The following is a 110,859-nucleotide window of genomic DNA, read 5'->3' as shown; positions in this document are numbered from 1 at the left end:
AGCCACGAAGCTTGGTTAATGCCAGAGCTGGATCAGAGCAGGAGCTGGGACACTGGGCGCAGTGACTCACACCTGTGATCCCAGCACTTCAGGAGGCCGAGGCAGGAGGATTGATCGAGCCCAGGAGTTCAAGAACACCCTGGGCAACATAGTGAGACCCCATCTCTATAAAAAAATTTTTTTTCTTGAAGCAGTCTTGCTCTGTCGCCCAGGCTGGAGTGCGATGGCGAGATCTCAGCTCACTGCAGCCTCTGCCTTCCAGGTTCAAGCAATTCTCCTACCTCAGTCTCCCAAGTAGCTGGAACTACAGGCATGTGCCGCCACACCCTGCTAATATTTATATTTTCTTAGTAGAGATAGGGTTTTGCTATGTTGGCCAGACTGGTCTCAAACTCCTAATCTCAAGTGATTCACTCACCTCGGCCTCCTAAAGTACTGGGATTACAGGCGTGAGCCACGGCGCCCAGCCAAAATTTTCTTAAAAAACAAAAGTAATAAGGAGTGTAGGTGGGGCGGGAGGGGAGCAGTCCTGGCTGAAAACCAGCCACCAACTGCCCCTTGTACAGCCAGGGGGAAGAGGGAGCCACTGTGGGCATTTGGGAGATGGGGCGTGGGCATAGTGCCCAATCCACATGCCATCGGACATTCTCAAAGTGCCATTTTTCACTGACTTCTTTTTTTGTGGGGGAGGGGACAGAGTCTCACTGTGTCACCCAGGCTGGAGTGCAGTGATGCAATCTTGGCTCACTGCAACCTCCGCCTCAAGCAATTCTCATGCCTCAGCCTCTGGAGTAGCTGGGACTACAGGCGCACACCACAACGCCTGGCTAATTTTTGTTTTTTTTTTTTTTTTTTTTTTTTTTTTTTTTTTTTGAGACTGAGTCTTGCTCTGTCGCCCAGGCTGGAGTGCAGTGGCACAATCTCGGCTAACTGCAAGCTCCGCCTCCTGGGTCCATGCCATTCTCCTGCCTCAGCCTTCCCGAGTAGCTGGGACTACAGGTGCCCGCCACCATGCCCGCCTAATTTTTTGTATTTTTAGTAGAGCCAGGGTTTTGCCATGATGGCCAGGATGGTCTCTCGAACTTGTGAGCCCAAGCAGTCTGCCTGCCTAGGCCTCCCAAAGTGCTGGGATTACAGGCATGAGCCACCACACTTGACCATTTTTTTCACCGATATCTGCCTGCCCTCAGCTTAGATGCCTTCATCAAAATCAGAGGAGGCTTCTCCACATGGCTGCTTGGGCTTCCTCACAGCACGGTGGGCTCAGGCTAGTCACACTGGCTGAAAGAACATAGAAACTGCCAGGCCCCTGACAGGCTGGTCCAGACACTGGCACGCATCACTTTTGTGGCATGCTATCCGTCAAAGCGAGTCACAAGGCTGGCCCAGGTTCAAGCGGCCAGGAATGATGAAAGGGAAGGAAGGAATCAACACAGGTCCTTTGGCACCCATCCACTGTACCTTTCAGGGCCATCAGGAAGTGCAATTGCCTTTCAGTCCTCAGCACTCAGTAAATGCCAGCAAATATTTGGGTGAATGAATGGGCAGAATGACCGGGAGGTCAGCATCTGCCAGGTGCTGGGAAGAGCCCGTCCTTTTTTATTTTTATGTTGAAATGGAAAGAGTACACAGAACTCTGAAGGCTGATGGGAGCACCGTATTCTAAATCTCAGCATCACACAATATACCCGTGTAACAACCTGTACATGTTCTCCTGAGTCCAAAATAAAAAAAGTTCTATAACTGCGAGGCCTTCAGTCCCCACATCTTCAGCTGCCACAAGTCTAAATGATTCACATCTCCTCCTCTTCTCTCATTCCCTGCCCTACACATTTGCCTTGAAGAAAAAGGATTGCTCTTCACCTTTTATATTTTGCCTTGATTTTCCTTGATCAAGAAATAAGACTTTTTTTTTTTTTGAGACAGAGTCTTGCTCTGCTGTCCAGGCTGGAGTGCAATGGTGCAATCTCAGCTCACTGCAACCTCCACCTCCTGGGTTCAAGTGATCCTCCTGCCTCAGCCTCCCAAGTAGCTGGGATTACAAGCGTACACCACCACACCTGGCTAATTTTTGTATTTTTGGCAGAGACAGTGTTTCACCATGTTGGCCAGGCTGGTCTCGAACTCCTGACCTCAGGTGATCCAACTGCCTCGGCCTCCAAAGTGCTGGGATTACAGGCTTGAGCCACCGTGCCTGGCCAAGAAATAAGACTGTTAACTCCCCCCACCACTTTTTTTAAACCATTTACGTTCTTTATTCCCTTGTATAGATGCAGATTTCCATTTTCTTCCTGCCTAACTTTTTAAAATATATCTTGTGGTGTGACTTTCCCCGTTTAAACCCTTCTTCAGACATTAGGAAGTGGGAGAGCAGGGATCAAAAGACACCCTGTTTCTCACTGCTCACCCCCCTGTTCCCCAAGGACTTCTTCCTCTTGGCTGAGGCTGCCACCTCCTGGCTCGGAATTTCACAGCGCAGAGCGGACTCCCCGAGTACCGCGGGTTTGTCTCACCCCAGGGCTGTGCTCCTTGCAGGCAGGACCAGCCCGACCCAAATCACAGCCTCCCCCACCTCACACGGCCAGGCACTAATCAGAACTCAATGTGTGCATATTTTAGGTAATATTAGGCACTATATTACCGGGGGATTTAATTGACACTTTACTTCCCTAAGTGACTGTAAATCCACCCATTCTAGTGGTGCTGTTCTTAGCTATTCAGGATGAAACACCTCCTCCTCTCCTGAAACCGTCCGTCCCTCATCCTGACTTGCAGTTCACAGAGAAAAGTGACATACCTGAGGCTCTCTGTCAATTACAAGGCTTCTCCTGGCGTGGGAGATGTCTATAGGGAAGACACCAGCGTTTGGGCTCCTCCCAATGACCCTGTCTCCAGCTGTGCTGCACGCACTGACAGGGAGCCGGAAAAGGTGGAGGAGACGCTGAGCCCAGTGAATCCTCTCCATCGAAGGATTCAGGAGGAAGAAAACTCATCTCAGTGCCATTTTACATATATATGCATTTATACTTCCTTGTCTGTTATATCTACACATTATATATGATTTGTATTTTGACATTGTACCTTGTATAAACAAAATATATATTTTCAATATTTTAAAATGCATTAAAAGAATCACCAAGGATGGCCGGGCGGGGTGGCTCATGCCTGTAATCCCAGCACTTTGGGAGGCCGAGGCGGGTGGATCACCTGAGGTCAGGAAATTGAGACCAGCCTGGCCAACATGGTGAAACCCCATCTCTACTAAAAACACAAAAATTAGCCTGGCGTGGTGGCGAGCGTCTGTAATCCCAGCTATTTGGGAGGCTGAGGCAGGAGAATCGCTTGAACCCTGGGGGTGGAGGTTGCAGTGAGCCGAGATCATACCCCTGCACTCCAGCCTGAGCGACGCAGCGAGACTCCAATTCAAAAAAAAAAAAAAAAAAAAATCACCAAGGAGAAATGTTCCACACAAAGGAGGAGAAAGAATGGGAATGCAGAATTCCACTGGGGCTCCTCCATCCTGTTGGTGTGCCTCATCACCCACTGCCACAGACGGGCTGACCTCCCCTCTCCCTGCTCCCCCCGCGCATGGGCACCTGGCCTGGGCGTGGCCTCCAGGGCCTCCCAGCTAGACTACAAAGTTGTTGAATACAGAGAATGAAGAGCACAGAACTCACAAGGCAGTGGCCAGCAGTGGCCTCAGAAGCTCTGACCGGCTGCTGGGCCTCCTGTTCTGGGCTCTCCAGGCGTCTTTAGGTCCTAACCATATTCCAAACCTAAGCCTCCCATTTTCCGGGATTCTATGAGCCCCTCGTATCTTTCCAATACATTTTTTTTTCTTTATAACAGATTCTGTTTTCATTACTTGTCACTGAAAAGTTCCTAGCCGATATGAAATTCGGTACCAGGAGTGGGTATTGCAAATTATGGAGAAGAGGGGAGATAAGGAATGTCTGCGGCTGGTTATCTGCCTTAGGGAGGAGAGAAAAGAGTGAATGTTCTGATGATACGCAGAGACAGGAATGGAGCGGCCCAGGGAATTCGGTAATTAGTTCGCCAGGAGGTGCCTGGGATGTCATGCCTGCTGCAAGCCCGGCTCTCAGAGGCTATGTTGCGTCCATTCTGAAATCGTATGGATACGAGAAATCTGAGCCCATAGTGGGTGGCTGCTTTTAGTGTCACTGAAAAACTTAGAGAATAAGAAGTTCAAATCTCTAAAGTCTGAATTCAAGCCACAGGCTGAAACCTAAAGACTGCCTAGAACAACGCGGAATTTCATTCCTTACAGATGCAAGGCCAGGATATCTGAAAACCCATCTTAAGAGTCTGAGCCTTTGGCTGGGCGCGGTGGCTCACGCCTGTAATCCAAACGCTTTGGGAGGCCGAGGCAGGTGGATTGCTTGAGTCCAGGAGTTCAAGACCAGCCCAAACGACATGGCGAAACCCCTGTCTCTACAAAAAATACAAAAATTAGCCAGTTGTGGTGGCATGTGCCTGTAGTCCCAGCTACTCAAGAGGCTGAGGTGGGAGAACTGCTTGAGCCCAGGAGGTAGCAGTGAGCCGAGATCATGCCACAGCACTCCAGCCTGGATGACAGAGGAGACACTGTCTCCAAAAAAAAAAAACAGTCTAAGCCGTCAAGTTGTTGGAAGAACATTAGCTGAATCCATGGCCCCAGCAGGTTTCCCAGCTGAAGGGAGAGCACTGATTGGAGAAGGGTGAGGTTCCTGTACTGGATTAAAAATGTAGGGGGACATTTGGAGGACTCACAGGATCCCCCACCTTCCCTTGTCCTCAGAAGCAGCCCTCTGTTCTGCCTGACAATGCTGCAACATTGCCTCCTGCTCGAGGGGGCATCTTGCAAAAGGAAGTCTGTTCTGCTGACAATTTCCTCCCCCTGTCCCATTCTGCACAGGGAGAAAACTTTGCTGAGAATCCCAATCAGACCCTCAGGGTCCCAGGAATCAGCCCGTTCCATGGAAACAAGAGCTCCCCAAGGCTGGGCCGGGCCCTGCTGCAAGCACCTCCACCCCCACGTCCCACCTGCGGCCTCCTCACAGGCCAAGCCCGTAGCCAATGCCCAACGCCCCTGTCCTTCCTTCACAGTCTCCTACATCCAACTCACCTTCCAGAACCAGATCAAGTTTACCTTCTCCAGGAGCCTCTGTTGTTTCAGTTTTGGAGGGTTTTTTTTTTTTTTTTTTTTTGAGACAGAGTCTCGCTCTGTCGCTCAGGCTGGAGTGCAGTGGCACGATCCCCGCTCATTGCAACCTCCGCCTCCCGAGTTCAAGCGATTCTCCTGCCTCAGCTTCCTGAGTAGCTGGGACTACAGGTGCGTGCCACCATGCCCAGCTAATTTTTGTATTTTTAATAGAGACAGGGTTTTGCCATGTTGTCCAGGCTGATCTCGAACTCCTGATCTCAAGTGATCCACCCACCTTGGCCTCCCATAGTGCTGGGACTACAGGCGTGAGCCACCATGCCCAGCCCCAGAGCCTTTGCCAATGACTCAATTGTACAAAATCATTTGCCTCTGAGACTTCATAACACTTATTATCTGCGCTATTCATGTGGCCTCTGCAAAATACTATCTTTGTGCAGTGGAAAGAAGATAGAACTTAAAAGCCTGATTGTCGAGCATCCATTCTACCCTTTGCTGGCCCTGTCACTTGGAGACACTACACACACGGACATTGCCTCATCTTTGTAGTGGGGATGACGGCACATGCACTCCCTTCCCAGAGGCGTGAGGGTCATAGGAGACCCTGGCGTCTGTCTCTCCCCTCGCTAGCCACTAGAGATCGTGACAGTTAAGGCTGGTACTAATCCTCAAGAAGTTTACAGCCTGGTCAAAAAGAGAAGCATACCGGAACAAATATGAAACAAAACCTTATGCCACAAGCTAGTAGATAATCACAAGCACACACACTAATGGGACACGAGCCCAGTAAAGGCAGAAATGGCTCCAAGGCCTGGAAGCTTGAGGAATGCAGGTTGTGAGTTGGAAGGATGGGTGGAATTTAAATAAACGGGCAGGGAGCATTCTAAATGGGGGAGGGATGGAGGCAAAAACCCAAACAGGAAATTGAGCAACATGTTCAGGAAAGACAGAGCATGGCTGCTGGGCAGCCAGGTCAACCGGACGGCAAGGCAGGGGTTGGCCGGGGAAGCACTGCGCCGCCCCTGCATGCCCTGCATCCTCGGGTCCTGGGAGGGCTGCTCAGTAACTGGAAGGAAAATGAAACTGAAAAAGAGCAAGGGTCCCGTAGGATTGAACACAGTTGGTGAACCTTGGGCCGTCTGCCTCAAGTCCCCGCTTGGCAAAACCACTCCCTCCTGGTGGACGCCCTCACCATGAAGGTTAGTGCTTCTCTTTCTAAAGCTGTGTCTTCATTCCTCTGGGCAGAGAGCCAACAGTCCTAGTTACAGAAGTGTATAACTGGGTGCCATGGCTCACCTAGGGTCCCAGCTACTCAGGAATCTGAGGTGGGAGGATCACTCGAGCCCAGGAGCATGAGGCTGCAGTGAGCAGTGATTGCGTCACTGCGCTCCAGCCTGGGCAACAGAGTGGGACTCTTGTCTCCAAAATAATCCAAAAATGAGGTGTAATCTTCAAAATCTCCTTGGAGTTAATGCCACCCAGAGGGTACTCAAATTGCTGTCAGTGTCCCTGGGCTGCAGTGGCTGCGGGTGTTTTCCAAGTGTTCCGGGAAGCCCTGGTGGCTGCAGAGGCACCTGAGGGGCCACCACAGGCGGGGAGCGGAGAAGGAACTCTGGGTGCCCATCCCCCTCCTGAGTGACCACAGCAGCTGCATTTGTTAACTGGAAGTAAAATTAAGCCTAAAGAATTCCATGGCTAAGAACATCTGAAAGCCTTCCATGCTATTAAATATTTATTTTATTGTTCATCCTGGACTCCATAGGCAGATGCTTTAAAAAAAAAAACAAACTGATCTTTTGGAAGAGTTCTAACTCCAACTCTTCACACAGTGGTAGTAGAAATACTAGGGGTTTGGGATTGAACTTGAGTTTTCATCCAAGCTCTGCTCTGTGATACTGAGCACAGTGGGCCCAGCCCAGTGACTCTTTAGAGCCTGTTTCTTCATCTGCAAATGGCGGCTGTCATCTGCCTCGCAGGTTTGCTGTGAGGACTGAAGGAATTCACGTACACAAAGGCCCGATAGCGTCTACCTGCAGGAGGCTCCTAATAAACATTGAGTTCACTTCCTTAATGAGGTATATTTACTTACAGGGTAATCAGCACCTGCCCCTTCCTTCGCGAATACATTCCCACTTTTTTAGGATTTATTCTTTCACCCAGCCGTGTACATCATGGAAAGCTGACCTCATCCCAAGCTCCAGGAAATAAAACCCTGATGATTTGAAGCCATTCTTCCTTACTATGATTGGCTTAGGAGTGGGCAGGTAGCCCAGTTCTGACCAACAATATGTGAGTCAGCTGGAGAAGCCTGTGGGAAAGGCTTTCTTGCGCCTCTTCCCAGACAAAACCAGGTCCAGCTGCTTGTTCTCATGGTCCAATAACAAGCTGCAGACAGAGTGGGGAAGAAGGGAGTTTATTTCTGGTTACAGGGAGAAGGTCAGAGTAACTCACCAGACTAATTTAAAATTATAAGTTTTTTTTCAGTGCTTATACACATTTAAACCATATGCCTATGTGCAGGAGTACACCTCCAAGCTGAAGTATATTCCTCTGTTTAATCTTTCACTAGGGTCTGGGGTCTGGAAAATTACTTCAGAGCCTTGAAACAATTACTTCATTTTTTTTCTTTCTTATTTTAGAGGGAGGGTCTCACTAGGTTGCCCAGGCTGGTCTTGAACTCCTGGGCTCAAGCGACCCTCCTCCCTCAGCCTCCCAAAGTGCTGGGATTACGGGCGTGAGCCGCTGCTCCTGGCCCAATTACTTAATTTAAAGTGTATCATGGTACAAGGTATACAAGAACGCCTCCATTATTTTAATTAAACTCTAAGGTTTGGGAGAAAGCCCAGGTGGGGTCTTAATCGACTTGTTTTTACACTCTAGCCTTTGTATTAAGGCACCAGTTTCTCCAGTTTTCCTCGTTTAATTTATATATTCCTCAGAGTTATAGTAAGGTGTTGGTGAGGCTGGCTGCTCTGGTTGCTAAGAGAGACCCGGCCTGCCACACTCCTAAGAGACACAGAAGACCAGCCTACCCCTGCCTTGCCTCCCGTGACACTGCCCTGCAGGTGGCTGGCCAAGAGAAGCCTGCCCGGCGACGCTGAGGCACCGAACATGAGCAGGGGAGGAAGGAATGCCTGGGAGCAGCTGAGCCGAGCCCCTGCCACCAGCCTCCTCCGCACGCCCGTGGAATCAGCACTTTCTGCTTCCCGCCCCTGAGAGCCTTGCTCTGGGGCCACTCACGGCCAATTAAGTGGGGATGTTGTAAGAGACTCTAAAATACGTGGAGCTGGCTGAGGACACGGGACCGACCCCATTATGTGTGTGTGAGGCTGATTAAAGTGTTACCTGTCACCAGGTGTCGCCAATTCTTGGTGACGCTCTCTCCATGTGACCTCCATGTTACTTATTTTTTATTTTATTGTTCATCCTGGACTCCAAAGGCTGATGCTATTTTTTTTTAATGTGATCTTTTGGAAGAGTTCTAACTGCAACTCTTCACATAGTGGTAGCAGAATATACCATGGGTATTAAAAACTAAAGCATTTCTTAATCTGTAGGGTCCAGATTAGGAAGACGTGTTATTAGGAAAATGATTACTTAAAAAAAATTTAAAATTCAGGCCAGGCATAGTGGCTCACGCCTGTAATCCCAGCACTTTGGGAGGCTGAGGCAGGTGGATCACCTGAGGTCAGGAGTTCAAGACCAGCCTGGCCGACATGGTGAAACCCCGTCTCTACCAAAAATAGAAAAATTAGCTGGTTATGGTCGCATATGCTTGTAATTCCAGCTACTCGGGAGGCTGAGACAGGAGAATCACTTGAACCCAGGAGGCAGAGGTTGCAGTGAGCGGAGATCTCACCACTGCACTCCAGGCTGTGTGACAGAGTGAGGCTCTGTCTCAAAAAAAAAAAAAAAAATCAGAACCACTGAATTGTACATTTAAAAAAGGAAGAGAAGAAAAATCCAGGATGTCAGCACTATGCTGGCCGCTTCCTGGGGCCCTCAGTGAGTTCCTTTAAAAGACGGGCTTAGGGTGACAGAGGCCAGCCTGGAAATGGACAGGAAATGCCAGCCTTTCCGCTGCAGTCCAACTTGGGCTGACGCCCTCATCGCAGCAGGAGAGCCCTGCAGGGTTGAGGCAGGAGGGTGACCGGGGTTAGTCTTGATTGTAAGATTGCAGGTCCCTCTACATGGGAGTGAGTTGGGCCAGGGCAGAGGCACAGAGCAACATAGACGACAACTGGTCCAGGAGGCAGAACGGTGGAGGGCCGCGGGCGGGTGGGTGGTGCACCCTGGAGGCCACGTGGAGCTTCCCAGTGAACTGGCACGAAGAAAAGGATCACAGCCCGATGGTGGTGTTGTTTCCGGAGGTGGGGAAGGGTGCGTGGAGGAGCCAGCCAGGCTCGGAAGGAAATCAGGGGCTGCATCTGGGACATGGCAGGGCTGAGATGTCACGAAGACAGCAAATGGAGTGATCGACTGGCGACCTTGGCGTTTGAGTGGGAAGCCCCCCTCCCTCCACCTAACCTACCTCTCAGCCCACGCCACTATGGATAAAACACACACAGGTCCCCCGTGAGGAGGAACGCAGGGGACGGCACCTCCTGGGCCCTCATGGAGAACCTGTCCCTTAAGTAGGCCAGGCAGAGGGAGAGCCCCTGCCGGCTAAGGGGGCCCAGCCCCCCACACCAGCCCAGCTGTGCAGAGGTGCCTTGGCCAGGGGCGTGCGTGTAGCACTGTCTTCATGTCCGGGCAAGGAGCTGGAGGAACCCTGCCTGCCTCGGTTCAGACGTCTCTACCGCACCCACTCACTGCAAATGTAGAGTGATCAGCTTCCAGGCTCTCGGTGTACCCCACATTGCTAAAGCCAGGGGTTCAGGGTGACTAGGAAGGACTGAAGGGCAAGGATCAGACTTGAAAAACATGTTAAATTGCTAATAGTCTGATTCTAGGGGTGTCAAAGTCCCTTTGTGATACAGTGAGTTGCTCCCAGACACAGACCAAATGCCACTACAGGACGGAAGCTGGGCAGGCAGCGTGACAGTGACCAGCTTCCCAGGCAGGAAGGTCCCACGGGGGTGCTGCACTGCCTTAAGTTTATTAAGCTGTGTCTGAGTCCACCATGCAACGTCTCTGCCCTCATGCCTGGGCTGCTAAAGGAAAAATACCAGCTAACAGGATGGTGTTTGATGTCAACTGGGAGGGTGCTGCCCGGCACACCTGTGTTTTCCGTCACCTTCCACTCCATTCCCTTCTATGTCCATCCCAAACGCTAAACCCAGCACTTTGGGAGACTGAGGCAGGTGGACAGCTTGAGCCCAAGAGTTTCAGACCAGCCTGGGCAACAGAGCGAGACCTCATCTCTACAAAAAATAAGCAAAAATTAGCCGGGCATGGTGGCATGCACCTGTAGTCCCAGCTACTTGAGGGGCTGAGGTGGGAGGGTCACCTGGGCCTGGAGGTCAAGGCTACAGTGAACTGTCACTGCACCACTGCACTCCAGCCTGAGTGACAGAGTAAGACCCTGTCTCAAAAAAAACCAGAAAATTATTGGGTGAGAGCAACCTAAACTTCTTCCCTAACCACTTACAATGTACCCCTTTCTCCTTCATCTCTCCCGTCCCAATCCCTCTCATCTGGCTTCCATCTCTCCTTTCTGAATTTGCTTCCTCTCAACACATAACCCTGCACAAACCTCTCTCGTTTTAAAAGCAAAAACCCCTCCCTAAGGCCACGTCATCCCCTATCCACTTCTTGCCTCTTGCCAGCCTTGCTTTCTGAGAACTAGTCTATGCAGTGTCCATATCTTCACCTCCCACTGGCATTTTATGGTTCTATCATACAGACACATAGTTTAGAGCCAGCAGTTATGTAAGACACCTACCAAAAAGCTCCTCCACCTGCCCATTCCCCCTCCCAAAAGGAAACATTTAGAAATCTTTCTGCTGAGTGTCTCGGTGTGTGTTATGCGTCTCCAAGGTATCTCTAAATGATGGGCTCACATGGGCTTCTGCTTCCAGGTTTGAGTTTCAGGCACTGTGACTGACTTCCTGCCACAGAGGCTAAGATTCGGCTCGTTCACTCCACATGTGCACACAGCTCCTACCTGCAGAACACGCCCACCCTTATGAAGGCCACGAAAGCAGGTACACTCCACTGAGCTGGTGGTGGGGGGAGTCAATTACAGTTCTCTCCTACACAACCTGTCGCCTTCCAGAGGACTAATCATTGCCTTTCTCCCCCCAGGCTACGTCCTGCGCTCTGTCACCCAGGCTGTGGTGGTCAGTGGTGCAATCATGGCTCACAGCAGCCTCAACCTCCCAGGCTCAAGCCATCCTCCTGCCCCAGCCTCCCAAGTAGCTGGGAACAAGGCAGGCGCCACCACACCTAATTTTTTATACTTTTTGTAGAGATGGGGTCTGCCTATGTGGCCCAGGTTGGTCTTGAACTCCTGGGCTCAAACAATCCTCCCCCCTCAGCTTCCCAAAGTGCTGTGATCACAGGTGTGAGCCACCACGCCTGGCCAATGTGGGCCTATTTCCACCCATTGTCCTGGGCATTTAATGAGTCATTTCAATCCAGAAACCCTTACCATCTGTTTCAGGTAATTTTCATAATTAAAAAAAAATGTTTCGGCCAGGTGCGGTGGCTCACGCCTGTAATCCCAGCACTTTGGGAGGCCGAGGTGGGCAGATCACAAGGTCAGAAAATCGAGACCATCCTGGCCAACACAGTGAAACCCCATCTCTACTAAAAATACAAAAAATTAGCCGGGCATGGTGGCATGTGCCTGTAGTCCCAGCTACTCAAGAGGCTGAGGCATGAGAATCGCTTGAACCCGGGAGGTGGAGGTTGCAGTGAGCCGAGATCAAGTCACTGCACTCCGGCCTGGGCAGCAGAGAGAGACTCCGTCTGAAAAAAAAATTAAATTTAAAAATTCCTTAACTCTGTTGTCCATTTTCTCTTCCTGCAATTCCCATTTACAGATGCTCAACTTCTTAAATTGGTTCCCTAGTTTTTTGTTTGTTTGTTTTGAGACAGGCTCTCGCTGTATCACCCAGGCTGGAGTGCGGTGGCTCACTGCAACCTCCACCTCCCGGGCTCAAGCCATTCTCCAGCCTCAGCCTCCTGAGTAGCTGGGATCACAATCGCGCACCACCACACCCAGGTCATTTTTTGTAGATGGGTTTTGCCATGTTGGCCAGGCTGGTCTTGAACTCCTGAGCTCAAAGCGATCCACCTGACTCAGCCTTCCAAAGTGCTGGGATTACAGGCATGAGCCACCACATCCAGCCTCTAACTACTTCTCAATCTTTGTTTTTGCTCTACTTTCTAGATTCTCAACTTATTCTTTTAACAGTTCTACTGGGTTTCTTTTCATATTTTTTTCTCCAAAATTTTATTTTATTTTTATTTTTTGAGACGAAGTCTTACTCTGCGTCCCAGGTTCAAGAGATCCTCCTGCCTCAGCCTCCTGAGTAGCTGGGATTACAGGCACATGCCACCACACCTGGCTAATTTTCGTATTTTTAGTACAGGGTTTCACCATGTTGGCCCAGGCTGGTCTCGAAATCCTGATCTCAGATGATCCACCCGCCTCAGCCTCCCAAAGTGCTGGGATTACAGGCGTGAGCCAATGCGCCCGGCCCCAAATATTATTTTATACATATCTATCCTGCTACTCCATGGAATGCACTACCTCCTCCATTCTCTGAATGTGTTAAAGATATTTAGATGTTTTCTTCTCCCTGTACAGACAGTTTGCTCCAAGTTGATTCTTTGGTTTTGACCTCTAGCCTTCATCTTAGGGGCCAGGTCATCTTCAGATGTTTGATGATCCTGATGCCTCCAGGATCACTGCTGCCTCCTTCCTGTTGTCTTTGCCCTTAAGGGTTAAAACGCGCGCACACACACACACACACACACACACACACAAACTTTTACTGCCCTTACAGTATGGCTTCAGAAAGAAACCATAAATGAACACATACATCTCAGCCCTCAAATTTTTCACTCACATTTTAGGCCACAGCGGTCGGCTTCTCACCTAACTGAAACTGATCAGCTAATGTCAACTGACCTTGATAGTGCTGGTTAAACACCTGCCCACCCTTGTTTATTTGGTCTCTTTACTGCACTGGATGCTGAAGATCCCCTTTTCCTGAACTCCCTCCTCTCCGGAGCTCAGTGGTGCTCCATCACGAGGCTCGTCTGGATCAGCTGTCGCTCTTCTTAAACCCTCTTCCTCTCTTCACCCCAAGCCTCGTGTCCGCCGGCTTTGCTTCTCGGCCCTCTGCTCTTCTCATTGTCTAAACTCTTCCGGATTAACTCGGCGAAACCCTTCAAACTGCACCACCACCTACACACCGACAACTCTATAAAGTCCCCAGGTCCAGCCAGGCCCTTTGCTGCAGGACAGATGTGTTCACCCAACAGCCTCCTAGACGGTTCCACTCAACATGCTGAAAACCAAACTGATCACTGCGTTCACACAAACCTGCTATAGCTCCCATTTTCCCTGTCTCAGTGAAGACGACCTCTACCACTGAGTGTCCCTATCATGATCCCAGTACTCCAGAAATCCGACCGATTCTACCTTCTAAACATCAAGAGCAGAAGTTTCCCAACTTAGCATGCATGAGCATCACTTGTCAGGCTTGTTATGTACCAACAGCTGGGCCTCAACCCTGGAGTTTCTGATCCTGTAGGCCTGGTGTGGGGACTGAACATTTTTATTTCTAACAAGTTCCCAGGTGATGTTGCCGCTGCTTGCTGGAACCACACTTTGAGAACCACTGATCTTCGCATCCGTTCCCTCCTCACCAGGCCCCACAGGCGCTGTGGTCCAGCCCATCTGGGGTCATTTCTTGCTGAGATTATGATCCTGTTAGCCTTGTAATTTATCTGACCTCCTTAAAACATTATTGTTATTTGAGACAGTGTCCCGCTGTCACCCAGGCTGGAGTACAGTGAGCTGACCACGGCTCACAGCCTCAACCTTGGGCTCCAGCAGTCCTCCTGCCTTGGCTGGATTCAGTGCTGGGGTTACAGGTGTGAGCCACTGCTCCCGGCCAAAGTCTCATTTTTGATGCCTCAGTTCCCACCCAAGACATCACGTCTCATACTCTGCTTCCTGTGTCTTGTGAACAGTGACAGTGCTGTAGGAAAGAGTAAGCTGGAAAAAGAGAAGGTTCAGAACGACAGTGCTGACGCAGACATCACACAGCGGTATGCCAGTGCTATGGTGCCTGTTTAATTGAAATCTTGTAATAAAAGTTTAAATACATAAATTTTTTTTTTTTTTTTATCAAAAGAACATCCCCCACTTCCCCGACCAGATACGTCCAGAGGGGAGGCAAGTGGAGACTGGCTGTCTGTAGGGAGTGGAGAAATGGCAGGTCCAGCTTGGGCTGGTGTCCTCTTCCTCAGAAAGTGCTGTGGGTGAACCCAGAGTCTCAGGGAGCAGAAGCCCCCCTCGCTGGCTTTCTTCACGCGGGGTCCTCGGCAAGCTGCTCTGCACTGCGGAGAACGTGCGCCTTGTCCTCAGAAGACGAGGAAGAGCAGGGCCTCATGCCGGGGCAGTACGATGTTCTCCACAGTGCGCTCCATGGCGCGCACCTGCTCCGGGGAGGCTGTCAGGAACGCCAGGGGCCCGATGCGCTGCTCCGCGCAGGAGTGGCAGAGGTAGCCCCCCTTGTTTTCCTTCCTGTTGCTCTGTGGTGATGGACAAGAGAGAGAGCTAAGGGGAACAACCAAAGAACATGGATTTTCCAGCAAAAAGCATGGAGTTATCATCACAGCTGCCCAGGGACAACGCATTTGGATTCTGATGTTTTCAGAGGGGTGCACATCCTCAGAGTAACACCTCCCACAGCACCACCAACTAGGTGGCCTCAACACCCCCAAATTCCCTGAGCTCAGAAACAGTCATTTATCCAGTCAAGATAAAGAACCAAGAAAAGCTGCGCTGGGACCCCAGGGAACAGCTCTCCTTCTAAGCGTGTATCACAACCCAGCCTCCCAGACCTGCGGCTTCAGCACAGCCAGGCAGCATCACGTGCCCTGACCTCTGACCCTGGGACAGACCACACACCTCTTGTGCCTCTCATATGAAAAGCCCCTAGTAAAGGATCACACAGCTCTCTCTTATCTCCTCACCTACAACCCAGATAAGCACAGAGCTCACAAGCAAAAAATGCAAATGGCTGAATTAAGTTCCACAGACAGCAGACGTACATAGGTGATGGGCAGCTTCTTCATGGTGAGGACGGTGTCAACAGGGATGGCATTGTTGCACTGTCCCACGCAGCAGCGCACCACGCCTGTTTTTAAGACGTTGCTTGTCAGCTCTGCTTGCAAGAAGTACTCCTGAGAAGGAAAGAGCGAGAAAGAGAGTCATGGCGATACCTCTGTTAGGGTCTACTGGAAACACTGACAGCGGCGGCTCTGTGAGAACCCTTTAGATGCACTGTAAGTCCCAGAGAGAAAAACCCCGCCTGCCCCGTTCTCCCTTAGTTCCTCTAACTTTTCCCTGCCTCCAAAGCTATCGACAGTCCAACTGACAGTCCAATTGCTTTTTAAATACATATATATTTAACAGATAAACATGCAAAACTATTGCCTGTAATGACATTTCCAGAATATTTCTGGATTTTATTTTATGCTAAGGTATCCCCAGCTCAATCTTCAGAAATATTGTGTATTCACATTATAAGCCAGGCAGGCAACACAGAGGACATGAAGAAAACTTGCCCCAAACATCCCTGCGTATTTCCACCGTCCCGTGCTGCTGGCTGTGCTAGTGAGCAAATGACAGCCTCGCTAAGCCTGTGTCTTTATCCATAAATGCAGATGGCACGGTGCCTGCTTCAGGTGGCTGCTGAGGAGAAGAAACCCTTCAATGCATGCAAAGCACTCACGCCTGGCACGCAGGGAGCACCCAGAGGAAGCACTAGTGACCTCCCAGGCTGGAAACACCACAAGGACAGGGCACTGTCAGCTTCGCTGCTGCCCTGTGGGGCTCCACATCACAGACTGATATGCTAGCAGGACCGCACACATCTGCTGCCCAGGAAAGGACGGTTTCGTATTTTCTGGATTATGACCAGCTATTGATCTACTTATTCTACAATCTGTATCCTACATTTTGCTTTATTTGGTCTTTTCTCTTAGATGGCCTGCCTACCAGCTATGAAAAAGAACAGAAAACCACCAGGCAAACACTCCAGTTATGGCCAACAAGTACTAACAGCTGACGAGGTGAAATCCTGTCTGAAGTCACAGATTTTGCTGAAGTCCCTTGGACTGTCATCTCAATTTGCTTCCGGAGAGACAGCCAAGACCATGAACCTGGCGAGGTCCCTCCAACCCACGGTGAAATAGCTTCTCGTTTACACGTGTCCAAGGACACAGGTCTCCTTTTATAGATGTCTAATTTACATGAATGTTACACTTCTGGCTTCCTCCTCACCTAGTTTTTCTAAAATGCTGTAGAGGACTCAGTCACAGCGCTCTCTTGTATTTTATTTACCCATTCCCTTGCTGTGGTTACTCGGTTGTTTCCAAACTATTTCCAACAATGCAACAATGAACATCCTTGTACCTGACTCCCTGTCCACTCCAGAAGTTTCTCCAGGGCTGGGCTCTCAAACCGTTTTTGACGCAGTTACCATTATAATGCTATACATACGCACATATGTAAGAGACACACATGGAAGAAAAGTTTCACAAAACATGATTTAACCTAACATGCAGTGTTCTCTGATTTCCTTAGATTTTATGCCATTTAACTCTTTTTAAGCCTCTCATAACCCACTAGATTAACTGTTTTTATTTATATAAATTTAAGGGGTGGGGGTCACACCTGTAGTCCCAGCACTTTGGGAGACTGAAGTGGGAGGATCACTTGAGCCCAGGAGTTCGAGACCAGCCTGGGCAACATGGCGAAACCCTGTCTCTACCAAAAATACAAAAATTAGCTAGGCATAGTGGTGCACACCTGTAGTCTCAGCTACTCGGGAGGCTGAGGTTGCAGTGAGCTGAGATCGTGCCACTGCACTCCAGCCTGGGCAACAGAGCAAGACCCTGTATCTAAACGAATAAACAAAAAGAATCTAAGATTCTGTGAGACCAAGAAGCTGTCTTTGGCCGGACATAATGGCTCAAGCCTGTAATCTCAGCAATTTGGGAGGCCAAGGCAAACGGATCACTTGAGGTCAGGAGTTCGAGACCAGCCCAGTCAATATGGGTGAAACCCCATCTCTACTAAAAATACAAAAATTAGCCAGGCATGGTAGCGCACGCCTGTAATCCCAGCTACTCTGAGGCTGAGGCTTGAGAATCACTTGAGCCCGGGAGGTGGAGGTTGCGGTGAGCCGAGCAAGATGGCACCACTGCACTCCAGCCTGGTCTACAGAGACTCCATCTCAAAAAAAAAAAAAAAAAAAAGCTGTCTTTGAAACATAACTTCATGTCACTTAACACCTCAACAATGTAATAATTTCCTTCACTTTCCCAAAATTTAAAGAAACAAATGAACAAAATGGCTTCCGGTGATTCTATTAGCTATATTTTCTAAGGGGGAGGGGTCAAAGAAAAAGAAGGTTGCCCTACTCTTGGGGGATAAAGGGGCTTATCGTTCTAGGCAGCGCAGGAAGCAATGGCTCGCTTTTTATCTCCAAAACACCCCCGTCCGTGGTTCCACTATTTTTAACACGCTTTCCTAGCCTCTGAACTACTGCCCAACTCGGGATCTTCATTATCCCCATGGCCTTCCCTCCTGGGCAGAGACTGGACTCGACACTTCTGAAACAGGATATCCCCAAATTTATTCACAGGCTGTGATCAACAACAACAACAGAAAAGGCTGGACATGGTGGCTCACGCCTATAATCCCAACACTTTGGGAGGCCGAGGCGAGTGGATCACTTTAAGTCAGGAGTTCGAGACCAGCCTGGCCAACATGGTGAAACCTCATCTTTAACAAAAAAAAAATTACCAAAAAAAATTAGCCAGGTATGGTGGTGTACACCTGTACTACCAGCTACTTGGGAGGCTGAGACAGGAGAACAGCTTGAACCCAGGAGGCAGAGGTTGCGGTGAGCCAAGATCACACCACTGCCCTCCAGCCTGGGCGACAGAGTGAGATTCTGTTTAAAAAAAAAAAATAAAATAAAAAATAAAAAAAACAGCAGAGTGCCTCCACCTCTAACAAGGTCTTACAGCCTTAAAAAATCTGTTCCCACAAATAGGCAGTTTTTCTGGGACTTCCTCACAGGACCCCTGAGGGCAGACAGCCCAGCCCAGTCTCAGTAATGGGGAAGTATTTCTCTAGATTCTGTATTCTTTTCTTCTATGGGGAAAACAAAATGCATGCAGCAACCGACTGACAACCTTCCAATTAGCTTTAAAAAGTCTACTTCACTTTTTTGTTTGTTTGTTTGTTTTGAGACAGAGTCTCACTTTGTTGCCCACACTGGAGTGCAGTGGCACGATTTCAGCCTACTGCAACCTCTGCCTCCCGGATTCAAGTGATTCTCCTGCCTCAGCCTCCTGAGTAGCTGGGATTACAGGCATACGCCACTACACCCAGCTAATTTTTGCATTTTTAGTAGAGACAGGGTTTCACCATGTTGGCCAGGCTGGTCTTAAACTCCTGACATCAAGTGATCCACCCTCCTAGGCCTCCCAAAGTACTGGGATTACAGGTGTGAGCTACTGCGCCGGGCCTATTTCACTCTTATGCATACAACTGGTGGGACTCTAAAGTGATAACAATCTCCATGAAAAAATTGGCAACATCTAGAAAAGTCACACTTGGCCAGGTGCAGTGGCTCATGCCTGTAATCCTAGCACTTTGGGAGGCTGAGGCAGGGCAGATCACTTGAGCTCATGAGTTTGAGACCAGCCTGGGCAACAGGCAAAACCCCGTCTCTACAAAAAATACAGAATTAGCCAGGTGTGGTGGCATACACCTGTAGTCCCAGCTGCTCGGGAGGCTGAGGTGGGAGGATGGCTTGAGCCTGGGAGGCGGAGGTTGCAGTGGGCCAAGATTGTGCCGCCATATTCCAGCCTGGGTGACAGAGCCAGGCCTTGTCTCAAAAACAAAACAAAACAAAACAAAAACAAAAACAAAACAACAGAAAAGTCACACTTGCATTTATCTTTACCCAGCAATTCCACTTCTAGAAATGCATGCTGAAGATGCACTGGCAAAAACAGAAATGACCTGTGCACAAGATTGTGCAATGCAGCATTATTAATGAAAGCAAAAGGCTGGAAGTGACCATGTCCATGAGCGAGGACGGCATAAATCACAGTGCGTCAACACAGAACACTATGCAGCTGACCAAGGGGCGAGAGAGCTCTGTGAGCTGATAAAGAGGGATTTCCTGATTTGGGTAGGACAACAAATAAAAGAATAAAAGGGCAAAAAATTAAAGAGCAAAAAATAAATAAAAGAGTGATTCCCATGGCTTCTAAGTGACAAAGCAAAGTACACAACAGTGTATCTGAAATGCTACCTTCTGTGGAAAAAGAGAATATGAAAATACCTACGAATTTGCTAATACTTGCATAAAGAAATACTGAAGGATTAATCGCTAATTGTTTAAAATAACTACCAATGGTGGAGGCAGAGAACAGTCTGAAGTGAACAGGGAGCTAATGAGACTTCTCTTATCACAAAGTTTTGACCTTTTCTTTTGAGACAGGGTCTCACTCTGTCACCCAGGCTGGAGTGCAGTGGAACAATCTCAGCTCACTGCAATCTCCGCCTCCTGGGTTCAAGCGATTCTCCCACCTCAGCCTCCTAAGTAGCTGGGGCTATAGGTATGCACCACCATGACTAGCTAATTTTTCTGTATTTTTTGGTAGAGACAGGGTTTTGCCATGTTGGCCAGGCTGATCTCTAACTCTTGACTTAAAGTGACCTGTCTGCCTCAGCCCCACAAAGTGCTGGGATTACAGGGGTGAGCCACTGTGCCCAGGCGCAAGGTTTTGACTTTGAAAACATTAACAGGCCTTACACATCAAGAAAGATCATTAAATCAAAAAGAAGCAAAGCAACCCCTGTAGGTATTATGAATAAACTACATGTCTAACTGCAAATTAAGTTGGTAATAAAACCACAAAAGCAAAAAAGGACTTACTTTAAGTGACTTCAGAACATGATATTTTGACTAATAAATACATCATTCATGGAGAAATGGAGCTGTTAGGAAATCTTCAAGTCCAGTCAGTATTCCATTAATACTGCCATTATTTTGAATATTATTTTTAAATACATAGAATAGTATCAATAAGTAATAAATACTGTTAGGAACCAAGATTTCAGTGTATGAGAAAAGATTCAAGTGTGAGAAAAGTAGTAAAATTCCTTTCGTGTTAAATGTGAATTAGATTATGGAACACAATTTATGATGGCTGAAGGTGTGAAGGGCCACAGCCTCTGACAATGCAGATACGGTGCAGCTTTTGAAACCCAGGAGAATGAAGAGAACATGTGTAAACAGTATCATTTTTCAGCACTTACTGATGGCGCTGCATACCTGGTTAAAAAGAAAAAGAAAAAGGTGCAGTTGTGCAACAAAGCAAGGTAATGCGTATCTGCTGAGATGGAGTTACCCTCAGAAAGGAGGGAGGGTGCTAGGATGGCCAGGGGCCACCAGGACAGCTCCGTGATGGCTGGCAGATCCCATCTTCTAATCTGGTGGATGCTCGCAACATCATCATTTTAAACTGCTATATGCTGTTTTATATATTTGTGTTATATTTAACAACAAAATGTTGAAATTTGCCTGGTGTCACACCTATAATCCCAGAACTTTGGGAGGCTGAGGTAGGAGGATCACTTAAGCCCAGGAGTTCAAGACCAGCCTGGGCAACATAGTGAGTGAGACCCTGTCTGTACAAAAAAACAAAACAAAAAAAAACCCAGCCAGGTGTGATGGTGCATGCGTGTTCCCAGCTACTTGGGAGGCTGAGGTGGGAGGACTGCGCCTAAGCCCAGGAGGTTGATGCTGCAGTAAGCCATGATCGTGCCACTGCACTAAAGCCTAGGCAACAGAGTAAGAGCCTGTCTCTTTGAAACAAATAAAGTTTAAAAACTGGGATTGGGATTATCAGTATGAACCACTGGTTTTTTTTCTTTCTTTTCAAAAATACACATTTCCTAGCTGTGCCTCTTCAAAAGATGAGCAATCAGCATCACTAACGGGGAAAAACTAACCTGCTCATAAGGAGGCTGTGAGCCTCCTCATGTGAGGAGGCAAAGCACGAAGCCCTCTCTGGCCTCCCACGGGGCACGCCTGCCAAGACTCAGGCTTGAATCTAATCAAGCCTCTACGGCTAACTTCCAGTTACTGGAAAGCCAGGACAGGTACTGATGGCAGAACAAGTTACACAACCACACCGGGAAGCAAACCAAGAATGGGGACGCTCTGTAGGATGAATGACCCAGTTTATGCAATGAGACAAGAGCATGGGAAAAGCAGGGAGGGAGTCCCGTACAGCTCTCTATTTAACTTAAGAGACAAGCAACCAAATGTTGGTTTGGACTCTGACTTGAACAAATCAACTGTAAAAAAGCATTTCTGAGACAATCATAAAAGTATAATTATGGATCAGGTAGTAGAGGCCACATATTATAACATTTATAAAATACGAAAATGGCATGGTAGTTATAGGAAAAAAAGTACATATTTTTTGGAGATGTGTACATATAGGTATGATTTGTATATGAGTGTTCAGTGTGTTGCTTTCTTTACTTTTTAATGTCTCAAAATTTTCATAAGCAAAAACAAAAAGTCCTGTGTAGCCCATGTTGTGAGATGATATCACTGCTCTGTAATACCCCGCACAGTTCTACCAATTGACAATGTGGTTTTGTGACAGGCCTAACCACTTCTATAACACGACTTCCATGAGAAAACCATACTGGAGGGTCTAAAAAAGTACTTATAAACCAAAGTTTATACAAAAATGTTTGTATAGGTAGAGACTATTTGTACATAATGATTTATTCTGCTTAACTCCTGGGGGTACGGGTTTAGAGATTTTTTAAAGTCACACTTTTCTTTAAACCAGAGGTCAGCAAACTACACGTGGGCCACATCCAGACAATGGCCATTTTTGTGAATCAATTTTACTGGAACACAGCCATACTTGTTCGCTAATGTACTGTCAACAGGGGCTCTCGCACTACAGCAGTGGGGCTGGGTAGCTGCAACAGAGATCATGTGACTTGCAGAGTCTGAAACCTTTACTACCTGGCCCTTTACAGAAAAAGTCTACAGACGATCCAAGTGCTTTAGTGGCTAAAGATGCAACGAAAGAAAAAGGGCTTCAGTTCTAAGCTCTGACGCTTAAGCTGTTGCACTCGGTGAAGCCCAGGTGAAAAGCTGTTCTGGGAAAAATGCATCAGATTTCAAATTCTGGAAACATTCTTATGGCCAAGTCAGCCTACCTAAGAGAGGCCTGGAGGAAAAATGACAAAGGAGACATGAAAAATAGGATAAACATGCAAGCTAATCAGTTTTATGCAAGAAACTTTTGCCCTGTGATGAGTCATGTAGAGTATTTGCAAAGCTTCTCTCTTTTAAGTTTTGATATTATCTTCCTCAAAATCCTATTCGTTCACTTTCTTGTCCATCTCCTCGCCTTGATGGGCTCTATGAGGGCAGGAATTTCCCTGCCCACTGTTATGCCCCAGTACCCAGAAAGGTGCTTGGCAACTGTTAGGCCCTCAATAAATATTCCATTATGAGCATCAGGGTTCTACTGCACTTAACACCTCTGAGAGTTGAATATCATTTACTCAAAAGTGGTGACCGCCCACCCTGCCTGCACCCTGTGGTTCAACCCCAGAGCACATAGGGCAGTACGGCGCGGCTCACCCCACGAGAGTAGGCAATATGGCACTGAGAATAAACCATCCTGCTACACACAATCTTTGTTCTGGAGACAGCTAAGCAAGAAAGAGTATTTATATTAAATTTTACACTTAAGTTTTAGGTTTCAGGCTTAAATATCTTGGGTTCAGGGAAAGATGGACTAAGCAGTAACTATTAGCTCAAATTTCTGTTCTAGTTTCTGACAGGGTTGAAAAGACTAAATGGTTTATACTCCAGCTGTTTAGGCAGAAAAAGAGATAAAATAAGTAGAGTGTGAGAAGATGGTTTGTGGGAAGGGTAAAGAGTGAGTGCTGACCAGCTCTCTTTTCCACATGTCTGTGACAAAGGCCAGGTGCCTGAACACTTACTCTCCCCGGCAAGGATGTGTCCTTCTGGAAAGTCTACTTTTCAAATGCCATTTCAAAAGGGACTGAAGAGTGAGAGGGAGGAAGGCTGGCTGCACAAAACCTTCCTGGCATTTTCCCCTATGAACACTGAGAATAGGGGCAAAGCAAGGTGGCTCACACCTGTAACTCCAGCACTTTGGGAGGCTGAGGCAGGAGGATCACTTTAGCCAGGAGTTCGAGACCAGCCTGGGCAATATAGCAAGACACCGTCTCTAGAAAAAAATTAAAAACTAGTCAGGTGTGGTGGCATGCACCTGTAGTCCCAGTTACTCAGGAGGCTGAGGTAAGATAATCGCTTGAGCCTAGGAGTTCCAGGTTACAATAAGTGATGACTGTGCCACTGCACTCCAGCCTGGGTGACACAGTGAGATCCTGTCTCAAACCAAAAAAAAAAAAAAAAAAAAAAAAAAAAAAAGAATTAATTGAGTAAAGGAGAAATTAAGAAATACATGACCACTGCTGGTATCTTTTTTTTTTTTTTTTTTTTTTTGAGATGGAGTCTCGCTCTGTCACCCAGGTTAGAATGCAGTGGTGCCATCTTGGCTCACTGCAACCTCCGCCTCCCAGGTTCAAGTGATTTCTCCTGCCTCAGCCTCCCGAGTAGCTGGAATTACAGATGCATGCCACCACACCTGGCTAATTTATGTATTTTTAGTAGAGATGGGTTTTCACCATGTTGGCCAGGCTGGTCTCAAACCCCTGGCCTCAAGTGATCCTCCCACCTCAGCCTCCCAAAGTGCTGGGATTACAGGCATGAGCCACTGTGCCTGGCCCACTGCTGGTATCTTAAACAGAGCTTTTTAAACTGAATTAGGAAATGACTTAGAAAAGAACCACATTTTTGTTTCCTTGGTTAGAACACTTCTTATACTGGTCATCGGCCTTTGCACGTTCAAGCAGCGTTTCTCTTCCAACCCAGGATCTTGATCCGAAGGCCTCTGAAGGCTCCAGGTCAGCCCCTCAAGCAGACTAAATAACATTCAATGGCATCAAGTTAGCTCATGCTGCCCGTTCTGCTTACCCCAGCCAAAGTCAAAATGTTTTCCAATGATTTGGTCATGATGAGACGCTTCTTGGCTCGAGTTACTGCAACATACAGTAAATTCCATTCATCCTCAGAAAATGACTCTAAACAAAGTAAAGGGGAAAAAAATCAACTAAAAAGCCTTAGAAAAGCTTACAAAACCTTATGTCTCATCTAAATGTTTACTAGCCCCCACCCATTCCCCGCAGAAAACCACTCAACATTTGTTGGCTGTAAATACAAAATTTTCCTACAAATGCCAATTCCAAAAACAAACCAAATCCTAGCAGACTAGTGGCACAAAATACCGGGTTTTATTTAGTCCTGCTACGTAAATCCTGGGAATGTGTTAATTGGTTATTTGACACCCGCGATGTGACAGATGGCTGTTTACAGTCATTATGTCAGTTCCCACAACAAGCCCGTGAGACAGACGGGGAAACCGAGGCTTAGACAGGTTAAGTCACTCCCACAAACAAGGCCATGGCTAATCAAGGGCCTGGGAGCAGGACCGAGTCTGCTCGTCTCTTTCCATTTCCTTATACTGTCTCTGGACTGCCAGAGTCCCATCTGGAAAAGCCTGACACTGTCACAGGACAACAAGGAAGACACACAGGTGTGCTGTGTGCTGTGTGTCTGTGCTGCTCAACCGCACCTCTCATCTCCCATCTCGATTCACTACACAATGGCAGGAACTCAACAAAGAACAGCAGACCCGAGGCCGTGCAAAAAGCTGCTGAATTGTACACTTTGGATGGGTGGGTTGTGTGGCATGTAAATTACATGTCCCCCAAAAAAATTACATTTGTAAACATGTAAACCAGAAGCAGGGAAAAGGTGGTACTATAGTAAACTTCTCCATGGCTGCCTCCCTTCCTCTCTCCACTCCAAACCATGTTCTATGTTTGCCAATGGTCACAAATACTGTGGTTTCCATTTTCAGCATGCCGATGTGTGCTAGGCCCCAAATTTCCAGTCCACAGTTAACAGACAGCTTTGTTGGTTTGTACAGAAATTTCAAACGGTTTTATTCTAAGATTTAAAACCAAAGCAATAGCACTGATGCTTAGAGTACAAATTTATTACAAAGTAGCCTTGAGTACAAATGTATTTCAAAGCACACAAGGCCAGGCATGGTGGCTAACACCTATCATCCCAGCACTTTGGGAGGCCAAGGCAGGTAGATCACCTGAAGTCAGGAGTTCGAGACCAGACTGGCCAACATGGCGAAACCCCATCTCTACTAAAAATACAAAAATTAGCTGGGCGTGGTGGCATGCGCCTGTAGTCCCAGCTACTCTGAGGCAGGAGAATCGCTTGAACCCGGGAGGTGGAGATTGCAGTGAGCCGAGATCGTGCCACTGCACTCCAGCCTGGGTGACAGAGTGAGACTCCATCTCAAAATAATAATAATAATAACAACAACAACAACAAGAAAGCAGACAAATGTCTGTGGTGGCTGACGCCTGCAATCCCAACACTTTGGGAGGCTGAAGTGGGAGGATCGCTTGAGCCTAGGACTTTGAGACCAGCCTGAGCAACATAGTGAGACCCCTATCTGTACCAAAAAAAACCAGACAAATGATAAAGAATGCTTACTATTTCTCCTTTTGTGATTTTCTTCTCTCTTTAATAAAATGAAGAGGAATTAATGAAAGGAAAAAATGCCATGGTAAGCAAGTAAACTATATTTTAAAGCTTTGATGAGGCTGGAGACTCAAAGTCTGATGGCGAAAAACCTGGAGCTGAGGGCAGTGCAGGGCTCACAGGGCCGCCACAAACATCATCATCCCACACGCAGCCCCCAGAGGGGTGCACCTTGAGGAAGTTTTGTTTTTTAAAAAACCACAGTATAAGAATCAAAAGTTTAGGACTAGGAGGTGTTTTGTGGTTTAGTTTTTCCAGAAGTGCCCTACCAGGAGGCCACACCATCCAACAAACAACAAGGCCGTGCAAAGGAAGCATTCCAGTCACCACTCACTACAGCAGCACCTGACACTACCCGGCGGCCTCTTACCAACTCTGAAGTGCGGAAGCTGGGGCAGGTTATGCCGGGCACAAGGCACTTTCACAAAATCATCCAAAACATGCACAGTGTCAAACTCCAGGCCTTTGGCTTTGTGCACAGTGCCCAGAATGTACTCTAGGATAAAAACACAGCACACGTTAGATGGTGCTTCAAAGGGAAAGAAACAAGATGACAAAAACATACATGTTTCCCACTTGACTCTGAACTCGAACATTTCTTGCCTCAGTGCAGTTTTGTAGGAAAAGGGGGAAAGAGGAAACAACTGTCGGAAACAGACAACTGTCGGGAACAGAAAAAAGAAAAAGACGAGGGGAAAAGTCGGAAATTAGTTGCAGGAGAGTTAATGCCTCCTGGAATCACAACCCAGAGGACAGAGTGGCTCCACCCACCCCCTGGATCTAACACATGAAGGGACAGAGCCCAGAAGAGGGCTGCACGGCTTGCCTGACATTACACGTGGCAGAGCTGGGACTAGAAAATCCCATTGTACGGGCTTGAAAGTAGAACAGAATAAAGAGCCCCTGAGGAAGAACCAGGACTCTGCTTCCCTTTCCCTTAAGCAATAAAGCCATCCTTGCTCAAAGATATTTCACACAGGGAAGAAACAGCAGAAGAGGCTGGGCGCAGTGGCTCACGCCTGTAATTCTAGCACTTTGGGAGGTCGAGGTGGGCAGATTACCCGAGGTCGGGAGTTCGAGACCAGCCTGGCCAACATGGTGAGACTCCATCTCTACAAAAAATACACAAACTAGCCGGGCATGGTGGTGGGGCCTGTAGTCCCAGCTACTCATGAGGCTGAGGCAGGATAATTGCTTGAACCCAGGAGGTGGGCATTGCAGTGAGCCAAGATCACGTCACTGCACTCCAGCCTGGGCAACAGAGCAATACTCTGTCTCAAAAAAAAAAAAAAAAAAAGAACAGCAGAAGACCATCTGTTCCTCCTCTTAAGGGGAAGGTAAAAACCAACTGCTTCCCTTACCTGCAAAGTCCAAATCTTCTATATGGCATTTTTCTATCCTTTGCACCAGCTCTGGAATCCTGATGTTATACTTTTCAACAACTGCGATCTTGGCTTCAAGCTCCTTGTCCTCAGCAGCAGTCACATACCTCTTGAAGCCACTAAAGCCTTCTTTGTGCACCCATCTTCTGATAAATTTGTCTTTAATGACGAGGTTTTCTAAGAAGAATATACACACAAATTAAGGTGACACAAGCTCCACTAACAGATGGTGGCAGGTGCTGCACGTTCCTAAGCAGCCGCGCAAGAGCGGATGGTCCTAACGTGGGGAGACCCGGGTTCCAGGCCTGACTGCATCACTAACTCGCTGTGTGTCCCTGGGCAAGTCAGTGCAGTGCGGTAGCCTCTCCGTCTCCGACTGAGGAGCAAAGCCCTCGGCTCAAGATCCTCACCTACTTCGCAGGGATTTGAAATAGCGCAGTCAACAGGAAAAGAAAAGCGCTATAGAAATGCTCGACGCTATCACTTGGGGCCCACGTGGAAGTATCAACGTATAAAGTGGCCCAGGCAGACAGAAGGATGCAGGGGAAGACAGTCTATGGGACCAGTGTTGGAAAGAGACTGAGGCTCCTGTGAGGAGGATCTGGAAAAATCTGTCAGTACCTATGAAAACAGGAGGCCCGAGGCACCCCCCTCATCATGGGAAGACAGCAACACTAGCTCGCCCTTCTCTGGAGGGAAACGGGTCCCTGACTCAGACTGGGCCTGCTTCGTTCTCGTCCCTGTCACTTGGGTGCGTCCTTCCAATGCACCAAGGCCAGGCGGGTACTCACGTTTCCTCCGTTCTTCCTCTGGCTGAAGAAGGATCCAAATATCAATGATTCTGTCCAATCCAAATGATTTAATCCCCTGAAAAAGTTTTTTGGTGGGATTTTTGGTTTTTTGTTGTTTTTTGTTTTGTTTTGTTTGTTGTTGCTTTAACAAAACAAAATAAAGCAAATGCAGGGATGGGGTTTTGAAATGAGATGGTTTCTTGGAAATGGATCTTGAGTGACACCCAAAGCACAGGCGGCAAGCAGGAAACTTCATGAAGCAGAAAGCGCGAGGCTGCCACGTGGCCTGAACACTCACAGGGACCACATTCTAAGTTATGGCTGCTACCTCAAACTCTTCCTACGCTTTTAAAAAGGGCAAGACCTACAGCTGCATACTGCTTTCCCACCAATAAAAAGGCAATTTAAGTATCTTCCAAGAACATAAGACGATTCCAAAGAACACAAATGGCACCTGAATACAAAGTGCTGGGTATGCACATTTACCACTGTTTCTTGTGAGAAAAGAACTACAGGCCGGGCACGGTGGCTCATGCCTGTAATCCCAGCACTTTGGGAGGCTGAGGCAGGTGGATCACTTGAGGCCAGGAGTTCAAGACCAGCCTGGCCAACATGGTGAAACCCCGTCTCTACCAAAAATACAAAAATTAGCCGGGTGTGGTGGCAGGCGCCTATGGTTCCAGCTAGTCAGGAGGCCGAGGCACGAGAATCTCTCAAACTGGGAGGCAGAGGTTACAGCAAACCGAGATCACGCCATTGCACTCCAGCCTGGGTGACAAAGCAAGACTCTGTCTCAAAAAAAAAGAAATTACAGAACGTCTCTAGGTCCAGATTATTCTACATTTTAACAGGTCAGCTCCTGGAGGAGACAGCCTGACTGTGCCCTGTTTAGCTCAGATCTTCCAAAAGCATCTGCTGAGCACTGGCTGGGCTCCGGCACTCACACAGCACCAGGCCCCACATAGAAGACAGACACAACCAGGGCCCCACACTCCAAGAGCTTGTCATCTTTTAGGGAGGGACACGTAAAACACTCACATAAAACAGCGGGCAAAATAACACAGTTGACATTATAACCCACAACCAGGTGTGTGATCACGTGTAATGACACATGGTACAGGTAGTAAGTGGATTTAAGAGAGGTGTAGAGAACCACTTACTTTATATCATGCCAGTGTGTATGATATTCCAAAAATACTACTCTTACAACAATGACCATGGCTAAATTATGTTATATCTACCAGACCAAATATTATAAGGTCATCAAAGTACTAATGAAAGAAAATATGCCTATGTGTTGAGTGAAAAACAGCATCCATTTCTGTGTACCCTACAATTGCAATTATGCAAAAATACACATCTATAAGGACAAAGACAAAAATAGCAAAAATGAGAATTATTATATGAAATACTGGGACTATGTGTTCTTTTTTTAGGTTCCAAAATTTCTATATCATTGTTATATAGTCTTTATAAACAAAAAACTTAAAACACCTTTTGATTATGATTCACTACTATATTCACTGAGTGCCTAATGCATAGTAGGCTCTTGAAAATCTTTCCATAAATGCATGAGTGAATATCTTTTTGTCATATAACTGTGCTTCAGGGTTAAAAATGCTGTAAACATGCCACTGAATCCTTCTAACTCCCTGTGAAACAGGTAAGGCAAGGCATTATTTTATCTGAGATGGAGAGAATGAGGCATACAGAAGTTGTGACTTGCCCCAAGCCACACACGGTTAGTGACCAGTCAGAACTAGAGCCTAGGTGTGTACTCCGCGTGTTGTCAGCTCAGCTGTTCTCACACTAATGACAACACATGACTAGAAAAGCTTCCAGTAACCCGCGGCCTCACTGGCATTGCCAAGGGAAGAAGGGCATTCATTGTTAAAAGAGTGGAAACTAAGGTCCCCAGCCCTTCTTGTGTCTGCCTTTCCAGGAATGTTTCGCTGGCATAATCAGAATGGCCTGGGATAGAGACCAGTCATGGTGCAGCCTGGTGGAAAGAGTCAAAAACCCAAATGCTTTCTTGCATGATAATCCCAAGGAAGGTGAACATTTCCATTGGGTATGTTCGTCTACAACGTTTCTGTGCATGAAGTGGTCAACAGAAATGTACTCTTACCCCAATCAAATGTATCCTTGAAGGGAATTCCCCTTCCGTCACCCGTACGGCCTCATCAAACACGTTGGCGTTGGTCCGGGACAACAAGGCCACTTGCCCCTTTGCGTCACCTCTAATGCCACCTTTAGGGAGAGAGCACAAACTCTATGGCAAATTGAAATAAAGAGGAAAACTTTTGTAACACAAAAGAGAAGAGTAACTAAAAGCCTTACTCTGATGGTTTCCTCCAACCAAAGTCTTTTTCCTGACTCTCTTGCAAACATCCAAGATAGTAGCTCCCACATAAGCTATTTCCACACCAAACCGAAAACTCTGAAAACAACAAGACAGAGGGAGTCAGCAGCCCGCCCTGTGGTGTGTCCGTGCATTTCCATCACTGCCGCCACAGCCTGGCCGGGCCAGACCCTACAAGTTGTTCCTGACCCCCCGCATGGAAAGCGAACTTCACAGGCTCACTTTCAAGGTCCTTCACAACTCGGCAGTCTTTATTTTCCATTATTCTCAACACCAATAGTAAATTTTTCTTTTAAGCAAATGTACCCTTTTCTCCAAATCAAATCTAGTGAAGTCTAAATCATACAAAAGATGAAGATCGGGTAAGGAGGGCTTCTCCCCTTGCCTTTGAGATCCCTCTCCACACTACCTTTAAAACTACTGCCCCGCACCAACCAGCCATGGCAGAAGCACTAGCACCTGCACATTGTCCATGCTGCCCTGCCTCAGCCCACACGGTTTTCTGTCTGACTTTCATCCACCAAAGTCACTTCCTAACCTTCAAAACTCAGCCCAAGACCCTGCTTCCTTCGCCCCTCCAGCTGGCAAGATATCATTCTTCCCTACACTCGGGGTGTGTACAGCCTTTTTCCATGCACACACAACTTCATGTGCTTTGGCGAATAGCAGTAACAGTCAAACGAAAACTAGACTTTAAACAAACACTACTTTGTTGCTATAAAACTACTCTGAGTGAACCATAACTGAAATTATAACATAAATATCCATGAGTTCATATTAAGATAGATAAATGATTGAATATTTAAATAGATGGGAGAGAAAAAACAAATCTCCTTTGCAGAAGAATTCCAAATAATTTGGGAAGATTCTCCAACACTTACTCCTTGAGTGTGGACTGCATATAGGGACTTCCTTCCAAAGCATCCAGTAAGGGAAGGATGAAAAAAAGTGGAACTCTACAGTGAAGAAACCTGACAAACACTACATCAGCCAGGTGGTCAAGGTCAACATCAAGTCATGAGCCATGGTGACAGCATGCACCTCAACAGCATGTGATGAAAATGGCGCTTCACCTCTGTGGTCTTCCTCCCAGAACCCAGGACTCTAGCCTAACCATGAGAAAAGACATTAGACAAATCCCAGCACAGGGGCAGCCTATAAATGCCTGACTGGAACTTCTGGAAAATGTGAAGGTCACATCAGAAATAGGGAAAGTCTGAGCAACTGTCACAGCCAAGAAGAGCCTCATGACACATGGCTACATGTAATGTGGGATCCTGGATGGGATCCTGAAGTCACAAAAGACATTATTTCAAAACTAAGGAAATGCAAATGAACCATGGACTTCAGTCTATAATAATGTATCAATGTTGGTTCATTATCGTGACAAGTGTTCCACATTAATATAAGACGATAAGATGTTAGTAATGGGAAACTGAGTACAGGATATATGGGAACTCTCCTCTCGATTTTTCTGTAAATCTGAAACTGTTCTAAAAAAATACCGTCTATTAAAAGAACAAAACACCTCTGCAGTGACACTACCCTAAATCACCACAGTGGTAGAAGCTCAAGGGAAGAGTCACAGAGGCGTCTACGGAACTTTCAATAACATCACAAAACACAGCACAGTTGATACTTTCATCCAAGTGAGACATCTCTTCTAATCAGAAATAAGTTTCTTAAAAGCAGTGGTTCTCGAACTTCTGGTCTCAGGATGCTTCACACTTAAAAATCACACTTAAAAAGCCTCCAAAGAGCTTTTATTTACATGAGCTCTATCTATCTATATTTACCATATTATAAATTTTAATTCATTTAAAAATAACTATTAAAAACTATTTTTTTTTAAGACAGAGTCTCATTCTGTCACCCAGGCTGGAGTACAATGGTGCGATCTCGGCTCACTGCAACCTCTGCCTCCTGGGTTCAAGTGATTCTCCTGCCTCAGCCTCCTGAGTAGCTGACACTACAGGCGGGAGCCACCACACCTGGCTAATTTTTGTATTTTTAATAGAGACAGGGTTTTACCATGTTGGCCAGGCTGGTCTTGAACTCCTGACCTCAAGTGATCTGTCCTTCTTGGCCTCCCAAAATGCTGGGATTACAGGCATGAGCCACCATGCCCAGCCAAAAGCCTCTTATATGATGACATAAAGAACATATTTTTTGAAACATATTTCCCAGAACAAAAAAAAATTCAGCAAGAAGAGTGGCACCATGTTCCATTTTTGCAAATCTCTTCAATGCCTGGCATTAACAGAAGACTGCTGGCTTCCTGTGTTCACATCTGCATTGCCTGCTGAGATATACTGTCTTGGCTGACACACATGAAGAAAATTCAGCCTCGCACAGACATGTGATTGGAAAGGAAGGAGCGCATAATAAACTTTTCGCATAATCAAGGACACTGTGAGTTGTCACGTTCATTATGGGAGAGTTTGCCAAAATTTTAATTTCACTTGAAACCAAAGATGTTATTTTTGACAACAAACACTGTCAGTTATTTTCCCTGAAGTCGCAGCTTGTTTCACTTGTCTTTGAAAAAGTGCCAAATACACAAGTCTGAACAACCAGCGCTGGTCTAACAACTGTTCTAAGCACAAATGTCCAAGGCGGCAGCAGCCATTGGTTCACAGTTCAGCCGCAGCAGCTCTTCCTCAGACGACCGCTGTGCACACACCTCTTATGAAAACAGTGTGACTTGGCAGACCCCTGAGAACCACACTTTGAGAACCACTGCTTAGAAGCAAGGATTTGCTAGATCTGGTGAGCCTGGCATACCACCTTTCACAGGGCCTGGCATGTAAGACACTGGGAGAGAGATGCAATGCCTCCCATGCAGAGTGCGCACTTACCTGCGTGAGATAGAAGACGTGGGTGTGGGGCACTGTGAACAGGGCGTTGACCGCACCCCGGAAGGTATAGATCTGCTGGTGCGGGTCCCCTACAAAGATTTTCCCACATGGCTGAGACAGAACTATGTTCATGATAGCTGTAACCAACGAGAGGAAAAGTGAGAAACCTTGAGGCCTCCACCCCAGGCAGCAAAAAGAAAAGGACAAAAACACTTCCACGAAGCTAAGCCAGGGCACACTGGACCTCACCGTCGCCTTTTCCTGTAGGACAGGCACACTCCATCAAAAGCAGCCATTTTATAATGGACAAAAGAAACAGTTTCTGGTGCTAGGAATGCAGATTATGTTTCGCCTTGGATGAATTGTTGGAATATAAGAAAACAACACAGGCAAATCTAAAATGAGGCAAAGTGTCTTCTCTAATATTATAGCACTCAAAATTGACCTACAAAGTCAGACGGATAACACTGTCTGTTCTCTCCTAGCCACTTGAGAAGTAGACAACACAAGCTTTTCCCTGTCAATGGACGATCTCTTCCCACAGAGCATGAGTCTAGGTCCCTATCGTCTGCTGGTCTACAACTTGGTCAACATGTTAAGAACAACCTAAGCAAAACCTATGGTGACAGAGAAATCTGCTTGGGTGAGGGGAAGGGGCAGCTTGAAATCCTAAGGTAAGTATGAAGATCCTCTTCTTTATCACAAATAATAATAATCAACTTAGTTCACACAGGTGTCCTCTTACATAATCATGGCGCTGTTTCTACATATTTGACACTACTGATGTCCTGAACAGTGTATCACCTGGGGTGCAGTCCTGGGCCTCATCCACAAAGATGGCGTCAAAAGAGGCCAGCAAAGGCTTGCTCAGCTGCCAGAGTTTCAAGTAGCCTAAAATAAGGAGAGACGCAGGAGTTGTAATGCCAGGAAGGCAGTCCCATTTGCCAGTCCCCGCCATCCGGCAGCCGCCTACCGTCATGAGTCATCTGGTACGCCTCTTCTGTGCACTCCCCCAGCTTCCGCATGTTATCCCAGAGGCGGCTCGCTTCAAGGACACCATTCTAGGAAGTAAAGCATATGGTAACCCAGAGTTTGAGACCCTGGCAAAGGCAGCACCCTGCGGTCACACTGTCAACTCCCATACAGCAGTGGAGCCAGGGCATCCTCACAGAAGGGGGACCGCAGACACCACCCTAACCTCCTGGGTCTCCTCAACAGCCTCTCCACGCCAGAGGGTCTCCAGTGCTGAGACAGGAAGCAGATGGGCCGTGCCATGCCCGTGACAGGACAGAGATCATAACAGTTAGGTGAACCAGAAAAGGCCAAATTGTTCTTCTAGATTTATGACTGATTCTTAATTCACAAAACAATGGCACGATTGAAAAGACTTGATGAAAAAAAGAAACAGACTTTCCCACTAGCAAAATCTATTCCATAGAACCAATAACCCAAGAAAATCAGGAGAGATTCCAGCCTTCAGTTAATATCAGTTTTGAGGTCCAGGAGCCCCAGTGACAAGCTCTTATAAACTGAGGTGGGTCGTTCCATGTCTGCCTTCTCTGTTAAATGGGAGGACTATTCCGAGGCTTAAGTGAGATGGTCACCAGTGTCCTTCACAGGAGAAAATACCCAACAATTCACAGCCATCACCATGGGCCTACAGCCTCACCCTCCCACCTTCAACCTCCTATGACCAGGTCTGAAGAAATGAAAGAAGAAATAATGCTGTCCCACACTCCCTGTTTGCCCATCCTCAGATCCCTAACACTTCCCCTGTTCCCCCATCCTCAAATCCCTGACACTTCCCCTGATCCCCCATCCTCAGATCCCTAACACTTCCTGTTTCCCCCATCCTCAGATCCCTAACACTTCCCATTTCCCCATCCTCAGATCCCTAACATTTCCCGTTTCCCCATCCTCAGATCCCTAACACGTCCTGTTTCCCCATCCTCAGACCCCTAACACTTCCCCTGTTTCCCCATCCTCAGACCCCTAACACTTCCCCTGTTTCCCCATCCTCAGATCCCTAACACTTCCCCTGTTTCCCCATCCTCAGACCCCTAACACTTCCCCTGTTTCCCCATCCTCAGATCCCTAACACTTCCCCTGTTTCCCCATCCTCAGATCCCTAACACTTCCCCTGTTTCCCCATCCTCAGATCCCTAACACTTCAGACACTTAGACACTCACCAGTTTTTCACTCTGCTCAACCATGACTCTCTGTCCTTGGCTGTTCTTACACCAAATAGGCACGTGATCAATGGTCAGCTCTTCGTCAGCCGAGGCAAAGAAGTTTTCTAGAGTCTTACACACAAGCTTGGCTCTTATGAATCCACCCTTCCCTTCAGCAAGGACGGAGTTGACCATGAAGGGTGTTAACTTGAAGAGATTCAACTTCTTCTTTGACTGGTACCTGCAATACCCATCCCAAATGAACAGCACGTGGCTCTCCTGGCTTGGTGCTATTGAACGTCCCCTCCATTCTCTCTAATGTCACCAGGAGGTAGCTTCAAGTGCCACACACAGGCGAGTGTTAATGTTTTAAAGCGAAAAAGTTCTGCATGGTCCATGTCTGACTGGAAATGGCTTTCAGGACTCACATGTACCAACCCAGAATAGGAACCAGCTTTCGGCAGACACTGCTATTCCACCATGAAGCTGGGCTCCAGAAGGTCCCCGGAGGGACACTTGGAGTTCCCTGATGCCTCTACATCCAGGAGACCTGGGTCAAGTGTGCCTCGGCTGAGTCTTCCTCACTCCCTTCCAAGAAAAGCCTACAACTGATCAGGATTTGTGAGACTCTGAACTTTAAGCAAGTCATTTTGACTTTCTGTGCCTCACTTCCATGAGAACACCCCTCTTGGCAAGACGGCATTATATGTAAACAATATGTTGCTATAGGATAAAAGTACAAATGGCTAAACCTATGTATTTGTTTCCTGCCTGTAAGTGGAGATAACAGCACTACACTCCTCGGGGTCACTGTGGTGTAAGCTCACATGTGATCGTCACGGGAAAACAGTAAGACGCGACCGTGCCAGCAGCAACAGTGCCACTAGTGACAGCAGTACTCACTTCCGCCCTATGTGCCCGTAGGCCATGGAATGGAAGGTTTTGCAGATGACGTTGCTGGGGAAGACGCGTTCGGCCTGCTTTGCGATGCTCTTGTTGAATGTCACATACAGAAACCTGCTCTGAGACCACTTCTCTGCGTACTTGACCAGCGTTGAGGTCTTCCCAGTGCCTGGGGAAGCCAGGAGGAAAGGAGGTGACCCTCTGACCAGACAAGACATGCCCAGGGATCCCCAATCAGGCCTTGTCCAGGCTTATCACACCTCTGTCTTGAGAGCAGGACAGTAACAAGTTTTTCAGTGCTGGTAAAAGTAGTGCCACAAAAAGAGCAGCAGATTCAAAGCCGGGTGAAGGTGGGCTGGGATCTCAGCTGGGGCAGGCTCCAGCCGAGGGGCAAAGGACAGGCGGACCCCTTGACCTCATGAGCTTCAGTTTGCTTCTCAGAAATAAGTGGGTATCCATTAGAGGTAGGGTTCCCGAGGGCAAAAAGGACCCCTCAGGACAGGAGGGGAGGGTTAGGGAGGGGGAAGGCATGTCTCTGGAGAGAGACAGGTCCAGCTTTGAATTCCACCTCCACCACCTATCCACTTATTCAACCCCGGGCAAGGCTCTCTGTGCTTCAGTTTCTTCCTCTATAAAACAAGAATAACTAAGCAACCTTATGGAATGCTATCAGGATCAGCACCATGCCAGGCACACTGCAGGCATTCAAAACGTTATTGTTGTTGTTAGCAGGGTATTTAGCCACAAAAGGAGCAGGAAGGGATGAAAGGCAGAAAAAAAATAGCAAATAGCACGAGCAAAGGCCGTGATGAAAGAGTAACCAAGTACTTCAGGAGGCTGTGAGCGGATCGGCGTGGCTGACTGAGGCAGGACACTTGTAGATAATATATTTATGAATGTAAGTTAAAAGCCAATCTAAGGCAGGCCCTCTAGACATCACCCTATAAAACTGGGGAGCTCCTGAAACCCTGGGCTGGGGATTAACATGCCCTCCCTCTCCAGAAGCAATCAGTGCCTGAGCAAACATCACAATGCTGGGCTCAATCCCGGGGGCATCTGCACCACCAACTAACTGCTGTGAACTACCCATCTCAACAGGAATTCTATGGATGTTCATGGAGTGGTCCGGGGAAGTAAGTATTCCTTGGCCAATTGCTTTTGAGATTGATTATTTGATCTGTTATTGAATTATTAGTTGGATGACAGATCAGAGCAAAGATGCCCTGGCAGGTAGCGGGAAGGGGATGTAGGGAGAAAAGGCAGAAAACCACCACCTCGTGAACCTGATGTGGGCTCCCTTACCGGCAAAGGCCATAATTTTCACCACCTGGAGAGGTTCCATCTTGTGATTCAGAATCAGCTGTTGTTCATGTGTAAGTTGGATGGTTTTCTTGCTATAATCATTACAAAAGAGAAATAAGAAAAACAGAAAGACGTGAAAAGTCCAGGGGATAGACAGTCCAAAAACCAAACATACAAACTGGATAAACAAAAGCTGACCAAAAAAAAAGGCCTCCCCTTATGAGAATAAACATGTTCTAAAGCTAGATTATGATGCTGATGCACAGCTCAGGCAATGTCACTGAATTACACTCTTAGGATGGGTGAGTTTTACACAATTTACATTATTAACCTCAATGATGTTGCTAAAGTGAAGCAAAACATCTCCCTCCTTAAGTATGAGGAAGAGTCGACAGAAGACAAAACACATGCTGACGCACATATACACATACCCTGGCCAGACAGATGGCTCCTCTTTAACTTTTGTGGCCTGAGTGCAGGAATTCTCCTGAAGATATAGGCAATAGAAAATGTTGTAGTGAATCCTACCAGAAAAAAAAGTAGATTTAGAAAGTCTCAAATTCAAGTCACAATCTGCATCTTATTTTTCCTCAGATGGATTTAAACTCCTTCCCATTTCTAAAAAGAAAATACCTACCACCATTTAATGGAAAAAAGAAAGAAAAGGATTTAAATATATCTATGGCTGGCAAAGCATTCTCAGATAACACAGTCCTGGGAAAGGTATAGTTTCTATGTATATCTCCAAGAGGAGGAAGAGACCAGGACGGGCTCTTCAGGGAATGAGGGGCGCCAGCTGTGACTTGAAGAGACAACCTGAAAAACTGTAAGGACCAGTGGAAGGCAAAGGGAAACACTGCTCCTAGCACTGAGACTCTTGTTTGAATGATACTTACTACACCTGCGGATAAAACACCAGCCTCTTTCTGAGCCTCGGTGGCTCCACTGTCTACCTCTTATGACATGACATTGCTTTAGACGCATGAACACATTCTATGTTTTAAGGTCCCAGGAAAAGGGACTACACTATGGATAACAAGATCTGACTACTAAGGACCTGAAAACAGTAGGCTCCAAGTCACCAAGAGGGACCAAAGATGACAGAGTTCAATCAGCAGAGGCACAGGACATCGTCAGACTCATCAGACTCAGCTGGCACACGCCGTTCCAAAGTCTCTCCAAGTCTCCCCTCGACTGTGGGGGAGACCAGGGGGTGAGCTTGGACTCGCTCCCCCAACAATCGAGTGCACTGCTCCCCATCCCCAGAGCGAGAAGAGCCCATCTGCAAGCCTCGACCTCTCCAATGCAACAAATACCTTTAATAATCCAACATTTCAGATGTGATTATATTATCTCCCAGAAAAAACAGGAAGAAACAAAGAAATGCAACAAAAATCAACATACATACTGCCATGGACTGAAGTGTGTCCCTTGAAATTCCTGTGTTGAAGCGCTACCCCAATGTGGTGTGTGGAATAAGGAAGTAGTTAATGTTAGGTGAGAGTACAAGGGCAGGGCCCTGATACAGAAGGATTGGGGTCCTCCTAAGAGGAGACGCCAGTGTTCTCTCCACCCTGTGGGGATGACGGCAAGAAGGCAGCCATCAGCAAACTCTTGGACATTTCTGGGGAATCCTGTCCCCTCCTGGTACCTTGCCACTGATGCCTGGCCACCACTCACTCCCCTGGTGCCACCAGCCACCTTCCTCTAGGGGCTTGCAACTTCCAGGGGCCAGTCTCCCTGGGGAAGGGACCCCCCTCCCCCGGCCCCCAGCCCCCACGGTTTCTGCTTCTCCAGGATGGCTGCACAGTTGATCTACCTGTCCCCATCACTCCAGCTCAGGGACAAGGCCCTTCCCAGCTGCCCAGCAAACCCTGAGTTTTATTCTACATTTTTTTTTTTCTTAGAGCCTCACTCTGTCGCCCAGGCTGGAGTACAGTGGCATATCTCGGCTCACTGCAGCCTCTGCCTCATGGGTTCAAGTAATTTTCATGCCTCAGCTTCCCAAGTAGCTGGGATTAGAGACATGCACCACCAGAAATTTCTGGCTAATTTTTGTATTTTTAATAGAGATGGGGTTTCCCCTTGTTGGCCAGGCTGGTCTCCAGCTCCTGGCCTCAAGTGAACTGCCCGCCTCACCTCCCAAAGTGCTGGATTACAGGTGTGAGCCACCAAGCCTGGCCTTATTCTACCTTCTAATCGGGGCCTGTAAGATCCCTCAACTGCCCCTGTCCATCCTTCACAATCTTGTGTTCCCTCCCACCCTTGCCACACTGCACTTTTTCTCTTCCTCACATGTCCCAAATTCATTCCCATCTTCAGGCCCTTAAGGCATCTATACCTTCTCTGAACTGCTCTCCCCACAGTTGTGAAACGGCAGCTCCTCCTCCACACTCAGGTTTCACTCAGACACTACCTGCTCAGAGAAGCTTTTTCCACCCCTCTAAAGCAGCATTCGCCCCACAGCTCTCTGTTCTATTTTCTCTGCAATGCTCATTACTCACTAAAATGCCATTTCACACATTTACTTACATAGGACCTGTCTTCCCTCACTAGATCAGGAATCTCCTCTAACTCCTCTAAGCCGGTCACAGTGGACCGGCTCGTGGACAACTGTCGGACACACACAGGTGTTCAGTGTTTGTCAAATGCACAACCCCCCAGGCACTCCCCACCCTGCTGAGGAAACCATCGGGGCCCCTGTGAATCAGCAGCCGACACGCGATAGCCTCTCCCGCATGGAGGATAAGGCGGATGAGTCTTTTCCATCCCACAAGTGGGATATGGAGGAAGTAGAGCCTAACATTTTCCTAGGGAAGCGAGGCCACGGGTGAATAAGAAAGGCTTCTCTTGGCGAGGGGCTTCCCCTAAGGCTGCAGGACCCATGATGGTAAAATCAGCCTTAGTGGTATCTCGCAGCCGCTCAGAACTGCACGTTCATAAGGCGCTCTTACCAGCCTTTCCACATCAAACTCTCAGCCCCTGGCTCCTGCAGAAGACGACACTGAGGTGGAGCAGGTGGGTCCCACAGCCTGCCAGGTGCTAACACTGCTAAGTGGCAGGGCTGGACCTGCTGCCGTGTCTGGGACTCTCCCATTATCACAGCATCCCCTCCCCTCCTCCCGGGGCATTACCTATTGCTGATGTTAATCCCCTTCTCCCTCATGGCGTAGAGAAGCACGGCTATGCAGTACAGGGTCTCGGTGACATCTGGCATGGTCACTGTGGAGCTGGGTCTCCGGAGGCAGAAGAGCAGTCGCTGGATGTCGTTCACACTGCTGGAGAGGAGCACCACAGCCGCCACCAGGGCCCAGATATTGACACCCTGCAAGCCAGGTGCACAGGGAGGGAGGGACAGCCCACAGGCCATGGTTAATACGAATCACAGCAGGAAGGAGTCAGGAAAGCCGAGCCAGGGGTCCAGCTGCTGGCTACAGACTGTCTGGACTGAATCCAAACTCTCCAAGTTGTATTTGGGAAACAGGGGAGCCCTTCTGTTCGCCCTGGACTCCTTCTCATCGCTTTTGGATTTGAGATCTTAGTTTTCTTTAATTAAATAACACGGATGAAGTATCTAACATAGAACCTTGGATAGAGAGACAGTCTAAAAATATGAGCTCCCTGTCATCTCCCCACCCTACTCTCCAGGCCATGGGGGCTCTCAGGTCCATATGTGCTTGGCAGGGCCAGAGCAAAACAGCCAGCAGGGGGCGCCCACCCAAGAGGCATGAGAGACGCCGACACAGGAGAGGGCCGCACGCAGGCTGTGGGGAAAATAAAATCTGGCAGTTCTCCAGCATGATGGTGTTAACTTGCTATTTATTATTAGTAATAACTGTTCATTGTAAGTTAAATAAATATGAAATTATGGAAAGTTTATTTTGTGAAGACAGCATGCTCCTCTTAGCAATGTCTCTGTAAATGTTCGCTTACACAGAAACAGTCAATAGTGGACACAGATCTTCATCTTTTTTTTTTTTTTTTGAGACATAGTCTGACTCTGTCACACAGGCTGGAGTGCAGTGGCGCGATCTCAGCTCACCGCAACCTCTGCTTGCCAGGTTCAAGCAATTTGCTTGTTTCAGCCTCCAGAGTAGCCAGTACTACAGGCACATGCCACCATGCTCGGCTAATTTTTGTATTTTTGGTAGAGACAGGGTTTCACCATGTTGGCCAGGCTGGTCTCGAACTCCTGACCTCAGGTGATCCACCCGCCTTGGCCTCACAAAGTGCTGGGATAACAGGCATGAGCCACCACGCCCAGCCTTTACCATTCTTAAGTTACTACACGTCTCTGTGTTAAAGAATGCATTCCAAGAAAGGAACATCCCATCCCCTCTCACTTCAACCATCCTGTGAAAGAAGACCCACTCCACCACCATCAGCAATCATCTTCTTCAAGAGAAAGAGAAATGCAGTTGCCTGGGTTCACAGCCCTCTGTGGCCAGTAAAACACACGCAGAGGTTGCACGTAGCTTCGAAGATAAAATCTGGGAATCCCTGAACTGGAAAAGGAGCAACAGGGCTGAGATTCAAGGAGACTGAGGGTTATTTCCAGCTTCTCATTACCTCATTGTGTGACTATAGCAAGACCCCTAATTTTTCTGTCCCTTTCAAATAAGCCAACTTGTTGATAATGGGGTGGGCTGTCTTGTAAAGAAATCCTATTATTAAAAGTGTTCAGAGGCTAGATGACCACTTTTCAGAAATATTTCAGAGAGGATTCCTCAACCAAATGGGAAATCAGACTAAATGATTTGTTAAAATTTCCTCTACATCTAAGACTCTACAATTATAGGGCCTTTTATTTCTCCACTGGGGACAATGACAACATGAATGCTTCAAAGCATTCAGAGATTAAATACAGACATTAAAAATAAATATAAAGTCATCCTCAATTGAACTGAATCACCAGTACACTTTCCTCCAGTGAAATAACATGCCGCCTTCTCCCGCAGCCTCCAGACCTACCCCGGCAGCAGCGTAGAGGTCGGGGAGGTGTTGCCGCACACACGCCTCAGCCTCGGGGAGGAGGGGGTGGTCCCTCAGACTCCACAGCACCCTCTCGGGATCCACACTCGGGGAGCACTTAGTGGTGGCTGTGTATCTGTAAGACATTCACGGGAGAGGCCATGAGTAGGGTGACCATAAGCACTGATGTACAAGGAAGACTTCAAAGACGCCTTCTTTACAGCACAGGCAAAGCTCACCGTATGAGGTTCAGCACACACAGGTCTGACTCCTTTTCTATGCCACAGTTAGAAAGGATGCCGTCCACTTTGCTGACAGCTTGCTCTTCATTCATCAGGTATCGATGGTACAGCTTCTTCCAAGGAATGAACTATGCAGTTAAAAAACAAACAAAATAACATGAGGCAAAGGGCCATTAGAAAGCAGATTAATGAGGCGGGCAGATCACCTGAGGTCAGGAGTTTGAGACTAGCATGGCCAACACGGCGAAGCCCCGTCTCTACTGAAAAAAGATACAAAAATTAGCCAGGCATGATGGCACACGCCTGTAGTCCCAGCTACTCAGGAAGCTGAGGCAGGAGAATCACCTGAACCTGGGAGGCGGAGGTTGCAGTGAGCCGAGATCAAGCCACTGCAGTGCACGCTAGCCTGGGTGACGGAGTGAGACTCCATCTCAAAAAAAAAAAAAGAAAGAAAAAAAGCAGATTAAGCCACAAACACATAGATAACCTTTTACCAGTGAAAAGCAATCACAGCTCACAATTCAAAAGCCAGGAAAATCAGGCAGAAATGTTACACAAATTTTTGTTGGAAACTAGGAGAACTGGGTCTTGGTCTTGGTTCTAACACTAACTTGTTATAGTTAAAGAATCTGGGGAAAACTATAGCTTCAGTTTCCCTGTCTGAAACATTAGTACACATAACTCAGGGTTTCAATGGGAACAAAATAATATGAGAGCTGTGGCTATACTAATATCAGACAAAACAGACTTTAAGTCAATTTTGTCTGTTAAATACTGTTATAAGAGACGAAGGACATAATGATAAAAAGGTCAATTCACCAAGAAGATATAATAACTATAAATATATATGCACCAAACATTAGAGCTCCTAAATACAGGAAACAACCCGACAGAACTGAAGGTAGAAACCAACAGCAACACAATAATAGAAGGAGATTTCAACACCGCTATTTCAATGATGGATGGAACAACCAGACAGAAGATAAATAAGGAAAACAGAGGATCTGAACAACACTATGGACTAAGTGGGCTGAACGAACATATACAGAATACTCCACCCAACAACAGCAAAATATACATTCCTCTCAAGGGCACATGAAACATTCTCCAGGATAGATCACCTGTTAGGCCACAAAACAAGTTTCAACGAACTTAAAAACCACTTAAGTTATTATATGAAGTATCTTTTTAAATCACAATGGAATGTAACCAGAAATCAATAGCAGAAGGAAAACTGAAAAATCCACAAATATATGGATATTAAACAACATACCCTTGCCGAGGCACAGTGGTTTATGCCTGTAATCCCTGCACTTTGGGCAGCTGAGACAGGCAGATCACTTGAGGCCAGGACTTTGAGACCATCTGGATTACATGGTGAAACCCTATCTCTCCTAAAAATACAAAAATTAGCCAGGCATGGTGGCACATGTCTGTAATCCCAGCTACTTGGGAGGCTAAGGCACAAGAATCACTTGAATTTGGGAGGTGGAGGTTGCAGTGAGCCAAAGTCGAGCCACTGCACTCCAGCCTGGGTGACAGAGCGAGACTCTGTCTCAAAAAAAAAAAAAAAAAAAAAAAAAAAAACCAACAACAACAAAAAACACATTCTTAAAACAACCAATGGGTCAAAGAAGAAATCACAAAGAAAATTAGAAAATATCTTGAGACAAATGAAAATGAAAACATAACATACCAAAACTTATGAAATGCAATGAATGCTGTTGGGCTATTTTAAGAGAGGGGTTTATTGCTATAAATGCTTACACTCAAACAAACAAACAAACAAAAAATGGGTCAGACATGGTGGCTCACGCCTGTAACCCCAGCACTTGGGAGGCTGATGGCAGGCAGATCACTTGAAGTTAGGAGTTTCAGAGACCATCCTGGCCAACATGGTAAAACCCCATGTCTACTGAAAATACAAAAATTAGCCAGGTGTGGTGGCGCACGCCTGTAATCCCAGCTACTGGGGAGGCTGAGGCAGGAGAATCACTTGAACCTGGGAGGCAGAGGTTGCAGTGAGTCAGGATCGTGCCACTGCACTCCAGCCTGGGCAACAGTGGGAAACTCTGTCTCAAAAAAAAAAAAGTCAAGGGAGATATGAGGAACTCTCCAGATGGGGAAGGTGGGAGGATGAGAGCAACCCAGGGAGGGGAAGGAATGTGCAGTCTGTGGTCAGGGCACAGCAGATGAGCTGTAGACAGAACTCAGGGAAGCTGTGTTGAGTGGAAGTGAACAAAGAGGCTAGAGTCATAGGGTGGGGCAGACACGGAAGGCCTTAAATGCCTCTAAGGAGTTTGAATGTCTTCTGAAGGCAAATGGAAACCATTTCTGAAAAGATCCTCTGATTAGAAGCGTGCATTAAGCAAAGTTACATGATTTTAGAGGAAACATCTCCCGACTCCAGCACTCACTCACCAGCGGGTCACTGATGATCTCCCTCCACAAGTGGCACACCAAACTCAGGTTCCAATAGAGGTCTTCCACCGGGAGGAAGGCAAACACGTGCCTCAGGACCTCACTAGGCAGGCTGCAAATGTGGCTCAGTGCTTCCTGGCAGGGCAAGGTCCCAAGAAGCCCATAGTATGAGTCAGGAATGGGATCAGGACCCATGTCCCCAGCATCTTGGTCGGTTTCACCAGACTCCGCAGAGAGCCGAGACGTACTGTCCTCTGCTTCTTGCCTGGCCTCCCTAGGCCTTGTGCATGGCACAGACAAATGGTGCCGCGGAGCTTTCTTAGAAACTCCATCCCACCAGCTGGTCCCGGTAGCCTGGTTACTCTCTTCCTCAGAGGACCAAGACCGCTTCCTGGAGGGCGGGGCAGACCCTGATGAGCCCAGCCCTGCTTCTCCACTGCCTTCCTGAGGCAGTGCACAGCTGCTCTCTGCAGGAAAGATCATGTCACCCTCAGAGTCCTGACAGCTGTCCTGGCCAACAGAATTGCTTTTGGCCATGTCATTGGTGCACGGCCGCTTGCCTGCTAGGAAGAACTCAGGGATGCATCTTTGACTTCCCTGACCTGTAGAGAGAACCCAAAGAGGATGGACAAGAAATGAACGATGACTGTTGACCTGCTGTTAATCCATATAAGACACTAATTTTCAATTATCTATGTTAATAGAGGAAAGAGATAAAAACACATTTATGGGCCAACTGATTATATAAATAACTAATCCAAACAATATTTATATTTGGCTCTATCATATTACCAGACACACATTTGCAAAGAGACAGAGACCAGTTTTCACATGGTGTGATGGCCAACAATACTCCCTGCAGTAAATACAAGTACAGAGAAACACGCTGCACAGGGAACATCTGAATGGACAGACAAAAAGGAGGTGACTGCTCACAACCACACCGCCACTCACAAAGTGCCCCGCTCCCACTCACTCTACAACAGCAAGTCTACATGTGCTTAAGCAGAAATTCACATGCTTGGGGTCATCAGGATTCTGAAAATCTCACTCTTCTCATTTGACAGTGCTAAAACTTTTATTTTTATTTCTTTTTTATTTATGTATTTATTTATTTATTTTTGAGATGGAATCCCGCTCTGTCGCCCAGGCTGGAGTGCAGTGGCATGATCTTGGCTCACTGAAACCACCACCTCCCAGGTTCAAGTGATTCTCCTGCCTCAGCCTCCCAAGTAGCTGGGACTACAGGCGTATGCCACCATGCCTAGCTAATTTTTGTATTTTAGTAGAGATGGGGTTTCGCCGTGTTGGCCAGGCTGGCCTAGAACTCCTGACCTCAAGTAATCCACTCACCTCGGGCTCCCCCAAAGTGCTGGCATTACAGGCGTGAGCCCCTGCGCCCAGCTTTTATTTGTATTTCTTCCTGTGAAGGTGACACATTAATTTATTTTTAAAATAAAAAGTCGAGACTCAGAATTCTCTTTATAGTGTTAGAGTGGTACCTAATCTCTTCTACATGTTTGTTCAGTGAACATTTACTAAGCACCAATGATTCTGAGACAAATGTAAAGTGAAAAACCTCACAGACTTTTCAGGAACATAGGGAACATTTTCAAACTCCTAAAAATTATTTTTAAATGCCAAAGAAGTAAACATTTATCAATAATACATAGTTCCTTTCTAAATGGCTGTATCCAAAATATTCACTTTGGAAGAGAATGGACTGAAACTCGGTTTAGCCTTTAACAAAATTTATGAAACTGAAACAGATATTTTTCTATATTAGTAAAATTTTTTAAAAAAATTATAACAGTTAACTGTTTCTTGGGCAATCTGATAGAAACCCAGAGTTTTGACTTCACTATTACTACAGGTTAAATCCATATGATCAGGGTTAAATCCTAGCATTTTCTTTTTTAAAAAATATTATTATTATTTTAAATAGAGACGGGGTCTCATTATGTTGCCCAGGCTGGGCTGGCACTTCTGGGCTCAAGCAATTCTCCCACTTCAACCTCCCAAACTGCTGGGATTACAAATAAGGCGTGAGCTACTGCTCCCAGCCAAATCCTGGTATCTTCCAACTGTTGAATCCAGTCACATCCACAGTCACTGAGACGTCACCACCTGGTCAGGGCCACCTCACAAGTCCTTGTCAGTGAAGAACTCAAAATAGAGAAGAAACAGACTTCTATATATGGAAGAAACTCAGTATCAGATAGGATATAAGTAAGTTTCAAACTGCCTCATACAGTTGGTTATAGTAGTTCCCACAGCAGGAAACATACAATAGTTAAAGACAACCAGGCTGGGAGAGGTGGCTCGCACCTGTAATCCTTGCAGTTTGAGAGGCGGAAGCAGGTGGGTCTCTTGAGCCCAGGAGTTTGAGACCAGCCTGGGCAACATAGCAAAACCCTGTCTCTACAAAAAAATACAAAAATTAGCTGGGCATGGTGGCGCGTGCCTGTTAAGTCCCAGCTACTTGGGAGGCTGAGCTGGGAGGCAGAGCTGCAGTGAGCTGAAATGGTGCCACTGCACTCCTGGATGACAGAGCAAGACCCTGCCTCAAAAAAAAAAAAAGACAACCAGATAATATTTGAGTTGAATTCTGAAATTAGTTGTATCAAAGGGAAATAAGGCAATCTAGATTTATTAACTAAAGTGGGAATTCATTTGGTACATAGTGGGGACATTCCAGTTGATTTAGCAGAGATAAAATCTGAAGTCAAGGAGCAGGGTTACTGTAGTAGTCCAGGTCCTAGGTGACAAAGAGCTCAGGATGAAGGAATATTTTGGAGGAAAAATTATGACACATGGACCTAGTGACAGATTGGACAGAGAAGACGAATTAAGAGTCAACTAATCTCAGTGTTTCTGGATTGGAATAAGAGTGACACTGGCCCATGTCTTCTATCACTTTGTAATTACACAAGCTAATAGGATTCATTCCATCACACTTGTCCGCGGCTTTTACGAACTATGATAATAGGATAGAATTTTCATGGAAAACTCGGCGGGGCGCGGTGGCTCACACCTGTAATCCCAGCAGTTTGGGAGGCCGAGGCGGGTGGATCACCTGACGTCAGGAGTTCGAGACCAGCCTGACCAACATGGAGAAACCCCGTCTCTACTAAAAAAACAAAATTAGCTGGGGGTGGTGGCACGCACCTGCAATCCCAGCTACTCAGGAGGCGGAGGCAGGAGAATCACTTGAACCCAAAAGGCAGAGGTTGCAGTGAGCCGAGATTGCGCCATTGCACTCCAGCCAGGGCAACAAGATTGAAACTCCATCTCAAAAAAAAAAAAAAACTTCATGGAAAACTCACAATAAAAAAAGTGTCAAGCTATTGCATGAAGACTACAAAGTCACAGCAGCAACATTTACAAATACTTTTAAACTAGGAGATAGTCAAAGGACCCACACACTACAGGTTTTGAAATGCAAGAGTTTTAGAGGAGACATACCCCTACTCCCTCTTTTTGTTCTCGGTTTAGGATAGAGACCATGGTTCGCATCTCTGTTTGTCCATCTTTGACCGAAGGGCTGGGTCACAGCCAAGTGACTCCGAGCCAAATGCTGGCAGTCAATGGCAGTAAGATGCTTCCGCTTAAACCGTCTCACTGTTTCATACCAGCAGGTAGAAGAAAGGGGATATTCATTAGTTATCACCGATTCTACAAGCTAGCCAGCACATTATACTCAAGTTTCTGCATAGTGACACGATTTTGTCAACACCCCAGCCAACCGTTCCCCCCTCCCCTTGCCCCCCAACTTTGTCCTTTCAATTTCTTCGCATTTTTCTTCCTTAGAATTGAAGAATCCTAAGTGACATTTTAAGATCTTAGGTTTTTTTTTCTGCTTATACTTTCTAGAAGCCTTGGTCATGAAATGCTCATTTAAGAAAAAGTTGTGGCTGGGCGCGCTGGCTCACGTCTCTAATCCCAGAACTTTGGGAGGTGGAGGAGGGGGCAAGACATTTTTAGTAAGTCTACTAAAAATACAAAAATTAGCTGGGCGTGGTGGTGCAGGCCTGCAATCCCAGCTACTTAGGAGACCGAGGCAAGACAATCGCTTGAACCCAAGAGGTGGAGGTTGCAGTGAGCCGAGATCGCACCACTGCACTCCAATCTGGGCGACACAGCAAAAAAAGAAGTTGTCATTAGTGGATATACTGAGGTTTGGCATCTTTTCCTTAACTTTCTCCAGGCCATTTATATTTCTATTATAATCAAAAGTATTTAAGAATCGGCTATATATTTTTTTAAATAACAAAAAACTTTTATAACTTTCTTTTTTGTTAAATGGTTAAATTTTTTTTAATTGTAGTAAAAAGCACATAACATGAAAAGCACATAACTAGAAGCAAAACATCATGATAATAAAACAGGCTGCAGTTTCCTTGAAAGAAGGACCAAAGGGCACACATCTCTCAGCCCCCCGAGCCCCTTGGTATTGAGAACTGACTTGAAAGGACAGAAGCGACTCCCCCAGCCCCCAAATGGAAGAGAAGCCAATTCCTTTTCAGGACCTTTAGAGGAGAAAACTTCATATCTTCCCTTAGCAAAACACTACAGCAACAATGGCGCCTAGAATTTTGTTTCAACGGTACTGAAATACTTGGTTTTGTATTACTCATCTTCTTTCAGGTAATTCTTGTCCATGTGTAACCAAGACTCTCCATGCTTCTGCATCTGTTACTGCATGTAAGATCTAGCTACCTCCTTATGGCATTAAACACTAAAATGTAAAGATACACTTCTTAAAAAATAAGAATTAGGTCAGGCGCAGTGGCTCATGCCTGTAATCCCAGCACTTTGAGAGGCCAAGATGGGTGGATCACTTGAGGTCTAGAGTTCAAAACCAGCCTGGCAACACGGTGAAATCCCATCTCTACTAAAAATATAAAAATCAGCCAGGTGTGGTGGTGGGCACCTGTAACCCCAGCTACTCAGGAGGCTGAGGCCCAAGAATCACTTGAACCCGGGAGGCGGAGGTTGTAGTGACCCAAGATTGTGCCATTGCACTCCAGCCTGGACGAGAGTACAACTCCATCTCAAAAAAAAAGAAAAAGAAAAAAAAGAATTAAAGTTAGCCTTTATAGGAGACGGTCAAAAGAGAATAAAATCAGGTTCTACCAGTATCATATTTTCACAGATCCTAAAAAACACTCCAGTAGGTCGGGCGCCGTGTCTCACACCTGTAATCCCAGCACTTTGGGAGGCTGAGGCGGGTGGATCACCTGAGGTCAGGAGTTCAAGACCAGCCTGGCCAACATAGTGAAACCCCGTCTCTATTAAAAATAGAAAAAATTAGCTGGGCATGGTGGCATATGCCCCGGAGGCTGAGGCAGGAGTATCGCTTGAACATGGGAGGCAGAGGTTGCAGTGAGCCGAGGTCGCACCATTGCACTCCAGCCTGGGCAACAAGAGTGAAACTCCATCTCAAAAAGAAAATAAAGAATACTCCACCACTAAACTATGGTATCAAATGCCAGAATCTCACTCAAGATTTCTTTTTTTTTTTTTTCTTTTTTTGAGACAGAGTCTCCCTCTGTTGCTTAGGCTGGAGCGCAGTGACACAATCTTGGCTCACTGCAACATTCACCTCTTGGGTTCAAGCGATTTTCTTGCCTCGGCCTCCCAAGTAGCTGGGACTACAGGCCCCCTCCACCACACCCAGCTAACTTTTGTATCTTTAGTAGAGAAGGGGTTTTACTATGTTGGCCAGGCTGGTCTCGAACTCCTGGCCTCAAGTGATCCGCCCACCTCGGCCGCCCAAAGTGCTGGGATTACAGATGTGAGCCACTGTGCCCAGCTCGACATTTCCTTTAAGCTTGAAAATACATAAAGCCAAGACCCTAGTGATTTAGTTGAAATAGTTTACAATATTTTTTCATTATTCCTCCCTAGCTAATTCAGAAGTCACCCTTCCAAATTTCAGTTAACTTTTTCAAGGTTTAATACCAGCTTTTAAAAAAAAAAAAAATTCATGAATATTTTAAGACTTTTCCAAAATCAATTCTACAAACAAAAGCAGTTCTGAGAGCCCCTCTGAAAGGACGCTGGAGATCGTCTAACTACCTGAACTTAGAAGCTGGGTGCAACCCCATAAGCGCCAGGCCCCAGCACTCACAGATGCGCTCACTCTCACGAAGCAGCACAGCACAGCGTGGTGAGCCGGCGAGGGCCTGGCGGGAGGGCTGGGCTGGCACCCTCAGCTGGCCACTTGGTTGCTCTATGGCTTCAGGGCACCTCAGGTCTCTAAGTCTGATAGGTCTACGGCCATACCACCCTGAACGCGCCCAATCTCATCTAAGTCTGATAAGTGTCATCAGGAACAGATGAGAAAATATGCTCAAAACTGTCTGTCAAATTATCCAACTGCATGCATACAAACTTACCTGTTTCCTCTATTTAACAAGGCTTATGTGAGTCGCCTGCCTAAGACATTGAAATATCCTTCAAATTATAAAGATGCCAACTAATGGCAAAGCAGGAAGTGTATTAGCAGCTCAAATACAGCCAATTCTGTATTACTGGAAATACCTTCTAAACTAACCAGTAACATGTCTCGCTTATTATTAACAGAAAACCAAACACCCCCTCCACTTTGATGGTTTTGTGCTGGTTTGTGCTGGTTCTGTAATGTTGCTGACCAGTTTATTTAGAGGAAAACAACAGCAAATCATCTTATTCACACAGAAACAAAGTATGGATGTGAAGTTTCTCTACATTAAAAACTAAATTTGAAGTTTTCTACATTGGAAAGAAAACAAAGTCTTGTTGTTCTCTTTTTAAAAAGTAAGACATGAAATTTTATTTCCTGTGTTCAAAACCCTTCATATTACAAATATAACCCAAGGACTATTTTGCCTGAATGGGGACCTCTGGGCATATCTGCAAAAGAGACAGGTAGAGCGGCAACATGGCTTCCAGAACACCCAAAAATCCTGGGTGAGGTGCCCTACACAATGCTCAACAGCAGGAGCAGCTGCAGGACTCCAGGCAGCAAATCCACAGGCCCTATAGATCCAACAGAGTGGACTCATGCCTGCTTTTCTCTCTCCTCAAACAGTCCCAATTGCTTCAGAGCTGGTCAGTACAGTATCTACAATTAGAACTGGAGATACTATGCGTCCTGATGAAGGGTAAGGAAAAAGGAAAAAAATAAAATAAATAACTGGAGACACTCACTAAAGAAAGTTACCAAGAGTGAATATCTCACTTAAATAGGAGGTGAACATCTACTGCCACAATGGCCTGGAGAAGAAAAGCTTTCATGGATAAAATCATGAAGGAAAAAAACAAAACAAAACAAAACAAACAAAACAAAAAATCACAAAGGAGCAAGATCAACATCAAACCACTCATATCTGAGACCCAGGACCTCAGGCCAGCTGCAGGCCTGCTTAGCTGAATGGTGTGTCAGGTACCGAAGGCTTCTGAAAGTCAACGAAAAGGCACATAACCAGTGAGAAAATCAGGCTCAGTTGAAGGGTCTGATGCCCACCCAAATCTATGATGGCCTTCTACATTTGGCTTTTGGAAACAGCTACAAACAGAGGCTGGCAGATTTGTATAGAAGAGGTACCTGCACATGCAGGGTGAACCCTGGAACGTTTTTTGTGAAGTATGTAAGAATGGCTTTATCGAAGCCTTCTGCAGCCACCTCACTGTAACAACGGTGCATTGATAATGACCATCAATGAGATGGAGAGGTCTCAATCACATGCCTGAGAGTCGAAAAGACAGTAAGCATGCCCCAAGGTAAGCAGCTAGCCCACCTCGTTCACTGCTGTAACTCTGTACGTAGATAGCGTGGGGCCAGACATATAGTCTGTGCCATGTACTCAACGTTCATGTCCCTGAAATTCACACACTGAAATCCTCACCTGCAAGGTGATGGTATGAAGTGGTGGGGCTCTGGGCCAGGCACAGTGGCTCATGCCTGTAATCCCAGCACTTTGAGAGGCCAAGGTGGGTGGATCACTTGAAGTCTAGAGTTCAAGACCAGCCTGGCAACATAGTGAAACCCCATCTCTACTAAAAATATAAAAATTAGCCAGGTGTGGTGGTGGGCACCTGTAACCCCAGCTACTCAGGAGGCTGAGGCCCAAGAATCACTTAAACCCGGGAGGTGGAGGTTGCTGTGAGCCAAGATTGTGCCACTGCACTCCAGCCTGGACAATGGAGAGAGATTGTGTCTCAAAAGAAAAAAAAAAAAAAATGCAGTTCTAGGAAGTGATAAGGTCACGAGGGTGGAGTCCCCACAAATGGGATTAGTGCCCTTATAAGAGAGGTCTCAGAGAGCTCCCTTACTCCTGCCACCATGTGAGGACACAAAGAGAAGGTGCCGTCTATGAACCAGGAAGCGGCCCTCACCAGACATCAAATCTGCTGGCACCTCGATCTTAGACTTCCAGCCTCCAGATCTGTGAGTGAGAGAGACTTCTGCTTATAAGCAGCCCAGTTATGGTATTTTGTTATACCAGCCCGAATGGACTGAGGCAGCACACGTTCTGTGAATACTGAGTGGGTCAAGAAGGATGAGGAGCAGGGAGAAGAAGTCAGCTGGGAGGTCCAGGAGCCTACACTCTAATCCCTAGGAATATACTACAGAACTGCTCCCACAGGGAGACCTCCCTGGTAGCTCACAACAGACTGATGACAGAACATCAAAAATGTTCAGTCCCAAAGGGAACTGCTTTGGAAAAGGTAATATGAACAGGATAGATTTTTATTTATGTATTTATCTCAGAAAATACGTCTGAATCCAAAATGCTTGTTGCGAAGATTAAGTGTTTGCAGAAATCTAACAAAGACACAGGAGTAACAGAAAGTGCTAATGGGAGTGTTGGAACACTGTGTTCTGCTTCAAGGGAGTCCCGGTATATTCCAGTATGTTCTGGCATGAAGCCACCCTGGGAGGAACTGAGGTTCGGTACCGGGGGAGGGGCGCTTAGACTGGTGATCTGGCCTCTGTGCACTAAGATAAGTAACCTATATAACTGGAATGGCGTTACCAGCCATAGTTTGGCTGGCGGGAGAGCTGGTACTTTTATTGGATTTTTATTAACACTTTTATTGGATTTCCCCACCCCTTGGACTTATTGGATATATGTATCAAAAATAACTTTTCTAACATCAGCTGGAGGTCAGGAAAACTAAACTGTATCTCTGGTCTCAGGGAGAGGTGCTGTGATGCTCTGAACTGGGAGCCAGGAGCCCTGTGTCTACCTCCTCTGGAGGAGCCCTGTGTCCACCTCCTCCGCAGGAGCCCTGTGTCCACCTCCTCTGCAATTACACGCTTTACACTTAATGTTCCCTTAAAGTCCCTCCGAGGCTGTGGGGTGCAGGAGAAGACCCACACTTGGCAGGTATATTCATCGCCAAAGCCTTGCTTATGAAAACGAGGATTATAATAACCTGCCATGCTGAATTCAGAGAATGAGACAATATATATGTAAGTACTCAAGCCACCCACATTGAGGGTGACAACACCTATCTCTAAATCTATGTCAACACCTAGCAACAGAAACGTCAGAAGAAATATGTGACTACCACACCAATCTGAGGGTCTCCTAAGGCACATCAGTTTTAATAGCATTAATGTTCTTGCTAAATGGTTAAAAATAAAACCAAAACACTACACTAGAATTCTAATCACCCTTCTATTCTTATTAATATACCTTTTTAAAAAGCAGTTCAAAAATAACTTTATCAAAATAAGAATGCTCAAATGCTACTTCTTCCATAAAAATCCTCCTTCCCTGAGTCACGCAAAGCTCATGGTATGCCTCCCTCTCTACACAGCAAGTGCACTTTACACCTCCTGTAAAGGGCATTTACTGTTAGAAGCTGCTTGTGATTCTTTAGGGAATGAAATTATCTGTGGTGAATGACCACAGATAAAGGGAAGCTGTGTCTAAACTAGGGGTTCTTGTGGGTGCAGAGAGATTAGAATCACTTACGGGGCTTTGCAAACTCTACAAGGCCCCCAGAGTTGTTGAAATTGGTCTCCTACACACCAAATTCGGCATCTGTGCTCCCACCCTTGGACACTCTCTTCCACAATGACCAACAGAAATGTGTTAAGAGCCCTCAGGTGTCAGGGTAGAAAAACCAGAATGTACACAAACCATTTTGTCAAACGAATATTCCCTAGGCTTAAGTAAGCTCATTCCCACACTGCCTTTTCTGTGATGGCTTTCTAACAGTGTGACTTCTCTGTCCTCCACCCCAGGGGTCCCTATTCCAGGACCCACCTCTCTTTGCTAACCCTCAGCTTTTAGCCCTACCCCAGCAATCCCTGGCCTTTGCTGACTTTGAAGTGGTCAGATCTGGAGTTTAGCCCTCCACCACCCCTCAAATCTCTTCACCTTGATGACAGTCTATCCCCTCCCAGCCCACTCTGACCCACTCCACGCCCTGGTGAGGTCCCCTGATGGAGATGAGACCCTTATCAGTCTCCCCTGAACGAGTCCTTACAAGAACTCTGCTACGGGGAACTAAAAGGAAGGGACCACGTCTATCCCCTCATTCCTCAAAGTGCACAAGGGGGAAACAAGAGACACTCCTGCAGTCGCAAAGTGAGAACTGCGTGTCTGCCACTCCTCCCCTATGCTTTCATTTGCCTGGCTTCTTTTTTTAATCTTCTTTATTGAAAACAACTTACAAAACAAGTCACAGAAAGTGAAACTGAGTGTTTCAGGTTTTGCTGCAAAGAATGTTGTTGCTCTTCTCCCTGAGCACACAGCTGGGCTATACTTCCCAGTCCTGCGTGCAGGTGGATGTCACCTTACCGCTGGGTGCCAGCCAATGCAATGGGAGCAGCAGCAGCACACGCCTCTTCCAGACCTGCCCTCCACTCTTCTCCTCTTCCCCTTAACTGGGAAGCTGATTCCCAGGACATCCTTAGAAGCCAGGTGTTCAAAATAGAAGAGCCTCCAGCAGCCTCAATCCTCGGACTACTGCTTTAAAAAGAACCCTCCCTCCCCACACCTACACACACAAACTCCAACCACCACCATGACCTGTAGCCTCCTTAGATTGTTATGGGATTGAAAAATAAACTTCTATTGTGAGGCCATTACATGTCTGGATCTATTTGTCACTGCAGCAAAGCTTACCCTGACCATTCAGGATCATTTGAAATGGATACCAAATAATTTCCTTTCTTCCTCTACCTTTACTAATCAGAATTCATACCAAAAAGTCCTTTAAAACTTTTAGGTTACAGACCTAAATGGACAAGATGAAGACAATAAGTACCTAGAATTCCTGGAAGTAAATATTATTATTAAATAATTGCTTTTTCAAAAAAAAATCAAGTTGACTCGCTAGTACAAGGTACCTGACTGGAGAAACTGCTATAATACCATACCCAACTTTAACAAAGATCCACAGAGGGCAGTTTTGCTAATCTGGACAATTTTGGAGTCAGCTAACCGCCCTGGTCAGTTTCCCACATGCCTCTTACTTTCAGCGTGCTCTGTGAAGACCAGCAAGTGGGCACTCGTCCTCTGGCATCTCCTGTGGAGATGGCCCAGGGGCCCTGCGCAATGTAGCCCATTATCACATGACTCAGGCACTTGACAGGTCCAATGGCAGCCTGTGAAACGGGAATGGCCCAATTTCAACAGTTAACTGTGTTATCTGTCAACTCCAGCACCATAAAAGTATTCAGTCAAGCCAGGAAGCACTTCGCAGGAATAAAACCGCCCTGTACATCTGAGATACTTGTAACAATTCTTTGTGTAAGTGTGCATTTAACATGTGTCTTATACGAATTATTGTTTTTAATTGCATTGTATTACATATTATATTAATAACAATTATTTGTATAAGTCTGTATTTAATACGTCTTCCATCCCAGACTAAAAGCTCTCTGCTCTAGTGGGAAGGAGTAGAGAGGTACTCACACCCAGCATGTAACACACATTGCTTCATAAACAATTCCTGATTAAACGAACAAATGTGCAGCTGCAGCACTTCTTCTAAAGTGTGGGCTGTCTTCCTTGGCTTTGAAGCTCTCAACTCTCCCAGAGCTCCTAAGTGCTTTACAGCTTTTGCAGTTCTTTCCTATATTCTCGTCTGACCCTCAAAGCAATCCTACAATTGTGCCATGATTAAGCTGGGGATCAGAGAGGACTCGCCTGAAGTCACCTTGTAGCTCATGAGTGATGGTGCCAACACAAGAACCCGGGTCTCCTGACTCCCCTAGTCCAGTGCACTTCCTACTGTGACATTCTTCACTCTGTATCTAGACACCTTGAAAGCAGCTTCTGAAAACCTCAAGTTTAATTTCCATATTACATTTTTTTAAAATCATTGTGAAATGTCAGAACCAAAGAAATTCAGAAGTATTTGGAAAACATAACTATAAGGAAAATACCACTAAATGCTGTAGACCCGAAATGGAAAAACTTCAAAATATTGTGTCCCCATTAGCTCTAAAAGAAACGAATGCAGAAAGCAAGCAAAATAGAGCTCCAGCTCCTTTCCCAGGTATTCACTGACGCAGAGCCAGGCTACCACAGCCTGCTTCTCCGGAAATCCAAAAGTTCCCAGGCAGTAAGCTCAATCTCCCCGGGATCCTCTCACATCTGAGACACCTGTGACTCCCTTGGAGACAGCACTTGTGTATGACAGCCAACAAGGATGGGCTGGGCTTTCCATTCTATGTTTTTCCTAAAGAAAGGAAGGAATGTTTGAAAAACAAGAGAAAGATCACTACTTATGGTCTAGAATATAATTTTATATATTTGAAAGGCTTTTTCTACAGTCAATTCATTCCACAACTACTTTTACGTATCTGCTATGTCCCAAATTCATTTTAAACTCCATGAGAGCTTTGTCTTATGGTATCCTTGGTGTTAAATGCTATTTTAGACATTAGTGATACAAAAGTGAATAAGCCTACCCATAAGGCAGCTACCAAAACAAACACAAGTTACTAAAGATAAAGTAATATAACAACTACATAAATGCATGCATGAAGTGTTATGATAGTAAAGAAACATAAATAGAGTTAGGCAAGTTGAAAAAGGCTTCACGAAGAGTTGAGTCTTGAAAGAATCATGGGATTCAGTAAGGCGGAAGGAAACAATGTGTGCAAAAATACAGAGGCATTAACAATGCACTAGAGTGGCAGGAAAGCTGGGCTTCATCACAACAAGAGGTTCCCTGATGAGGAATGACAGGAGACAAGGCTGGAAAAGGAATTTGGAGCCACAGACTACAAAGGTCCTTACACATAATGATAAAGAAATTGGGCTTCAAAAAAAGAAATTGGACTTTATCAGGTAGGGGCTTCAAGGTATCATCCAATTTTGTTTGTTTGTTTGTTTTTTGTTTTCAGACGGAGTCTCACTCTGTCTGTGGTCCAGGCTGGGGTACAATGGCACAGTCTCGGCTCATTGCAACCTCCGCCTCCCAGGTTCAAGTGATTCTCCTGCCTCAGTCTTCCGAGTAGCTGGGACTACAGGTGCACACCGCCACAGCCAGCTAATTTTTTGTATTTTAGTAGAGATAGGATTTCACCGTGTTGCCCAGGCTGGTCTAGAACTCCTGAGCTCAGGCAATACACCTGCCTCGGCCTCCCAAAGTGGTAGGATTACAGGCGTCAGCCACCGCGCCCGGCCTCATCCAATTTTTAAAGCAGGGTCATTACACAATCAAATTTACACTTTAGGGCAGTGACTCGGCAGAGAGGATAGAAGGTGGAGAGACATGGAGATTGTCAGGAAAACAACTCAGAAAGCCACCATATCAACCTATGTGAGAATCGGCAAAGGCCTGAGAGTAGCAGACCCTGCAGGTGCATAAGAACATGGCTTTGTTTGACAAGACAGAAAGATAAAAGATAAAGAGCAACAAGGATAACTGGCATTTCTAGTAGAACATTCAAAGAGATGTTAATGTCATTAACCATGTTAAGGAATAAAAGAGAAACAGTGTTTGTGTTTTAATCACTTTTTCCCCCGGAGTGAGAGGGAGGCTGAAAGTCCTAGTTTTAAAAATAATTTCTGGCTTTAAGTTATCTGTGGAATACCATGTTTATGCTCCAGGAGGTCCTCTGAAATCTGAGACTGGTCTTCAAAAGGCATGTGAATGACAGTTACAGATATAAGATTTGAGATGCTTTCTAAAAGTAGGTAATTTCACAGCCAGAAAGGCAAAGATGGAATCCAAATTCAGTTTCCAAATAAAATCAGCCTAGGAGGGATAGAGGAATGAGATAAGCAGCAAAAAGATGATGTCAACAAACCCAAAATTAGAATTCTAAATCTAATACCAATAGTGGTGTCTACACACACTCACAAATCACGAAACCTGTCAAATGATCAGTGTACCAATGGGCATGCTGAACAGCATACCCATGAAAAACAGGAGGAAAAGGAAAGACAGCCAAGGAGCAAGTCGGTGCCAATGACAACTACATGTGACGTGACTGTAAAGGCCAGACCACAACCTCCAAAAGTCTGCACAAAAGAAATGAGCAGCCCAACCGGAAAACAGCAAGACCCAGGAAACAGCTCCATCCATTAGCTTACTGTTCAGATCCCGCCCCTCCAGACCAAGCTTTTGCCTCAGAAAATCACAGGAGCTGCGGGACAGATTCACATACATTATCATTTAGTTATCCAAAGGGGGATACAGAGCAAAGAAGGTTCATAGAGAAGACACAAGAGGCAGAATTGAATGTGCAACACCAATGAAGTAACCAATTATCCTGGGTTCAAATATTCCAACCTGGCCAGGCACGGTGGCTCACGCCTGTAATCCCAGCATTTGGGAGGCCGAGCTGGGTGAATTACTTGAGGCCAGGAGTTTAAAGACCAGCCTGGCCAACATGGTGAAACCCCGTCTCTACTAAAAATACAAAAAAATCAGCCGAGCATGGTGGCGCACGCCTGTAATCCCAGCTACTCGGGAGGCTGAGGCAGGAGAATCGCTTGAACCCGGGAGGGGGAGGTTGCAGTAAGCCGAGATCGTGCCACTGCACTCCACCCTGAGCAACAGAGCGAGACTCTGTCTCAAAATATATATATATATATTCCAACCTATTGTGAACCCGTGTGTCCCAATTATGTTTAAAAAACAGGGAAACTAGAGACATAATTCAAGGAAGATAGTCATCTGAAACTGGGAGAGGGGCGGGGGTAAAAGCAAAAAGCATGAAGCTACCAGATGCCTCAACTTCCAATTTGCACTAACTTCAACGGCAGCAGAACACTGCTTGGCACGCCCTACACTTTTGTGCATTTCAAACAACTTTTGTGCCTTCCTTTTTTTCTTTTTCTGGAGTGACAAGGCACGACAGAACAATAACCTGAGCAAAGCTGGTACTTGGACTAGTTCTGTCTCCAGAGGCTATCCACATCACTGTTACCTTAACCAAACTCAATCTGCTCATGAGTAAAACGGACTTATCTTCATGGGCCCATTCCAGAAGTCTTTTCATTTATCTCCGCTCATTTTACCACAGGGGCAGACGCTGGCGAACACTCAACACATGCTACCATCCTGCCTTCCAGAAGACTTTATTACCTATAATTCTGTAAGAAAGTCACTGACTTGGTTAGGCCTCCACTTCCCCACCTGTAAAACCCTACTGATGCCTCATAGGGTTGTCTTCGGACCACAGAGTGCAATAACAAATGTAAACGGCACTCGTTTTTAGGCCTGGCAAATAGGAGCTACTCCCATTCTACTCCCTAAAGGAATCGAAAACATGGAGAGGTTAAGTGACTGGCACCTAATCAGATCGGGTAAGGAACCCAACACCTACTGATCTCTTCCATCACCCACAGCCTGCCCAGCTCTCGCCGTGCCCTCCACCAGCGCCAGGCCTCCCACATCGCCTTAGGCTTCCCATGCTCAGAGGAGGGGCAGAGAAGCTACCGATGACACAGGGGCAGAGGGCAGCGAAAAATGACTTGCCCAAGGTCAAAACGTCAGAGTAGACGGGAAAGCCTGGCCTGCTAGCAGCCGAGGCCACGTCCCCGCGCTTGCCCCTCCAGCCCCGAGGACCCACACGCTGCGCCTTCCTGGCCTCGGGGGGGCAGCGCGGGGGCCGCTCCCGACCGAGTTCAGTTAGCGCCCTGGCCTCCCCCGCGCACCCCCGCCGCACCCTCCACCTGCCCACGGCCCGGGCGGCCGAGCCCCCACGCCCGCGCTTGCCCGAGCCCAGCCTCGCGCCCCCGGGGCCCCCGCTGCCCCACCCCGGGCCCGGACCCCCCGCGCAGGACCCCGGAGTTTAAGTTTTCCACACGGCGGAGCCCCTCCCACACTCCCTGCCACGTCTGCGGCCTCACGCACTGTGGCGCTCCGGACCCGGACCCCGCTGCCGCCGCCGCCGGGCCCGCGCCGCCGGCCGCCCAGCCCAGCGTCCCCCGGCAGCGAGCTCCTCCTCTGGCCGGGACCTGGAGCCCGAGACGCCCGCCGACTTCCTCCGCGAGCTCCGCCCCGCCGCAGCCCCGGGAAGCGCCCGCCGCCGGAGCCGGACAGACGGCCCCCATGACCAATCGGAACGCGAGACAGGAGGGGGCGTGCTGACGGACGGCCACTAACGCCAATCGAAATGCGCAATCGGTGGGGGCGCGGCCACAGCTACCGGGCCACGCCCCATCCGCGCTTCCGCTCGGGCCGGGGCGGAGCGGGAAACTTTCCCAGAGTTCCTTCGAGCTCCCCGAGTCCCCGCGGAGCGGCAGCTGTCGAGGGGCGGGGACGGGGGCGGGGACGGGGGCGGAGCCCAGGAACGCCGGCCCCCAGGGGCTGGAGGCTGGGGCGGCCCTGAGGACGCGTGCGGGGCAGGTCACGCTTGGGCCTGGCTGCCTCAGGAGCCACCCTGCACGGCGCCGGGCGAGGCTGTGCGCGCCCTCCTGGACCCTCCACTTTGGGGCTTTGCGGTGTAGCGGCGCGCCCCACTCCCTCTCATGTTCAGTCCCGAATCACGTACGGGCCGCTGCAGCTCCAGGACGGCGGACGCCAGCGCTCTCGGATCCCCAGGCCCCTCCGTGCTCATCCCGGACCGCTCCGTCCCTGAGGAAAAACCGCCCCGTGCCCGGGACCGCGGCTTCTCCCACGCGGGGCAGGCCGGGGTTGTGAGGGGGCAGCCCGCCTGCGGACTAGGCCGGGGGTGTGAGGAGGCGGCTCTGCCGGGGACAAAGCCGGGGGCGTGAGGGGCGGTTCTGCCGGGTTCGGGGCGCGCGGGGCAGGTTGCGTGAAGAGGCGGAAAGTCCCACTCGCCCTCGGCTTCTCCCTGCCCGGCCGCCGGTGTCCCGCCCGCCGCCGCCCCGCGCAGCCCGGCCCGACCCGCGGCGATGGCCCAGCTCGGGGACCCGCGGCGCCTCTGCAGGCTGGTGCAGGAGGGCCGGCTGCGCGCCCTGAAGGAGGAGCTGCAGGCGGCTGGGGGCTCCCCGGGGCCGGCCGGGGATACCCTCCTGCACTGCGCCGCGCGCCACGGGCATCGGGACGTGCTGGCCTATCTGGCCGAGGCCTGGGGCATGGACATCGAGGCCACCAACCGAGACTACAAGCGGCCTCTGCACGAGGCGGCCTCCATGGGCCACCGAGACTGCGTGCGCTACCTGCTGGGCCGGGGGGCAGCGGTCGACTGCCTGAAGAAGGCCGACTGGTAGGTGTGGAGCGGAAAGACACCCCGCCTCCCCTCTACTCGCAGAGTCGTAGCGAGTTCCCTGTGCTTCTCCGTCCCCTTGGACACCATAGCTGTTCTCAGCTCCTAGTTCTCACCCCAGGCCTGCTCAGCGGCAGGGACCTCCTGCCCAACTTTCCCTTATAACGCAGATGACCTGCAGAGTCCCTCGTTCCTGCCCTTGTGGGTTAACTGGTCGGGGCAGTCACCTCCCTTTCTAGAGCACGGAATAGTGTAGAATATAACCAAAGAGAATGTTACCAAACAATGAAGTGTGTGCACTATACAGATAGCTTCCGGATGCGATGTTCTGGGGACATTTAGCTAAGTTACTTCTGCACCAATGCATTGTTTCAATTGACATTGCTCCAATCAATATCCAGAATTGCTGAGTTATACACGCGCTTGTGTGTGTAGAGCACAGTGCAGTTGTATCACATACGTGCAGCCTTGCATAACCACCACAGTCAGAGATACTCTGCTCCACCATCACACAAGCCAATTGCATTTCGTTTGTTAGATTGACACTGATTTTAGTACTCACTAGGTCAGGTTCGTCAGAGGGCGTGAACATCTTTAGGAACATAGGGAAGTACATCTTCCCCACTGGGGCAGGGGAATAGACTTCGTTATGTGTTGAGGGTTGTCTGTGGGTTTCCTTAGCTCTGCTCCAATTCACTGCTATCCTGTGAACTAGCTTATAAGCTGCTTTGTCTCCCAGGCACCCTCTCCTCTAGGTACACGTTCGTTACAATCATTTTCCCCTTATTATTTCTCCCAGGGTCCTCACAGAAGGCACAGAGGTTGCCGGTCAAAGCTGTTTTCCTGCCTGCCAGACCCCTGAATCCTCTAGGTTTTCCATCTGTGCCAAGGATGTGTGTGTTTTGAAGACCTGGCCCCTGGCTTCTAATGTCTCAGCTGCCTCCATCTGACAACTTCTCCTGGTTGGCCTTAGGACTCCTCTGATGATGGCCTGCACAAGGAAGAACCTGGGGGTGATCCAGGAGCTGGTGGAACATGGCGCCAATCCGCTCCTGAAGAACAAAGATGGCTGGAACAGTTTCCACATTGCCAGTCGAGAAGGCGACCCTCTGATCCTCCAGTACCTGCTCACTGTTTGCCCAGGTGCCTGGAAGACAGAGAGCAAAATTAGAAGGACTCCTCTGCATACTGCAGGTACAGCCTACAGCTCTGCAGGTGAGCAGTACACACATGTGGCTGCTTCACCCAGCACTGCCCAACCGCATCTTGTTCAGGTCACCTTCAGGGGAAAGGAGGATTTTGGAAAACAGAAGGCAGAGAATAAGAACATCTGGGCGGGGGAGGGGGTGGGGGCAGGGGCGCGGGTGCAGTGGCTCACGCCTGTAATCCCAGCACTTTGGGAGGCCGGAGGCGGGTGGATCACCTGAGGTCAGGAGTTCAAGACCAGCCTGGCCAACATGGTGAAACGCCGTCTCTACTAAAAATACAAAAAATTAGCCGGGCGTGGTGGCGGCTGCCTGTAATCCCAGCTACTGGGGAGCTCCAGAGTCTGAGGCAGGAGAATGGCTTGAACCCAGGAGGCAGAGGTTGTACTAAGCCAAGATTGCCCTACATTACACTACAGCCTGGGCAACAAGAGCAAAACTCCATCTCAAAAAAAAAAAAAAAAAAAAGCATCTAGGGGCCTTTTGGCATATAATCAATTTCTAAAGTTAACATAACTTGGCTAGCATGCTGTGGTATTAGTTTATTTTTCGTGTGTATCTGTGTTATCCTCCCTAGAGTATTTGCCCATGAGCTGGTTCTGTAGCACATATCTTTGACCTTGGGCAAGGAAATTAGTCTCTCTCTTGAGCAAGTTTCCTCATCAACCAAATAATAATGTCAGTGATGGTATGTCTCAGGGTTGTTGTAGAGTTTAAAGAGCATGATGTATGTAAATCCTTTAGACAATGCTTGGCACATAGCACAAAATAACTGGTTAGTGCTATTTTCTTTATCATGTTTACATTGTTACTCTTAAAGGCAGGAGGGAAATATATATCCTCATAGCCTTAGTAACACCTACCATAGTGCTATACTTTTAAATAAATATAGATACTCATAATTAAATACCTTGGCCCAATAACATCTAATGTAAATTTGGGTTACAGTTTTTATTATTTGGAGTAGTGATTCTTAACTCTGAATTATCTATTTGTAGATTATTTTAGTAAAAAGTTTCAATTTGCTCATTTGTTTGAAGAAAGTAAAAAGAAAACAATTAGTAAAAAGTAAAATTACTGTAATTTCAGAAGTTAGATATTAAGGAGCTCAAGAGTCTAGATTAAGAAATTCAGAAAATAACTTGTAGCTTTCTAGGTAGTACATTGATTAGGATAGAGGGCTTTTAGTTTCTCTAAAAATCATCACTTGTGATGTTTTATAGTGTTGCTTTTTGTCTTTTGTTTTTTTTGAGACAGAGTCTTGCTCTGTCACCCAGGCTGGAATACAGTGGCACGATCTCAGCTCACTGCAACCTCTGCCTCGCAGGTTCAAGCAATTCACGTGCCTCAGTCTCCCGAGAAGCTGGGATTACTGGCGCATGCCACCATGCCCAGCTAATTTTCATATTTTTAGTAGAGATGGGGTTTCCCCTTGTTGGCCAGGCTGGTCTTGAACTCCTGACCTGAAGTGATCCACCCACCTTGGCCTCCCAAAGTGCTGGGATTACAGGCATGAGTCACAGTTGGCAATTAGGGACCAAGGAATCATTTCTAAAACTTCGCAACTAAGTAGAAAACTTTTTTTTAGCTCATGAATCATTTGACCAGTTTCTCTCCTGGAGAAACAATCAGCACTCCATCATTCACCCAAAATAGTGGAAGACAAATAGTCATAACCTTTGAGTATAGTTACTTTTAGTAGGGGAATTAAATCCAGGCTATTTTGCCATGGATTACTGTTACAATATTTTGCATTTCCTGGGCAAAAATGGACTAGTCTTGGGGATCCACAGCACAGAAGTGTAACTTTAGGATTGAAAGTTTCCCATGAAAGTGCACGTGAAGATAAGATAATCAAGTGTTGGCTGTGTACATATAAAGCGAAAACATTATTGTTTACCGCTTTATCCAGTTAAATATTTATTCGTGTAGGGCGGTAACTTTGTACCCAATTTAATGACTCCTTCTTGTAAGCTATCACTAATAGAACGGGGCAGAGAGCAAAGCCAGGAGGCAGGAAGCATTTTATGTGTGCACTAAAAAGCTCTAATTCTCAGCTTTCTTTCTCCTCCCAGCAATGCATGGCCATTTGGAGGCAGTCAAGGTGCTTCTTAAGAGGTAAGAACAATACAGCAAGTCAGGGAAAATATTTGCTAACTATGACAAAGAGTTGATATCAGTGCTACATAAAGAGCTCAGACACATTTTTAAGAAAAAAATTAGGCTTTCAAAAGAAAAATGAACAAAAGACATAGCAGATAAAGAATATGAAACAAAAATAACAAATATCTGGGGAAAATGTTTTCAGTGGCAAAATCATCCATTTCTCTGTTTTTTTCAACAAGCATTTATACATTCATTTAGTGCTCGGTGGCTCATGCCTGTAATCCCAGCACTTTGGGAGGCCGAGGCGGGCGGATCACAAGGTCAGGAGATCGAGACCATCCTGGCTAACACAGTGAAACCCTGTCTCTACTAAAAATTCGAAAAAAATCAGCCGGGCGTGGTGGTGGGCGCCTGTAGTCCCAGCTACTCAGGAAGCTGAGGCAGGAGAATGGCGTGAACCCGAGAGGCGGAGCTTGCAGTGAGCCGAGATCGCGCCACTGCACTCCAGCCTGGGCAACAGAGCAAGACTCTGTCTCAAAAAAAAAAAAAAAAAAAAAAAAAAAAAAGCCCTGTACCAGGTGCAAGGGCCACAACAGAAAGAAGACACATGTAGTTTCTACCCTCCTGGAACTCACAAACTGGCAGGAAAGACAGACCATGAAGGAGTCCCGAAAGTCTGTTGTGCATTACAAGGACTTGCAGGATCCCTACAGAACAAATAATGGGAAGACCCAATTTGGCTTAAGAGTAAAGAATCTCAGCGCCAGTGTTTAAGCTGTGACCTGAAGGAGAAAAAGAAATTAGCTGAAAGCGGGAGGCAAGGGAGCATTCCAGACAGCAATAACAGCACCCACGGATGCTCCGAACCAGGAAAAACTGTGGTACATTTAAGAAAACAAAAGACGCCTAGAATATGCTGAGCCTGAACAGTGAAGGGGTGGGAGAATGAATGCTATCAGCCACATTGAGGATTTTCCTTTTTTTTTTTTTTTTTAGTTTTTGAGATGGAGTTTTGCTTTTGTCACCCGGGCTGGACTGCAATGGTGCAATCTCAGCTCACTGCAACCTCCACCTCCCAGGCTCAAGCGATTCTCCTGCCTCAACCTCCTAAGTAGCTGGGATTGCAGGTGCATGCCACCACACCTGGCTAATTTTTTATATTTTTGGTAGAGACGGGGTTTCACCACGTTGGCCAGGCTGGTCTTGAACTCCTGACCTCAGGTGATCCACCCACCTCGGCCTCCCAAAGTGCTGGGATTACAGTCATGAGCCGCTGTGCCCAGCTCAGACACAGATGTCTTAAATATTTTGGCTGTGGAATTGAAGGATGGGGGTAATCAATTGATTATGAAGGATGCGGGAAAGGCAGTGGCAAGGGGTGGCTTCCAGGTCTCTGGTGCAGGAAGCTGAAGAGACCAAGTGCTGTCAAATGGGATGGAGAAGGTTAGAGGAGCAGCGGGTCTGCTAGGGAGGACCATCACGCTCCTGCAGGCTTAGTGCTCAGTTCGGACACTGAGATGGGGGAGAATAGAGAGAGCTCCACACTCACAGGTCATTTGCACACATGCAGTTCACCTGCAGGTGATCAGGTGTCAACTGTCCCCTGGGTTTGAGGTGGTGAATTTTCTCAGCTCTTACTTGGGGTTTTGGCTCTAGGTGCCAATATGAACCAGACTACAGAGACAACTGTGGCGTCACCGCCTTGATGGACGCAATCCAGTGTGGTCACATCGACGTCGCTAGGCTGCTCCTCGATGAACATGGGGTATAAAAATGGTTGTGTTTTTATTCTTTTGGTTCTTTCTGTAAATTTTAGGTCACAGGTTAAGCAGAGCACATTGTTACTCAGATCCCAGGTTCCATTCCCCAGCCCCTCCAAACTCTCTCTCTGGAACTTGGTGACCTCTTTAAGCACCAGTGTTCCCATCTGTAAAATGGAGAGAAATGTAGTTTCTTCGGAAAGTTTTACAAGGATTAAATAATATAATGTACATAAAGCAGTTAGCAAAATATTCAGTAAATGGTAGCTGTTTTATAGCAATAACAACAACAAACTGTCTCTGCTGATAGTGCTTTTGGCACCAGAGCCTGGAACATTGAATCATAACCATCTTTTTGATTAGAGAGCCCTTTTTTGAGAGCAGGGCGTGATGGCTCATGCCTGTAATCCCAGCACTTTGGGAGGCCAAAGCGGGTGGGTCACCTAAGGTCAGGAATTTGAGACCAGCCTAGCCAACATGTTAAAACCCATCTCTACTAAAAATATAAAAATTAGCCAGGTGTGGTGGCACACACCTGAGGCTGAAGCAAGAGACTCGCTTGAACCAAGGAGATGGAGGTTGCAGTGAGCCAAGATTGCGCCACTGCACTCCACCCTGAGCAACAGAGTGAGACTTCGTCTCAAAAAAAAAGAATCCTTTGAGAATCAGACAAAAGCCACATATCCTCTGCCCAGAGAGTTGTGCGTAAACAGCTCAGTTTTGCTGAAGTGCCAGCAGATGCCCAGATCTAAGTTGCCCTGTTTCTTATCTTTGACCTTTGCTCCTTTCTCTCCTCTGCCCACTAGGCTTGCCTTTCAGCAGAAGACAGCCTGGGTGCCCAGGCTCTGCACAGGGCAGCCGTCACAGGGCAGGACGAAGCCATCCGATTCTTGGTCTCTGAACTTGGCGTCGATGTAGATGTGAGAGCCACATCAACCCACCTCACAGCACTTCATTATGCAGCTAAGGTTTGTTACTTCTTATAACGTTGTCCCAGCTTCCCCGAGGCTTGCCTTACTTCTTTGATCAGTAGCTCTGTAGCCTGGTTTCTTTGACCCCATCTCTATGGAAGAAATTGCCCATGATATTCTTCTGAAATGGTCAGGATTCTGAAGCGCTTTATCTCTTTAAATAGAAACCTGACTTGAATTTGTTTCTAGACAAAACTTTAAAAAAAAGCCTTTTACTCCATAAAGTGCCTCCCCCTCACACACAGGTTTTTGTTTTCAGGAATAACGTTATTTGAAGCTATAAATACCCATTGTATGAAATTCCTGGCTCTCTGTTCTTATACTGGATTTCAGAAGTTAAGAACTCTTCAGCCAGGGCAAGAGAATTGCATTTACTAGGCTCTCTGGGGTATATTGAAGATAAGCAAACATTTTCACTGGAAAAGTAGCTGTTTTAAATGCTAGGAGCGTTTTGCATATTATCCTTAACATTATCTATTGGCTCTATGCTTTTACTTATTTTTTGTTTGTTTGTTTGTTTTTGTTTTTGTTTTGAGATAGAGTCTTGCTTTCTTGCCCAGGCTGGATTACAAGTGCGTGCCACCATGCCTGGCTAATTTTTGTATTCTTAGTAGAGACGGGGTTTCACCACATTGGCCAGGCTGGTCTCGAACTTTTGACCTTGTGATCCACCCACCTCGGCCTCCCAAAGTGCTGGGATTACAGGCGTGAGCCACCATGCCCGGCCTACTTGTTTTTCTGATCAATTACATTTTCCTGCCTGATGTCCTGCTTTTGAGCAGCTGGGTAGATACACATGATGTGCTCTGTGGCCGCAGGGTCCTCCCATAGGAAGAGTGAACCTGGAACCTTAACTGTAGTCTCATCACATAGTAGCAGACTAACTGGCTAGACAAAGAGTGTATAAATTATTTTATAGGCCAGGCGCAGTGGCTCACTCCTGTAATCCGAGCACTTTGGGAGGCCAAGGCGGGCGGATCACGGGGTCAAGAGATCGAGACCAGCCAGGCGCAGTGGCTCACGCCTATAATCCCAGCACTTTGGGAGGCTGAGGCAGGTGGATCATGAGGTCAGGAGATCGAGACCATCCTGGCTAACACGGTGAAACCCCGTCTCTACTAAAAATACAAAAAATTAGCCGGGCATGGTGGCAGGTGCCTGTAGTCCCAGCTACTAGGGAGACTGAGGCAGGAGAATGGTGTGAACCTGGGAGGAGGAGCTTGCAGTGAGCCGAGATTGCACCACCGCACTCCAGCCTGGACGACAGAGCGAGACTGTGTCTAAAAAAAAAAAAAAAAAAAAAAATCGAGACCATCCTGGCCAACATGGTGAAACCCTGTCTCTACTAAAAAATACAAAAAAATTAGCTGGGGGTGGTGACACATGCCACTAGTCCCAGCTACTCAGGAGGCTGAGGCAGAAGGATCGCTTGAACCCGGGAGGCGGAGGTTGCAGTGAGCCAAGATCATGCCACTGCACCCCAGCCAAGCAACAGAGTGAGACCACATCTCCAATATATTTATATATTTTTTTATAAATAATATTTTTATTTTATAAAATATTTATAATAATAATTCCTACTAGCTGTAATAGGAATTCCCATTTATGAGCGGTTATGATCTTTTCTAGTTTATCTCTCCCCTAAAGATTTCAACAAAGAGTATATTTGCTTGGGAAATTTTAGAGTTTTGGGTTCTGTATAAATCACAAGATTTGTACTGCTCACAATGATGGAAACTAACTGCATTGGGTCAGTAATTTGGCTCACAGAGTTGATCATCTATATTCTAATAATTAAATGTCACCAAAATATTTATTTAATGATTTATATTAGAATTGAGAATGATACAATATCTTACTTTAGATATGAAAATTTGGCTGGATGCAGTGGCTTACACCTGTAATCCCAACACTTTGGGAGGCTGAGGCGGGAGGATCCCTTGAGCCCAGGAGTTTGTGATCAGTCTGGACAACATAGTGAGACCTTGTCTCTACAAAAAAAAAAAAAAAAAAGAATAAATTAGGGAAAAAAAAGATATGAAAATTCACTTTTAGCAGTCGACTGTTTTAGAAAAGGTGCCTAATATATGTTAGAGTCTGTGTTTAAAGTGTGAAAGGAAAATAAAAACTTAAGACTCCCAACTCACTCTGCCAAAAGAAAAAAAATTAAGCTGAAAGCTGAGTCATGCAGAAAGCTGCCTTTCCTTTTGTTCCTAAGCAGATAGCTACAGATAAAGGGTTAAATATTTCCACAGGTAGCTACTTTATATTCACCTTATCTTATGTAAAGTGCCAATTTACCGAGTGGAAAGAGATATTTAATGTATCATTGCCTAATACCCCCTCCCTGCTCCTTTTATCCTGCAATGTGGATTCAGTAATGTGACCATACCCTCCTCCTTTTCACTCCAGCCCTCTTTTCCCCTTTAAATATTGAAGCCCTCAAAATCATCTTTGGAGAGAGACACAGACCTGTCTCTCAGGTATGTCCTTAACCTTGGCAAAATAAACTTCTAAATTGATTGAGACCTGTCTCAGATACTTTTTGGTTTGCAAAAGGTTTTCTTTTATCCTCATCACAGTGATAACAAATTTGTTTCAATTCAGGAAGGACATACAAGTACAATTCAGACTCTCTTATCCTTGGGAGCTGACATCAATTCTAAAGATGAAAAAAATCGATCAGGTACCGTTTAATTTTATATATGCCTTGGAAATTAGTAAACTGAGTATAACCAATACACTTTTATATTTAAAACATTGATTTTAATATTCTTCCTTTTTTTTTTTTTTTTTTTTTTTTTAGTGGTGGTGGTGTTGAGACAAGAGTTTCTCTCTGTTGCCCAGGCTGGAGTGCAGTGGCGCGCCATCTCAGCTCTCTGCAACATCCACCTCCTGGCTCAAGTGATTCTCGTGTCTCAGCCTCCCAAGTAGCTGGAATTACAGGCATGCACCACCATGCCTGGCTAATTTTTGTATTTTTAGTACAGATGGGGTTTCCCTATGTTGGCCAGGCTAGTCTTGAACTCCTGACCTCAAACAATCTACCTGCCTTGGCCTCCCAAAGTGCTGGGATTACAGGCATGAGCCACTGTGACCAGCCTTAATGTTATTCTTCTAATAGCTCAGCTACTTTTCCTTAAAATATCTTTTTCTCTGCAAAGCCTTCATATAATTGTTGTTATTATAACAGTGATGATGACTGCCACTCATTACAACTGCTGTTGTTAATCTTTGTTGTTATTTTAAACCATAACAATATATGCATCATAAAAGCAGTTTCTTTCTAATCCATGATGACACCTGCTAGCCAGGTATCGTATCAATTCTTCACAGGTCATCCATTTTGGAGTATATTTAGAAACTATATTCATTACGATTTTTTTTATTTAGAATATTCAGAAACATATTCTGAGAGCAAATTCTTTAGACTTGGACTTTAAAATAAACGCTCTAACATTCTGTGAGCCAAAGGCCATCTTGCAAGGGTTTAGTGGAATTTTTTTTTTTTTTTTTTGGAGACAAAGTCTCGCTCTGTCACCCAGTCTGGAGGGCAGTGGCACGATCTTGGCTCACTGCAACCTCCGCCTCCTGGGTTCAAGCGATTCTTCTGCCTCCCAAGTAGCTGGGACTATGGGTGCCCACCACCATGCCCACATAATTTTTGTATTTTTAGTAGAGACAGGGTTTCACCATGTTGGCCAGACTGTTATCAAACTCCTGACCTCAAGTGATCTGCCCACCTCGGCCTCCCAAAGTGCAGGGATTACAGGCATGAGCCACCGCGCCTGGCCTAGTGGGATCTTTCTGATGCTTCAAAGACTCGCAGGTACCTAACTACTCACTCTAGGGCTGGAAAGGGCAGCTGCTCTGCCCAGGAAGGGACACAGCTTCTCTGCTGGAGGGAAAGCAGCAGAACCACCAGTGCCCCTGAACTCAGCACACCAGGAACCTCAGTGCTGATTTCTGCACCCAGAGTGGGAAGCTTGTTCAACAGTGTTTTTTTGGCTACGTGATTATTTGTGGTGATATTTTTGCTTACAAAGCAAATTCAATAAGCCTTTTAGAAAGTTTTTTATACCATTTAAAGTGTGTTTCCAGAGCATTCAGGCGTATGAAGAAGATGTCTCCTTTATCTTGTTAACTTGCTCTGTTGCTTCTTGCTTTAGATAAGTTTATTTTTCTTTTTTTTTTTTTGAGACAGAGTCTTGCTCTGTCACCCAGGCTGACGTGCAGTGCTCACTGCAACCTCCACCTCCTGGGTTCAAGCGATTTTCCTGCCTCAGCCTCCCGAGTAGCTGGGATTACAGGCATGCACCACCACGCCCGGCTAATTTTTAAATTTTTATTAGAGATGGGGTTTCACCATGTTGGTCAGGCTAGTCTCACACTCTTGACCTCATGATCTGCCTACCTCAGCCTCCCAGAGTGCTGGGATTACAGGCATGAGCCACCACGCCCAGCCTAGATAAATTTCTTAAATCCTCTCTAACTGGTTTTGTTATCTTTAAAACTATTTTCAACCCAATCAGGTTAGAAACAAAAATATTTTGATCTAGTATAGGTGAGGTTGTGAAGATGGATTATGGAAGATATTGAAAGAATTGATATTTTTATTGGGCACTATCAACTCATGAGGTCAGTATTGCTCCAGGGATTGTGTTTTAAGTCCATGTGATTTTTGTCACCCCTCAGCCCTGCATCTGGCCTGTGCAGGTCAGCACTTGGCCTGTGCCAAGTTTCTCCTGCAGTCGGGACTGAAGGATTCTGAAGACATCACGGGCACCCTGGCTCAGCAGCTCCCAAGGAGAGCAGATGTCCTTCAGGGCTCTGGCCATAGCGCAATGACATAAGGATGTTTCCAAGAGGAGGCAATAAAGCGCATGGTAATTCATATCCTGCTTCTTAAGTCAGTCACAGATTCAGCGAAACCAGTTGGAAGCCAGTTTTCCATCTCCTCCACTTCCTCCCTTCCCTCATCCTGCATGTTCCACTCCTGCTGAGGAGTTCCCAGTGATCAGGGGGCTGAGTTCCCAGCTCCATGACAGGCACATTATGGAGTCCCAAGCACAGTCATAATCTTCCCGTAGTCCATATTTCACTGTTTGTACTCTTAAAGTAGAATAGATAACGTTTGCGCGATCAGGCTGTGGGATCCTTAGAGAAGCATGTGCCATGCATGAATATAATATAGTATACACACTTTCACAAACATATGAAATATCTTATAGTAACTGCTGCATGGTAAGGCTGTGATAATAATAACAAAAATATCACATACGTTGCTATTAGCTTGAGCTATAAAATGCAGTTGGCCCATTTAATTTCTTCCTTCATAAGCTTTTACTTGGCCAGTACAATGGTTCACTTTTGGTTTCGTAGCCAAGAAGGACATACTTATAATCTGTTTACACAGGCATTTACAAGAAATTAATAAAAACTTTTATATATTCTAAGCACTGCTAGTTAAGCTATCAAGTTTTAATCTTGAGGGTTTTTGTTTGTTTTAATAGATAAATTCAGTATTGACCCCCTTCAAGTAATAAATACATGTAAAAAATGTAACTAAGGACCGGGCATGGTGGCCCGTGCCTGTAATCCCAGCACTTTGGGAGGCTGAGGCAGACAGATCACTTGAGGCCGGGAGTTCAAGACCAGCCTGGCCAACATGATAAAACCTCATCTCTACTAAAAATACAAAAATTAGCCAGCTGTGCTGGTGCATGCCTGTAGTCCCAGCTACCAGTGAGGCTGAGGCCCGAGAATTGCCTGAACCCAGGAGGCAGAGGTTGCAGTGAGCTGAGATAGCGCCACTGCACTCCAGCCTGGGCGACAGAGCATGACTCCATCTCAAAAAAAAAAGAAAAAAAGAAAATGTAACTAAGATATTTACAAAACTTCTGTTAACCTGAGTTTAAGAATGGGGTTTTGTCTTTAAAACCCATTTTCCTGGCCTGTCCCATCCACCCACGGAAGCCTGTGACTTAAGGAATGAAACACTTGACATTTAGCTTTAAAAAATATTATAGCCTCTTAAACGGAGTAAAGATAGGATGAGTCCTCAGGCATTTAGATTCTTTTTCTACTTTTTTTTCCTTTTCTTTCTTTTCCTTTTTTGATCCTTCTCTCTGAATTGCAAAGAATAATTATTAGTCTAGATCAGGCTTTTTAATCATTGTATGCATCAGTCACAAGCAACATTGAATCCTCTTGTTCAGTGTGATCCAGTAAGTGCTTATTACACACCCACCTTACTCTCAGCGTTGGGCTCGGTTTGGCACAGAGCAAGAATTTCCCGTTCGTCTTAATTATTCCCAGGTGGCATCAGCGGATTCCTGTTTCTAACCACCAAATCAGTGTTCTGATAGAAACACTCCTGTCTTGTGACCTCTAAATTACACACTCTCCATCTGCACTGATTTGAGATGTAGTTACCACTTTTCTGTTCCTCCAGAGATGCCTGCGTCAATGCCTTCTAGGTCTGAAGATGGTCCCGTTGTGCGGCTATTTCACGTGTACAGGTGGGACTGAAAGATCAGTCTGGGACTGCCCTCTTTCCCCTCAGCACACACATGAGCAGCTTTGTGTTTGCAGCAGCTGCGTGGACGATCAGCTTCCACTTGGCTTTGCTTCTGCCCTTACAAACCAGCTGATGATGATGACACAGCATGTTACACTGTTGTCCCCGGTTTTCCTAGATTCCACGCACCTTTGTAATAGAAACCGTGGTTACTGGATGCCACTGCTGAAACTACTAAACACCCAGAGATGGCAGTGATTATAAGAACATTAATCGTGGGCTGGGCGCGGTGGCTCATGCCTGTAATCCCAGCACTTTGGGAGGCTGAGGTGGGTGGATCACCTGAGGTCAGGAGTTCAAGACCTGCCTGGCCAACATGGTGAAACCCCGTTTCTTCTAAAAATACAACAATTAGCCCGGCGTGGTGGCATGCGCCTATAATCCCAGCTACTTGGGAGGCTGAGGCAGGAGAATCGCTTTAACTCCGGAGGCGGAGGTTGCAGTGAGCCGAGATCGTGCCACTGTACTCCAGCCTGGGTGACAGAGCAAGACTCCATCTCAAAACAAAACAAAAAAATTAGCCTGGCATGGTGGCAGGCGCCTGTAATCCCAGTTACTTGAGAGGCTAAGGCAGGAGAATCGCTTGAATCTGGGAGGCAGAGGTTGCAGTGAGCCGAGATTGCACTACTGCACTCCAGCCTGGGTGACAGAATGAGACTCTGTCTCAAAAAAAAAAAAAAAAAAAAAACATTAATTGCAGCAAAGAGAGTAGCAATAATAGAATAATAACCAGATGTTTCCATGACAATAATATATGAAGAATGCTCTGGCAATGATAACTAATATTTTTCTATTACTCCCTAATTATAGTTACTTTACTCACCTCCTTTGGGTCTTTACCTACAAGCCACCTTCTCAGCGAGGCCTGCCCAGGCCACCCTATCTAAAATTGTGTCCTTTTCTTCAACATTTGATATCTTCTTTCCCCAGTTTATTTTTTCTTCTTAGCATTTGCTATTAGCAAATGTACCATATAATTTATTTATTTTGTTGATTGTTTTTCTCCCCGACTGGTATGCAGGCTCCTTGGACTGATTTTTGTCATTTAAATTTAAAATTATTATATAGTTAATGAATGGGCGATAAAAGCCCTTTATGTGCATTGAGCACTTAGTAAATGCGAGATAGTGTGCTAAGCCCTTACCTAGATTGTCTCATTTTGTCCTCTGACTCTGGCACCCTGCAGCCCCTTCTCATTATTATTCCCTCTGGAGCATCTTTTCCCATACACACTTTCATGAAGAGTCTCTACTTGATACCCTCAGCTCATAGGCACCTCCCACCCCCCGCAGTCTGGCGTCATTGTTGCTGCTCTGTGCAGACTCTTCCTTTCAGATACCAGTGACGTCCTGCTTGCCATTTCAAGTGATGTACTTTTAGCCCTTAGATTACTGACCCTTTCAGTTCACTTACTGATCACTACCCCTTCTGGACTCTTGCCACATGCAATAATGCACTCCTGGGTTTTTCTTTCTGCCTTTTCCTTCTCTGCCTCTGCACTCCTCTGTCAGGCCGGCCCTCCGTGCTCATGCGTACCAGCTTCTGTCTCCAGCATCTCTGTCATTCTGGGTTTTCTCCTGAAGCGTCGTCCGTGCCTCGGGTTTCAGCTACACCCTAATGTCAGTAACACTCAGATGTCTCTCTAGCCCTTACTTTCCACTGCCTGCTTACGTTTCTGCATGGATGTTCTGAGGCCATCTCACATTCAGTTTATTCAAAACCCAGCCTTCCCCACAACCCACTGACATACAGGCCTGCATTCCTGCCTTGGTTGGTGGCATCACAGCTCACCCAACCCGTGTTGGAAAGCTGGGGGTCAGTCATGACTCCTCCCTCTTCAGGAGTCCCTGCAGAGGACAGCTGCTGGGCGGCTCTCTAATCTGCCTGTTCCACACCATCCCTACTGCGACTCCTGCCCAAGCTCTCTCACTCTCCTCCTAGAGAGTGGCAGCCATGTCTTAAATACACCTCTCCAAGTCCTCAAATCCACCCTCCACATGGCTGCCAGGGCGTTCTCACTAATGTGACCAAGGGCATTGATTGCCAATTGTGGCTTAACCTGCCTCCCAGAGCACGTACTACACTTGCCAGGATTTCTGATTGCCTCAACTAACACCCACTTCCACCAGGGCTGTCAGCTTGTCCTAAAAGCACACCCGCTCCCATGGTGAGTGTGTGTTACTAAGCTCAATCAAAGCAGAACTCTTGGCCAGGCGCGGTGGCTTACACCTGTAGTCCCAGTATTATGGGAGGCCGAGGCAGGCAGATCACAAGGTCAGGAGATCGAGACCATCCTGGCCAACATGGTGAAATCCCGTCTTTACTAAAAATACAAAAATTAGCCAGGCGTGGTGGCACTCGCCTGTAATCCCAGCTACTTGGGAGGCTGAGGCAGGAGAATCGCTGGAACCCGGGAGTTGGAGGTTGCAGTGAACCGAGATCACCACTGCACTCCAGCCTGGCAACAGAGCGAGACGCCGTCTCAAAAAAAAAAAAAGCAGAAGTCGCTGAAAAGAGATGCAAAGAGGTAAAAATTGTAATGACCTGAAAATAGCGAGGACCTAACATATATTACCAAAAAAACTTACACGAGAAAATACACAAGACAAGAGGGAAAGGATCACAAAATGGAAACGAGATGGCAAAAGTCAGGCTAAAGAAGCTGGAGGGAACTATAGGGAGGGTGCTCAGACAGTGAGAAGAGGGAGGAGCAAGCACTGAATTTAATTTAACCCGGGACGTTGCTAGAATCCACCAGCAGGTGGCAGACCAGAAAAATGTCCCTTTTAATCTCCCAGACTTTTGTTTGTAAGGCCTATTGTAAAATACAGAAGATAGTAAAGGAGAAAACAAAAATAATCTATAGTTCCACCACCCAGATGGAACCACTCTTATTTTCCCTTAGTCTTTAAAAATGCATATAGGGCTGAGCACGGTGGCCCCTACCTATAATCCCAGCACTTTGGGAGGCTGAGGCGGGCAGATCACTTGAGGTCAGGAGTTCGAGACTAGCCTGGCTAATATGGTGAAACCCCATCTCTGCTAAACATAACAAAAATTGTCCAGGCGTGCTGGGGACGGTGGCTCATGCCTGTTATCCCAGCACTTTGGGAGGCCGAGGCGGGCGGATCATGATGTCTGGAGATCGAGACCATCCTGGCTAACACAGTGAAACCCTGTCTGTACTAAAAATACAAAAAAGTTAGCTGGGCATGGTGGCATGCGACTGTAGTTCCAGCTACTTGGGAGGCTGAGGCAGGAGAATTGCTTAAACCCGGGAGGCGGAGGTTGCAGTGAGCTGAGATCATGTCACTGCACTCCAGCCTGGGCGACAGAGCAAGACTCTGTCTCAGAAAAAAAAAAAAAAAAAAAAGATTAGCCAGGTGTGGTGGGGCACACCTGTAGTCCCAGCTGCTTGGAAGGCTGAGGCATAGAATCGCTTGAACCCAGGAGGCAGAGGCTGCAGTGAGCCGAGATCACGCCACTGCACTCCAGCCTGGGTGACAGAGTGAGACTCCCTCTCAAGAAATAAAAAATAAAATGCAGGGCCGGGCGCGGTGGCTCATGCCTGTAATGCCAGCACTTTGGGAGGCCAAGGGGGGCAGATCACGAGGTCAGGAAATTAAGACCATCTTGGCTAACACGGTGAAATCCCGTCTCTACTAAAAATACAAAAAATTAGCCGGGTGTGGTGGCGGGCGCCTGTAGTCCCAGCTACTCGAGAGGCTGAGGCAGGAGAATGGCGTGAATCCAGGAGGTGGAGCTTGCAGTGAGCTGAGATCGCGCCACTGCACTCCAGCCTGGGCAACAGAGTGAGATTCCATCTCAAAAAAAATACCTACATAAAAAATAAAATGCATACGGTTGAGCTGATGCTGCACATGCAGTTTTTCCCTTAACTTTGTTTATTTATTTATTTTGGAGACAGTCTTGCTGTGTCACCCAGGCGGGGGTACAGTGGCGCAATCTCGGCTCACTGCAGCCTGCACCTCCTGGGTTCAAGCAATTCTCATACCTCAGCCTCCTGAGTAGCTGGGATTACGGGCGCCCTCCACCATGCCTGGCTAATTTTTGTATTTTTAGTAGAGACAGGGTTTCACCATGTTGGCCAGGCTGGTCTCAAACTCCTGACCTCGAGTGATGCGCCCGCCTCAGCCTCCCAAAGTGCTAGGTTTACAGGTGTGAGCCACCACACTTGGCCTTCTAACTTTATTTTACAAGCAAATCCTAATGCTCTTTAAAACTTTGTGAATGTCGTGTTTCATGGCCGTCTTATGCTCCATCGTATTACTGTCCATATTGAGTCTTGTGTGTTGCCTCTTTCATTGGTTTCCGTTTTCTTTTTAAGATGTAGACAGAGTAATCTCTGTCAAATTCAACTGGAGGCAAGGGCGGCAGGTTGGGGACAGAAACGGCTGTTGGATTTGATCACTGGAAGTTGGGCCGTGCGAGTGGGTGGGAGATATGGGCTGCACAGGGGCCTGAGCAACTCTCTGCACCCTTGGCTGCGTTGTGTGGTGAAGGAAAGGAAAGAAGAAAGCAGTTTGACAGGACAGTAGTTTTCTCCGAGAGGGTGAGTGAGGGGATGAGCATGTGGCATGTTTACAGACTGGGAAAGGAGCCCACAGAGGGAGGAAGCCAGCAGTGAGGGAGTGAGGGCGCTGTGGGATAAGGCTCTTCAGAAGGTGTGGGAAGTAGGCTTAGAAGCCCTTGGGGAGCTCAGCTCCAGATGCAGAGGGAGAGTTTCCTTCTCAGGGGCATGAAGGAAAGAAGAAGGGCAAGAAGGAAGAAAACTTCAGGGCAGAGCCCACGTGGGCGCCTCATTCAATGCCAGTATCTAGGAGGGTGGGGGATTTGTGGAGCACGTTTGTTACGTTTCCTACAAGAATGGATAATAATGTGGACTTACATTTGGCAGTTTTTACACTTTTTTAAATTACACTCTTTCAGTTGGAAAGAGTGATGTGGTGTGATATTTATTTATTTATTTATTTATTTATTTGAGTTGGAGTCTAGCTCTGTCGCCCAGGCTAGAGTGCAATGGCTCAATCTCGGCTCACAGCAACCTTTGCCTCCCGGGTTCAAGCGATTCTCCTGCCTCAGCCTCCTGAGTAGCTGGGATTACAGGCGTGCGCCTCCACACCTGGCTAATTTTTCTATTTTTAGTAGAGACAGGGTTTCTCCATGTTGATCAGGCTGGTCTCGAACTCCCAACCTCAGGTGATCCGCCCACCTTGGCCTCCCAAAGTGCTGGGATTACAGGCGTGAACCACCAAGCCTGGCTGCGTGACATGATTTTTACTGAGAAGGAAACAAGGTGGGAGTGAGGGCTGGCCTCTGCCAATCGTGGTGACGACAGGGACTTGATTGGCCTGTGTGATTAACCCACCCTGCGGCATTTGCAGAACCTGCCTCCTCCTACCATGCTGAAAATGTGATTGACTTGATACTGAGGACGGGCCTGGGCGCTCCTGGGAAAGCACGGGGAGTGGATGCATTTATCGGCCCATGCTCTGTGCAGCTTCTGGCCTGAGCACAGCAACAGGAGGGTTCTGCAGGCATTTCAACCAACATGACACCTCTCCTGGCTTCACCACAGGTGAACCAGGTCTCTTGTTACTCTTCCTACTCTGGAAGGCCCAACGCATCCTGAAGGGGAGTGACACCCTGGGGGTAATTGAAACAACATTTTAAAAATAGCAATGGCCAGGCACGTGGCTCACGCCTGTAATCCCAACACTTTGGGAGGCCAAGGCAGGCAGATGGCTTGAGACCAGCCTGGACAACATGGTGAGACCCTGCCTCTACAAAAAATACAAAAAATTAGCTGGACATGGTGTGCCTGTAGTCCCAGCTACCAAGGAAGCTGAGGTGGGAGAATTGCTTGAGCCCAGGAGGTCAAGGCTGCAGTGAGCTATGATTGCACTTCTGTATTCCAGCCTGGGTGACAGAGCAAAACCCTGTTTCAAAAAAAAAAAAAAAAAAAAGCAGTAGGGAGGGAATGAGGACTGGCTGGTGCCCGGGCAGAGTCGCAGGGAAGAGAGGCCAAGAGCCAAAGCTGACCTCACTGTGTGGGTGCACTGGGGGCCCCTGCGAAGCTGACCTCACTGCGCGGGTGCACTGGGGGCCCCTGCGAAGCTGACCTCACTGCGCGGGTGCACTCGGGGCCCCTGCGAAGCTGACCTCACTGCGCGGGTGCACTGGGGGCCCCTGCGAAGCTGACCTCACTGCGCGGGTGCACTGGGGGCCCCTGCGAAGCTGACCTCACTGCGCGGGTGCACTCGGGGCCCCTGCGAAGCTGACCTCACTGCGCGGGTGCACTGGGGGCCTCCATGAAGGGGTCGGTGAGGAGCTGGACAAAGATCAGAGCAGGTTTGAGAGAGAATGGGAAGGCAGAACCTGGAGCTTGCAAATGAAGCAGTGGAGAGGGATGTGGATCGATGTTTTGGTTTTTTTAATGGAGCAGATTACAGTTTACAGATTGCTGAGAGAATGGTCCAACAGAAAGTGAGGAGGAGGAATGAGTCTAATGTCTGTACGAAGCAACTAGAGTCTTGTTAAAATGCAGATTCCTTCAAACCCAGGGATCCTGAAAAAAAGAAAAATGCAGATTCTCAGAGGGAGAGAGTCCAGGGGTGCGGGGGCCAGTCAAAAAAACTACCTACTGGATACCATGCTGAGTGATGCGATCCTTACTGCAGACCTCAGCATCACGCGATATACCCAGGTAACAAACCTGCACATGTACCCTCTGTATTTAAAATAAAAGTTGAAATTAGAAACTATTAAAGATGCAGATTCCCACCCACCCAGCCCTCCCCCCAGCAACCCCCAGCTGCTTCCAGCTAGTTCCCAGGGGCGGCCATGGCTGCTGCATTGAGTAGCTTCTTGTGCATGAGGAGAAATACTCGCGTTCACCCTGCCGGTTCCTCCGCAGCCTCAAGAGGGAAAGCTGAGCAGAAGGGTGCTGAGCAGGAGCTGGGGCCCTTGGTGCTGGGAGACACCAAGCTGTCTTCTAGGTGCTTCGACTTCTCAGTGAAATAGGAAAGCAGGTGATCAGCTGAGAGTGAGGATGTGGTATGGGAGGTCTGACGAGTTAGGGAAGGGTGAAATAGTCCATTAGGGGAGCAAAGGCCTGGGCAGTGCTTCTCAGGCCCCCACCTTGCTGGACACAGGTGGCTGGGCAGCCCCAGAGAGCTGGGCCTGTAGGTCCAGGGTGGAGTCTAGGAATTTGCATTTCCTTTGTTCTTTTCCTTTTTGTAATGGTTTTACTGAGGTATAATTGGTACACAAAGCTGCACATCCTTGATATATACAGTTTGATTAATTCAGACATATTTGTGCTCCCAGGAAACTATCACCACGGCCAAGGCAATAAACACATCCCTCGCCTCCAAAAGCAGGGTATCTAATCTTTTGGCTCCCTTGGGCCACATTGGAAGAAGAATGATTGTCTTGGGCCACACATAAACTACACTATCACTAAAGATAGCTGATGAGCTTTAAAAAAATAAAAATCGCAAAACATCTCAATGTTTTAAGAAAATTTACAAATTTGTGTTGGGCCACATTCAAAGCCACCTGGGCCACAGGTTGGACAAACTTGTCCAAAAGTTTCTTCCCACACCTTTGCTTTCTTTGTCTTTTTGTGGTATTGTGTCCAGAATTTATTCCTTCTGGTGGGTTCTTGGTCTTGCTGACTTCAAGAATGAAGCCACAGACCTTGCGGTGAGTGTTATGATCTTAAAGATGGCACGTCCAGAGTTGTTTGTTCCTCCTGGTGGGTTCGTGGTCTTGCTGACTTAAGGAATGAAGCCGCAGACCCTCGCAGTGAATGTTACAGCTCTTAAGGGTGGCGTGGGCCCAAAGAGTGAGTAGCAGCAAGATTTGTTATGAAGAGCAAAAGAACAAAGCTTCCACAGTGTGGAAGGGGACCCAAGTGGGTTGCCGCTGCTGGCTGGGGGTGGCCAGCTTTTATTCCCTTATTTGTCCCCACCCACATCCTGCTGATTGGTCCATTTTACAGAGTGCTGATTGGTGTGTTTACAATCCTTTAGCTAGACACAGAGCGCTGATTGGTGCATTTTTATAGAGTGCTGATTGGTGCATTTACAGTCCTTTAGCTAGACAGAAAAGTTCTCCAAGTCCCTACTTGATCCAGGAAATCCAGATGGCTTTACCTCTCAACCCACCCTCTAAACGGAACACCCCAACTGCTACTGGGAATTGGGTGATGACCATTCTAGCTACTTCCTGCTGGATAGGGGCAAAGAAGGGTCCCTGCAGTTGTAGTGTCCTCTAGAGGGGAACTCTTTAGGCCAGTCAAAGGGCCAGCAGGTTGGTCCAGGGGTCCTCAGTAGAAGTTGTTAGTTGAGCTCATTTGGGGTTCCATTTGTAAAACCATCTGTAGCTTGATGGCCTCGATCCTAGAGGAAACAAATTTGACAAAGAGGTTAAAAATACAGGGCCCAAAGGTGAGTAATAGAAAGATGGATGTCATGGGACCTAGAAAGGGGAGAAGTCATGTCACCCAACTCCAGAGGTTGGTATAAGAGTTTGAAAGGCGTTGTCTGATTTCAGAAGCCTTTTCCTGTAAACGCCAGGCGGCATCTTGTACTATCCCTGACTGGTTAGTGTAAAAGCAACACTCTTCCCCTAGGTTAGTGTAAAAGCAACACTCTTCCCCTAAGAAGGTGCAAAGTCCTCCTTTCTCAGCAGTGAGGAGGTCCAAGCCTCGGCAGTTTTGGAGAGTCGCTGCTGCCAAAGAGTCTATTTGGGATTGTAGTTACTATCCTTACTGGATAGATTTTATTTCTTGCAAGCTGTCTGAGAAATCCTTTGAGAGTGTGTGGTAGTAGGATAATGAAGTAGATAAACTGGCTATTCCGGTTCCTGTAGCAGTGGCCATTCCTAACCCTATAAGTAGGGGTATTAGTGTATGGCTCTGCACTGATGGACTTGAGCTTTGAGGGGCGCTGATAGGGTCTGATTTCCATAAGATTAGAGGTTAGGATAATACATGTTACACTGTTAAGTTTTAGCAAACTTTACTTTTGTTGAAAACCTTATAAGTTTGGGATTTTAATTTTTCTTTGCTATTAATAAAACCTCGTTCAGTCCATATTATCTTAGAAATGGTATAGATGGCTTCTTCCTGATTCTGTAAGTACTTTAAAGTTTGGCTGAGTGCAAACAGCTGGCAGGTTTGAGCAGACCAATTATTAGGCAATTTTCCTAACTCTGTTTCTTCAAGAGTTTCCTTATCACTTACTGAATACCCATTGTGTCTTTTTTCCTTAATCTCCGGGGAGGAACCATCTATGGTCCTGTCCTGAAGGAGTTCTTCCTAGGTCTGGTTGGACCTTTGTATGGTAATTAGTGAAGATTTAGATCCCCTGTTAGGAAACCTGCTGGGTTAAGGATTTTTGATAGGAAGGCTATGGGTTGTCAGTGGCCTCAGTACTTTCAGGCTACGCCCTTGCTTACACTGATAAAAGGGTGGTATTGGAGTGTTATAGGGTAACAGAGAAGACCTTCAATTATCAATTATAGGTTTTAAATTTACCCTGGCTTTTAAAGGAATAGGGTACACTGTTTTTTCTTTACTATTTCCATCTCTCTTTCTTTCTCTTTGACTTCTTCTTTGTCTTTCTCTCTCCTTCTGACTCCCTCTTTGTCTCTCCCTCTCTTTCTTTGACTTTCTGTTTCTCTCTCTCTGACTCTTCTTTGTCTGTCTCTTCCTCTCTCTCCTTCTCTCTTTGACTTTCGGCCTCTCTGTCTCTTCCTCTCTCTGTCTCCCTCTTTGACTCCTTTGTCTCTGTCTCTTCCTCTCTTTCTCTCTGTCTGTCTCTTTCTCTCCTTCCTTTCTGCTGGTCTTTCCCTGCCTCTGCCAGCCACTTATGCTGCTGTTCTCCCCTCTCCTTCCCCTTTTTGATGGCTTCGGCAGTGTAAGACTGCCACCTCCTTGGGTTTTTGCACTGCGTGCAATAACTCCATGATTTCCTTGTGATATTTAATGTGGTTCCCCAGAGGTTAGGAACCCCCTTTCTTTCCATATTGCAGCATGGGCATGTAGGATTAGATAAGCATACTTGCTATCTGTATACACATTTATTCTCCTTTCCTTTCCCAGTTCTAAGGCTCGGGTAAGTGCCACTAGTTCTGCTAACTGGGCGCTGGTCCCTGGGGGAAGAGACTTACTTTCAAGTACTGTTACATCACTAACAATGGCATAACCTGCCCTTCGTATCCAATTCTCCACCACAAATGAACTTTCATCAGTATATAGATTAAGGTCAGGATTAACTAAGGGGACTTCTAAGAGTTCATCTCGGGCAGCATAAGTCTGGACTCTAACTTGTTGGCAGTCATGCTCGATTGGTTCCCCATCCTCTGGGAGAAAAGTGGCAGGGTTGAGGGCCGCACACATACGTATTTGAAGCACTGGTCCCTCAAGGAGTAGTGCCTGGTATCTAGGTAGGCGGTTGTCTGATAGCCATAACTTCCTTTGGCACCTATTATGCCATTTACATCATGAGTAGTCCAGACAGTGAGATCCTTTCCTTGTATTATTTTGATAGCCTCTAACACTGAGACGGCCACCGCTGCAACTACCCATAAACAGTGAGGCCAGCCTTTTGCTACTATATCAATTTCCTTACTTAGGTATGCCACTGGTTGTGGGGTTGTCCCATGAGTCTGAGTAAGGACCCCAAGAGCTATTTCTGCTCTCTCTGTGATGTATAAAGAGAAGTTTTGTCCTGTGGGAAGGCTTAAGGCTGGAGCTTGAGTTTGTTCCTTCCAATGCCCAGACTTCAGGGTTGATTCCCTCCTCAAGCAGGGGACAACAAATCAGTAACTTGTTCCCCATATTCATGTAGATAATAGCTCTAGCCTTGGCTAATATGTCCCTCCCTAATAAGGGTGTGGAACTTTCAGGCATAACAAGAAAGTCATGTGAAAAGAGCAAAGCATCCGAATTACAACTGAGGAGGTGGGAGAAATACTTGGTTATAGGCTGTCCCAGGATTCCTTGGATGGTAACAGACCTTAAGGACAGCTGTCTGGGACAGGAGATTAACACTGAGCCTCAGATGGTAACAGACCTCAAGGACAGCTGTCTGGGACAGGAGATTAACACTGAGAAAGCCATGCCACTGTCCAGGAGGAAGTCGATTTCCTGGCCCTCAATAGTTAAACATACCTGGGGCTCAGTGAGGGTGATGACATGAGCTGGTGCTTGCCCTGGGAACCCTTGGTCCTGTTGTTGGATCATCTGGTTGGGGGCTTCTGGCCCAGAGAACCTTTGTCCTCTGGGGCAGTGCACCTTCCAGTGATTGCCTCGGCATAGTGGACATGGGCGAGGGGGCAGCTTGTTTCTTGTTGGACAGTCTTTTTTAAGGTGTCCTTGCAAACCACACTGGTAACAAGCCCTACCAGGTGATTGGCCTGCTCCATTTTCTGTGCTCTCTGAACCACCAAGGTTGGTTTGTCTGAGGGCCATGACTAAGGCTGCAGCCTTTCTCTGATCTAATGTTTCCTTTTCAGCCTGTTCCTCTTGGTCCTTATCATAGAACACTGAGGTTGCCAGGTTTAATAATGCCTCCAGATTTTGTTCAGGGCCCAGGGCTCGCTTTTGGAGCTTTCTCCTGATATCTGTGGCTGATTGGATAATAAACTTACCTTTTAGGATCAATTGACCCTCGAGTGAGTCGGGCAACAGGGGAGTATATTTTCTTAAGGCCTCCCGTAGCCGCTCGAGGAAGGCAGAAGGATTTTCTTCCTTTCCCTGAGTTATGGTGGACATCATCAAATAATTCACAGGCTTTTTCCTAATTCTCCTTTGTCCTTCTAGAACACAGATCAGCAGATGTTTACAACTCCAGTACCCATGGCCTGAGTCGAGGTCCCACTGGAGATCCATAATGGGGACGGCTTGCTGACCAGTAGGGAATTTGTCCCTTTCTTCGGCTGTCATTCTATCATTTACTTGACTAAGATTCCAGGTATCTCCAAACTCTCGGGCTGCAGCTAAAGCCGCATTCTTTTCATTAAAGGCCAGGGTGTGATCTAGCAATAGCATGACATCTCTCCAGGTGAGATCGAAAGTTTGCCCTGGACCCTGTAGGACATCTATATACCTATCAGGATATATCTGAAAACTTACCCAGGTCTACCTTGATCTGCTTTAAATCAGAGAAGGAGAAGGGGACATGTACCCGGGTTGGGCCAAGTTCCCCTCCCCATACAGCTTGAAAAGGACATAACCGATAGCAGGGGTGGGGGGGAGGTTGTGGTCCCTTGGAGATTTCTTTGCTTGTTTCCTTCTGGGCAGGGGAGGTTAGAGGAGGCTTATCATTAATAGGAAGGGGCTATAGGGAGGCTAGGATCTGGGGGTAAGCTGAGAGGTCCTCTTGTGGGATGTAAATTGTAAGCTTTGCATAGTTGTGGATTCTCCTTAAAAGAAAGCTTGGACATAAGGTATTTCACTCCATTTGCCTTCTCCCTTACAGAAAAGGTCAAGCTGCAGGATAGTATTGTAATTTATACTTCCCTCAGGTGGCCATTTTTCCCCATCAGAGAGAGAATATTGGGGCCAGGCTGTAGTGCAGGAAAAAATGAGCCACCTCTTTTTCAGGGTTTGTGGGTCAAATTGGTCCCAATGGCTTAGATGCATTTCAAGGGTGAGCCTGTTGATGCCTGAGTGTTTCCCATCTGGGTCGCCAAAATGTGTCCAGACTTTATTCCTTCTGGTGCGTTCTTCGTCTCACTGACTTCAACAATGAAGCCGCGGACCTCGCAGTGAGTGTTACAGTCTTAAAGATGGTGCGTCCAGAGTTGTTTGTTCTTCCCAGTGGGTTTGTGGTCTTGCTGACTTCAGGAATGAAGCCGCAGACCCTCACGGTGAGTGTTACGGCTCTTAAAGTTGGTGTGGACCCAAAGAATGAGCAGCAGCAAGATTTATTATGAAGAGCAAAAGAACAAAGCTTCCACAGTGTGGAAGGCGACCCAAGTGGGTTGCTGCTGCTGGCAGGGGGTGGCCAGCTTTTATTCCCTTATTTGTCCCCGCCCACGTCCTGCTGATTGGTCCATTTTACAGAGTGCTGATTGGTCCACTTTACAGCGTGCTGATTGGTATGTTTACAATCCTTTAGCTAGACACAGAGCGCTGATTGGTACATTTTTACAGAGTGCTGATTGGTGCATTTACAATCCTTTAGCTACACAGAAAAGTTCTCCAAGTCCCCATTTGACCCAGGAAGTCCAGCTGGCTTCACCTCTCAGTATGAACCTTTAATATGAGCTCTGCCCTCTAACTTTGTGAGCGTACAGCACAGTAACATTCACCTCAGGCCCGGTGCTGCCCACCCATCTGGAGGACTGATTCTTCTGGCACAGGGGAAACTTGATCTGAATTGAGGGCAGCTCCCCCTTCCCTCTCGTGTGGGATCTGCATGTCTCCCAAGTTCCACAGTAATGCTGGTGTGGACACTGCGTTGGGGAGGCCTCGTGTTGAAAGCCCATGGAGTCAGGGACGTGGCAGGATCACTGGCTGTATAGCGGCAGCTGAGGGTCCCTGTCCTGCAGTTTTCTCCATCACAGTCAGCTGCTCCGGGACAGTAGGTGGAAAGTCAGAATTCACTAAGATGGGGACTTTTCCAGGCAAACAAAGCAGAAGGGTCATTTAGCACAGTGTCTGGTACAGGGGAAATGCCCAAAACACACAGCTTGTTACTATCTAGCGCCAGCCTCCCCTTCCCTTCTTCCTTCCAACTGCGCATGGGACTCTCCCTCTCTGACTGTGCAGCATGTAGAGCCAGGCCCTGTGGCCAGCAGCCCTGAGTCCAGCTGTGGGACCTTGTGCTAGCTGCTTGCCCTCTCTGAGCTTCTGTTTCATCTGTAAACTGAGATGATAATAACTCTTTCTTCACAGAGTTGCTGGGAGCCTGAGCACCTTTCGTTTTTCGGCTCAGAGAAAGCCAAGTGCAACTTGCTTCAGTCATCCTGAACCTGAGTTCAACCAACCGCAGCCACCTACGTTTGACCCCAGCGAGATCAAAGTTGTATATCTGAGGTGTACCAGTGGTGAAGTCAGTGCCACATCTGCACTGGCCCCCAAGGTCAGCTCCCTGGGTCTGTCTCCAAAAATGGTTGCTGATGACATCACCAACCATTGACTGGAAGAGTCTGAGGATGATAGTGAAACTGACCAGCCACAGCAGACAGGCCCAGATTGAGGTGGTGCCTTCTGCCTCTGCCCTGATCGTCACAACCCTCAGGAACCACCGACAGAAAGAAAGAAACACAAAAACATGAAACACAGTGGAAGCACCACTTCTGATGAGATTGTCAACATTGCCTAACAGATGCAGCAGCAGTCTTTAGCCAGAGAACTCTCTGGAACCATTAAAGAATTCCTGGGGGCCGGTTGCGGTGGCTCATGCCTGTAATCCCAGCACTTTGGGAGGCCGAGGCGGGAGGATCACGAGGTCAGGAGATCGAGACCATCCTGACTAACATGGTGAAACCCCGTCTCTTACTAAAAATACAAAAAAATTAGCCAGGCATGGTGGTGGGCGCCTGTAGTCCCAGCTACTCAGGAGGCTGAGGCAGGAGAATGCTGTGAACCCTGGAGGCAGAGCTTGCAGTGAGCCGAATATGTGCCACTGCACTCCAGCCTGGGCAACAGAGCGAGACTCCGTCTCAAAAAAAAAAAAAAAAAGAATTCCTGGGGCCTGCCCAGTCTGTGAGCTGCCATGTTGATAGTATCACAGATGATACCAACAGTGAAGCTGTGGAATGCCCAGCTAGTTAAAGAATGCAAAGGAAAATATTTTCACAAAGCGTTATCTGATAACCAAAAAAAAAAAAAGACATTTCATCTAAGCCACTTAACACCGTGTCTCACATGTAGTAAATAATAAATGTCAATGATTCTCAAAGAACCCAGGAATAGAAAAAGCATTTAATAAAAATTAGCTCTTGGCATAATCTCTTCATCCACGCCCAGCAGAGTCGTCAGATGTCTTCCAGGTCCACAAGAATTAATTTCTCTGCCCGTGTTACTGCTTTGCACTTTGTAGCAATTATCCCATGGTTCGCCTTATGTTAGAACTATTTATATAAGTGGTAGTCAAGGCCACTGAGTCATGCATCCCTGGAGGTCAGTTACTATTTCTTTTTATGAGACAGAGTCACTCTGTCGCCCAGGCTGGAGTGCAGTGGTACGATCTCGGCTCACTGCAACCTCCGCCCCCTGGGTTCAAGTGATTTTTCTGCCTCAGCCTCCCAAGTAGCTGGGATTACAGGCTCCCACCACCGTGCGCGGCTAATTTTTGTATTTTTAGTAGAGACAGGGTTTCATCATGTTGGCCAGGCTGGTCTCAAACTCCTGACCTCAGGTGATCCAACCGTCTCAGCCTCCCAAAGTGCTGGGATTACAGGCGTGAGCCACCGCACCCCGCCTGGGTCAGTTACTATATCTTACGCACCTTACAAACCCCAGAAGGCTGCACACAGCTCCTGCACATGGTATGCCTTCAAGGAATTACCCATGGATTTGAATAAGGTTATATATGATGTGACACTCATGCGCTTTATTTCATTTTTAATAAGTTTATATTCTAAAATATTTGCTTCTGGGGAAAAATAATTCAGACAGTACAAATAAAGATTATTCCAAATAGGATCATATAACACTCTTGCAACTTTAAACTGAGTGCATTGTTTCTCATTAGTTCTTTTTGTTTTGTTATTTTCATTTTCTCATTAGTTCTTAAAGATCTACCTCATTCTTTTTAACTTTGCATAATGTTTCATTCTTTCTGACATTCCATCTTTCAGATGTGCCACAATTTGTCTAAGCTGTTCCCTATTTCTGGACATTTTAGGACATTCTGGGGTTTTTTAAGTTGTTATAAACAGCAGTGCCGGACACATCTTTGTGTCCTTATGGGAATGACTGGAAGATAAATTCCTAGAAGCAGATCAAAGGATCTGTCCATTTTTTTAGGTTGCCAACTGTATCAGCTACAGTTCAGTTGGCAGAGACTAGCGTTCATTGCAGCCAGCTTATGCAGAAGATTTGTTACGGGGTCCTGATGGTACGCAGAATTGTCAGGAAGGCTCGAGAACAAATCTCGTTGAACTTTCAGGGACGATATCAAGGGCTGTACTTCAGACCTAGGCCTCAAAAAGAAGTGCCTTTTCAATCAGGAAAATCTTTGCCAGTATAGGAAGCTGCTGCCTTCACTTCCAACTCCAGAAGCTTGCTGTCTTCATCTGCTACAGTCGAGAGGCCAAATGATCAGAAAACACTCCACAGAAAATCACTTGCAGCCTTTGCCAGTGGAAGCAGAAAGACGGCTTTCGCTTCTGCTTTCCGAAACTCAAGCAATTAGCGGAATCCAACTCACATCTCAAAATCTGGACCTAGGGGAGCCTGGGGCATGTAGCTGGTAACTTCCCTGTGTCTGCAGTGTGGGGCTCACATGCCCAGGAGGCTAGGATGGGTCTTGAGCACCACAGACATCGCTTTTGCCAAGATTCCTTCCCAGGCATACCCATCACCAAAGCTGTGTGGTATCGCACTTTTTTTTTTTTTTTTGAGACGGCGTCTCACTCTGTCGCCCAGGCTGGAGTGCAGTGGCACAATCTCAGCTCACTGCAACCTCCATCACCTGGGTTCAAGCAATTCTCCTGCCTCAGCCTCCTGAGTAGCTGGGATTACAGGCGCCCACCAACACCAGCTAATTTTTTTGTATTTTTAGTAGAGATGGGGTTTCGCCATGTTGGCCAGGCTGGTCTCGAACTCCTGACCTCAGGTGATCCACCAGCCTCGGCCTCCCAAAGTGCTGGGATTACAGGCATGAGCCACTGCGCCTGGCCATGGTATCACACTTTTAATGTCCACTAACATGATGTACTATCTCATGATTTTAATTGTGCATTTCTTTTTTTTTTTTTTTTTTTTTAGAGACGGGGTCCTGTTCTCTTGCCCAGACTGGAGTGCAGTGGTGTGACCATAGCTCACTGCAGCCTCGACCTCCTAGGCTCAAGCAATCCTCCCTTCTCAGCCTCCTGAGCAGCTGGGACCACAAGCACGCACCAGCTCGCCCAGCTAATTTTTAAAATTTATGTAGAGATTCCACTTTTGTAGGAGGGGTCTCACTGTGTTGGCCAGGCTGGTCTCGAACTCCTGGCCTTAAGCAGTCCTTTCACCTTGGCCTCCAAAAGTGTTGGGATTACAGGCATAAGCCACCACACCCGGCCTTGGCATTTCTCAATCAGATTGAAGATCTTTAGATTTGTTTTTTGGCCATTATAGCCCTTTTTCCTATTTTTACCTGTATCAGTTAGCTGTTACTAAATGACAGACCACCCCAAAGCTCACTGGGTTGAAACAGGAGTCTGTAGGGCATCTGGGTGGCTTTGCTGCTCGCAGCTGGGCTCACTCCTGCGTCAGCCAGTGGGTTGCTGAGCTGGTATAGGATGGCCTTGGGTGGATCAAGCTGGCTCTGCTCCCCATGGTCTCTCCATTCGGCTAGCCCAGGCTTATTTTTCATGACAGTGGCAGAGATTCAAGAGAGGAAAGAGACTTAAATGTGCTTTCCAGTCTCCGCTCTGTTTGTGTAGATGCTTCCATCCCATTGGCCAAAGCAAGGCATGGTCATGCCCAGAATTAGTGTAGGGGGCAGAACCCACAGGACTGGACACAGAGGCCATTGATTGGGGCCATTAATGAAACCAGTTCTTGCTTTATCTTTTGACCATTGTTTTGTCTTGTTGATTTGTAAGAGTCCTTTTTATATTGGGTAAATTAGCTCTACACATAATTTCAAATAATGACAATAAAATTTGGGTTATACATTTATAAGTAAAAAAAAAGACTACAGCACAGCAGAAATAATCTCCTTTATTGCTCCTTTAAAAAAAAAGAGCTCTTGTGAGTAGATACAGGCATACACAGGCACTCACTACAATGCTGGGAGTGGGATGGCACAGATTCCTTGGATATGATAGGGTGTTTCTATTTAGATTACAGTATGTGGTACCTTTAAAGCAGCTCTCAGAGTTCTAGAGCTTCCACCTGTGCCAGCCTACAACATGCATGGTCTTTATTTTTCCCAGTGTTGCTGAAAATCCACAATTAGCTAAAAGGGAAATGAACGCAAAAGACGTAGGAACAAAATCCAGCTTGTGGCTCGTCCTGCCCCTTGAACACAGAGCCCTGGGTCTACCACATCCTTTCCTCTCTTCCAGCTGATACAGACTTAGATAATTCCATTTTGTGATTTAATATTAGATGGAGGTGGGGTGGCTCACACCTGTAATCCCAGCACTTTGGGAGGCTGAGGCTGGAGGATGCCTTGAGCCCAGGAGTTCACAGCTGCAGTGAGCTATGATCACACCACTGCACTCCAGCCTAGGTGACTGAGTGAGACCCTGTCTCTAAATAAAGACCAAAAAATAACAGTGGACTAAACCAAAGTTTCTTTTCTTTCCCACATAAGAGTCTGGGCATAGCCAACTACAGATGAGCTCAACCAGCCCCAGGTGTCAGCCCCCCGGTTCCTTCTGCTGGTTGTTCTGCCGTCCTGAGTAGGTTGTCCTTTTCCATGTGGTCCAAGATTGCTCCCCAACCTGTGGAGGGGAACAGGAATGAAGGGGAGGGCCGGGCGCAGTGGCTCACACCTGTAATCCCAGCACTCTGGGAGGCTGAGGCAGGTGGATCACTTGAGGCCAGAAGTTCGAGACCAGCCTGGCCAACATGGTGAAACCCTGCCTCTACTAAAAATACAAAAATTAGGCTGGGCACCGTGGCTCCTGCCTGTAATCCCAGCACTCTGGGAGGGTGAGATGGGTGGATCAGCTGAGGTCGGGACTTGGAGAGCAGCCTGACCAACATGGAAAAACCCCATCTCTACTAAAAATACAAAATTAGCCGGACATGGTGGCACATGCCTGTAGTCCCAGCTACTCGGGAGGCTGAGGCAGGAGAATCTCCTGAACCTGGGAGGCAGAGGTTGCAGTGAGCCGAGATCATGCCATTGCACTCCAGCCTGGGCAACAAGAGCGAAACTCCATCTCAAAACAAACAAAAATTAGCTGGGCATGGTGGCACACACCTGTACTCCCAGCTACTTGGGAGGTTGAGGCAGGAGAATCGCCTGAACCCGGGAGGCAGAGATTACAGTGAGCTGAGATTGCATCTCTGCACTCCAGCCTGGGAGACAGAGTGAGACCCTGTCTCGAAAAAAATAAAATAAAAAAAAAAGAATGAAAGGGAGGCTATGCATGCCCTTTTTTTCAGAAGGCATGTAGATCATTTCTGTTCACATCCTCCTGACCATAGATCAGTCATATGACTGCTAGAAGAAAATTGAAATTTAGGGATGGTTCAGGGCTTTGCCATATACCCTTATCAGAGGTGCCTTCATTGAGACTATTTGGGGACAATTATCTGTGCAAGTCTTTGCTGCTGTCCCCACCCTTCCCCTAACACACACACTCCTTAACCTTAGCTTTTAAAGTCTTAGAGACCAGAGAGCAAATCCACTTATTTATAGATACGCAGTTGTAAGGGACATGAGAACAATCTGTGAAGATGGCATTCGGAGCAGAGAACAAGGCCGCATAGCCGTGTAGGGGGTTAGTCCCCTACAGTGATGCTCCAAGTGACCTCATGCAGGTCACACTCCCTGCCTCTCAGTGTCCTGGTAAACGATGGGCAAAATGGCGCCTCCTTCCCAGGTTTACTGTGAGGATTAACTGAGTTGGTGTGTGTCAGACCCCGGTCCAGGTCCAGCCCATGCTGAAGTCCAAGGTGAGTGGGGTGGATGAGCAGAAACGCTTTGGTGCAGGGGGCCTAGGCAGGTGAATATGGTTTTATTCAGCAGCAGTTCTCATCAATGGCTTTTTATTAGCAGCTTACTCACATTAGCTCTCTCACCCTGTCCACCTTTATCTCTGCTATTTGCTTTGGCTCTGTGGCTCCTGCGACCCCCGGCTCTCCCTTGCCTTCAGGGTCAGCAGCTTAACTCTTTCTTTCTCTGGCACAAGCAAGCAGAGCTGTGTCCCGGCTCCCTCCTGTCTGTCTACAAGATGGACAGCTTTGGCTGTCTCCCTTTCTCTGGGCGCCAGCGCACCCACCACATCAAGCCATGTCGAGCCAAGCTGAGCCTCAAAAGCACCTGTACGGCGTCAGCAGGGCAGTTATACCTTTTACAGACAATAGTGGCTCAGAGCCAAGTATGAACTTACACAAACAGGTTATGTAACAAGCGGAGGTGTGCGCCTGCGCACCAAACTCACTGAGTCGTGCAGGCCTGTATATCCGCCTCGGTCTCTACCTTGACCAAAGCACATCTATGTACCTTACAGTGTGCATGATGCTTGGCCCAGCACGTGCACCCAACACGCGTGAGCCATTGTGAGTAACAGTAGCACCAGGTGAGCCTCTTTGGCTTAATGGGCTGAGTCGTCAAAGGCGAATGAAAATCATCAAGTTAGCAGCACAAGACCAAGAAGAGCTCAACTGAAGAAAGCAGTGAGGCGAACACCATTTTTAGCCCCTTTTCCTACTTTTTCTCTTTCTCCTTCCCTCCCTGGGGATGTATGTCCTTAGCCCTTGGACGCCTCCATTGTCTTTATCAAAAAGAAAACTAGATTTCAGTCTTCATTCATGCTAAGGTGTTAATGAAAAAATTTCAAATTTTATCAATCCTTGAGTTGTCTGCATTTTTTTTTTTTTTTTTTTTTTTTGAGACAGGATTTCACTGTCACTCAGGCTGGAGTGCAGGGGTGTGATCCCGGCTCACTGCAGCCTCTGACTCCTGAGTTCAAGCGATCTTCCTACCTCAGCCTCCCAAGTAGCTGGGACCACAGGCATGCACCACCACACCTAGCTAATTATATTTTTGTATTTTTTTTAGTAGAGACAGGGTTTCACCATGTTGCCCAGGCTGGTCTCAAACTCCTGGGCTCAAGTGATCTGCTCACCTCAGCCTCCCAAAGATATGAGCCACCATGCCCAGCCAATTGTCTGCATTTTAACAAGGATCAAATTATTAAACCGAAAGAATGAAGCTCTCAATATGAAATGCATGCGTCATTAAAAATGTAAAGAAGTATTTTCAAAAATGTATTCTAACTGGGCCTGCCTTCATATCTTTATTTGTATTTGTTTTTTGTTTTTTGTTTTTTTTGAGACATAGTCTCCCTCTGTTGCCCAGGCTGAGTAGCACCAGGTGAGCCTCTTTGGCTTAAGGGGCTGAGTCGTCAAAGGCGAATGAAAATCATCAAGTTACCAGCGCAAGACCAAGAAGAGCTCAACTGAAGAAAGCGGTGAGACGAGCACCATTTTTAGCCCCTTTTCCTACTTTTTCTCTTTCTCCTTCCCTCCCTGGGGATGGAAGTGCAGTGGCACGACCTCGGTTCACTGCAACCTCCGCCTCCTGGGTTCAAGCCATTCTCATGCCTCCGCCTCCTGAGAAGCTGGTACACACACACTCAGGTGTGTGCCACCACACCTGGCTAATTTTTGTATTTTTAGTAGAGACGGGGTTTCACCATGTTGGACAGGCTGGTCTCAAACTCCTGGCCTCAAGCAATCCACCCACCTCAGCTTCCAAAGTGCTGGAATTACAGGCGTAAGCCACCGTGCCTGGTCTGTATCTTTATATTTGTTTATTTATTTATTTATTTTTGAGACGGAGTTTCACTCTTGTTGCCCAGGTTGGAGTGCAATGACACAATCTCGGCTCACTGCAACCTCTGCCTCCTGGGTTCAAGCAATTCTTGTGCGTCAGCCTCCTGAGTAGCTGGGATTACAGGCGCCCACCACCACGCACAGCTGATTTTGTATTTTTAGTAGAGACGGGGTTTCCCCATGTTGGTCAGGCTGATCTCAAACTCCCTACCTCAGGTGATCCGCCCGCCTCCCAAAGTGCATTACAGGCATGAGCCATCACGCCTGGCTGGGTCTTTATAATTTTTTTATAATTAAGACATTTTCTTCCCTTTCATGACTACATCTTGTTAATTCAGTTTCTATTCAGCATCTCAAATAGGTCCACTTTCAACAAGCCCACCGACAGCCACTAGGCAACTCCAGCCATTGTCCTCTTGTTCCAGGTACTGTGGCTGCACAGCAAATTACCCCCAAATCTAGCCGTGTAAAGCAGCCGTTTGTTATGCTCATGGATTCTATGTATAGGAATTCAGACAGGGTCCAGCAGCGATGGCTTGTCTCTGCTCCCAGGGACTGGGGCTTGCAGCTGGAAGATTTGAAGGCTGAAATCACCCGTGTCTGGCAGATGCTGCTGGCTGACGACCTCAGTTCCTCCTCACATGGGCCTCTCCCTCGGTCTCTCCATGTGGGCTGGTGTGAGCTGAGAGGGAGGGAGCGCCAGGCAAGGCCATATTGCCTGTCATAGCCTAACTTTATTTATGTATTTATTTATTTTTTTGAGACAGGGTCTCGCTCTGTTGCCCAGGCTGGAGTGCAGTGGCACGACCTCAGCTCACTGCAACCTCTGCCTCCCTGGTTCAAGCAATTCTCCTGCCTCAACCTTCCAAGTAGCTGGAACTACAGACACATGCCACCACGCTTGGCTAATTTTTTTTTTTTGTATTTTTAGTAGAGATGGAGTTTTGCCATGTTGCCCAGGCTGGTCTCGAACTCCTGACCTCAGGTGATCTACCCACCTTGGCCTCCCAAAGTGCTCGGATTACATGTGTGAGCCACTGTGCCCAGCCTCATAGCCTCATAGTCTAGCTTTGAAACTCACATAGCCTGTGGTTCCATAGTGTAGTGGTTATCACATCTGCTTTACACGCAGAAGGTCCTGGGTTCAAGCCCCAGTGGAACCATGGTGTGGTCTGTTGTTTTCCCGCCTGTAATCCTAGCTCCTCGGGAGGCTGAGGCAGGAGAATCACTTGAACCCAGAGGCAGAGGTTGCAGTGAGCTGAGACTGTGTGAAACTCATCTCAAAAAAAAAAAAAAAAGTAAGTCATGCAGCGTCGCTTTGCCACATCCATTTGTCAAGGCAGTCAAAGTCTCGCCCGGGTTCAAGGTGAGGGAGGTAGACTCCACCTCTTGATGGGAGTGGTAAAGTTCTGGAAGAACAGGTGGGAGTGGAAATGCGGGAGCACCTTTCAGACATGGGCTCTGCCATGTTTCCCTTGGCTGAGTTACTGGGATGGCCTCATCACTGGCCTTGCTACTTCCACTTTTTTTTTTTTTTTTTTTTTTGAGACAGAGTTTTGCTCTTGTTACCCAGGCTGGAGTACAATGGCGTGATCTCAGCTCACCGCAACCTCCGCCTCCTGGGTTCAAGCGATTCTCCTGCCTCAGCCTCCCGAGTAGCTGGGATTCCAGGCATGTGCCACCACACCCGGCTAATTTTGTGTTTTTAGTAGAGATGTGGTTTCTTCATGTTGGTCAGGCTGGTCTCCAACTCCCGACCTCAGGTAATCTGCCCTCCTCGGCCTCCCAAAGTGCTGGGAGTACAGGTGTGAGCCACAACACCCGGCCCTACTTTTTTGTTTTCTTTTGTTTTTGTTTTTGAGACAGTCTCACTTTGTCACCAGGCTGGAGTGCAGAGGGTGTGATTTCGGCTCACTGCAACCTCCACCTCCTGAGTTTAAGCGACTCTTCTGCCTCAGCCTCCCGAGTAGCTGGGACTACAAGCACCTGCCACCACGCCCGGCTAATTTTTGTTTTTTTTTTAGTAGAGGTGGGGGGGGTCACAATGTTGGCCAGGCTGGTCTTGAACTCCTGACCTAAAGTGATCCACCCGCTTCAGCCTCCCAAACTGCTGGGATTACAGGCGTGAGCCACCGTGCCCAGCCTACTTCTGCTTTTGTACTTCCCTTTCTGTGACTCTCACAGAGCAGCCTGGGAAAGCCAGAAACAGATTAGCTTGTGCCCCTCCCTGCCTCTTACTTCTCAGGGTAGAACTGCCAAGGAGGCCAGAGGGACAGCCCAGTCTCTCACCGCAGACGCCTCTCACTCACCCTCTCTTCACGCCCCAGGCCTCCTTTCAGTTCCTCAAACAAAACGCAGCAAGCCGATTTCCTTCCACCTCAGTGTCTTCCTGGAAATTTCTTTTCTCAACTTGTCATGAGTTTGATTCCTGTTCGCCCTTCTTGCCACAGCCTGAATGTCTCTCCGTGGACAGGAACCATCGCTGACTCCACTCTAAAAATCCTTCCTGAAATCCTGTCACGTCACTTGTGCCAACATGGATGAAGCTGCAGGACGTGATGTTAGGGTGAGACAAGCCAGGCTCAGAGAGACAAACACTGTAAGATCTCACTCATATGTGGCATCTAAAAACAGCAAACCTGGCAGGGCACAGTGGCTCACGCCCGTAATCCCAGCACTTTGGGAGGCCGAGGCGGGCAGATCATGAGGTCAAGAGTTTGAGACCAGTCTGGCCAATATAGTGAAACTCCATCTCTACTAAAAATACAAAAATTAGCTGGGCACGGTGATGCACGCCTGTAGTCCCAGCTACTCGGAAGGCTAAGGCAGGAGAATCGCTTGAACCCGGGAGGCAGAGGTTGCAGTGAGCTGAGATTGCACCATTGCACTCCAGCCTGGGCGACACAGCAAGGCTTTGTCTCAAAAAAAAAAAAAGCACGAATCCCATTCATGGGGGCCTCACTCTCATGACCTCATCACCTCCCAAAGGCTCCGCCTCTTAATACCGTCACCTTGGGAGTTAGGGTTTCCACCTATGAATTGTTCCACCTGTGAACACAAACATTCTGATCATTGCAGTATTTTTATCACAATAATAATAAAAAATACGTCGGGCGCGGTGGCTCACGCCTGTAATCCCAGTACTTTTGGAGGCCAAGGCAGGCGGATCACGAGGTCAGCAGATCAAGACCATCCTGGCTAACACAGTGAAACCCCGTCTCTACTAAAAATACAAAAAAATTAGCTGGGCATGTTGGCGGGTGCCTGTAGTCCCAGCTACTCGGGAGGCTGAGGCAGGAGAATGATGTGAACCCGGGAGGAGGATCTTGCAGTGAGCCGAGATGGCACCACTGCACTCCAGCCTGGGCGACAGACCAAGACTCCGTCTCAAAAAAATAAATAAATAAATAAAATAATAATAATAATAAAGATGGCAGGAGAAATCCTTTGGAGGTCATGGGTATGTTTCTAACATAGATTTTGGTGATGGTTTCACGGGTGCATACTTATCCCCAAACTCATCAAGCTGTATACACTAAATATGCGCAGATTTGTATGTCACTCATACTTCAATAAAGTGGTTGTAAAAAATCAATAAATAGGCCAGGTGTGGTGGCTCACGCCTGTAATTCCAGCACTTTGGGAGGCCAAGGTGGGCGGATCACGAGGTCAGGAGTTTGAGACCATCCTGGCTAACACGGTGAAACCCCGTCTCTGCTAAAAAACAAACGAACAAAAAAATTAGCCGGGTGTGGTGGTGGGCGCCCTTAGTCCCAGCTGCTCCGGAGGCTGAGGCGAGAGAACGGCGTGAACCCGGGAGGCGGAGCTTGCAGTGAGCCGAGATTGTGCCACTGCACTCCAGCCTGGGTGACAGAGCAAGATTCCATCTCCAACAACAAAAAAAAAGGATACAAAAATTAGCCGGCTGTGGTGGCAGATGCCTGTAATCCCAGCTACTCAGGAGGCTGAGGCAGAATTGCTTGAACCTGGGAGGCAGAGGTTGCAGAGAGCTGAGATCGCGCCACTGCACTCCAGCCTGGGTGACAGAGCAAGACTCTGTCTCGAAAAAGAAAAAAAAAAAAGAAAACCAGTAAATAAAAAAGAAAATCAGTAAATAAAGCTATGCGTAGTGGCACATGTTTGTAATTCCAGCTACTCGAGACTCAGATGGGAAGATTGCTCCAGCCCAGGAATTCAACACTGCAGTGAGCTATGATTGCACCATTTCACGCCAGCCTGGGCAGCAGAATGAGACCCTGTCTCTAAAAAAATAAAAATAAAAACAAAGGATTAAAACTAAAAATCAGGCCAGGCACTTTGGGAGGTCGAGGTGGGAAGATCGTTTGAACCCAGGAGTTCAAGACCATTCTGGGCAACATAGCAAGACCCCGTCTCTACCATAAGTAAATAAATATCAACAAATAAAAGCAGGCCCTTCCTGACAAATTCTCTCAGCACTCTGTAACATTCCTTCCAGGTATTGACAATATTCGTTCATATGGTTTTTGAATAGCATCCTTTCCTACAAAACTGGAAGGTCCCCAAGAGCAGTGTCCATGCCTGCTGTGTGCCAGGCGTGGAGGAGATGCTCTGTGGATGTTTGCTGAATGAATGAATGATACAGGGGAGGAGCAGCGAACAAAGAGTCTGTCTTCACCTTCAAGAATCAACCTCTAAAAGAAGAGCCAGGGCCGGGTGTGGTGGCTCACACCCAGCACTTTGGGAGGCCGAGGCAGGTGGATCACCTGAGGTCAGGAGTTTGAGACCTGCCTGGCCAACATGGCAAAACCTCATCTCTACTAAAAGTACAAAAAAATTAGCCGAGCGTGGTGATGGGCGCCTGTAATCCCAGCTACTTGGGAGGCTAAGGCAGGAGAATTGCTTGAACCCAGGGGGCGGAGGTTGCAGTGAGCCGATATCACACCATTGCACTCCAGTGACAAGAGCAAAACTCCATCTCAAAAAACAAACAAACAAAAACAAGAAGAGCCAGGGCTGGGCACAATGGCTCACACCTGTAATCCCTGCAATTTGGGAGGCTGAGGCTCAAAGAAGATTATTTGAACCCAGGAGTTTGAGACCAGCCTGGGCAACATAGGGAGACCCTGTCTCTACAAGAAATAAAAAATCAGCCAGGCATGGTGGTGCACACCTGTAGTCCCAGCTTCAGGAGACTGAAGCGGGGGGGGATCGCTTGAACCCAGGTCGAGGCTGCAGTGAGCCGTGATTGTACCACTGCATTCCAGCCTGGAAGACAGAACAAGACTCTATCTCTAATATTAATAACAACAATAATAATACAAGAAGAGCAAGACTGGCATCACCATAAGACAAGTGCAGTGTGATAAGGACTACCAGAGAGCTAGAAAGGCGAGGCTGGAAGGGAAGTCTTCCTGGAGAAAGTGGAATGAGGGCCAGGACTTGAGGAATGGAAGGAAGTTGATTGGTGGAGAAGTTGGGCAGCTCTTTCTGAGCAGAGTCAAGATGTGGATGTGATAGCATGAGACTTGGCTGGCCAAGTAAGATGCCAGACCCCTGGTTATGTTTGAATTTCAGGTAAGCAATGAGTTATTTCTTGTTATCAGTAATGTCCCAAATAATTGCACAAAACCTATTTATTCTAAAAAAGTATTTGTGGCTTATCTGAATTCATGTTGAACTAGGTGGCTTATATTTTTGTTGTTGTTGTTTGTTTTCGTTTTTTTGAGACAGGCTCTCGTTCACAATCTCAGCTCACTGCATCCTCCACCTCCTGAGTTCAAGCAATTCTCCTGCCTCAGCCTCCTGAGTAGCTGGGATTACAGACGTGCACCACCACGCCTGGCTAATTTTTGTGTTTTTTAGTAGAAATGGGGGTTTCACTGTGTTGGCCAGACTGGTCTCGAACCCCTGGCCTCAAGTGATCTGCCCACTTCAGCCTCCCAAAGTGTGGGGATTACAGGTGTGAGCCACTGCACCTGGCCTGTCTTGTATTTTTATTTGCTAAGTCTGGCAACCCTAGATGAGATGCTAATCCATGTGGCAATTTGGCTCTTTCTGAAAGGGCATAAATGAACTCTATTTCTTAGCTGACCACAGGAAAAAAAATGAGTTAAACTGAATTTGGAACCCAGATTCTCAATCATTGCTGAAAGAATCAACCTCAAAATCTCAGGAACTTACCAGAGTAAATGTTTGTTTCTCGTTTGTGAAATGTCTGACGTGGATGTTCTTGGTTCATGGGTTTTCCCTGAACCAAGATGGTTTTCCGCTGAGCGGTGAACTCAAGGACACAGGCTCCTTCTGCTGTGCGGTGTCACCAGCTTGGACTCCTTGGCTTCCAGTCACACAAACTGAGGAAAGAGACAGCAGGAGCTGTCACACAGCCCTTCTGTGGGCAGGCCTGCCAATGGCCTCAACTCTGGCCATGTTCCATTAGCAACACTAGGTGTGTGACTCCACCCAGATGCTGGGAGGGCCTAGAAATGCCATCTTCCTAGGCCGAGCATGGTGGCTCACGCCTGTAATCCCAGCACTTTGGGAGGCCGAGGTGGGCAGATCACGAGGTCAGGAGTTCGAGACCAGCCTGATCAACATGGTGAAACTCCGTCTCTACTAAAAATACCAAAATTAGCCGGGCATGGTGGCATGCACCTGTATTCCCAGCTACTCAGGAGGCTGAGGCAGTAGAATTGCTTGAATCCGGGAGGCGGAGGTTGCAGTGAGCTGAGATCCTGCCATTGCACTCCAGTGTGGGTGACAGAGGGAGACTCTGTCTCAAAAAAAAAAAAAAGAAAGAAAAAAGAAATGTTATTTTCCTGTGTGCCACAGGGCTCTGGGCGGTAAAGGACAGGTTGGTAGAATGGATGGACCACACCAGAGAGCTCTGTGTTTAAATCACAGCATGGCCTATCATGGTGGCTCAAGCCTATAATCCTATGGGAGGCCTAGTAGGGAGGATCACTTGAGCCCAGGAGCTCGAGATCAGCCTGGGCAACACAATGAGACCCTGTCTCTACAAAAAATTTTTAAATTAGGCCAGGTGTGGTGGCTCACACCTGTAATCCCAGCACTTTGGGAGGCTGAGGTGGGGGGATCACCTGAGGTCAGGAGTTCGAGACCAGCCTGGCCAAAATGGTGAAACCCTGTCTCTACTAAAAATACAAAAATTAGCTGGGCATGGTGGTGCGCGCCTGTAATCCCAACTACTCGGGAGGCTGAGGCAGGAGAATTGCTTGAACCTGGGAGGCAGAGGTTGCAGTGAGCCAAGATCACACCATTGCACTCCAGCCTGGGTGACAGAGCAACACCCCGTTTCAAAAAAAAAAAAAAAATTTGCCAGGCATGGTGGTGCGTGCTTGTAGTCCCAGCTACTCAGGAGGCTAAGGAGGGAGGATCACCTGAGCCCAGGAAGTCAAGGCTGCAGTGAGCTGAGATTGTGCCACTGCATTCCAGCCTGGGGCGACAGGAGTGAGAACCTGTATCCAAAAAATAATAATAAATAAATAAATCACAGCCCAGGTGGATTAGCCCCTTACCTTCAATCGTCTTGCTTGTAAAAAGGTCACAATACCTACCTTGCCACGTGGCTGTGAGAGGAAAGCCTGGCACACACAGAAGGTACATGATGACAAGTTGTTACTGTAGTATTATTTTGTTTGTAATCTGTCATTAAAGGTAATTCCGTGGCTTTCTGGGGAGTCCTGGTTTGCCCAATAGGAACATGGAGCCATAGTATCAGATTGTTTTATATCTTAGATTTAAGACCTAGGCCGGGCGAGGTGGCTCATGGCTGTAATCCCAGCACTTTGGGAGGCCAAGGTGAGTGGATCACCTGAGGTCAGGAGTTCAAGACTGGCCTGGCCAAAATGGCAAAACCCTGTCCCTACTAAAAATACAAAAATTAGCCGGATGCGGTGGCATGTGCCTATAGTCCCAGCTACTCAGGAGTCTGAGGCAGGAGGATTGCTTAAAGGCCAGAAGCGGAGGTTCCAGTGAGCCAAGATTGCGCCACTACACTCCAGCTTGACGACAGAGTGAGACTCCATCTCAAAAAAAAAAAAAAAAAAAAAAGATTTAAGAGCTAAAACCATCCAATGCAGTTGAGGCTCAGCAAAGCTCAGCAACTTGTCTGAGATCACATAGATGAGGGTCCTAAAATACACCTGGCCCCCTGCCCTCTTAGTAAACAGAGCGTCACCTTCTCCAAATGTCCACACTGTTACCTGGACCATTTCCACATAAAGAGATCAGGCTGTGTTTGCAAAGCTTCCTTCAAAGAGTTGGGAAATTTTCTTTCTGTCTCTTAAATATCAGTGACGATTATGCCTAGGCTGGAATTTTAACTTCCCATTCCAGTTTCCTGAATATAGTACAGTGAAAGAAAACTCTAGAAATTTACTGACCTTTTCTCGTTGGCTTGACACCATGCTTGACTTCTCAGTGGGGCTGAATTTCCCCTCCGGGGTCTGACTCACATTTTCCAGCACACAAAGCACCCCGTTCAATAATAACCAGACACTTTTACTGTTCAGATATCAATCTGGACCAAAAGTGGGTTGCTAATGACAATGAACAATCCACGGGCAAGGACCACATTTCCCCCCTGCTTTGTTTTTCAGTTTTCAACTTGGTTTCATTTTGCCATGACAAAAGAACTTGCTGGCCAGACACGGTGGCTCACACCTGTAATCCCAGCACTTTGGGAGGCTGAGGCGAGCAGATCGCTTGAGCCCAGGAGTTCAAGACCAGCCTACGCAACATGGCGAAACTCTGTCTGTGCAAAAAATACAAAAATTAGCCAGGCGTGTGGGGCTTGCCTTTAGTTCCATCTACTTGGGAGGCTGAGGTGGGAGGATTGCTTGAGCCCAGGAGGTGGAGGTTGCACTGAGCTGATACTGTGTCACTACACTCTAGCCCAAGTGACAGAGCACGACCCTGTCTAAAAAAAAAAAAAGAGGCCAGGTGTGGTGGCTCATGCCTGTAATCCCAGCACTTTGGGAGGCGGAGACAGGTGGATCACCTGAGGTCAGGAGTTCTAGACCAGCCTGGCCAACATGGTGAAACCCTGTCTCTACTAAAAATACAAAAATTAGCCAGGCATGGTGATGGGTGCCTGTAATCCCTGCTACTCAGGAGGCTGAGGCAGGAGAATCACTTGAACCCGGGAGATGGAGGTTGCAGTGAGCTGAGATCGCGCCATTGCACTCCAGTCTGGGCCACAGAGCGAGACTCCATTAAAGAAAGAAAGAAAAAAAAAAAAAAGAACTAGTCTGGGTGAGGTGGCTCACACCTATAATCCCAACACTTTGGGAGGCCGAGGTGGGCGGATGGCCTGAGCTCAGGAGTTCAAGACCAGCCTGGACAACATGGTGTAACCCCATCTCTATCAAAAATACAAAAATTAGCCTGGCATGGTGGCACACACCTGTAGTCCCGGCTACTCAGAAGGCTGAGATGGGAGAATTGCCTGAACCTGGGAGGCAAACATTGCAGTGAGCCGAGATCACACCAGTGCACTCCAGACTCGGTGACAGAGCGAGACTCTGTCTCAAAAAAAAAAAAAAAAAAAAAAAAAAAGATCTTACTAAGGTGGCTGAAACGGCAGTGAGCCAGCAGCAGACCCTGAGCTCACGTGACTATAAATCGGCCACGGCCAGCTCCGCACTGCCTGGGTTAATTTATCTTTACCGTGTTTTTCCAAGTGACAGGAGTGGTCAGGGAGAGAGAAGCAACTGACAGTAACATTAATTCACCCATCAGATATCCCCAGCTTTGTGACCTATTGCAACAACCTCGGCCAATTTATTTTGTTGGCTTTTCCCATCTGCCAGCATCCAAAAATGAGACAAGCTGAAGTAAAAACTCCTCCCAGGCCTTAGGGGTAAATAATAATTTCCTCTTTTCACCCAAAGATGAAGTGGTCCACTTCACAGGCAAATCATTTTGCAGGCTTTCGGAGATGGCTTTCAACGTGTTTCACCCACAAACATCTGGAACCAGCTCTTCTTTACAAGTTATTTTCAGCAAGCAGCAAAATACCATTCTGTAGTGTAGGAATTTCCACCAGGCACGTTTCAGGCTGCCTGTGTCGCCGTAGGGCAAATGACTACACAGATTGTCCTCCTGGACAGATTGGCAAGGAAAGATCTTCGATGATATGTTATATAACAAATGAAATGCCTATTCCTATAGTAAGGCTCAAAAAAACCTTTGATCAAAATTAGACCAGGTGTATGATTTTTCTTTTTTGGGACAGTGTCTCACTCTGTTGACCAGGCTGGAGTTCAGTGGTGCAATTACAGCTCACTGCATCCTCGACTTCTGGGGCTCAAGCAATACACCTGCTTCAGCCTCCTTAGTAGCTGGAACTACAGGTGCATGCCACTGTACGTGGCTAATTTTTTTGATTTTTAGTAGAGATGCGGTTTCCGTGTGTTGCCCAGGACGGTCTTGAACTCCTGAGCTCACTCAATCCTCCCACCTCAGCCTTCCAAAGTGTGGGGATTACAGGCATGAGCCACTGTGCCTGGTTTCAGGTTTATGATTTAGAGTATGTATTTAGAGCAAATATTGTAAAAGGTGATCCCTCAAGAGAAAAGAAAATCATAGTCTCTTTGTTTGCTTCTGTCCCCAAAGAGGGAAGAGCAAAAGTCCTCAGCGATGTGGCTCCTTTGGACCGAGCTTCGTGCAAGATGAGAAGATCATTAGAAACCACCGACCTGAAAATGGGGGTTTCCTAGGACAATCAAGACTCACATTTGACTTTTTTTTTTTTTAAGATATGAGAGCTTCTTATTTTATCTCCTCTGAAATTAGTCACTACTCTTTCTGACTACCAAACACAGCTAAACTGTATGTGCATATATATATATATATGGCTTCTGTCCCCCTACACAGAAAGGAGAGAAGAGAGAAGGAGAGAAGGAAATTATTACTTATGCAGGTGAAAGTAGTCAGCTGGGAGATTTCACATTTTCACTTAGCAGAGAGCGGGGAGGAGCTATTTTGACAGTACAGCTTCTCTTTCCATGGTGAAAGATAGATAACTTCTTCAAAGCTAAAACAAAGCTAAATACAGTTCTGGTTTAAAATTTAATATGTGTAAGGCTCAACTTTATCACAAGTTCCAAGACTTAGATTTTAAAATAAAACTACCCAAAAAAGATAGCTAAAGTAAGTGACTTACAGTTTTTTGTTTTGTTTTGTTTTGTTTGAGACAGGGTCTCCCTCTGTTGCCCAGGCTGGAGTGCAGTGGTGTGATCTTGGCTAACTGCAGCCTCCGCCTCCTGGGTTCAAGCAATTCTCCCGCCTCGGCCTCTTGAGTAGCTGAGACTACAGGCACGCACCACGATACCCGGCCAATTCTTTTGTATTTTTAGTAGAGAGGGTGTTTCACCATGTTGGCCAGGCTGGTCTTGAACTCCTGTCCTCTGGTGATCCACCCACCTCGGCCTCCCAAATTGCTGGGATTACAGGCATGAGCCACTGCGCCCAGCTGAGCTCATGCCTGTAATCCCTGCATGAGTTCATTGGCCATTTCTATATCTTGCTTGGAGAAATGTCTATTCACATTCTTTGCTTATTTTTTAATTGTTTTTTGTTTTTTTGTTTGTTTTTGAGACAGAGTCTTCCTCTGTGACCCAGGCTAGAGTGCGGTGGTACTATCTTGGCTCACTGCAACTTCCACCTCCTGGAGTCAAGGGATTCTCCTTCCTCAGCCTCCCAAGTAGGCTGGGACTACAGGTGCTCGCCAACATGCCAGGCTAATTTTTGTATTTTTAGTAGGGATGGGGTTTCCCTATATTGGCCAAGCTGGTCTCGAACTCCTGACCTGAAGTGATCTGCCTGCCTCAACCTCCCAAAGTGCTGGGATTACAGGTGTGGGCCACTGCGCCTGGCCATGTTTTTATTTATTTATTTATTTATTTATTTATTTATTTATTTGAGACAGAGTCTAGCTCTGTCGCCCAGGCTGGAGTGCAGTGGCGCAATCTCTGCTCACTGCAAGCTCTGCCTCCTGGGTTTGGGTTTGCGCCATTCTCCTGCCTCAGCCTCCCGAGTACCTGGGACTACAGGCGCCCACCACCACGCCTGGCTAATTTTTTTTTGGATTTTTAGTAGAGACGGGGTTTCACCATGTTAGCCAGGAATGTTGGGCTAATTTTTGTATTTTTAGTAGAGACAGGGGTTTCACCATGTTGGTCAGGCTGGTCTTGAACTCCTGACCTCGTGATCTGCCCGCCTTGGCCTCCCAAAATGCTGGGATTACAGGCGTGAGCCACCGCGCCCAGCACCACATTATCTTGTTAATATTGAATTGTAAGCCTCTGGAAGCTTTTCCTCTTTCCTCCCTTTCTTCATTCTTTAATGTTTTTCTCGCTGAAAGAGCACTGAAAAGGATAGCTAAAATATAGTGCCGAAGCTCAAGGATCTCACAGTCTAATGGAGGAGAGAAATACCAGAGAAGGAGCAATTCGTGTCAGGGATGGGGGATCTGGTTGGGCTTCACAAAAGATGAAATAATTTGGGTATGTGTCCCCACCAAATCTCATGTTGAATTGTAATCCCCAATGTTGGAGGTGGGCCGTGGTGGGAAGTGTTTGGGTCGGGGGGTTGGATCCCTCACAGTAGTGAGTTGTCATGAGATCTGGTTGTTTAAAAATGCGCCCCCCGCCGCCGCTCCCTCTCCCGCCATGTCAGTCGCCAGCTTCCCTTCGCCTTCCGCCATGATTGGAAGCCCCCGGAAGCCTCCCCAGAAGCTGTTGCCGGTGCTATGCTACCTGTACAGCCTGCAGAACCGTGAGCCAATTGAACCTTGTTTTCTATAAATTATGCAGTCTCAGGTATTTCTTCATAGCAATGAGAGAACAGACTAATATAGAAGACAACACCATGAGTTGGAGAAGAGCATTCCAGCTCACGCCATGGCCTCAGGGGCATCCTACTCTTGATTTTCTTTGATGTATACATGAAGGGGATGGTGGCAGAAACACTTTCAATGAATTTGTGCTCTTGGAGTCACCTTTACATCAATTCGAGGGGGAAATGCCATGATTAAGCCATTCGCTAAGTAAAGCTGTCAAATAGCAGCTTCTGGTGCATGTAGACCAGGCAGTCACATTTGGTGATTTAGGGGCTGTGTGAAGACCCCGCCCCTACCGTTAAACAATCTATCCAAATCACTCCCATCTCTAGAAATATACGACAGCTGCCACAGAAGTCTCTTGTTTTCGCTCTGGAGGGAGAATGCCTCCAGTAACTGGTTTACTTATAGGGCCAGCTTATTAAACTTACAGTTTACTTATTTATTTTTATTTGTTTGTTTGGTTTTTGTTTTGTTATTGTTGTTTTTTGAACTTACAGTTTAAAAAA

General features: G+C 47.1%; 2 protein-coding genes, 1 long non-coding RNA gene and 1 other non-coding gene across 15 annotated transcripts; 3 read left to right on the top strand and 1 right to left on the bottom strand.

Annotated features, from left to right (window-relative positions):
• Positions 1-14,392: 14,392 nt before the first annotated feature.
• Positions 14,393-61,980, bottom strand: FBH1 (F-box DNA helicase 1). 4 transcript variants are annotated; one of them, XM_009457893.5, is made up of 22 exons: positions 61,858-61,974; positions 57,014-57,145; positions 49,000-49,155; positions 45,535-46,136; positions 43,111-43,241; positions 42,872-43,007; positions 41,035-41,225; positions 38,332-38,424; positions 37,901-37,992; positions 36,599-36,767; positions 35,714-35,936; positions 34,497-34,584; positions 34,328-34,414; positions 33,524-33,660; positions 30,644-30,743; positions 30,432-30,553; positions 28,304-28,379; positions 27,492-27,689; positions 26,501-26,626; positions 24,481-24,587; positions 15,398-15,529; positions 14,393-14,875 (listed from the first exon to the last, which is right to left on the bottom strand). In XM_009457893.5, coding segments are annotated over exons 2-22 (3,138 nt in total). In that variant the 5' UTR covers positions 57,015-57,145; positions 61,858-61,974; the 3' UTR covers positions 14,393-14,704. The 4 variants fall into 4 exon arrangements, with proteins under 4 accessions (XP_009456168.4, XP_016818085.3, XP_016818087.3 ...); XM_016962596.4 differs by lacking the exon at positions 57,014-57,145 and having other exon boundaries at positions 61,858-61,980; XM_016962598.4 differs by lacking the exons at positions 49,000-49,155; positions 57,014-57,145 and having other exon boundaries at positions 61,858-61,973.
• Positions 15,529-16,759, top strand: LOC747035 (uncharacterized). The gene is made up of 2 exons (XR_001721202.4): positions 15,529-15,631; positions 16,013-16,759. It is a non-coding gene; the product is annotated as an uncharacterized LOC747035 (long non-coding RNA).
• A 309-nt stretch (positions 61,981-62,289) lies between the features above and the next one.
• On the top strand, positions 62,290-91,485 carry ANKRD16 (ankyrin repeat domain 16). Of its 9 annotated transcripts, none has more exons than XR_008537659.2 (9): positions 62,291-63,175; positions 64,149-64,369; positions 66,456-66,498; positions 68,143-68,251; positions 69,053-69,214; positions 71,825-71,903; positions 73,913-74,103; positions 75,672-84,426; positions 84,457-91,485. XR_008537659.2 is itself a non-coding variant. In XM_016962594.4 (8 exons), exons 1-7 carry the CDS (start codon positions 62,862-62,864, stop codon positions 74,068-74,070), a joined length of 1,086 nt encoding a protein of 361 aa, XP_016818083.1. In that variant the 5' UTR covers positions 62,291-62,861; the 3' UTR covers positions 74,071-74,103; positions 87,652-91,485. The 9 variants fall into 9 exon arrangements, 5 of the variants coding, with proteins under 5 accessions (XP_054516651.1, XP_001145289.1, XP_016818083.1 ...); XR_008537660.2 differs by having other exon boundaries at positions 75,672-87,802; positions 88,435-91,485; XR_010146779.1 differs by having other exon boundaries at positions 75,672-88,598; positions 89,731-91,485.
• Positions 91,486-98,596: 7,111 nt separating this feature from the next.
• Positions 98,597-98,669, top strand: TRNAV-UAC (transfer RNA valine (anticodon UAC)). Its single transcript has one exon. It is a non-coding gene; the product is annotated as a tRNA-Val (tRNA).
• Positions 98,670-110,859: the final 12,190 nt, after the last annotated feature.

The sequence above is a fragment of the Pan troglodytes genome, chromosome 8 (assembly GCF_028858775.2).
Source record: "Pan troglodytes isolate AG18354 chromosome 8, NHGRI_mPanTro3-v2.0_pri, whole genome shotgun sequence".
NCBI lineage: Eukaryota > Metazoa > Chordata > Mammalia > Primates > Hominidae > Pan > Pan troglodytes.
The sequence above is the reverse complement of the archived record's forward strand: the minus strand, read 5'-3'. Positions and strand labels throughout refer to the sequence as shown.

Bases quoted from the DNA above. Each gene is read 5' to 3' on its own strand.
- FBH1 (XM_016962596.4), bottom strand. The intron at 43,242-45,534 runs GTGAGTGAGTGC...TTAACTGCATAG, and splicing joins AGATCATCAGTGACCCGCTG to TTCATTCCTTGGAAGAAGCT. The intron at 38,425-41,034 runs GTAATGCCCCGG...TTTTTCTGGTAG, and splicing joins GGGATTAACATCAGCAATAG to GATTCACTACAACATTTTCT.
- ANKRD16 (XM_016962594.4), top strand. From the start codon at position 62,862: ATGGCCCAGCTCGGGGACCCGCGGCGCCTCTGCAGGCTGGTGCAGGAG. The intron at 64,370-66,455 runs GTACAGCCTACA...TTCTCCTCCCAG, and splicing joins GACTCCTCTGCATACTGCAG to CAATGCATGGCCATTTGGAG. The intron at 71,904-73,912 runs GTACCGTTTAAT...GTCACCCCTCAG, and splicing joins AGATGAAAAAAATCGATCAG to CCCTGCATCTGGCCTGTGCA.